The sequence below is a fragment of the Pongo pygmaeus genome, chromosome 7 (assembly GCF_028885625.2).
Source record: "Pongo pygmaeus isolate AG05252 chromosome 7, NHGRI_mPonPyg2-v2.0_pri, whole genome shotgun sequence".
Classification (NCBI taxonomy): domain Eukaryota; kingdom Metazoa; phylum Chordata; class Mammalia; order Primates; family Hominidae; genus Pongo; species Pongo pygmaeus.
The window spans coordinates 2,474,365-2,607,488 of NC_072380.2; the positions used below are offsets into that span (position 1 = coordinate 2,474,365).

Here is a 133,124-nt window from a genome sequence, read left to right on the forward strand (position 1 = left end):
ACTAAAGATCAGCCCTGCATTTTACTAAACACAATTTTTATTTATCCAATCGCTGCAAAACAATAACAACGATATTGACCCATGCATTCAGCATAACAAAGCCCAGCGTGAGAACTACCTGGGGGCTCCTTTGCCTGGGCTCAGAACGTGGTACCCCAATATACAGCATGTTGGAGATTAAGAAAATGCAGGAGCAAGGTCACTCTGACCTTCTTTTGCCTTTTTCCCCAAAAGCAGGCCATAAAGGAATTTTCTGACCAACGTTGCCTGAAATACTCTCATTCCAGATAGGTCCTGACCTATACCCAGAAGCCAGGGGCACTCTGAACACACAGGCCCTGCTAAAGTTACCCTAGTTTGTCCAAACCTGCTCCCTCCCGGTTGTCCATTCTTCATTGAACCAAAGCATAAACATGCACAATTTTCCCTGGGTCTTTGGGTTTCATTTCCAAAGGCTCCCATGTCATATAAAATTTTGATTAAATAAATGTGTTGGGCTTTTCTCCCATTGATCTGTCTTTTGTTGTGGGATGTCAGTATGAACCTTGCGGTGGGAAAGGGAAAGATAAGATTTTTTCTCCCTTACACATATTAGCATCCAAATCTGCTGCATTACAGGGTTTGCTTTTGAGGTCAAATTCAAACATTACCTCCTTCTTGAAACTGTCATTGATTCACATACTTCCCTGGTCAGAAGAAATTCCTCACTCCTCTATCCTCTAAACGCCTGTAAGGATATCTTTCCTCTCTTCTTCAAACTCAGTAGCACACAATTTGTGCATCTGGTTTCTTATTTACCAGATTTAAAAAATGGAACAGTAGTTCCTAAATAAATATTATTGGATTAAATGTGCTATTTGTAGTGGTACCATGCACTAATGTATTAGATTGATGCATATGTAATTGTGTATTTTGCCATTGTAATTGCAAAAACCGCAATAATTTTTGCACCAACCTACTACTAAAGCATATGTTGTGAAGTGTGTGTGTAGTGTGTTGAGAAGAATCTAGCAAATTCCTTTAATGATCTGCTTTTATAGAAATTGGTTTTACACTCCCGTTCCTACTGACTCCTGCTTCTAATTAAATCATAAAATAGAGACAGATTTAGTTTTTGGAAATTTTTCTTTCAAATATGTAATACTTCAAAATGAGAAGAAAAGATAACTCACAGTCATGTAGGAATGGCAGAACCTCTCAGCCTGCAGACTGCTGCTTCCCGCGCACCTTGGGCTTTGCCTAATTCATATTGTGTAAGTGTGCAGTGATGAATATGCATTGTTTCTTGGTGAGCACAGGAAGGTCCCACAGAGGAACATTGATTCTTGTTCTCTAGTTTGTGGTGGGCTCTTAAGAGAAAGCATTTAACACATTCCATACCTTGGATTATGTCCTTTTCCAAAAATAGCTTTAAAAAATACCTTTTGCTGAAAGCATCATGCATTCTCTTTTTATATACATATAAAAAGTAAAAATCTGAGCCTTGGTATTCTGCAATATTTTATGTAGAACTTTGTACTGTTATTTTCAACGTTCAAATAATGGGAGGAAATTTACACCTGGACTCCACAGTCTCCCGTGACTTGTGGAGAAAGGATTTGCAGCAAATCAGTCTACTACCAGAAGATAGATACGTGTACTTTTTCCTCAATTCGAGAAGCAACATCAATCTACTGTCAGCAGCAATGGAAAAACAGTGCAGAGAAAGATTATGGAAGAAAAAGCCAGAGGAGAACAGGAGCTGGAATCTTCTCCCGGGGGTGGCAGCTCTGACGTGGGATTCATTAATGCAGTGAGAGAAAGACAGTTTGGTTTTTAGGCTGGCATCCCCTGGTGAAGACAATTTTCTATGGGATTTAGCATTGTCATCAGACTTCTTAAGCCCTGCAGGGGAATTAATAACTTATTAGGGGATTCTTCTGCAGTTTTTGCCTCCAGTGTTGTTTTTTTTTTAGGTGAGTTTCAGGCTCCTTCCATTCTAATGAAGGCATTAAGAATTCTCTTGGGAGCATTATAAGTTAGAACTGAAACTTATGCAAATACTTTTCCCTGTAGCAGTTTGGGCGTACTACAGTCTCTAGCTTCCAGTCTTCGCTCGCTGAAATGAATGTTTCAATAGCTTCATGCCAGTCTGGTCGCCACAAAACCCTAAATTGTGTGTAATATTTTATGCTAGTGATCAGTTGCATGCAACACAAATAAGACTGTTAGGCTCATAAAGTTGTTCAGCTGACATATTTCAAAGGAACCTCTTCTAAAATAAAACCTTTCTTAAGGTTAAAAATGCATTTTTCATAGTACAGAAAAATAAACAATAACTCTCTCTGAATGTTATTATTGCTGACTTTAAAAAATCATACATTTTTGTCTTTGATTTTTATCATGCTCTTATTTGAATATGACAATATTTTCTTGATTACTCTTGGCACCCTTGTCAAGCATCATTTGACCATATATGTAAGGGTCTATTTCTGAGCTCTTTCTTCTCTTCCATTGTCCTATATGTCTATCTTTTTGTCAGTAACCACAGTGTTTGATTACTATAGCTCTGTAGTAAATTTTGAAAGAAGGAAGTGTCAGTCCTTCAACTATGTTCTTCTTTTTCAAAATTATTTTGAGCTGAGCACAGTGGCTCACGCTGGGGGAGGCCAAGGTGGGGAGATCACTTGAGCCCAGGAGTTCTAGACCAGCCAGGGGAATAAAGCAAGACTCCATCTTTGCAAAAAAAAAAAAAAAATGTTGGCTATTCAGGATCCCTTAAGATGTCACACAAATTTTAGGATAATTCATTTCTATTTCTGCAGAAAAATGCTGTTGGGATTTGTACAGGGATTGCACTAAATTTGATCATTCTGGGTAGTATTGGCATCTTAACAATAGTCTTTAAATTCATGAAAATGAGATTTTTTTTTCCATTAATTGTGTGTCTTCTTTATTTTCTTTCAGCAATATTTTGTAGTTGTGGCTGTGATATTTTTAGAAGTTGATTGACACTGATGAGATGCATGTGTTTTAAACTAAGAAGAAACCAGCTCAGTTGTGCTGTCACTAACATTTTAAGCCTTGGCTTTTTTAATTTGAGGAGTTGACAATATGTTTTTCAAAGGATTATAAAAAAGATAAAATGAGATAGTTTAGACTAAGCACTTATCATACACAACTTGACACACAAATAAGTAAATTGTTGTTGTATAATAATTGTTGATATATTTGTTGTTGCCACCAGTAATTAGAATTTTAGTTATTTTGGTTACCAGAGCAAGACTGAGCAAGATTAAGGGCAACTTTTTGTTTATTATTTAGGTAGAGGAGATAGTAGCATAAATGTATCAAACAACTTGAAATACAGTTTTATAAAAATAATCAAAATATCGGTTTTTTAAAATTCTGACTGAAAGTAAAGAGATTAAGACACTAACATATATCACTGTGAATTCAAACAAGAATACGCACTTTCTTTAGGCCTATTTATCATAATTACTCAGGAAAATTCAAGAGAATAAACAGTGAATATAGCACTAAAGCAGAAGTTTCATTTAAATATAATATTTTAGACAAAGTCCAAATGAGAAATAATACATGTTTCCTTTTTACTTCCAGCAAGTCAGGTAACCTCTTAGAGATCTATACTCTCCTTGATAATATTTTATAGATCATAGATTCAAATTTTTGTTATTTATTTATAGTCTACTACCATTCCATTATGTTTCCGTCTTGGAATTCTTAGAACAAATCTTTTAAGAGAACATGATTTCCTTAAGAAATGGTGAGAAGTAGTATGTAATATACTGTATGTCTTTGCTGACTGCATTGCAAATGAGTAACATAGAGTTACACTGAAGAGATTTTTGAAGAGACAATCCATTCAATTTTAATTGAAATAAATATCTCAGTGTTAATAAAAACAATATGCAGTTTGTTTGCTACATATTTTTAATAATACCCACTTCAGTAGTCTTGGCCAGATTGCAGATGTATACATACATTTCATGTGTGTATTTTTAACATTGGTAAACTATTAAATGTATAAAGAAATGCCAGTCTGATTTCCTATTATCAATATAAAAAAGTAAAGTTTATATATAATGGTCAAAATAGCCATTTGTTTCTTCTAAGGGAAAATGTGAAAATTAATTCTTAATATAAATTTTCCCAATGATTTATATACAGATAAATAAAATTTATTTAAGATTTAAAATTAGCACTGCCCTCCTTGCCCCAGGTTTTCCATGCACCTGTTATAAAAGAGTTTGGAAAGGGAAAATTGGATAAGTGTTTTACCCTTGAAAATTGACAGAATTAATTTAAGGGAAAAGGAAAATCAGGCATCCTGTTTTGGATTGAACTGTGTCCCTCAAAAAGATATGCTGAAGTCCTAATTTCTGGTACCTGTGTATGTGACTTTATTTGGAAATAGGGTCTTTGCAGATGTAATCACGTTAAGATGAGGTCATTCTGGAGTAGGCTGGGCCTTAACTCCAATCACTGGTGTCCTTATGAGAAGAGATACAGAGACAGCCACAGAGTGCACCTGGTGATGATGGCAGAGCCTGGAGTGATGTATCTACAAACAAATGAACGCCAGAAAATGCAGGCAAGAACCAGACAGTTGGAGAGAGGCTGGGACAGCTTCTCTCTCAAAGCCCTCACACAGGAACCACACCTGTTGATATGGTTTGGATCTGTGTCCCCACCCGAATCTCATGCCAAATTGTAATCCCCAGTGCTGGAGGAGGGGCCTGGCGGGAGGTGACTGGATCATGGGGGTGGATTTCTCCCTTGCTGTTCTCATGATAGTGAGTTATCATGAGATCTGGTTGTTTAAAACTGTGTAGCACCTCCCCACTTGCTCTCTACCTCCTGCTGCGGCCCTGGAAAATATGCCTGCTCCCTCTTCACCTTCCACCATGATTGTAAGTTTCCTGAGGCCTCCCCAGCCATGCCTCCTATACAGCCTGTGAAACCGTGAGCCAATTTAAACTTCTTTTCTATATAAGTTACTCAGTCTCATGTAGTTCTTTATAGCAATGTGAGAGCAGGCTAATGCACCTGCCCACACTTTGAATAGGGGCTTCTAGCCTCCAGGACTGTGAGAGAATAAACATTTGTTGTTTTCAACTCACCTAGTTTTTGTTATTTTATTATAGCAGCTCTGGGAAAGCAATACACATAGAATCAGAGTGGAGGAAATCTTAGATTTACTAACCAAAGAGAAAAAGAGCAGGTTAGGCTCCAGAGACCCCAGACTCAGAGGCCCCTGTGGATCTAGCAGCCTTGCTGGCACCTGATAAGCTAAAATTTATCATGGTTTTCTTAACACAGTGAGAAAAAAGGCCAATGGCATCATCAAATCCCGCTTCCTAGCTTAGCAACATCGGTGAAATCACATCACCTTTGACAACTCCAGGGAAACACATTGTTTTATTACATGGATTGAGGAATGCTGAGACAATCATTGAAACAGGCCTTGCATCAAGTCACATAATTCATCACTGCAGCCTGTGGGAGGAGCAGAGATCTTCCTTGCAAAATTGTATGGTACTGATAAGTGTCAAGTACTGTCATTAAAAATAATGGTGGCAAAAAATGGGTCAATTTCGGAACAATAACTTAACATAAGGTCATGAATGATTTCAGTGATCATCTATAATTGTACACAACTTTTCTAATCCCTTGAATATATATTATCAACTTTGATTCTCATGGTGGACCTGCAGAAGAGAAAAACTATACTAATCCCTATTTTACAATGAATTTGAATCACAGGTTAGGAAACTAACACAGGTATATGAAGTTATTGTAATGGCAATTAAAACTACTAACATCTATTTCTGATTCAGTTATGCAGGAACATGATGAATTATCAAAATGTAGCATTTTCCCCAAATCTGCTTCTTTAAAAATTTACCAACTAAGCTTATTCTTTTCACATTAAATTCACATATACATATAAAAATATTTGTTTGTATATATGAACATAATTACATATATATGCATGAATATATAAGTACATACACATGTATATGTACTTTCGAAGGTACCATGTAAAGTGTGTTCAATTTGATTATCTCATATGTTTATCTTGGTTCTTTGCATCAAAATAAAATCTAATTGCTTTTGCCATTATATTGTTCTCTATTCCTCTGGGGACTACACAACTTTTTCATAAAGATTCTATTTCTGTTCCTGAGATATAGTAATGTGTTCATGTATTCAGCATTCTATTTGATGATTCTATTTGTTTCATGATCCCTGAACAGCATTTGTATTTGTATTTCTATTTTACTGGCATTGGAGGTTAGCACTGTCCCTTTACACTTGGGTTGGCATGGAGCTCACAGAAAAAGACCCTCCCAGCACAGAGGGACCTCTGGTGGCCCCACAGCCCCTCATCTGTGTCCCTGTGGCCGGCAGCCAGCCCTTACCCATTCCAGCTGCCTCCATCCTCATTGACCCAAACCCACTGCTCATGGTCAGCACAGCTAAGGGCTCATTGTAGAACTTTAGGCAACATTCAGACTGTTGCAGATGCTTTTCAATAGTACATTTCCAGAAAGTTTATTTTTAATTTGCTCATTTCCATATTCAATTATCAAAATTGTGCTTGTGACCAAATCTGGAGGATGCTAGAGCCTTGATCTTACATTTGGTAAGCTGTTATAAAGATGTCTTGGAAATTTGATTAGGGTGTCCAAAGTTTTCCTAAAAAGCAGAAAACATTTTCTGGTATTTCTCATAGTTAGACAGATAGATAGATAGATAGATAGATAGATAGATAGATAGATAGACAGATAATAGATTCTTTTCTAAAAGTAAAAATATAACTGTATTAGTCAGAGTTCTCTATAGATTCTTTTCTAAAAGTAAAAATATAACTGTATTAGTCAGGGTTCTCTAGAGGGACAGAACTAATAGGAGATACCTATCTATTTATCTATCTAGATAGGTTATCTCCTATTAGTTCATACACACACACATACACACTCACACACAGGAGTTTATTATGTGTTAACTTACGTGATCAGAAGGTCGCACAATAGACCATCTGCAAGCTGAGGAGCAAGGAGAGCCAGTCCGAGTCCCAAAACTAAAGAACTTGGGATCTAATGTTTGAGGGCAGGAGGCATCCAACATGGGAGAAAGATGTAGGCTAGTCTCACCTTTTCATGTTTTTCTGCCTGCTTTATATTCACTGGCAGCTGCTTAGATTTTGCCTACCAGATTAAGGGTAGATTTGTCTTCCCCAGCCCACTGACTCAAATGTTCATCTCCTTTGGCAACACCCCCACAGACACACCCAGGATCTATACTTTGTATCCTTCAATCCAATAAAGTTGACATTCAGTATTAGCCATCACAATAACCATACAAATAAACTATGTGATTTAAATAGTTTGTATATTGTTGTGTAATTGCTTTATGTCTTCATTTATTAAGAAAATTATCACTAGGAGATCCAAGGATTCTACATAGGATGGCAAAGGCTTAAGACGTGTTCCTTTATCCAATGCAGTAGTAAGATGTAGGAACGTGCGTGCATTTCCTATGCATTGTGTGAAAGTTAGGTACTTAAAATGTTTATATCTGCATTCACTTTCTCTGAAATATCTCCTAACATGCTGGTAACGTAGTAGATGAGAGATAGAAGCAGAGAGAGAGAGAAGGCAGAAAGAAAATTCTGAAAGTAGTTCCAAGAATCTGTTTCTATTGTGGTTTTGTAGGCAGACTGGCTACCTTAGCTTGCTTTGTTTTGCTTTTAGAATTGGAAAGGACATTTTTGAATGCTCTACTCCTGGGTCACTAAGTAGAACAAGCCATGCCTTTGTGAAGCTGTTCCATTTCACACATAACCCTGTGAACATCAGAGATGTGCTGTTCAGGGATCATGAAACAAGAGCTAGCAAAATAGAATCTTACTATGACACCTTTCTATTAGATTAACAGATCTTGAGAAGTAATTTGGGTAAAGCTTATTTATGGTAAAATATATTTTTATTTGAAATTATAAAAACAGGCCTTGCACAGTGGCTCATGCCTGTAGTCTCAATGCTTTGGGAGGCTGAGGCAGGAGGATCACTTGGGACTAGGAGTTTGAGACCATTCCAGGCAACATAGTAGGATTCCATGTCTACAAAAATAAATTTTCAATTAGTTGGGTATGACGGCTTGTGCCTGTAGTCCCAGCTACTCAGGAGGCTGAGGTGGGAGGATTGCTTGAGCCCAGGAGGTTGAGGCTGCAGGGAGCTATTCTATCTTACCACACAAAAAAGAAAGAAATTGTAAAAACATTCACATAAAATAAATGCTAAATAGTAACACTTTTTATTGACCTATGGTCTCAAACTGTTATTCACACTTCCATCTTGAGTCCTGAAGAGTGGTGAATATACCTTAGGGTAAGCCAAACCCCTCTTCATCTCCAGAGTTGGGCATGATGGATTTCAGGCATGATGGATTGCTAGCTCCTCAGCAAGCATGTGCTTGACCTGAGGGCATGATGCCCTGCGGAGCTTGCTGGAAGCTTCTGAGGAAGTTCCTATGAGCTCTCCCGGGAGAAATTCTGGAAACAACTTTCTTTCTCTAGATGAAGAGAAAGAAGAAAGCTGTAGTGGTATTGGTACTGTGAGCCATGCTACAAACTCAAGGGAGGGAAGAATTCAGATGAGGTTTAGCATGAGGGTGGCAGAGCAGAGGCATGCAGTGGTCCTGGGTCGCTGGTGGCTTTGCTGAGCCTCTGAATCAACCAGCCTGGGGCCGGAATCCTCCCGGCTGCCAGGTCTGGGAGCACCTGCCTTTCTTTATCATTGAGGCAGCTGGAGCCAAGTTTCCTGCTTGGGACAAAACACATTCTACCTGACTCATTCAATGAGGAGTGTAAAACACAGTTATTTTAAGAATTAGAACATCTAATATACACTTTTATTGCATTCTGGGAAACATTTTTATAGCCTATCACAATGGAGTAAAGCAAGGAAAAGACCTTTAAAGTGCTGTTTTTCAGAGATAGAAATTGTTCCCCTCTGTTTTATCTGTCATTATATATTGATAATGACAAAATGTCAAAAGCTCAATCAAGCCTCAAGAATTTCTCTTTTAATTCACCAGAGCAATAAAGCATGTATGGCTCTTACATTAAAGACAGCTAGTTTGAACCATGGAAATTTAGATATGGCTAGATTTGATGCTTGACATGGTACAGATTTTATAAAAAGAATGAAAGATTGAACGTCTAAGCCATAAACACATAACAAGGTTTTTTCAAAAAAGAAAGAAATAAAAATGCTTTAAATTTACTTCCTCAGCCACCAAAAAAAGTCCTTCAAGCTATGTGGAAAATAAGTATGGAGAGGAAGCAAGACTGCTAACAGTAACAGTGTATTTTTCTTTGAAAGGTTAATGCCAAGGTCCCAAGGAGATCGTTCCATTTTAGAATCAACATAAAACTTCACTCATCTTTTGGCGTTATTTTATTATCTTCTGTGAAATAACTCGATTGAGAGCCCTTCATCCGTGTGTTTATTAACGCTGACCCCGAGTCCTCTCTTCTTCCCAGCCTGGACTCCAGGGTTGTGCTTTGCAATCCTTCCCCACCCATCTTTGCAGTCAAATCGTCTTTGCAATTCTTCACCACTTCCTCCCCATGAGACTGAGGTCTCTCTTTTTTTTTTTTAACAAATTTTGCCATTTAAATAATTTTTAGGTGTAAAGTTCAGTGGCATTAAGCAAACTCTCATTGCTCTGCAGGCATCGCTGATATCCATGGACAGAGCTTGTTCATCTTCCCCAGCTGAAACCCCACATTCCGCCCCTGCCCCAGCCTCTGGTAATCACCCTTCTACTTTCTGTCTATATGGATTTGAGGACGCTAGAAACCTTATATGGGTAGAATTACACAGTAAGTGTTTTTATAATATCCTCAAGCTTCACCCATGTTGTAGCATGTGTCAGAGTTCCCTTCCTGTTTTTTTTTTTTTTTTAAATTGGGCACCAGTTTTACTTAGCTTTATATAAGGACACACGACAGGAAACAGCGTATAAACATTACAGCATCAAACACATTTTCATCAGGGATCTTCCAAACACCTAGGCATGGCTTCCCAGCCCACAGAGGACACACTCAGCTATGAGTGATGAGAGTAAGTGGGAGCGTGTGGACCGCCCCAGCAGAGGAAGCTCAGCATAGCAACTGTACCTTATAACAGCCCATGAGCACAGCTTCCAAGGCCCTCCAAGGACACCACTGGGTCTAAGAGCTAACCCACAGGAGCTTATGCTTTCTGAAAGTCTTTTTAAATATCATGGACAGAAAAATGCTCAGGACCTGCATGCCTGCTTACACCTCTCAGTCCAGAGGCAGTTCACTTCCAGGAGAAGCTCCATCCTCTTTGTTTCATAGCTGCAGACACTGGTCCTTTTCCTGATGGTTGGAGAAGCGCCTCTCATGCACACTCTGTTGTCTCCCTGACTCTTCCATGAATTCCCACGTGATGACTGCTCTCAGCATTTGCCGAAGTCCCTAAGGGGATCCCTAACAGGTAGGCTGCTCTTGATGTGACTTTTACAGAACTAAGTATTTTAGTCTCAAAATTTCATTTTGACTCTAGTATTATTGATGAGTTTATTGTCTAACTTCAGATTGTTGAATATTTTACAGATTACTGTATTTCTGATTCAATTCTGCTATGTTCAAAGAACATCATTAGTTTGACTTAAATCCTTTAAATCTGTTGAAATTTATTGTGTGGCCCGTGATATGATCAATCTTTGTGAATTTTCCAGGGATACTTGAAAAGGATGTATTGGTTGGAGCATTCTATGGCATAAGACACATTCTCTTTCACAACATAAAGTGGAAATGGGAAAATGACGTGTCAGAAAATTAGCAACTCTGTAGAAGAAGATGATCTATTTGAGAGATCAAATTATGAATATATTCTTTCAAAAACAAAAATAGAGGACCAGATGAAAGTGAGTACAATTTTTGCAAGAAGCATGATTAGGGGAAGCCATGGGGCAGCCAGGGGGTTTGAGGCTAACTTCCCAAACATATAAGTAGTCAGTGGTTGTGCATAAAACTGTTTTAACAGCAAAAGTAACACTTGAAATTCTGATTCTCATATTTTAATAAACTATGAAATGGAAAATAACAGCTTCTTCCTGTATTTCTCCTCCTTCCGTAAACATTTAGAAGTGGAAATCCTCACAGAAATCTATTCCATGGAAGGCCAGTGTGAAGCAGGGAACGCTGCTATGGAAAAATGAACAAAAATCAACTTGTGGATGTTCGCGTTGTTGACAGCATAGAAGCTCAACAGTGTTTTGAGGTAGATCTGAGCTTATACTGGTCTGTGAATTTGATTTGGTTGTTGTCATGAATGGTGTTTACTCTGAAGGAGTCAGAGTAAGTTGTGTTTTTGTTAATAATGTGGAACGCTAATGTCTTTAATGCCAATGAGTGTCGCCATCTAAGGTCCTTCTGTCAACACCACATATTAATGAAAACATGGTGCCCATGGAAATGAGGGTGAGAGACTGTGCAGGGCAGATCTTATTCACAAAGGGTGGTGCACAGCATCTGAGTACAAGCCAAGACCCATCAATGAGAGAAGACAGAGGTGCGATTAGAAGGAAGGAAATAACCAGGCCCATCAGAGAGGTTTTGAAAATTGCCCCATAACTGCCTTGAATAGAAATAAAAGATATATGAATTTACTTTTCTACTAATGTCTATTATTTTATAATATTCTACTTTTCCTGATTGGAGCATATGAAACTATCCAAATTCAAGCATTATAAAATTTAAAGATGGGTTATGTAAAAGTCAAAATCTTCCAAATTGCTGTAGCACCCTAGAAAGAATTATTATCTAACATTTTAAATATATATTTAATTTTTTTCTTGTATACTTAGAGGTATATACTATATTTTTTGATAAAAAGTGGATCATATCTCATACACTGTGGGGCAAAATGTTATTTTCTTTTAGCTATTTTACTTGCACATGATTTCATGTTAGGAAATATAGCTGTCCATAATTCTTTTTAAGCAGAATATGGTAGTTTTTTTGTAAGAATATGCTTATAATTTATTACATCTTATTAAATTTTTCTGATGAATATTTGAATTATTTCTAACATGTCACTAATTTAAACAGTGCTGCATTTTGATATACATTATTTAGACACTTAAGAAAATATTTCTAGAGGATAAATTCCTGGAAATAGAAATGTCAGGTTATACAGCAGATACTTTTAAGGTTTTATGAGACATTACCAAAATGCCTTCTAAAATGTAGTATCAATTCATTCTTCCATTAAGATTGTAGAAGAGTGCCTGTTTCTCAACAGCTTTCCAGCAAGGATACCATCATTTCTATAGTTAAAAATAATTAACAGTCCTGAAGTGATACATTTATTATTAAGTTATCAGTTCTGTAAATTTTAGTAAGCTTGGGCATGCATTAAGAAACTAATTAGACTCCATTCTTTTTCAGTGAATTGCCTATTCATATCATTGCCAATATATTATAATACTGTACTCTTGCCGGAGATCCACATGTGATTTTGTTAACAGGATTTCATAGGCAGTAAAATGAACCTTCTATGTGTTCACAAGGTATATAACACAGAACTGGCCAATATGAAATCTGCAATAATTATACTCAATAATTGTTGTTTAATAATAATTAAATATAAACATTTTTCTAATGGCCCTCTAACTTTCCTTATAATTGCTATATTGTTTTGTAAAAGTACTAACTATAGAATTTTGCCACTATTTATTTCCAGAAGAAGTTTATTTCCTTTATAAAAACTATTCTATATTCTAGTCTTTGCTTTAACCAACACAATTGTCTGAAGTTTGCAGAGTGCTATACAGATATATACTTAGTAATATGAAAATTATCCCTAAAAGGGTCAAAGTTAAGTATTATTGACGTAGTTTGCATATTTGTGCCCCAAAATCTCATGCTGAATTGTAGACCTCAGTGTTGGAGGTGGGGCCTGCTGGGAGGTAACTGGCTCATGGAGGTGGAGTTCTCATGAATGGTTTAGTGCCATTTCCTTGGTGCTGTCCTCGGGAGAGTGAGTAAGTGCTCTTGAGATCTGGCCATTTAAAAGAGTGTGGCACCTCCCTCTCTCTCACTTGTTCCTGCTCTGGCCATATGACTGTCTGTTCCCCATTCGCCTTCTGCCATGACTGGAAGCTTCCTGAGGCCTCCCCAGAAGCCTACCAGATGCTTATAGCATGCTTCGCATACAGCCTGTGGAACCGTGAACCAATTAAACTTTTTTTCTTTACAAATTACCCAGTCTCAGGTATTTCTTTATAGCAATGCAAGCACAGCCTAATACAATTTCCTAGCAAAATTCTCCCCCCTGTGACAAGATAATTATGTTCTAAAGGATAAAGTCTAGGTTTGTTCCAGGCCCTGGTCATCCATCTGGGTCATCCCTATGTTATAGGACAAATCTGCCCTTTATGTCTTTAAATGTCTTTCTAATATGTTTTTTATTATTCTCAAAATGTGTGTCTGACACACACAAATCTTTAATGAATTGATCATCTTGCATTATGTACAAAAGTGTAATCACTGAACTGAATAGCTGTCATCAAAGAGTTTCCATGTTCCACCACACATGCTATCCATTTAAAGACCCCTCTGTCCCAAGGGCTATGCCTAGAAACACATATAAGGATTGGCTATTCCCTAGAGTCACTGCAGAACAAAAACCCTATCAGCACTGGAGCCCAGTCTGATTGGGAATTGATTTCAGTTATATCATAACTAGATTCCTGAAAGCACAAAAATGTTCAGAAGGTCAAAAATTTTCTCAATATGTTAGTTATAATTTTTTAAATTTTATATTTGCTTTCTAGGGTCTGAAAGGAATGTTAAATTTTTCTAGGAATTAGTACATCTATTGCTTATAAACTAAATAGCTGTATTTCTTCAATTTCTTGGGCTTGAGTTTTGTCTAGAAATTACAGCGAGAAAACTGCGAGTCCTCATGTGCAGTGGTTGGCCCTTTCAAGGAGTCTGCAGTTTGCAATGATGATCATCCTGCTGCAGAGACCAACAACAGCAAAATTAACACACAGAGAGAAGAGCAGAGTAAAGTGGAGTCTTCAAAGCATTTGTATTTGTAGGATGTAACTGAGGAAGAGTTAACTCCATAAGATAAGACAGCAGTTATCAAATCCTCGAAGGACTGGTCTGTTAGATAGGGATTCTATTTACTCTGAATCTCTCAATCAGCTGGAACCAGAACAAGAGAGTGAGAGTGACTGAGAGATGATTTGAGTTTCATATTAGGAAGAATTGGACAGCAGTGATCTCGCAGATGATATCGTTGGCTTCAAAAGGTTCTCAGTCCCATGTCTCTGCAGGTATTCAAGCTGAATGGCCATTGGGAAGAGATACTATTGGGAAGGATTGAGTGTCAGATAAGATGGACTCACTGAATGCCTTAAGAACATGCCAGTCATTTTAAGGGGAGAAAGTGCAGTAAAAATGGAGGATCCTGTGGAAAGGGCTATGTCGTACATTCTTCAACATACACTCGAAAGCAAAAACACATACTGATGTCTACCTCAGTGCTGAAGGACAAAAACACAGAGTGAAATCAAAGCACACCTATCACAAACCACACATTATTCTCAGAGGCAGGGGCTGCTCCCTACCTCCTATCCCAGGTACTGTGTGCATGGCATTGAAGAAGAGGGGGTTCAAGTGTCAGGAACATGAAAATAAGAAACTGGAAAATACTGGACAAATTGAAACAAAAAGTGTTTTCATTGATTTTTTTAATATTGTGGGGGACGCTATATTCCTGAGCAATTTATACTGCATTCAGCTAGGCTTTTTCAGTTTAGAAACAGCGTCACAGGAGGTGATAAACAGCAAAGCATAAAACACCATGAGAAGAGCTATAATTCAGCACCTAAGAGGTTGGTGAACCAACAGGAAGACAACTGTCATCCTGTGAAATCTTCTGTTACAGGCAGTGAGCACAGAGTGGGACGATTAGCAATGGCAATAGCAGCAACAGCGGCCACAGCTGGACTGCAGGTCCTGGCAATGCATAGACCTAGGACAGTGTTGTCTGGGACACCAAGGCCTGCTCAGGAGGCTGAGTGGCAGCATCGATCAGCAGAGAGGGACAGTGCAGAGGAAGAGAATGCAGATAAAGGAGTATGAGTTTAGCAAACCGATGCAGGCACAGAAAACCAATGACCACATCTTGTCACTAATAAGTGGGAGCTAAATGAAGGACACATGGACACAGGAAGGGGAAAAACAGACACAGGGGCCTACTGGAGATTGGAGGGTGGGAGGAGGGAGAGGTCAGAAAAAAGTAGCTAATGGGAACCAGGCTTAATACCTGGGTGATGAAATAATCTTTATGACAAACCCCCATGACATGGGTTTACCTATATAACAAATCTGCGCATGTAACCCTGAACTTAAGATAAAACTTAAAAAACAGAGAAAGCTTCTGCTAGATACCTAGACTATAAAGGTGGAAATGGAAACTAGGCATGTGTCTGCAGAATGTGCACAACTATTCACCCACGGGGCCGGTGCATGACGGGTCAAGGATTCATTTAGCCATGCTGTGTGCACGTGTGTGTGGATGCATGTAACATAGATAAAAGTATTTCTTTTTCTTTTCTTTCTTACATTTTTTTTTTGAGACAGAGTCTCACTCTGTCGCCCAGGCTGCAGGCTGAAGTGCAGTGGCGTGATCTCAGCTTACTGCAACCTCCACCTTCTGTGTTCAAGTGATTCTCCTGCCTCAGCCCCCTGAGTAGCTGGGACTACAGATGTGCACCACCAGGTTTTGCCATGTTGGCCAGGTTGGTCTTGAACTCCTGACCTCAGGTGATCCTCCCACCTCAGCCTCCTAAAGTATGGGATTACAGGCGTAAGCCACCACATCTGGCTGGATAAAAGTATTTCTTAAAGAATCTGGTTCTTTCAAATATACAAGTTACTTCAAAGGTCAGGCTCTCAATTTTTTCTTCTGCATATCCTTGCCTTTCTCAGCCCAAAACTGCAGCACCTCCCTCACCACCTTCCATTCTGCCTCTACTTCCTCCATTTGTCTGTGAGCATCAGACCTCACATTAGTCTTACCCATTGGACACTATGACTGCCTAACTCCCCCGAATGGGAATTCCTCCACTCGTCTTCAATGCCATTCCAACGTCCCACCCTTGACAGCCACCTCCTCTCTCTTCGCAGACTCAGACATCTCACATCCAAGCACTCTGCTCCCTTGTAGCAATCTCCTCCTTTCTTACTTACACTCCACATCCCATCAGTGAAATTCCTGCACTCGTTTGAGTCTTCTCTCATCTCTCTGCAAACCTCTCAAGATCTCACTGTCTCCCAGCCTCAAGTTTCCCTTTATTCCGCTGAGATTCCACTGTCCATCATGAAAGTTTTTCTCTTGAAGAGAACCTTCCTTGCCTCCTCTCTCCGTATTTCTCTGTGGTAGTAGCCTGGCAAGGCCCTCGCTGCTGAAATGCAATGCTACCTTCTGCAGCCCCGCCCTCGACACCGTATCTTCAGAGACTGCTCCGTTTTTGTCCTCCTTCACATTAAAACTTACTTTAAAAGTTACTTTTAGGCGAATCACTGTGACTCACAACCTGTAATCCCAGCACTTTGGGAGGCTGAGGTGGGAGGCCTTGCTTGAGGCCACAAATTTGAGATCAGCCTGGGCAACAGAATGAGACCGCCTCTCTATATAAAAATAAAAAATAAAAACAACTTATTTTTAAGGTCTGCTTTTCTTATGCCATCCACTCAAAGCTGGCCTCACTTCTCACTGTTCTGGTTCCAAAGAGAATAAATCTGCCAGGGTCTGCAGACACCTCTTCTATGTCTTCAAATCAGTCACGTCTGCCTTTGCAGCGGACATCAGGGACGCATATTCCACAGGAGTCACCACTCTGCTTGGCAAGTGTTTTCCTTTCACTGACTTTCTTTTTATCTTTCTCCATTGCCTGTCAAAGGTACTGCCTGATCACGCAATAGTTAAATGCTGTGGCTCTCCCAGGGACCTGTTTGGGGTCCTTTTCCCCTCTGACACACACATTATCTGCAGTTGATCTATCCAGTTTAATAATTTTAAATGCCACATATATGTAATGACTCTCTGAAGTCCAGGTTGACCTCTCCTTATCCTTATCTAATGAGAATCTCAACCTTTGCAGCTCAAAACAAAGTCTTCATTTTCATCCATCCTGAATCCTACACCATTTCATTCTCCCCCAGATCTGTAAATGTCACCATTAGGAATTCAATTGCCTAAGCCCAAAATAAGAGTTATCTTTGATTCGTCTTTCCATTTCCTCATATTCAATTAATTGATTCTCACCCATTCCATCTACAAAACATTTCCAGATATGTCTAATTTTTTGAACTCCACACTGCTCCAAATCCTCATAATCTATCTTAAATTAATATAGCAGTGTTCGAAATTATCTTTTCTTCTTTATGTCTCTCTTGAAAATCTTCTATTCAAGCAGAGTCAGAATAATTGTCCTTTTTTTTTTTTTTTTTTTTTTTTTGAGACAGGATCTTGCTCTGTCACCGAGGTTGGAGTGCAGTGGCATGATCTTAGTTCACTGCAACCTCTGCCTCTTGGATTCAGACAATTCTTGTGCCTCAGCCACCAAACAAGTTGGGACAAGCCACCATGCCTCGCTAGATTTTGTATTTTTGATAGAGATGGGGTTCCACCACGTTGGCCAGGCTTGTGTCGAACTCCTGAGCTCAGGTCATACACTCGCCTCTACCTCCTTTAATGCTGGGATTACAGGCATGAGCCACCACACCCAACCCCAAAAATCATTTTTAAATGGTGTCAAACCTTGTTTAAAATATGCTAAAGGCTCAAAATTCTTGGCCTGGATTAGGAAAACCAGAGCAATAAAAATAAATTTAAAAATCTGACCTCATCTTAAAACATCCTCCCTTTTCACTCACTGCACTCTCAGACAAGCAAGCTTGTTGCTACAGTGTGTATATAATACGCATGCACATAACACCACATGTGTTCACATCAGCTCCTCCCTCAGCCGGAGACACTGGCTTTCCTTGTGTAGATCATTCCTTCCATCACTCGGGTACTTCTGAGAGAGATTTTCAGACCATCCAACCTGAAGAAACCATTCGATCATATTTTTACTATTGGTTTATTAGCTTAGCGCATTACTTTTAACGGCAAAAACCTCAATAACTTTTGCACCAAGCTAATACATCATCTCTCCCATCTATTTTAGTTTCTGATATAAAAGGAGGTCCTCTCTCAGGTCATAATTGAAAAACTTTTTTCAAATGTGTCTCCTATAAACTTCTAACAGCAGTAAACAACTCAGAAGGAAAACTGTTATAGATTGAAGATCATTTAAACTACTTTGGAAAGAAAGACTCCCATATTTTTTCCTTCCTTCGCTTTTTTCTTGGGTACTCATTGTCAAGGATGAAATGTTCCATTTAGCTTTTAAGTGAAAGCCTTTAGGCATTCATTCAATTATTTTTAAACAAACTTGACTCCTTATGTATTATGTACCAAGCACTGTTTATGTCAACAAAACAGACAAGGATCCTGGCGTCAGGGAGCTTCCACTTTAGTCTGAGAAGCAGACAAGAAGCAAGCCAAGAGAATGTTGAATTTTTATACTAAAAAAAAATGCTCTGTGGGACCTCTCATTCTCTAATATACACAACCTTGTGATTGCCAAGTTTCCCACAGAATATGTTTCATCCAGTTGGGTAAGATAAGAAAATCATTATTGTCAGGATGAAACTAAGAGGATCCACATATTATTGTATTATCATCGTCTGAATCAGCAGCAAAATTAAATATCCAAGTCCCCAAACTATGCCTGTCATTGCCAGTGCACTAAATAAGAAAGATAAGAACCCAGTTTATGTTCAATATCTTCTATGTCTAGAATGCTGTTTAGATAATGTTTTAACTAGGCAATATATTACTTTTATGAGGCAACTAAATTCTCACAGCCATAGAATAAGCTACTTTTAGTCTAATAATCCACAATTGAATGTGGTCATGGTTTTTTGCAGAAGTTAAAAGGTTTAAACACACCAAGGAATTTTAATTAAAGCACACCAAGGGTCAAGTGCCACCTACAAGCGCAATAGGACCTGTGTGAGAGGGATGTGGGTGGGTGCATTGGGTTCATCTCCTTCATCACTTGACAGGTGCCCATAACTTTGTGCTTCGTAGGCAGAATTGCATAACATGTTTACATCAACTTTGTAAAACAGGTGGTAGTACCCAATGTAACAGATGAAGAAAAGAAGAGAGACTGCATGAATTCCTCGGGTCTATATTGGGTGGCCCCATAATACAATCTGGCTGTTGTCCTTAAAGAAGATGGTGAAGTGGCATCATCTCACAACAAGAAGATTAAGGACACAGACACACACTAGGAGTGAGTTTAGGAGCGGAGGTTTAATCTGCAAAAGAAAGAGAAAGGAGAGAAGCTCTCTCTCTCTTGTGAAAGATTGGTTGCACCAGGTGTGATGTTTACATAGCACGTGGGGAAGGCTGGTCACCCCACCCTAATCTTATTATGCAAATGGGGTCTTTGCCTGGCTGGCACCATATTCTCTTCCTACTGTACACATGGTTTGGCAAAGAGACGGGAAGATGGAGACACCATTTTGAACATGCCTAGTCCCAGGTAGCCTATCCTTATTGGCACAACTGCTGGCATTTGCCCATACAAGCTCCCAGCTTGCTTGTCTATGTCTGTAGCTTGATTTTACAAGCTGCTCTTTGTTAGAAAAGAAAATGATTTGGGGGCTGATTTTCATTAAAAGGAAAACCTTACCTAGGACTCCTGTATCCTCACTATCTGCCTAATTGATTTCTTCTTAACTCCTATATCAATGACAATATGTAGTCAGAGACACTCATGAAGGCAGAGATTGGAATGGTGAAGCTGCAAGCTGAGGAATTTCAGAGATTGCCACCAAACCATCAGAAGCCAAGAACAGGCCAGGAAGGATTAGCCCCTACAGCCTTCTGAGGCAGGGGGCCTTGCTAACACCTTGATGTTGGACTTAGAGCCCCCGAAGTGTGAGGCAATAGATTCCTGTTGTTTTGGATACCCAACTTGTGGTACTTTGCTATGGAAGCCACAGGAAATTAATACACTAGGCTTAGATCAAGAAGTCTTAGACCAAGAAGTCCCCATGGCCCCAGGGATTCGAGGTTATGCATTTGGATGGGTTCTAAAGATCACATTCATATATTTAAGGACGGATTGGATGTCAGGTATGTGATAAAGACAAAATCAAGGTTTCTGGACTAGGAAACTGGGAGTAAAGTTGCCATTTACTGATTTGGTGAAGACTTTGAAGGGGCAGATTTAGAGGGAAACCAGGAACCTTATTTTAGATGTGTTAACTTTCAGGTGATTATTAGACACCCACATAGATATGAATTCAGGGAGAGCTACATGAGTCTAAAGTACAAATGGAATTAGAGACATGCAAATGTGATTGCACAGCAAGTGACACTAACTAGAGAAGAGGGAAGCCACGGGAATGCAGCCCCAGGGCATTCCAGCATTAAAAGTTTGGAAGATGAGAAGGCCCCAGCACAGCACAGGAGGAAGGGGAAAACAAGGAAGACAGTCAAGAGAGAATGGAGCCCAGAAATCAAGTAACGATGGAGTTTTCAGGAGAAAGTGATCAACAACTTCAAATTATATTAAAAAAACAGCACTCAGAGTCTGAATGTTGATCTTTAGATTTGGAATGTTAGAAGCAGTGGTAACAACAGTAAGTGCCATTTTACTGGCCTGGAGAGAAGAGCCTGATTTCAGTGGATGGAAGGGAGATTGGTGAGGTCAATTCCAAAGAAGTGTGAACAACTCCTTAGGAATATTTTCTGCATAGAGTAACAGAAGAATGGGAAGTAGCTGTGACACCACATGTCTCAGAAAAATGAACAGTGAAGTCAAGGCATGAGAGTGGAATGCCTGCACCATAGGAGGACAACACAGGCTTCCGCAAAGACAGATCAATGGAATTTTTCTCCCTAAATACAGATTTCAATGGGACATGCGCAGTGAGAAATTCTAGTACCAACCATTTTTTGCAAGGTAAAGGTACCACTGAATGTGCTATGGGTCTACACACATGGTATATGTGCAAAAAATGGTAATTTTCATGAGGACGTTTTCTTTACAATACTCTAAATTAGCTAAGTTGTGTTTTCTTTTTTTCTCCATTTTCCTTCCTCCCTCCCTCTTTCTTCCTTCTGTCTTTTCTTTTTTCCTTAAATCTTGAGCATATCCATCTCCAATTTAGTATAGAAGTATGCAAATATGATGTGAATATGAATTATCAACCTTAGTATATTCTGTTTCAAAGACATTAATGTATTCTAAGTGTCAGGGTTTGTGGAACACAGAGAATATTGTGCAGAATTATGAGGTCTATAAAATATTTCAACTTGATCTTCTCAGGTAAAGGTTAGAAAACATAAATTGTCATTAATTTGATTCTCTCTTCTGACATTCTTAATTGCCTTTTGGAAAGTTGAACTAAATATCATTGATGTAATGAAAGTTTTTTATTTAAAATAATTTAAAAATTGGAGTTCAAAAGTAAACCTCTATTAAAGGAAGACAAATAATGTCATTAGTACTCAATGAGAAAAGAAGCTAAAAAATAATTATAGAAAAGGAGCACAAATTTTCATGAGTTTGCATTCTGCCTTTGATAGCTGTTCTCCACTGACTGCTTGCGATTCAGTCTAAGATGCATGTCCTACTTTTGCATTCCATCTACCTCCAGTTTCTTTCTTGTTTACCGACAGAGGCATGAACATATTTTTTCTTTCCAGATCATTGAGGCTTCAGTGATTCTGATAAAGTATGCTGTCTTTATATGCAAAATTTAGAAATAATTTTAAAAACTTGAACAGAAGGCTAAAAAATAGGGAAAAAATAGAGGTTAACTTGATGAGAAAGCATGTAATGAAATAATTCTTGTGAAATATAACTTCTATACAGAAGAATGCATACAAATAAAGCATAATGAATATTATAAACACTGTTGTAGACAAGAAAATAATGTGAATACCTCACATTTTCTGGTGTATTGTCTTTCTGATCTCATATTTCTTTGCCCCTAAAAGTGACCATAACCCTGAATACTACAAACACTTCCTTGTTATAAAGACACTTTTGCCGCCTACATATTCATCTCTAAAATACAGAGCTTAATTTTGTCTGTTGTAAACCTTCATATAAATGAGTTCATGCTGACCTCATACCAGTCAAATCGAGCATCTGAGGAAGACCACTGTTGGCGTTCAGCGAGGAGAGCGGCGCGCGCCAGAGAGCGCTGAGGCGCCAGAGAGCGCTGAGGCGCCAGAGAGCGCTGAGGCGCCAGAGAGCGCTGAGGCGCCAGAGAGCGCTGAGGCGCCAGAGAGCGCTGAGGCGCCAGAGAGCGCTGAGGCGCCAGAGAGCGCTGAGGCGCCAGAGAGCGCTGAGGCGCCAGAGAGCGCTGAGGCGCCAGAGAGCGCTGAGGCGCCAGAGAGCGCTGAGGCGCCAGAGAGCGGAGACTCAAGACAACGGCCGAGAGCGGGAAGCAGAACAACGGGACGGGATTGACTCGGAGGAAGAAGGACTACCCATTGTGGGGAAAGGTAAGTGAGAGGTCTCTTGCAGTCCACGCTCCCACCAGAGACATCTACAAGCTGGCTGCAGGAGAGCCCCTTGGCCCTCACAGTCTCCGAGCCCAGGACAGGGAGATGCCAGCCTCGCTCCAGAGAGAACCGGCTCTGTTCCCCTCCACCCCCAGCGCAGTGCCATCTGGGAGTGGGGTCCGCACCACTGCATCTGGCCCCGGGGCCCCACAGCCCCTGCCTCTCCACATCCCGGGCTGGACAGCATCCTCCTGAGTCCACTCAACCCTGAACCTATGAAACTGCTAGAAGTAAACAGGGGAAACACGTTAGGACATTGTTTCTGGACAAATATTTTATGGGTGAGACTTCAAAAACACAGGCAACACAAACAGTAATAGAAATAGGGACTATATTAGGCTAAGTAGCTTATGCACTGCAAAGGGAACAATCAACGGAGTAAAGAGAAAACCTGCAGAATGGGAGAACATATCTGCAAACTGTTCACTGCCGTGGGACTAATATCCAGAATATATAAGGGACCCAACAACTCTACAGCAAAACAGTAATTCCGTTAAAAATGGGCAAATAATTGGTATAAATATCTCTCAAGAGAAGATATAGAAATGGCCAACAAACATATGAAAAAATGCTAAATATCACTAATCATCAGGTAAATTAAAATTAAAACCACAATGAGATATAACCTCACTTGGAATGGCTATTATCAAACACACATACACACACACACACACACACACACACACAGAGAGAGAGAGAGAGAGATAACAAAGGCTTGTGGAGATGTGGAGAAAAGGGAACTCATACAATGTTGGTGGGAATGTAAATTAGTACAGCCATTATGAAAACAGTATGGAGGTTGCTCAAAAAACTAAAATTAGATCTACCGTGTGATCCAGCAATACCACTGCTGGGTAATTATCCAAAGAAAGATATATCAGCATATCAAAAATAATATCTTCCTCCCCATGTTTATTACAACAGTATTCACAATAACCAAGATATAGAATCAACCTCAACACCCACCAATATGTGAATGGAGAAAGAAAATGTAGTATATATTCACAATGGAACACTATTCACCCATAAAACAGAATGAAATTCTGTCATTTATGGCAACATGGAAGCCTGGAGGATGCTGGGTTAAGTGGAATAAGCCAGACACAGAAAGATAAATACTACTTTTTCACTCATATGTTGGAGATTTTTAAAAAAAGGTGGATATAGAGAGTAAAATTTTGGTCATTAGAAGCTAGAAGGGGTAGGGTTGAGGGGAGGTTAGAGAGCAGTTTGTTAATGGATACAAAATTACAGCTAGACAGAAGCAAGAAGTGCTAGTGTGCTATAGTCCTGTAGGATAACCATAGTTAAAAGTAACTAATTGTGAGTTTTCAATTAGCTAGAAGAGATGATTTTGAGTATTCCCAGTCCAAGGAAATGATAAATATTTGGTGCGATGTATATACTAATCATCCTGGTTTGATTTTTACACATTGTATGCATTTATGACAACCTTACTCTGAATCCCATGCATTATGTGCAATTATTACATCTCAACTAAAAAATAAAAGAGAAAAAATAAAGGAGACACCATAGGTGCAGCGGAAAAATGAAAAGGAAATATGAAAGAAATCACCACTTTATATCAGTTTATAAAACAATTGATTAAAAGAAGCATTGTCTTTGCAAAATACAGATTTTATATGAAATGATAGTAGAGAAATGAAGAGTCAAACAGTACTGAAGTATCACCCCATAATACCTAGGCCTCAAATTATATTTACAAAGGAACATAAATAGTGTGAAACCAGCAGAGTCAGAAGTGATATTCACACACAGCGGACTCTGCAGAGAAAGAGGCACTTGGGACAGGAATGATCCCAGCTGTGAGAGAACAAATACAAAATTCCCCAGAGAGAGAGCTGTGATAAAGTGAAAAATGCAGTGTAGAGCTCTGGAAAGTGATAGATGCATCACCAGATACTGAGGAATCTAATGGACCATTAAGTCAAAAGAAGAAGAGAAGAAAAACAGTGATCTTTGAATCTCATTCTTTGAGGGTATAGTGGAGTATGGGTTATTTTCTTATCAAAATAAATGCCTCAAATTGTGTTTATTACGTGACAACACTGTACTTGTGCTAAAATAATATAATGTATACCAACATTACCAGATTAGGCAGTCAACCCACCCTTCCCAACTCACAGGAGAGGAGCACCCAGAGAAAAAATAGAACATATATAACGTTACATGTCAGCAGTGCGGAATTCCTTCAGGAATATTTGAAACAGTAAATTGAGGCTTCTGTATGGTAATTTTCTGAGTGATTCTTTTGCTAACCAAGCAAGAAAAGCAGTTTTCCCACATTGAATTAATTATACCATATTTGTGACAGCTGAAGAAATATATTCAAATAGTCTCCTTTTTAAGACTATTATTAGTCCTTTAGTGTAAATAGTTATTTTGATGGGTTTGATGACTTGAGAGCATTGGAAGTACTATGATGAGTCAAATAAGACACCTGATTTAAAGCGACCTTTCCTGGCCGTTTATGATTCAATGAATGTTACCAATATTGCCCAGTGTATTCCAGGAGTCTGTGCCAATGTTGAAGTAACTGAATAGCTGCACATACCACTACAGTTGAAAACATGTGTAAAGAGGTTGAGAAATTCAGGATAATGTGAAGTGGACTCTGCTAAGATGTGTCCCAAATGATGGTGTTGAAAATATACATAGAGCAGAAAAATTCTTAGACAAATATATAAAGTTTGTGAAAATGCAAAGTATTCAACATTTATGACTTATTAATTGTATTGACTTATCAGCAGGTATTTGCCAGAAAATATTTGAATTTATCATGCATTACTAAACCAGTGCAGTCAGCCCTGTCTATAAATATTTGTTAGAAAGAAAAGCTAAATATTCCAACTTGTGCTACTGCACACAGGAATTGGATGGCTAGGTAAAAGCCATTTCAGAAAAAGAGTATTCAAAGACATTAAATATATTTACAGGAAAAATATAAAACTACAGAAAAGTACAGCTGTTAGAGTAGGCAGACAGCCAGACATAAGCAGGAGATGGGGATCCCTGAGAAAAAGAGGTCTGGAAAATCTCTCACCCTAGGGACCCCCCGAAACCTGCATGCTGGGTATATATATGCAGAGAGTGGGGGAAATACCTAGGCAGGAAGGAATGCCCCTTAAGATGCCCAGCAATAGCTCACTCTGCAGTTAACCTGTTGGAATGCAGCTAGGTGTCAGGTGATAAGGGGAAGAGGGCAAGGAAGAAATTCCTAGGCGATAACACAGGCACCGCTTGTATCCAACACTGGGCCTGTGCACGTGCACCAACTAATAGTAAGGGAGGGTCCCACAAACCTGGGGAGGAAACCCGGTAGGGAGAAGGGGGGCACTTAAGGCAGGAGTGGAAACGCTAGTCAAAGAAAAAAGGAGGGGACTTAAGGCAGAGGCGAGAACTTCAAGAGAGTATTTTTCATCATAAAAACCCAACACAGAACTCCAGCTGCTGCGGGCTCACTCCCCTCAGCAGCCAGCTCTGCCTCTTCTTTTCAGCATGCGCTGTCTCTCTAAATAAATTCTCTGCTCTCTATTTTCCTTTAATTTTTTTTTAAATTTTTTTGATAAACCAGTCATTTGGCAGAATTCTTTCTCCAAGAATAAGAACTGATGATTCCTGCACTTCCCTGTAACATGACAAGGGGAGAAAAACAGTATGATCATCTTAAATGGCATTCCAGTTTAGAAATTACACAACTGAGCCAAGTGTAGTGGCATCCCAGCTACTCAGGAGGCTGAGGCAGGAGGATTTCTGGAGGCCAAGGGTTTGAGGCTGTAGTGGGTTATGAGTGAACCACTGCAGTCTAGCTTGGGCAACAGAGCAAGATGCCCTTTCTAAAAACTAAGTGAATAAATAAACAAGCAAAAGGGAGGGAGGGAGGGAGGGAAGGAGGGATCATAACAAAAAAATGTTAGAAAGAAAAAGAGGAAATAGAGTATTTGATATTTATTTTAGGAATAATTTAGAGAAAAGAAAAGAAGTTAATAAATAGGTTAATAGAAAACTAAGGAAGAAAAAAACTAAGGATATCATAAACATATAAAAGTGTACATAAAGACAAAAAAAAATAGTCTTAAATTTGGGGGGTATATATTGCTGCGTAAGAAACCATCCCAAATCGTGGCTTAAAACAACATGCATTTTATCTGGTCAAAGCTGTTAAAGGCTTAGCCGTGTTTTAAGGGGAAGAAACATGAACTTTAACTACTTGTGAGGGGAGAGATCCTTGTACCAGGAGAATTGCGTGGAGATCATATCTGGAAACCTCCTACCACCCAAGACAGAACCATAAATCCAAATGAGCAAGCCAAGAAAATAAACCACATAGGATGCAGACAAACAACAGAAACAGCAGCAATGTAGCAAATCCATATAAGTGTGTAGCCTGTGTCCAGTGTGTAGCATAATGGGGACAGTAAATACACATGAATATGTAACCTGTCTCCAATCATGAAGAAACAATTAGAGAATCTGAAAAATCCAGTTGTGACACAGACCGAAAGATGACCTGGTCTTTAAAAGAATAAAAATAAGCCTATGTTGTGAAAGACAGAAGAGGGGAGAAAAGAGATACTGGTTCAGACAGCACTGACTGAGGAGACCTGTCAACCAAATGCTCTGGGGGAGACACTGATAATGCACAGTGATTCTTACAGTCATTTGGGAAATTTGAATTAGGATTTTATTTTAAATATAAATATTTTATCAATGAATTATTGGCTATGATTACAAAATGTTGATGTATAGGATATCAAGTGATCTTAAGTGAACAGGGAATGAGACAAGGAAGAACAATATTGTATCTACAAAATTTACTACTTCAGAAATAAATCCTAAGTGAAACATAGAATCTTTCTATTTGACTATTTCCTCAAACTATTTTTCCCTGGACAGCAGGCAGGCATCTGCAAATAAGAAATTGAAAGGGAAGCTTCATTAAACACCCAATGAGATTCACCAGGACTCCTGAAGCTCTGTTTTGTGTCATTGTTAACAGATCCGTGGTTATCTCAGAAGCCCTGCTCTGACCTGATGAGAGTCCAGGTTGTGGGGAGGGGGTAAAGCAATTGACTCCCTGTAGTAACACTGAGACAGGAGACTTCTCTTGACCCCTTCATGGGGCTTGTGATGGGGTGGCTCCTTTGTTTGGCCACCATGCTGAAACCCTTTGCAGGAGGGGAAGCACGCAGGTGAGCGGGTGCAGGAACCAGGGTGAGTGCCTTTGCACACCAGCAGGAATGAAACCTGTATCAGCTTGTGGCAGCATCTAAGAGTTGGCCGTGACCTATGGAGCCCCAGAGGGTGTGTTACAAACAATGCTCTTTTAACTTTGTCATCTGTGGATGGCTTAAGTGTTAAACAGCTCAGTGAAGAGTCAGTGTGACAACCTTTTTGGGTTCCCACACCCAGTGCATCCCAAATTCTTGTCTGGCATCCAGGAATAATCAGGTCACACAAACAGACTGAGGGTGGTATATGTGGAGGGTTTTACTGAGTGACGGAAGTGGCTCTCAGCAGGATGGGGAGCTGGAAAGGGGATGGAGTGGGAAGATAATCTTCCCCTGACGTTTGGCCGTCCCCTGCCAAACTCCTCTCTTACCATCCCCAGCCAAATTCCTCTCTGACCATCCCCAGCCAAACTCCTCTGTGACTGTCCCCAGCTGAACTCCTCTCTGACCTTCCCCAGCTGAAATTCTCTCTGATCGTCTCTGGCTGAACTCCACTCTGACCATAGTCTCTGACATCCAGCTGCCTCTTCTCTCAACATTCAGATGCATCTTCTCTTCTCTCCTTTTCTGTTGCTCCCCTCTGCTCTTCTCCCAGTGAAATTTGGAGTTTTTATGGGTACAGGGTTGGGAGTGAGGTAGGCCAGGGTGGTTTTGGAAAAGGCAACACTTTGGTAGGAAAACAGGAGTGCATGTTCTCATTTAGAGCCGTGGGTCTGGGCTTGAGGGTGGTGCCCTTGTCAGGGACCTGCCTGTCTTCTACTGAGTATTTCACTTCCTGTCCATATCGCTGAGAAACCAAGCAATGCAAATATGTGGCACCTTCTAGCGTGCAGAGAAACCCTCTGGATGGCAACTGATAGGACCAGGGGCCAGAACTAGCAAAGGGCAGAGCTGATGAAAAGCAAGACAGTCTAAGAATTAATCCTGCCTGTCTTAACATAAAAGATTTTTAGTTTGTTTTTAATTTTAATTGAATATATAATGAACGAATTCAGTCTACTCTGCAAAGTCAGGGGAAAAAAGCATATTCACCAAATTTTAGAATATTATTCCATCTGTCCCCATTGACTACTCATACTTTCTCTTTTCTTTTCCCCCTTCTAACTTATTAGAGTTATTATAAGGACAAAACTAACAGCAAAATATTTATAAATCATAAGAAATCATTTATTTTGAAGTAATTTTCTTGTTCTACTTCTATATTCTTCCCTGTTTCATTTTCTGTTTATCCCTCTCTCATTCGTGTTTTAAGCACAGATAAAATAAAAGATACTGCCCCAAGAGATTAATTAACATACAGAGAAATCATTAACATGCAAATTAACCTACTAAATGCCAGGTTTTCTCATGAAAGAAGCCCAGAGCAGACAGTTGCTCACCAGCAACCAGCAACCTGTGGCCTCAGGGAAACGTGGCAATGACTGTATTCCCCAAAAGAATGCTGGCATGTGATTTATATCTGGCAAGCAGGATACAGAGAGTTTCTCGCTGGAAGATGCTGTTCCCACTTTTATTGCTGGAATTTTGCTAAAACAAAGAAATTTGTATTAAGATGACTGCAGCTGTGTTAGAAACAAGTGTAATATATGTTGAAATGTATTTATTTTTCCAACTCATACCAACAGAAACTCAATTATTCTTCAGTCTGGAAGATCTGCTAAATTTTCTTAACTTACCGTGTCATGACATCTGTGATGAAGGCATGGGCTGTGTTGACTGTGCCACAGAAGAACTCTGATGTCAAGAGCTGCATTTTATTTAATTCATTATTATTATTATTGATAAATGTAAAAGGAAAATAAAATCTCAGGACTCCAAATTCACTATGCCAGAAGGTAAAAGTTAAGTTGGAAGCTGAGTCATGAAAAAACCCAAAAAACTGCCTTTCCTTTAAAGAGTTTGATTCTTTTTTAAAAAAGACTTTAAGGACTTTAATTCTTTTTCTTTAGCTGTGGTAACAACACTTAACATGAGCTCTATCCTCTTCAATGTTTAAGTGCTATCCATTGTTGTTGATTATTCGTATAATACCATACAGAAAATCTTAAGAGCTTATTTATCTTACTTGGATAAAACTTTATGCCTCTTAATTGGCAACTCCCCATCTTCCTCTCCCCTGCAATTTTCTGCCCCCTAGTCGCTGCAAACCACTCATTGATTCTATGAATTTGAGTATTGTAGTTCTCTCATATAAATGGAATCATGCAGTATTTATCTTTCTGAGACAGCTTTAGTTCACTTAGAATAATATCCTCAATATTTAAGCATGTTGTTACAGATCATAAATTTCCTTCTGTTTTTCAGGCTGAATAGTATTTTATTGTATATATGAGATGGGAGCATTATCTGACCACCCTTGCAGGGCATGCGACAAGGTTGTGGCTCATCTGTTCGGCCAGAGATGCTTAAACCTCCTATGGGAGGGGGAGCATGAGGACAGGCAGGTGCAGGAGCTTTGATAAGCGCTTTTGAGCTCCATCCCCACGGTAGCATCTAGGGGTGGGTGCCTGCAACTCCCAAAGCCCCACTGTGTGTGCTACAGTGCTCTTTTGAGCTCTGTCCCCATGGTAGCATCTAGGAGTGGGTGGCTGTGACTCCCAAAGCCTCAAAGTGCACGCTACAGTGCTCTTTTCAGCTCCGTCCCCATGGTAGCATCTAGGGGTGGGCGCCTGCAACTCCTGAAGCCCCAGTGGGCATGCTACAATGTTCTTTTGAGCTCTGCTGTCTGCAGACAGCTTAAGTGTTTCAGCTCAGTGCCCTCTTGATACCCATGTTCTTTTCTGGCATCCAGGAAGAATCAGGTCACACACGGACTTGAAGGCTGGTGAATGTGGGGATTTTGTTGGGCGATGGAGATGGCTCGCAACAGGGTGAGTGAGGAGCTGGAAAGAGGATGGAGTAGGAAGATGATCTTGCCCTGGAATTTGGTTGTCCCATGGCCAATATTCTCTTTGACCATTTTCAGCAGATCTCCTCTCGACATTCATACACTCCTTCTCTGCCACTCTTCTGCTCCTCTCCGTTCTGTTTGTCTGCTTATATGCTTGTGGAGTGTGGGGTTTGTGGTTTATATGGGTACAGGATAGGGGGATGTGGCTGGCGAAAAGGCAACATTTGGGTGTGAAAACACGAATGCCTATTCCCATGTAAGTCCATGCATATCTAGGCTTGGGGGTAGTGCCTTTGCTGGGGAACTGCCCTCTTCTACCCAAGATTTCCCTGTCTCCTGTCCGTATCGTTTATACCATATTTTCTTTATTCATTCATCTTTCCATAGACATTTAAGTAGTTTCTCCATCTTGGTTACTGTAAATAGTGCTGGAAAACTAATAACCCTATAGAAAAAATGGATTTAGGACTTGAATAGACATTTCTCCAAAGACATACAATTGGCAAACAGGTATATTTTTTAAATGTTCAGTGTCACTGCTAATCAGGAAAATGCAAAGAAAAACCATAATGAGATACCACCCATACCTGTCAGGATGGCTATCAACAACAACAACAAAAACAACAACAACACACATGCACATATGAGAGAGAGCAGGTTTTGGTAAAGATGAGAAGACATTGGAGGGACACTTGCACACCTTTGGTGGGAATGCAAAGCAAAGAAACCGCTATGGGAAACAGTTGGAACAGTACTCCCAACAATAGAAACAGAAGTGCCATATGATTCAGTTATTCCACTTCTGGGTATTTATCCAAAATTATTGAAATTCAGGATCTTGATACTAAAAAGACTTTAAGGCGGTGATTATAAATATGTTCAAGGCTTTAAAAGGAAATATAAACATGCTGAAGAGAGAAATAGAAGATACAATACTGTAACAGAATTTCTAGAGGTGAAACAATGACATATCTGAGTTATTTCACTTACTAGGATTCATAGCAGTTTATAAAATGCAAAAGAAAAAAATCAGTGAAATTTTAGAACATTAGAACCTATCCACACAGAAACAGAACTTAGACCCCAAATATGCAAGAAATAATTGTATTACAATAATTTAGAATATCCCCCAAAATCTGTAATAGATTTCAGAACGGAAAGAAACAATAATTTAGAATATCCCTCAAAATCTGTCACCGATTTTAGAAAAGAAAGCAACAGAAAAAAGATTTTAGAAACAGAAAGTGGGAATATGCTCAATATCATTAAGAATGTGAAAGGAAAATAAATCTTGGGACCCCCGAACTCACTGAACCAAAGGGAAAAGTCAAACTAGAAACTGCATCATGAAAATCTGCTTCCCATTTTATTCCTAAATAAGACAGCTACAAAAATAAAAAAGCTACATACCTCCCCCACAATTTTCCCACTAAGAAATCCCTTGTGGGCCCCAAGATTCTTACCCTAAAACAGTCCTGTTGAATTTCACACTGGCAAGAAAAATTGACACCTTATCTTCAGAGGTATGACACAAAGGATGAGACTCAAAGTCATATTTCTGCTCACTTGAGACAATGCATATTTGATTGCTTCCCCTGACCTACGTTTATTTCATTTTATGTAAAAATGCAGATTCAGTGAGCTAGATGAATACATAATTGACTATTGCTCTACCACCTCTCACAAGTGAATGGCTGATCAAAGACTCAAAGGAATGAAACTATTTGCCCCTTACCTACCCACACCTTTTAAAATGTCTTCCTCTTTCCCCAGTATCTCTCCTTTCTTCTTTAAATGTTGAAGCCTTCAAAATCATCTTTAGAGAAATGTACCTTTCTCTAAAAATGGGATGTGTCTCCCACACTCACATACTCATCCTTGGCAAAATGAACTTCTACATTGACTGAGGCCTGTCTCAGATACTTTGAATTAGTATCTGTCTCAGATACCAGGTAAATGCAAATTAAAACTACATCAAGATGCTACTACGTACATATTACAATGGCTGAAATTTAAAAGATTGAAAATCCCCATTGGTGGTGACCATGTGGATCAGTGAGAGGACTCATCCATTGCTGGTGGGAATGGAACATGGTTAAGGGTCTTAGAGAAAATTTTAATTAATTTCTATAAAAAATTAAATATATACCATGTGACACAGCCATTCCATTCTTGGGGAACAGATGGAATTTTTAAATATTATGCATATTGTCTGAAGTTCACTTAGGCTTTCTAAAACACTAGAGTTAACATCTTTAATATTGTATTTTGTGAAAGCAATCCCTAAATGAGAGTCCACTTCTGGTCAGAGTGTTGTGAGAGTTCAGTTGATTCCCCTTTGAAGAAAACAAGTATAATCTTGGACAAAATTGTCAAAACAACTATTCTTATTCTCTGAACATTTACCATATCCAGAGAATGAGACACCAGTGAAACAATGTCCACAAATTAGAAAGCATTAATCTTTTTTAAAAAAACAAAAAAAACCAGAAAAACCAAAACAGTTATAATTTTGGGCAAGGACGTCAGTGAGCAGATGGCTTTCTTGACCACCGTGGTCAAAGCTTTCTCTGATTGGGGTTGGATGGAACCACAAGCAACTTTGAAGAACTGCTAGAGATTGCTCAGCTCACTTAGTCAGGACAAATGTCATTCATAAACTCATAGATTTGTTGGCTAAAACTAGCAGATTTGGTACTGAACAGATGGGGGAAATCACACAGCTTTCTTAGCCCGAGTTTGCAGACTAGGTTCTGGGTAAGTGGCGGCGCAGCCACAGACTTAATGGGAAGATTCTAGAAGTAAGAGAACCATGGAAGGGCTGACATATGCTGCCCGCCCCTCTCTGCTGACATATGCTGCCCGCCCCTCTCTGCCTGTCTGCCACACTACACTATGCAAGTGTGAGGAGACCCAAGGCATTCTGATAAATGAAAGCCAAGACAGACTTAAAAACTGTATGCAAATTCAAATGTGTTTCTCAACCCGTGAACAACTTAGCTGGAAGGTTGGAAGCCTTACAAAATAAAATAGCTGATTGCAACCCCTGTCCAAATCACTGGAACTGATCATCAAAATCTGCAGAGATAGAAACAACCCCAAGGACCTAAGGAAAAAAGGAAAACAAAAAAGGGAGCATAACACATCAACACCTGAGCTTCGTAGAAGAGATGAGGTTTTCCAGGGAAGTTTCCTAAAAATAGTCCAACAGCCCTCAGGAAAAAAAAAAAAATCTATATTTTCTACTTTCTTTTCTTTTTATCTTGAATGTCAGTTTTCAACCAAAAATTACAAAATACACAAAGACAGGGAAGTGTGAGCCACATTGGAAAAAAAAATTTAAAAAAGATAGTATGAACTGACTGGGTAGGACCAGCTGTTGAATGTAGCATAAAAAGAACAGCAGTTGTACATACATTCAGCACATTGTCCTTTCATAAAAGCCAGCGCTCCTCTACAAGGAGACAGTCTGTCTGTTTTCCAAAGGTGTGTGCCATACAAATTTTCTTGAAGACGGTGCAGAACAAAAGGCTGTCTGTGCTTGTACTGTGCAGACCTGCATGACACCCATGGGTCATTGTTTTCTGACAGACCTAGCAGTCAAATCTTAAACACTACAATTGTGCCTTTACTTACATTTTCATTGGATTGCCGTCTGTTCCATATTTGTAGAATCTCATGACAAGTATGGTAAACTTTTAGTTCCTTTCCATTAATATGTATCCCTCAAAAAGTAGGAAGCTCAGTACAGGCCTTATCCTAGACCTGCCACTTTAGAATCTCTTCAGGGAAGCCCTGGAGGTTGCATTTAATTAGCAAGTTGAGATTTGGGTGGGGACACAGCCAAACCATATCAAATATTGATGAGCAATTAATACATGTGGATTAAAAGTCTTTCTTCTCTAATGGATACTAAAGTTAAATGTTATTTATATGTTCTTTCTGGACTTTTCTATGAAAATGATAATGCATTTGTATATGACAAAATATACTTGCTTTTTAGTTTGAGTTTCTGTTTTCACACTAGTGATTAGATTAAGTAAATATACATTAATGAGCAAATAAGTTTGATGTATAAAGATACTCTAAAATAAAATTAAAAGTATTGTCTTTGTCAATTATAAATAAATATAAAACACAAAAGAAAAAATGTAGTTGTATTGCCTAATAACCCAATAATTAGTTTTGGGTATAGAAGTCAACAGAAGTACAGTATGATAACAACAGGTATTTTGAAGGGGAGGACAGTTTATGAGGGTAAAGGGGACTGCACATTCTTTGTTACGTCTACAAACAGAAATGAAATCAAATTCTTCTTCCTTTGAACCTGGTCTTGGTCTCACTGTGGGTTGCTTGACCAATTGAAGTGGCACTCTGGGTCCTTCAAGCCTAATCTGTTAAGAAGCCTTGCAGCTTCTGCCTGGCCTCTTGGAATCCTCCGTGGTGGGCTGTTCCTGCCTCCCGGCTATTCTTACCAAGGCACCAGACTTAAAGCCATGTAGACCCTTCAGCCCAGCCAACGTGTCATTGGAGTAGGGCTGGGAGACTCCTCTCGCCCCCAGTGCAAAGTGGAACACCTGGTGCCCAGGAAGATGTCATGAAGCAATGAGTTTAACCACTGCACTCAGCCAGTGCTGGGCTGAGTAAGGGTCCCCCAAAGACACCGATATCCAACTCCCTGGACCTGAGACTGTATTAATGATATAGGAGTTCAAAAGAAATTATTTAGGCAGGTAGTGAGGGTAAGGAAATCCTCGGTAAGATTTTCCTGTTAATGAAAGGCAGCCTCCAAATCATTTCTTTTCTAACAAAAGCAGCCTGTAAAATCAAGTTGCAGACATAAATAAGCAAACTGGAAGATTGCAGGGGTGAATGCCGGCAGCTATGCCAGTGGGCAAGGGACTACCTGGGGGCTGGGCATGTTGAACATGGCAGCTCCATCTTCTATGTCATGGAAGCAAGGGGCAATCAATACACACTGTGACGGAAGCAGTTGCAACTCTTTGGAAATCTAAAACACATAAAATGATAAAGCCCGTAAAACATCCATTAATTGTGTTTTTACTGTTTGTTGATACACTGGACTGAATTGTTTCTCTTTAAAATACATATACTGAAACTTTAATCCCCAGTCTGACTGGTTTTGGAGATCGGGCTTTAGGAGGATAATGAAGGTCAAGGGGGATGATAAGAGTGGAGTCCGAATCCTACAGGCTTGGTGGCCTTATAAGGAGAGAGAGAGACATTTTTCTCCCTCTTCTAGTGCACACACTGAGAAAAGGCCACGTGAGGCCACGGCAAGAAGGCAGTCACCTGGGAGCCGCGGAAGGCGGTCTCACCAGGAACCAAGTCAGATGGAAACTTGGTCTTGGACCATAAGCATCTGTTGTTGAAGCCTCCCCCTCTGTGGTACTTAGTTACAGCAACTCGAGTAGGCAAATGCATGAAAATGGATGCAGTTTTACTGACTGAAGCAGTTAATATTTGTCAGCAGCTTCCAGAGAGGTAGGATAACCTGGTAATTATGAGGGAGGCTCTGGACTGCCTGAGTTTGAGTCCAGGAATTCCTATTTACTGTAAGTGACTATGGGCAAGAAACTGAATGTCTGTATTTCAATTTCTTCATCTGTAAAATGGGATTCATAACAGTGTGGGGATTTGTGATGACCACAAAGATAACACATGGAAGCCTTAGGGCACTAGCTGGCATGCACTAACAGATTCCTATTATCACATTTCAGTTCACTGAAGCAATAAAATGTTTGTATTTTTAAGTAAAAATAGGATGGCATGGTGGTAAAAACAAAGGACTAAGATACAGAAAACTTAAATTCAAATTGTTTTGAACTTGAGTAAATTACAATCTCTCTGTAAATTTTGTCCTTTTCCACTCTTATAAATTAGGGCATTGAAATTTAAATATCACAAGATCATCGAGAGGATACAATGAAATGATATCTGTGACTGCATTTAGAACTAAGAAGCACTACAGAAGTATAATTAATAGGTGTAATTTAATGAATGTGATTGTTTGTATTATTGTTACATCTCAGGAAACAGAAAATACCATGCTCTTACATGTTTTCACATTTACTGTGTCATTTGGGAAACTTGACCCTTAAAAGCTCCCATCCCTGGGACTTTTATATGAAGTTTTCTTCTCCTTTCTGCCAAGCTTGCTTGGGTGGCGGTCACCCTGCCATTATCTCCCTGAAGCAGAAGGGGTTGAGGAGGAGCCACAGGGCTGTCCCTGGCAGTCTCACCAAAGCCCTGAGCTGTGCAGATAAACCAATGCCTGCAGGTCGAGGGTTGGAGAGAAAGCTTCCCTGCTGTCTACTCTGAAGGTTCTCTGCAAAGAGCTAAGGGTAGACAGTTCAAAAAGAGGCAAGCAATAACAAACTTATTAACGTGTACAGGGCACAGGAATTCCACAAATATGAGACTCAAAGAAGGTCTTGAATGCAGCTTCGATGTGCCACATGTGGGAAATCTTGGAGGCCTGTGTTGCGGACTGGTCTGCAGTGTCTCAGAGGGCAGCGTTCACACTCCTGACAGAAACACAAAACACCTTGATTTTCTGCCCCATGTGCTGAAATTGCATGAAAAATTAATGAGCGATAATCATTAAGTGTTGTATTTCACAGATTATCAAGCACTCGTATACTCCTCCTAAATCCCCTAGTTCTTCCTTTCTGCCTCATTACATGTACTTTTATTTTATCCTGAACAAAACCCAAAACTTTACAGAATTGTTATTTCTCAAACAGAGACACTGAGAAGGATTAAGTGCAAAGCCTGGGGATCCCATGGTCAGGGTGAGATACAGCTGGAATATGAAACCCAATGTATTGACCCTTTCCTCCTTTATACTTTATCCTTATTTGCTGGTCTTTATCCATACTTTCAGTTTGAATGTGGTTAAACTGGAATCTACACTGAAGAATCTGGTGGACGGTGAGACGGCTCAGAATACACCAGCATTTGGATATTCTGCAAGTAAAATGAGGTATGTTTTATGTCATCATTGAAGTTTTTCTACTAGGGGTGATTTATTTTGCTCTCATTCTGATGATAATTACTTTAGAAAAAGAAAAAGAGAAACAACTGTGAAGTCCTCAGTCTCTTCAGTACTTAAACTAAGCTCTGAGGCCCTCCCAGGACTGAGAGGATGGAGTGAGGGAGGCACTTAGCTTAGCTCAGGCACAAAATTTAGAGGGGAAAAAACTCAGTCATCAAGACAAATAATATTTAATGCAATTTTTTTTTTTTTTTTTTTTTTTTGAGATGGAGTCTCGCTCTGTTGCCTGGGCTGAAGTGCGGGTGGCGCAGTCTCAGCTCACTGCAACCTCTGCCTCCCAGGTTCAAGTGATTCTCCCACCTCAGCCAACCAAGTAGCTGGGGTTACAAGCACCTGCCACCACGCCTGGGTAATTTTTGTTTTTTGAGTAGAGTGAAGGTTTCACCGTGTTGGCCAGGCTGGTTTCGAGCTCCTTACCTCAGTTGATCCGCCTGCCTTGGCTTCCCAAAGTGCTGGGATTACAGGTGTGAGCCACCATGCCTGGCCTGCCCATCAATTTTGTCATTGACTCAGGAGTCTAGTAGTTCTTCATAATTCTGGAGATAGCTATGACCTCACTCTGTCATTATTTTATTTTATTTTATTTTATTTTTTATTTTGTTTTATTTTTTGAGACAGAGTCTTGCTGTCTCACCCAGGTTGGAGTGCAGTGGCATGATCTTGGCTCACTGCAACCTCCACCTCCTGGATTCAAGTGATTCTGCTGCCTCAGCCTCCTGAGTAGCTGGAATTACAGGCACCTGCCACCATGCCTGGCTAATTTTTGTGTTTTTGGTAGAGATCGGGTTTGGCAATGTTGGCCAGGATGGTCTGGAACTCCTGACTTCAGGTGATCCAGTCTCCTTGGCCTCCCAAATTGGTGGGATTACAGGCATGAGCCACCATGTCTGGCCCTAATGCAGTATTTTAAAGTCTTAAAATTAATGCAAAAAATACATGATAAAATTCTAAGACTTTAAAGTCAGGATCAGTTTTCTACCAGAATAATGAACATAGACACATAAACTACAACCCATGAACCCACACAGTTTTGCCCCTTGCTTCCAGAAATTCAAGTAAGTACTTAGTACAACCAATTCAGCACACTCCTAAAGGACATGAAAACACATTTAAGAACCGCTAGTGTAGAGCATTTGTGCCTTTAATTTGTTGGCTTTGAACTTTTTTGTAACATAAAATGAATTATACCTTAATTGTTTTAACTGAATGATTTTCTAATTAGATTTCACAAGGCAAAAAAAATAAAAATGTTAGTTAGGTTTTAGCCTCCTGGGACATTTCATGCCTAGTAAACAGCAGGTAGCTTGTCTTCCCTGAGGGTAATAGGCTCTGAAAGAAAAAAAAATCCATACTCTCTTTTCAAGATCGATGTCCATGGAGATTTATGGATGGTAAAATGTGGGATGGGACAGCAGCCTCAGCAGCATCTCCGCCAGTCATATTTGGGTGCCTGTCTGTGATAATAGGAGTTAAGAAGAAATCACTTAGACAGATAGTGAGGGTACAGAAGTCCCCTCTAAGGCCTTCTCTTTAAAGAAAAGCAGCCCTAAATCACCGTCTTAACAAAGAGCAGCCTGTAAGGCCAAGCTGCAGACATAGACAAGCCAGCTGGGAGCTTGCACCGGTGAATGCTGGCAGGAAGCGGGGACTAGACATGTTCAAGATGCCCTTCTCTTTGTCAACCACTTGTACAGTAAGAAGCAAACCAGATGGCTTCCATCAACTGGAAAGCCTATTTGCATAATAGATTAGGGTGGGGCCACCAACCTCCCCAAGGCTATCTGGACATCGTACCTGAAGGAACCAATCTGTGAGCCCTACGTAAATCAGACACCGCCTCCTCAAACTGGACTGTAAAATTTGGACCGTCCACCACCCCTTGTTCCTTTCTGCTCAGGGGCTTCTCTCTCTCTAGAGAGAGCTGTTTCTCATCCTCTTCTCTTCTGCCTATGAAACCTCTGCTCCTAAATTCCTTGTGTGTCTGTGTCCTAAATTTTCCTGGTGCGTGACGGGGAACCCCAGGCTATATACCCCAGTCAAAATAGCCACTTCATCTGCACATGTGTGTGTTTATGTGTGTGTTTGTGTGTGGTGGGGAGAGAGGGAATAGGAAGGTGGAGAAGGAGGAGGACAAAAGGGAGGAGGAGGAGGAAGAGGGGGAGAAGGAAAAAGGGGAGTAGGAGGAGGAGGAAAAAGGGGAGGAAGAGAAGAAGGAGAAGAAGGGATAGAGATAGGCAGATAAATAGATAGAAAGACAGATAGTTAGATAGAAAGGTGCATAGGCCAGGTGCGGAGGTTCATGCCTGCAGTCCCAGCACTTCGGGAGGCCAAGCTTGAGGCTGGGTTTTCTATACCAGCCTGGGCAACAAAGTGAGACCCCATATCTATAAATAAGTAAATAGAAAGGTAGATTGACAGATAAAAACTTTCAGGATATGTTATAGAGTATTTAATAGTAGTAGAATATTTCTTTTTCCTAAATCAGGAACATGTTTCCTACCTTTTCGGTAACATTCAGTATGGAAGGAAAATTAAAGACAATATGAAACTAAGAGGGTGCAATGCTTGTCAGAGTAGAATAGGGGAATTCTAGTTGAAGGAAACCGGTATCCTTGACTATAACAGAAATCTTGGAGGGCTGTTCCTCTGAAATATGCAAAGCATAATCTTAGGCCTACCTGTGTGTATTTCTTTGTTTTAGGAACCTCTGAGTTGAGAAGTATGGAGAAAACCTTAGATGGTTAAACTGGAATTTTTTTTTTTAACGGAGTTTTGCTCCTCTTGCCCAGGCTGGAGTGCAATGGCACAATCTTGGCTCACCACAACCTCCGCCTCCCGGGTTCTATTGATTCTCCTGCCTCAGCCTCCCGAGTAGCTGGGATTACAGGCATGGGCCACCATGCTTGGCTAATTTTGTATTTTTAGTATAGACAGGATTTCTCCATGTTGGTCAGGCTGGTCTCTAACTTCCGACCTCAGGTGATCTGCGGGCCTTGGCCTCCCAAAGTGCTGGAATTACAGGCATGAACCACTGCTCCCGGCCCTGGAATATTTTTAAACTGTTGTTGTTTAAGAGAAGGAAACGTTGAAAGATAGGAGACATTTGATTTCGACTAAAGAATGTTCTTGCTGAGAGAGACTAAGTAATACTGAAGTGCCACACACCATTTTCATTCCCATTAGTATTTAAATGATTTGATTACAAATGATAAGACTCCTAATTAGACTTTCAGAATAATAACTAAGCAAAACTGTTTTCCATTATTAAAAAGAAACAAGAATAGGAAATTAATGAACACAAAGTTTCTAAACAGTGTGGTCTTCTAAGGTAAAACCCAGCTTCCCTGGGAAAGAAGGCAGAGGAGGTGACCAGCAGCCCACATTGGAGGGTGCCAGTGACAGCATTGCAGGAAGGAGGGGGTCCCTACAGGACAGGTCAAAAGCACGGGCGAGTTAAACACCGGGACAGAGCTTCTTCTTCAGAGCACTTCCTCCTAATAACGTATTTTCCATTTTAGTCTGTATTATACACATTTGAAGAGTTTTAATGGAGAGGATCTTCCCCATGTATCATTCATATAAAATGGCTTCATACTATAAGGGTCATTTCAAAATTATTTCATGTGAAATTGCTACACATGCCCTACACTTAATCAGGTTGGGTTTTTTCCCCCTACCTCTCACTGATCTCATTGATTTCATCTGCCACTTTTTTTTTTTTTTTTTTTTTTTTTTTGAGATGCAGTTTCACTCTTGGCTATAGTGCAATGGTGCGATCTTGGCTCACTGCAACCTCCACCTCCCAGGTTCAAGCAATTCTCCTGCCTCAACCTCCCAAGTAGCTGGGATTACAGGCGCCCGCCACTATGCCTGGTTAATTTTTGTGTTTTTAGTAGAGATGGGGTTTCACCTTGCTGGCCAGGCTGGTCTCAAACTCCTGACCTCAGGTGATCCGCCCACCTCGGCCTCCCAAAGTGCTGGGATTACAGGTGTGAGCCATCATGCCCGGCCTCATTTGCTACTTTAAAAGTTGCCTGTTACCCCTAGGAAAAGTGGATATCCCAAGGACAAGAGCCATTTTCTCTTTTTATTCCTAATATCTAGTATCCTTTATAAACATTTTTAAATAAGAGAACAAATAGATGAATTAATGCCATGATTTTGAAAGTATTTCTCCTTTGCCATAATATTTCACTCAAATAAAATAGGAAGCACGTCCTTAAGATTTAACACAGAGATTTTTTTTTCCAAATCTACATTAAATGCACAGATGAGGACACAATTCACAAATGTAATTAATTCGGGTAAGCTGCTGGTTACCCTAGAATTCAAATGACAGACTTCCGAGGAAAAACACTTATAGGGTAAAAAGAGAATAGCTCTATTAATTTCCAGTAAGTAATACACTTGCCTAGACTGGATGAGGTGACTCAAACCTCTAATCTCAACTCTTCAGGGGCTGAGGCAGGAGGATCACCTGAGCCCAGGATTTCAAGGCTGAAGTGAGCTGTGTTTGCACCACTGTACTCCAGCCTAGGCAACAGAGGGAGACCCTGTGTATTAGTCCATTCTCAGGCTGCTATGAAGAAATACCAGAGACTGAGTAATTTATAAAGAAAAGAGGTTTAATTGACTCAGATTTCTGCATGGCTGGGGAGGCCTCAGGAAACTTAAAATCGTGGCAGAAGCCACCTCTTCACAGGGCAGGAGAAGAAGAGGGAAATCTCTGCCTTTATTTTCAACAGAGACAATTAAGACTCTTTGTAGCAATAAGATACCAAATTCCAACCTGAATGTAGTATAGCATCACAAAACAGGTAGCAGTTCCTGAAAGAAAGAAAAATATTTTGCCCCAAAATATGTCTTTAACAAATTTTGAAATGGCCCTGCAATGCTGTCTCTGGTGGGGGAAATTTACGTTCTGTAGAAAATCACCTTCCCTTTCCAAGTCTTTTTCTGATCCTGAAGAGGTGATCTGAGAGTCTAGTACCTTTTAAAGGTCTGAATAGAAAACATTTGACATCTATTGCCTCTATGGGTGGCCACCTATGAGACTTCATCTACATAATAAGAACTGTGGTCTCCACAACACCTTACGTTAAACCAGACACTCCTTTCTATTGATTCCAGATTCTTAGATACTAACTTAACTCATTCTACCAATTGCCAATCATAAAATCTTTGAATCCACCTCTGACCTGTAAGCCCCCACTTCAAGTTGTCTTGCCTACTCAGACCAAACCAGTGTATACCTTACATGTATTGATTGATGTTTTACGTCCCCCTAAAGTGTATAAAACCAAGCTGTAACCTGACCACCCTGGGCACGTGTTCTCAGGACCTCTTAAGACTGTGCCTCAGGTCATGGTCACTCACATTTGGCTCAGAATAAACCTCTATAAAATTTTTTAAGAGTTTGATTCTTTTTATCAACAACACTAAGAAAAAAACTATGTAATAAAGTACTTCAGCCTTGGTAAACCCTATTTCTAATGAGTCTTTTCTGTCTTCAAAGACCCCTTTTTCAGAGATGTGGGCTGGTAAAGATCACTCATAGAGAAAGAAGAAACCTCCTACATTTTTAAATTCAAATACCCCTTCAGCTAGCCTAAGACAGGCAGGTGGGGACTGGGCAGACCCCACATTAATTGTCCCCTAGGGAAGCAAGAAAAAGGACAACTATGAAAAGATCTGCAGAGGAACAGAGCGAAAGTGGAATGTCACTGCTGTTTTCACCATTTTAATTTACCAAAAACTGACTGCGTCCGAGGGAAGGAGCCACTAGCTAGGAATCACACGAGGACAGAATTAACATTTCTATTAACTTAAAATTACATTTAAAAATTGGATAAATTGATGTACACAGGCCACCATGTAGTCTACCCTTGTATTTGTACATCTACACTTTCCCCTAGATCAGCTCCAGCTCTGGCTGTGTGTTTAGGCATTGCTGTCTGTCTACCTTCCTTCCTCTGGTGGACCCAGAAAAGAATTAAGCTACTGCTGCTAGTCTGTAACTTCAAAATGACACAAAAATCATCTTAACCATCTTCACAGGGTTTTATACCACAGAACAATGCAGGACATGCCTGGATAAATGTCTTATTTACACCTGACAGTGACTGGCTGGGTGGGTCACAGTGACAAGGATCAGGAAGGCACGCCATTCTCCTCACTGCTGAATTTGCTTCTCACAAAAGAGGGTGGAGGAGAACAGTCAGTCAGCAGCAGAAATGTTGAATACGTTTTATTTATTTGAATCCTAATGCCTTAATTAATTGCATCTCAGAGTACTAAGGAAAGGCAAAGCAAAATCTACTGTTCTAGAAAAGAAGAATTAGACAAGTTCAGTGACATTTGATTATTTGGAAAAGATTCTTTATGGAAATTATTTCTTAACAAACTAAGCTTTCATGCTGAAGTCACGACTAAGATTTGCAAACATTTATACAAAGAAGCTCATTTGTTACAGAAAGTACACACACACACACACACACACACATGCATATATACAATATGCGATTATTAGCCAGAAATTGTTGTTGTTGTTGTTTGAGACAGAGTCTCCTTCTGTCGCCCAGGCTGGAGTGCAGTGGTGCCATCTCAGCTCATGGCAGCCTCTGCCTCCCAAGTGATTCTCCTGCCTCAGCCTCCTGAGTAGCTGGGACTACAGGCATGCACCACTATGCCCGGCTAATTTTTGCATTTTTAGTAGAGATGGGGTTTTGCCATGTTGACCAGGCTGGTCTCGAACTCCTGATCTCAGGTGATCCACCCACTTCCACCTCCTAAAGTGCTGGGATTACAGGTGTGAGCCACAGCTCCCAGCCTAACCAGAAGTTTTATAACCAAGAGATTCAGACTTCACGCTACATAGTACCATGTGATTCTTGACTTATTTTCTAGCTCTTTGATGCATTCATTTTCAGGCTAATGTAGGGAAGGAGTGTGACTGTTAGTTCATCTTCGGGTATTGTGTGATGAAGTAGTGGGTGAGCATCAGCAATGAGACGCCCATGGAGCTTGCAAACACTTCCCTTAGCCAGTGTCAGCATTAGGGATCTTATTAGTTCTCCTTCCAGAAGGACTTTCCATCCGAGAAGTCAATCCACTTTTACTTCCTCACTCTTTCCTCACCCTCTGGTAACGTGCCAACGTCCTCTGAAGTCGCCTGAGGGTAAGGAGCTCCAGGGAGAAAAGAAGAAAGAGTATGATCACTTTAAATATAACTAAATGATAATATTCAGGTATTTTCCTCTATAAACTCAACACAATACAGCTATCAAATCCACTGTAGCTATAAGAATACAGGTATTTTCTGGATTTGAGGTAGATATCCTGAAGAGGTTTTTTCTTCTGTGTCCCTAGACCTGCATTCTTTCTAAAACTGTCCTGAGATGAAGGCCTCCCTCCTGTGGTCCTGAGGATGGTGTTGCTAGGTAGCGACAAGGTCCTCTTGCACTGTTTCCAGAGCCAGTCACTCCAGCCTGACTCAGTGCACACCTGGGCACTAGGCAGGTGTCTGGAAGTGACTCATTCTCTAAAGAACATTTGCCTCTAGAATTTTTTTAGAAATTCAGTTTAAATCAGGACATATAAAATCAGCCTTAATAACCGTGAAGGTATAAATATAGTTTTGTGAAATACAGAGATTGACAGCTTGGATAATCAGGAAAGAGCGAGAATTAAATATAGAGAAGAGGAAGGTAACTAATGTTAGCTGAACAAGTCATTTCAACTGTAATTTTAAGATAATAGCTTTTGAAATATGGTCCTTGTGGAAAAGTCGAAGAAAGAGTTTATGTGACTCTAAGGCAGAAGCTCAATGTTTAAGAGAACAGAAATATGATTTTAATTAATGTGATGACTAAAAACACAAAATGCTTTGGTGGGTCTTTTCTTATTTGATTACAAGTCTCTGTTGAAGCTGTCATATGTAACTTTCAGTAATTTCATGTAATAATTTTATGCCACAAATTAAAAATCTCCCATATCAATGAAGAACATGTTGATTAAATGGTTTATATGAAAAGCAAGCAGGAAAACAACTTGAAAATATTAAAAGCATTTAGCCTTGTGATGATTGCCAAAATGACTAATTAACAATACTGATATTTTTCCTTCTGTCCATTTCACAAATATAAAGATTAGAAAGCATAATAATTAAATTAAAAGGCACCAATCAGAAATTGATTTTTTTAACTTGTGAAAATGTCTAGGCAAAGACTATGTACATCAGTCTTTTTATTCCTATTTTCAGAATGAAGATTCACTACTATTATGAGTTGAATTGTCTCCCCCTTAAAAAGATAAGGTGAAATCCTAACCCCAGGAACCTCAGACTGTCACTTTATGTGGAAATAGCATCCTGACAGAGAAAGTCAAATTAAAATGATGAGGGAGGAACCCAATCCTGTATAACTGGCATCCCCTATAAAAAGGGACATTTGCACACAGACAAACGCAGGAGGAAGATGATGTGAAGACACAGACAGAAAGTCAGGTGAGGCTGGATTGATGTGGCCACAAGCCAGGAGTCCCTGGTCGACCAAGAGCTGGAAGAGGCAGGAACGACCCTTTATCTCCAAGTCTCAGAGGGAGCATGGCTCTGCTGAAACCTTGATTTTGAACTTCCAGCCTCGGAACTGTGAGACTATATATTTCTATTTTAAGCCTCCCAGTTTACGGAAATTTTTATGGCAGCCCTGAAAAACTAATACAATCGTCCTTCTGATAATATAAAAATGCATCCTCAGGATAAAAATAATCTCATTATAAAAATACACATAAGTATAAAAATACATATAAGTATAAAAAATAAAGAAGAGATTAAAAATCTTCAAAAATCCATCCGGCCTTTAAATAAAAGCCTCTTTTGGTGATCATTCTTTTATTTCATCTGTTTATGAATATATGCCATCATGCAGTATACAGTTTTAACTTGTGCATTTCAAAATGATATTGATTATGAAGTTGAATTAGAAGTATTTGTATTCCTCTTATATAGTAAAACATAGCACTTGTGATATATAGAAGCTGACTTGTTAAGTTATATTTTGAAGTTCCAATGTGTGCATGCGTGTTTTCTCAAACATCCTGTAGCATGACTAGATTCCAGGGACATCAAAAGAGATTACCTTTGCTGTTTACCAGTCAATTTCTGAAAATGTTCTTCTATTAGAATACCAGGCATTTATTATAAAATTAGCTCTGTGAGAAAAAAAAAACCTACTTGAAGGTAAAATACTTTAAACCTGCCGAAGTTTGATTAATGTAATAGGATTATTGAAATAATAATCCTGTATTAAGCAAATTTTTCATAAGAAAGAAGGAAGGGCTTGTCATCTGAAAATAGCTTCAGAGATCATGATGAAGGGCGGGTGGAGAGAACTGTGCATTAGAGATGAAATTTTCCCACTCAGAACTTTGTACATCCTGACAGGCATTATTTGAAATACTTTCATTAGTTTACAGTTTATTTTCCATTTTCTGTGGGCAATACATTGTCATATTTAATAATCTCCATCTTGATTACATGTGTAATTATCATTTGTCATTGAGTGAGACAATATTTATTCAGCGTGAGGATTTTCCTTACTCGCTACTTCTTTTTTAACTTTTTAACAAAGCTTTAATTTTTTAATATGTACATATATATAATTATATTTTTAAAACACAGCAGCACGATTTCCGCCCTGAATGCACGTAAATTTGAAATACTGACCAGAAGCAGCTTCCTTTATTGTGCGCTTCCTGGTAACTTCAACTTGGTCGTGATCTCAGGGAAGGAACTGTGTGTACCAGATATTTCTGTGCACACCTGTACATGTTTATCTGCTGTAATATAGTTCATACATGCTCCTGAAACGTTAGTTTCATTGCATTTTTTATGCATTAAAATCAATGAATCAATGAAATCTTGGGTTGGATAAAGAGGAGGGAAAGGACAATATCTGGCAGGTATGAAATGCGATTAAACCTCACAAAGGCATGAAGTAAGCAAGCAGGAGAATTCTTTCACAGCTTCCGCTTAAGGATTAATGTTTAAGAAATTTGTCTTTCTAATGGAGGTGGATTATTCATCGCTGTTTCTCTCAGGTTGATGTTTATCTTCAAATTTGTTCTAGAAGTAGAAGTGGTTTTGTATTTAGAGACAGGCGCTGAAACCTTCCTGCCATCTTCAGTCGATGGATACTTGCTGAGCAGCTGTTCTGAGACATTGTTCTGGGGGCTGGGGATAAATAGCAGAAGACAGCCAGAGCCTCTCTGCCCTGGCGTCTGATAGCAAAGGGAAGTAAGTGTTTGTGACAATTTCGGGTGTTAAAAATTCTACTAGTAGAAAACAGACCCGAAAAGGGACTGGTTAGAGAAAGGATCAACCAACAAGCTCAGGGCAGAGTAGGTAGAGACCTGTCCCCTTCTGTTAGCCAAATCCAGACCCTTTTTCACTAGATCACAATATTTTCTGGTTAAAAGGAGGGATGGGAAGAGACATTATTTTTACTCTTGGCTTCAAATCTTCCTCTTAATGTTTGTTATATATAAACCTTATTTCTTATTTGTTTTTCTATTTTTGTTCTAATATTAACATACTTTTTGACAACGATTTTTCTGTTGCGACTGGGGACATGTATGTGCGTTTGTGTTCATGCGTGTGTGTTTAGATTTTTGTCTTTTTATGTGTGAGTTTATGTTTTGCATCAGTTTTAGAAAGTTTTCAATTGTTAACATCTCAAATATTTCCTTTTCCTTATTTTTTTTCTTATTTTATTCTGGGACTTAAATTACGTGCATGTTGGACCATTTATAATTACTTTGCCTCAGTTCTCAGGTGATTTGTTCTATTATATTTTTCACTATTTTTTTCCTTAGATATTTTAATCAAATTGACTTCTAAATCATTAACCATTTCTTAGGCGATGTTCAGTCTGCAGTCAAGTGCTTCTTGTATTTTTTTTAATTTCTGATATTATTTTTTATATTTCTGGCATTTCCATTTTTGCATAGCATTCATGATGCTGCTGAAATGTTCCATTGCCACACACATTCACCTCCCCTGCCAAAACCATTAGCATTTTGCTCATATTTTCTTAGGGTTCCACTCTGCTAAATATATCAATATATTGTTTAGGGGACTGTTCCTATTAATTGTTTCATTTTATGACTGTGGGTCTATTATCTTGAGTTTGTTTGTATGAATACGTGCGTTTTGCAATTTTTTTATTGTCAAACCTTCATTAATAGAAAACAATAAACATACGAAAATATGTACCTACCAATCCCCCCTCTTATTCCCAGAAAGCAAAAGTACTTCTCAGAAATTTCTCGCAAAATACACACATATGCAATCCACACACAGTTTGAGACATAGAATAACCCTCCCACCCCTGATTTTGTCCCTTAACCTAGTCACCACCCCTCCTCCCAGCCGTCCCCTCCCAGGTAGCCCCATCCTGACATTTATGATGATCCCTTTACTGCTTTTCTTTACATTTTTAACACCTAAATCTGACTCTCTAGAATAGCATCTTGCTTGCTTTTTATTTTAACTTTATGTAAATAGAATTATACAGTTTATATTATTTTATGCTGGTTTCCTTGCATAATATTATATTTGCAAGGTTCATCCATATCGTGGTATATATTTGTACCAAATCTGGACAAACACGTTACCATATCTTTTATGATTATAGATGCATTTGTCCTAAACACAATTTTAGAAAATTAAATCTAACAGTAAATAACAAGAACAATGTGTCCTATCTAAGTGGGGTTTATCCTAAGCATGTGAGTCTATTCTTGAAAAGCTATGTGAAAATTACTTCCCAGTTTTTGAATGTGTAACAGTATAGGCTCTTTTCAGGTCAGCCCTTAGGGTGCTGGTTGAGGCGATCAGATTTGAGCCGGGTGTGGAGCTGGTTAGTTATAACTTGATTCAGGTCATCACAGGATTCCAGTTGAGTTGGAGGTCAGCACTCTCCTTCCACTGAGGTCCAGGGTCCCAGCACACGTGGGAATCCTGAGGCCACCTGTCCTCCCAAGCCAGGCCACCTGCTTTGGATCCACGCAGGATCTGTCCTTGCTGGAGGGTCTGCGGCCTGCTCTGGGGGCAGCTGAAAACCCTTTGATCTCAGTTCCTGGCTTCTACTTTCTGAGTCCAGGGCCGTTTCCTTCGCCGGGAGTGCTGGGCTCTCAGGCCTCCTAAGGGGCATCCCGCAGGGCCTTGGTAGCTGCTTTAGATGGTTTCTCTCCTGTGGACCTCCTCACCTCCTCTAGTCTTCAGTAATTGAAAGCCTGGAGTGCATTCGATTTTTAAAATCTCAAGTTTCCTCCCCTGACCCCACAGTTTTTAGGAGAAAACCCAGGTCAACAGATGCTGCCTTACCCTCCCTCTGAAGGCTGGGGGGCCCCTCAGATCAACTCATCTCCACCTTCTGCCCTGGTACGTGCCCACCGTCAGTCAGCTCTTCCCTGGAACTCGCAAGAGCCCTTGTAGATCTCAGGGAGCCGTCGCTTCCAGCTGTTTTTATCCACCCTCTCCCTCAATCCCCTTTGACACATGACACTTGGGCACTCAGTGAGACCCATGGACAGGTGGACAGGGGAGAAGGCTGTTTCCATTGCTGGAGCTCGACCAACTTCAGCTCTGACGTGCAACTCCCCCAGGCCACTGAACACCCAGGAGAAGTTCATCTGACTCCTCCTTACCGAATCTGTGTCAGATCCATCTCACTTCTGCAGTTGACCAGACTTGTGGAAGGTCCCTTCTGATTTTCTGTTCAGTTTATTTACACTTTTGTGTCTTGAGTTTTCTGAGGGTTAATGGTTTCTATGGTTTTTGTAGTTTTTCTGACTCATTTTATGGTGAGAGTGATGGTCTCCTCTATCTTCAACATCTGAATCAGAAGCAGAATTCCCCCAACTTCCTTATTACACAGTTGAGAAAACTGGCGGTTACAGAGTTAAGCGATCATGCAGCAAGATTACATATGGACCAATTAGAATCAAACCAAAAGGAGTGTATTTTTGTCTCCAAAGTTGTATTTGACTGAATTGACTAAAGTCATAAAATAGACAGTAAATTAAAGACATGTAGAAGATATTACCTTTAGGATAATTGGTAGAATATGTCATCATGAAATTTAGCATTGTGAACTAGGGAAATCCGATGTTGTCCTTCATGATTGGGTTGTTTTTGTAGGTGGTTACTAATAGCTGAGAATTGCAGGAGGGAAGTGAGAGCTGTAGGCATTTTCTCCCACGCATCTCTTGAGTAGATGGTGTGTTACTGTGAAAACAGGTGTCAGATAACACGAAGGAATTTTTGTTAGCAGGCTAGCAGCCAAAGCGATCCCAAACAGTCTGCTCTGTGAACTCAGTGAAGTTCCACGCCATTTTCCTTCCTGGTGTTCCATTCCACAGTGGCCGAAATCTCATCCGAATCAGCTGTGACAATACTCCAGCAGTAACATTAGGCTACTGAATCATTAAACACACATCTAAACACAGGGAGGTTAAGAATTCTAAATCGAGAGGCTGACTCTAAAACAGCAATCAGCTACATGTGGCTGCTGAGCACTTCAACATGCCTGGTGCACAGTGAGATGGATGCTAAGTGTAAACTACAAAATCCAAAGGTTTCAAAGGCAGCATGAAAAAGTGAAATATTGTATTAATAATGTTTATATTGATTACATGTGGAAAGGATATTTTGAATGAATCAAATTAAATATATTATTAAATTTAATTTCACCTGCATCCTTTTGTTTTTATTATCACTACTGGAAAAAGTAAAATTACGTAAGTGCTTCACATAATATTTTCATCATGAAGCATTTGTCTAAACTAATTCATATCTGTTTCATTAGAAATTATTATATGCAGGCCGGGTGTGGTGGCTCATGCCTGTAATCCCAGCACTTTGGGAGGCCGAGGTGGGCAGATCACCTGAGGTCGGGAGTTCGACCCTAGTCTGGCCAACATGGTGAAACCCCATCTCTACTAAAAATACAAAAATTAGCTGGGCATGGTGGTGGGTGCCTGTAATCCCAGCTACTTGGGAGGCTGAGGCAGGAGAATTGCTTGAACCTGTGAGGCGGAGGTTGCAGTGAGCTGAGATCATGCCACTGCACTCCAGCCTGGGCAAAAAGAGCAAGAATCTGTCTCAAAAAAAAAAAAAAAAAAAAAAAAAAAAAGATTATATGCAAATTAATCTTAGATTGGAAAGAGACACAATGGGTGTCCTGTTCCCAATAATTTGGCTACATTGTTAGAGAAGATGGACGCTGACCCTGCAGAGTTGGCTTTACCATCACACAAGTTGAATTTTTTTTTCAATCTCCTTTTGAACAATGTCTTTATGCACTCCAAGAAGTGATTCTTTTCTATGCTGATGATGTCGGGGACTCTCTGATAGGACAGTTATTGACTGTAGCTCTGTAAGCCCCAAACCGCCTCTGAGATGAGTCCAGGACCTTTCAGTCCCCAAGATGCATGTCCTCCTGCCTCGCTAACGCTCAGATTCTGCAACTAGACAATGGAGAGATTCTTAACCCCACAACCAGCTTCCTCTCTCCAGAGCCCTTCTCTCAGGGTGACCACTCAGTGCAATTCATTTAATATTACCAGTTGTGGCTATTTTCATTCCCATCTCCAGTGTTTTAAATTGACCCATCTAGTTCACGGACCACATCACAGCTGACACCAAGAAACAGAGCTGCCCAGCGCCCCTAGAGCGATTCCTTGGAGGCTTGGCTAACAAGGCTCAAGCCTGGGGTCCACCCCATGGCTTTTCAGATGTCCTGGTTCACCCACCACAGCATCCACTTCTCTTTGGTGTGTTCACCTGTCAGACTGCCTTTTAATTTTTTCAATTTTAATTTTAATTTTAATTTTTTGGGGGGATGGAACCTTCCTCTGCTGCCCAGGCTAGAATGTGGTGGCATGATCTCAGCTCACTGTGACCTCTGCCTCTGGGGTTCAAATGATTCTCCTGTCTCAGCTTCCCAGGTAGCTGAGACTAAGCCACCTGCCACCATATCCAGCTAATTTTTGTATTTTTAGTAGAGATGGGGTTTCACCATGTTGGCGAGGCTGGTCTCGAACTCCTGACCTCAAGTGATTCACCGCCTCTGCCTCCCAAAGTGCTGGGATTACAGACATGAGCCACCAAGCCCAGCCAAGACTGCCTTTTAGATTTAATCTGCTTATGCTCTGACTTTCCATAAATTCTTGAATCATGTTATAGCCAAGATTTTCAAATTGATACATAATATTTGCACATATTTATGGGTACATGTGATATTTTGACAGGTGCACAGAACAAGTAATGATCAAATTAGGGTAGTTAGCATATCCATCACCTCAAACGTTTATCATTTCTTTGTGTTGGGAATGTTTCAAATCTTATAGTTGTTGTGAAATATACAATAGAGTAACCCTACTGGGCTATGGAATATCAAAATGTATCGCTTCTATCAAGTCTATGTTTCTATCCATTAACTGACGTCGTCATTCCTCCTCCCCAATCTACACATCCTTTCCAGCCTCAGGTCTCTATCATTCTACTTTCTAGCTCCGTGAGATCAACGTTTTTAGCTCCCACATATGAGTGAGAACATATGATATTTTTCTGTGCCTGGTTTATTTCACTTAACCTAATGACCTCCAGTTCCATATATGTTGCTGCAAAAGACATTACTTCATTGTTTGCTATGGCTGAATGGTATTTAATTGGTATATGTACCACATTTTCTTCATCCATCCATCCACCGATGGATGCTTAGGATGATTTCACATCTTAGCTATTGTGAATAGTGCTGCAATTAACAAGGGAGGGCAGGTGTCCCTTTGATATCATGATTTCTTTTCCTTTGGGTAAATACCCAGTAGTGGGATTGCTGGATCATACTGTAGTTCTATCTTTAGTTTTTCAGAAACCTCCATCCTATTTTCCATAGTAGCTATACTAACTTACATTCCCATCCACAGAGGATAGTAAGGATTTCTGAGTCATGCAATGACTTTCCCGTGAGATCCCTTCTTCTCCAGCCACAGCCATTAAACAAAACAGAATAAATAATAGAATATGCATGGAAGTGGTATAGCCAAATATTCCGAGTTGCAATAGAAAACACATTAGTTTTAGAAGCTTTGCCTGCACCATTGCTTAGTCTTAGTGATTACCCATGGCTGAGAGCAATCTTTTGCCCAGCCTTTCTATCACAAGCATGCTCTCGCTGGACTTGCAGCCTGCACGCTTCATACGTGGCTGTGGGAAAGGCTAATCCATTTCAGTCATGGATAGGCTTTAAACTAATTAGTAGCCAGATTCACAAGGTATTATGCAGAACTTCATAGTCAACCAACTTTCTTCAAAGATGTCTCTGCTAGACCCCTACAGGTTTGTGTTGCTGGTTGGCCTTTTGCAATCCGTTCCCTCTGGAGTCAATTAAGCTATTTTACCCTAAAAGTTTTCCTTCTTTCCAGGAGAGTTCAGTAGGTTACTAACACACTTGGTACTTTTAAGTAGCAGTTTTATGACCTGCTTCTGCACTCTGTGTCTCTGCAGAACAGCTGTATTCAGTATGCAACAGGAGGCATAGCTTTGATTCCTTTTTTTCCCTTAAATGTGCAGTATTCCTCATAACTATTAATAGGGGATAGAAGATTAAATATTAATCATTGGTAGTCCTGATAGTTTAAATATCAGAGAGATGCATAGTTAATTTTCAACACCTTGGAGTGACAAATCGTTTTTCCTGACCACAGAATTTGAAGCAAGTGACTAAGTTCGAGTTGCATATGTTTAAGGATTAAACAAGTGATGAGAATAGATTATGACTTTAGCCAAGTCTAAGCTTATGTAATTTCTTCCTTTAGTAATTTATCTTTATTACCTGTCTTATGTTCATATCACAACTACAAAACTACTCAGCCAAAGAGATATTTCAGTGAAGAGAGTTACAAAATTATTTTAACTTCTAAAGTAACTTTCAAATATGTTTAGATCAGTGATGTTTTGTTTTGCTTTGTTTTTTGGGGGGTCAGATTTTTATATTCTATGAATTTTTTTTCTTTTTTTGCATAACCTATGACCCTGTTTTTCTTTTCTTTAATTAAAAAGATCATAGTAGTTAGCCTAGCTATTCAGCTTAGTAAAAATTGCATGGTGCTCAAATTTAAATAAATAAAAAGCAAATGAGCATTTGTTCTGAAAAATATTAAAGAATATGAGAAACAACACCCTGTAAGAATTTTCTCAAGAACATAAAAAAGCTTGCATTGGCCGGGTGTGATGGCTCACACCTTTAATCTCAGCACTCTGGGAGGCTGAGGCAGGCGTATCACAAGTTCAGGAGTTCAAGACCAGCCTGACCAATGTGGCAAAACCCCATCTATATTAAAAATACAAAAATTAGCCGGGCATGGTGGTGTGTGCCTGTAGTCTCAGCTACTTGGGAGGCTGAGGCAGGAGAATGGCTTGAACCCAGGAGGCAGAGGTTGCAGTGAGCCAAGATGGCACCACTGCACTTCAGCCTGGGCAGCAGAGGGAGACTCCACCTCAAAAAAAAAAAAAAAAAAAAAATCTTGCATCATAGAATAATGAAAAAACGAAAAGATCACCATTAGAATCTTCTAATGTAATTATCTATGGGGAAAGAAGCAGAGAAGGAGAATGAAAAATCCATTCATTCAACAACAACAAAAAAACACGGTCTAGACTTTGCTCTCAGTGCTGGTAATGTAGCTACTGAAAAACAACATTTTCCTTCATTGAAATTACATTCGAGTGAGTGACAATGCATGAAGGCACCTGCCTGTTTTCTGCAGCGGGTACAGGGAGCTTTATCTATCTTCCTGTCCATCCGTCCTTGCAGCTCTCTGGGGGCAGGTTGGTCCATTGGTTTCAATGGTGAAGAAACTGTCTAAGGTGATGTGCCTTGTCCAGCATCACACTCAAGCTCTATACCTTAGACAATGCCGCATACCAGGCTACGCTATGGGCCTTCCTCTGACATTTGGGTCCCCTTTCCCCGAGATCAGCCCCACCCACAATGGCTGCAGCCCCCAGCATCCACCTCCAGAGCAGTGTCTTCTGTGTGACACTCAGGGATGGAGCAGGGGGAGTGTTCGCAGGGAGAGGACTTCCGGAACCTGGCCGATGACCTTCATCGGGTGTTAGCAATTGTGCCGTCTGGTAAGTTCTGCATTCACTTTCCCAAGGATGGCCCTTCACTGTCCTGGAGCTGTAGAACTTGATCTGTTCACACCCTTGAATACAGAAATGAATAGGGTTTTCCAGGAAAACTTCTGGACAGCGTAGAAGTCCTTACAGGATTCTGGAAGATGTGCTCTTTCCAAACAAAAACATCACCCAAGAAAGAGAGAGATATTGTTTCCAGGAATATTGGGTTGGATCTCATGGTGCTGTCTGGGCCACAGGCCTGAAAGTAACAATTGGCTGTTGGGACAGGAATCGGGGAACCCAGGAGGAAGGCTGCCTCTCAGAAGACGATTTGGAAGAATGGAAATATGATAGATAAAATTGTGGAATACCCAGAATACAATGTAGATACATAGAGAAAAATATGCAAATAAAATAGCATAGTTAATGCAAAAAACCCACAACTCTGCAGAAAAGAAAATGCAATTTTAGCATACTAGACTCCACACAAAGATTGTAATTTGACTTCGAGGGTGATATAATTGTAGTGGGAGGGGGGTGAAGAAGGAAACAGGCCCAAGGAAGAGTTGATCTGCCACTCTCGTTAAAAAGCAGTTCTGTATGCCCCAAATGGACAAATCTCTAAAGGACAGTGTGAGGGTTTGTTTAATAAATCTGAAGGTTACCACGGGAAGACTCAGGTGACAGAGTTCACAGCCATGTGTCTAGTGTCTAGTGAGCTGGAGTGTGAGAAGTAACAGAAAAACAACTGTTTTATTTCTCAAAATGATAAATAAATTTCACCACTAGTTAAGTTCTTAATATTAGATATGTACTAGTCTGATAAAAATTAAAACACAGGGTGGGTGCGGTAGCTCACACCTGTAATCCCAGCACTTTGGGAGGCCAAGGCGGGCAGATCACCTGAGCTCAGGAGTTCGAGACCAGCCTGGCCAACATGGTGAAACCCCATCTCTACTAAAAATACAAAAATTAGCTGGGTGTAGTGGCTGGCTCCTGTAGTCCCAGCTACTCAGGAGGCTGACGCAGGAGAATTGCTTGAACCTGGGAGGTGGAGGTTGCAGTGAGTCGAGATCATGCCATTGCACTCCAGCCTGGGTGACAGAGTGAGACTCTCCCAAAAAAACAAAATAATTAAAACACAAAGAATTCATTTTATTTAAATGAACTTGCTCTTTTAAATTCATATAAAAATTTGTGAAAAATTCAGAAATAGAACCTGTTTCTCCAGATTCCCAAAAATCTCAGGATGACATAATTTTTTTTTTTTTTTTGCCCAGTTAAATACATATTTTTAGTGAGAGCTTGTGATCAAGCCACTGCACTGGGCAACGAGGACTCCAAGTAGAAGATGATGTCATCCACGATGGCATCTCCAGGGGAATCAATTTGGATGACTCCAGTCAAGGCAGGTGGGTCAATGGCAGTGACCACTGAAGATGCTATGGCTTGAGAGGAAAGGAGAGAGGCCGCCACTGCCTGAGGTGAGCTGGGGCGATTCTGGATTAGGAGGAGGACTAAGGCACCTGGCAGGGGAACTGGATCAGAGCAGGGTGTCAGATCTGCAACTTTTTTTTTTTTTTTTTTTGAGACGGAGTTTCCCTCTTGTTGTTGGCCAGGTTGGAGTGCAGTGGCGTGATCTCGGCTCACTGCAACCTCTGCCTCCCGGTTTCAAGCGATCCTCCTGCCTCAGCCTCCCGAGTAGCTGGGATTACAGGTGCCTGCCACCATGCCCGGCTAATTTTTGTATTTTTAATAGAGACGAGGTTTCACCATGTTGGCCAGGCTGGTCTCCAGCTCCTGACTTCATGACCCTCCTGCCTCAGCCTCCCAAAGTGCTGCAATTACAAGTATAAGCCACCACGCCCAGCCCAGATCCACATTGTACAAGGCTTTCTGCCTGTGCGAACTGCAAACGCATAAGGATGAGTGGCAGCTAAGTTCAAAAGCAATGGAGAAAAGGGGGCAGCTTAGAAAGGCACCAAGCCTTTTCCTACCATTCACACCTAAATCAACTATAGAAGAAACAGATGTCTATACTGGAACCAATACACATGTATAACTGCTGTTACTGGTCATTTATTTTATTATTTCCATCTGGACTTTTCAGTTAAAGATGCACCTGGTATGTTTCATTTCTTGAGGTAAAATTCATAGGGTAAAACTGGTTTTTAATATAAAGTAGTGGTTAAGACTATGAGCTTCAGACTCCAGGCTAATATAATATTTGAGCAAGGTTTATAACCATTCTTGAATCTGATGGTCTTAACCATCAAAAGAACTATTAATTGTATTTACTTAATGATGTTGCAATATGGTTTAATTGAGATAACATATTAGAGTAATCCAAAGGAGCCTAGCAAATAGGAAATTCTCACAGAATTCATCTCGGTCCTTCTCAGATTGTGGGTTTATTGAATCCTTCCCTCTTCCTCTGTCTCCCACTGGCTAAAAGGAATAGAAAAATGGATTAGCTCACTTTTAACAGACAGATCCAGGATTTAAGATAAACATTTTAATATAAAATATATCCTTCTTTATACTCTTTTGCAATGAGTAATCCTGTAAGACTGAATACAACATGGAAAGATAAGCCAGAATACGTTAAATTATTCTTGGCTTTATATAATGTTCAAAAACACTTAGCATCCAAAATGTGCAAAGTATCCTTTAAAATTTATGTTAAGAAATTACTTTTGCTAGACATTTCTTTCTATCAGACATTATTTCAGAAATATTAGTATAAGTAGGGTAGAAATAGTCTGACAAAAATCTTTCATGACATTTACAATCATAAATATCCTTGCTTACAAATGCATGAATACATTGCATTCTATGCTTGTTTTATACTTTATAATTTCATCCTTTTAAAAAACTTATTTTTTCTTTTATGTAATATTTGTAATAACTAAAATTTATATTTTCCATTGAATGAGGAGTCAATATATAAATGAAACGCATTCAATTACCTTAGTCACTTTAGCAAGACTCTGCCTTTAGAAATCTTGCACACCCTGATGGATGTCACAGCAAATTCAGGAGAGGATGCTGATGCTGGGAGCTCCCAGTAGGACAGCCCTTCCTGGGTCCTTACCAGCCCACTGAGCATGTCTTTGAACGCATCTTTTGCGACAGCTCACAGCTGGGAGATATTTTGCAGGTATGGTAAAAACAATCTGCAAGCAAGGGAGGAATTCAAGACAGTGATTTTGACATTTTCTTGGTCTTCCTAATCTTTTTGTATTTATTTATTATTCATTTATTTATTTTTTTTATTTTAAGTTCCGAGATACATGTGCAGAATATGCAGGCTTATTATATAGGTACACGTGTGCCGTGGTGGTTTGCTGCACCTACCAACCCATCATCTGGGTTTTAAGCCCCATGTGCATTAGGTATTTGTCCTAATGCTCTCCCTCCCCTTGTCCCCCACCCCCAACAGGCCCTAGTGTGTGTTGTTCCCCTCCCTGTGTCCATGTGTTCTCATTGTTCAACTCCCACTAATAAGTGAGAGCAATTGGTGTTTAGTTTTCTATTCCATGTTAGTTTGCTGAGAATGATGGCTTCCAGCTTCATTCATGTCCCTGCAAAGGACATAATCTCATTCTTTTTTATGGCTGCATAGTATTCCATGGTGTATATGTGCCACACTTTCTTTATCCAGTTGATTATTGATGGGCATTTGGGTTGGTTCCAAGTCTTTGCTATTGTAAATAGTGCTGCAATAAGCATACCTGTGCATGTGTCTTTATAGGAGAATGATTTATAATCCTTTGGATCTATACCCACTAATGGGATTGCTAGGTCAAATGGTATTTCTGGTTCTAGATCCTTGAGGAATCACCACACTGTCTTCCACAGTGGTTGAACTGATTTACACTCCCACCAACAGCGTAAGCGTTCCTATTTCTCCACAGCCTCGCCAGTGTCTATTGTTTCCTGACTTTTTAATCATAGCCATTCTGACTGGAGTGAGATGGTAACTCATTGTGGTTTTGATTTGCATTTCTCTGATGATCGGTGATGATGAGCTTTTTTTTCATATGTTTGTTGTCCACATAAATATATACAAAAATTACCTCAAGTTGGATTGAAAACTTAAATGTAAAACCAAAATCCATAAAAACTCTAGAAGAAAACCTAGGCAATACCATTCAGGATATAGGCATGGGCAAAGACTTTTAAGACTAAAACACCAAAAGCAATTGCAACAAAAGCCAAAATTAACAAGTGGGATCTAATTAAACTGAAGAGCTTCTACACAGCAAAAGAAACTAGTGAACAGGCAACCTACAGAATGGGAGAAAATTTTCACAATCTACCCATCTACAGGAACTTAAACAAATTTACAAGAAAAAAAACAAACAACCCCATCAAAAAGTGGGCAAAGGATATGAACAGATACTTCTCAAAAGTCTTCCTAATTGTTTTCTTACCTTTTTTTTTAGACAGAGTCTCCCTCTGTCACCCAGCCTGGAGCTCACTGCAACCTCCGTCTCCTGGGTTCAAGCAATTTTCCTGGCTCAGCCTCCCGAGTAGCTGGGATTACAGGTGCCTGCCACCATGCCCAGATAATTTTTGTATTTTTAGTAGAGATGGGGTTTTGCCATGGTGAACAGACTGGTCTCGAACTCCTGACCTTGGGTGATCAGCCAGTCTCGGTCTCCCATAGTACTGGGATTACAGGCATGAGCCATCTCACCTGGCCTCTTCCTAATTTTTAATACTAAATATCTCATGGGGATTGAGAATAAAGCAAATATTTCCAAAGTGGCAATGCCCCTGTTGTAGAGCATAAAGGTCTTGGTGGAAATTTTGAGTCACACAGAGCTGGGTTTTCATGGAGTTTTACTCACTTTACAGACTATAGACCCTTTGACAGGGTATTCTCTCCCTGCCTCTAGTACTACCTCATCATATTGTTTCTCGGATGTTTTTAATATAACACAGCCAATAACAGGCGCTCCATGTAATGACTCTGTGCGCGTGGTCTGTGAGCCCGGAGCTCAGTGTGTGTCATCCTTGGGCGCTCCACACCCCTCCCCAAACCCACGTAGATTCAATGTGCTCAACCAGAAGGACATAATCAGAGAGAATAGCCTGGCATTTCTTGGATTTGGTACCTATCTTTTCAGTTCAATAGAATGGAGTTCAAAAAATAAAAACAAAAAAGAAGAAAGAAACCTTTCTGAGCTCCTACTATATGACTGAATATACAGAAATGAAGAAATAAATAGACTCAGTTTTTCAATAACTTGCAGACTAAAGAGAAAACAGAAGCCCTAGCCACCTGGGGGCGGGGGAGGGGCGCTTGACATTGGAAAATACTAGGCCAGGTCTGCACAACGCAGCAGAAGAGTCAGACCTCAGGGCAGGGCAGCTTCCTGACCTGAGATAAGACTAAGGCTAGAACATTCGGAGATAGAACAGCCTGAGCAAAGTGAATCGTGTGAACGGTTCCGTGATCCTGAAGAACAAAGTGGGTGCGGCAGGACAGGAGGCTGGCCAGGCAGACGCCAGGTGAGGAGGAATCTCGTCTGTTGCCCTGAGGCCTGGTGGACAAGGTGGAACCACTGAAAGGCACCTCCCGTCAGGCACACACATTAAGGACTCGTGACTGAAGGATGTTGGTTGGCATAAAGCTAAAAAAGCCCTTATCACAAAATGTGTATATGCAATGCCTGGTACCCATAATTAATGTTGTGGAAACTGTTCTCAGTCAGTATCTCTAAGTCTTAGAGAAAGCAATGGATTATTCCTGTCTGTATTTTACATTATCACAATTTTTGTATAGACAAAGCCAGTATCTTTAGCTTGTCTCCCTTATTTATAGCTTGTCTCCCTCATCTGCGCATATGTACAAAGCATCATCACCACCTGTTGGAGTGACCTGAAGTGCAACAAAACTCCATACAGAAAAACCAGATCTATAACAGTGAGGCCAACAAGTTCCATTCTTATTGGAGGCAAGCACCCAATTCAAGTAGCACCCAAATGTACAAAAATGCCTAATGTCCATGTCATCCAAGTAATGTGTGTGTTCTGAGGCCACGTTCCCTTTAGTCACAAACAATGTTAACACATGCAAATCTCCGTCTTGTGTTTACAGATTCACAGTATGTAAATTACAACAAGAAAATCATATCAGGACATTTTATGGATATTGTTCTCAAGTATTTTAGTGTGACTTGGCATAAGGGAATGAGAAGGCACCACAGAGGGAATTTGAGTTGATTGCATCTGGTGAGATAAACCCCAAGAAATCCTTGCTTGAAGATATCAGGCTGATGGGAGTAGAGAGAATGTGAGCCTGGGAATCAATCAGTGGGAGTATTTAATGAGGTAAAATGCTTTGAAGTGGTTTAAAGTAATTCTTAAAGTGATTTTTAAATTGCACAACTAAAACTTGCCGAAAAATACAGCTGTTTTGTAATAAGTTGAACTCAGGAACAGCATTTATCACTTTTGTTTTTTGTCTATGCCTTGAAAGCCTGTCTTTGCAGAATTCCAAGTCCTCGAATAAAAGAAAGAACCACTGCTATTATTCAGGCAGATAAAACTCAATGATAAACATAGCTTGTTTAAGCTAGAAATCTGGGAAAAATTAAAAATGGAATACCACTTGCACCATCAGGGACAAATCTGCTTGAAGAATGAAACGCTTCATGGAATCCCCACTAGGGCCATCCAACCATTTCCCAGTGAGAGCATATTGCGTTGAACACAGGCTGATGTGCGAAGTATAAAAGACGTTGCTATTCCCATCTTCACTGTAAACATACAGCCAAATATCACAGTGAATTAATTAAATCAATTAATTAATTAACTAAACCTGAGCAACTTCCGATTTAGATTTTGTCTTTCCATTCCTCCTACCATTCCAATATCAAATCTTGCTGAACAAGCTCTATCTAAGCTGTTTTAGGTGGTTTTTACTCTTCATTTTTTTCCTTCATACTCTTATCTTTCTGTATGAACTATTTTGTGGTGAATGCAGCTATGTTTAATTTTGCCTGGCCTCAGTTTTTTTTTGTGCTGTTGTTTTTAAACACAGGAATAGGAAATTACATCTATAGGGAGAGAAAATTATTCCAAGTCTCATGATTGTTTCACTTGGGAACAGAAAATTATGTTGTTTTCAGACTTCATGCCCTAAACACTTCAAATTGGTCTTACCTTTCTAATCTAAATTATGAGCCCTGTGTCCTTCTCAATCATATGCTGTATTCCATACACAATAATACAAACCACAGTCCTCCGTTTGTACGTGTATTTGCCCATCAGATTTCTCTAGAAGATAATCACAGTAAGGGTGGTGCTCAAACACATCTTGTAAACATTGACTCTCAAATACCTGACTCAGAGCCTGAGACATGTCTTGTGCTAATAAACATGTGACTAATTAGATAAATTTACTTTATGGCATAAGAAGGGCACATGTAGATAGTGGCATGTGATTTATAAGATATGTAGGAAATTATCTGTGCTTGCTGTTTATAAGATAGCATGCAAAACACCTGCTCATTGAACAGGTGTTTATGCAACACTCACTCATTGAACTGTGAGACTTCTCCCAGTGGCAGATTGTCCATTTCCAGAGAGGGTGTCCTGTCTGAAGGGCAGAGCTCTGGAAGCTGAGGCTGTGCTCAATATTTCTGCTCACTCTCTGTTCCTGCTCTTCTTTCTGTGTTCTCTCTCTGTCAGAGGATTTTGATGTATGTAAAAAATCACATTTCGCCAAATTCCTGGTTGGCTAGATTATGGATACAGCTGAATTTTTCATATGAGACATTCTTCTGAGGGATTAAGAAGTCAAAACAGAAGTAGAGACATAGAGATATGTGTGGATTCTCAGGGTGCAAGAGAAGGCATACAGGTATGGAATATTTAACTGATCTTGTCACATTTTCTGAAATAAATACATTAGCTTCCATAGCTGAAAGGTGATCCAATTTAGTGTCTAGTAGTTGCATAAATTTGGGTCTAACTGGTGACCTGTATCAAATATGTATGCAGTACTCAAGCATCCCTGGTATAAGGCAGAGAGAAGGATTGAAAGGCTTGCATGGAAATACTGGGATAAATGACCATGAATGGCTCCCTCCTGCCTTCTCTGCTTACATCTCCAGGAGAGTCCAGGGGACCACTCAGGTCATTAATGTGCATGAATGACGGGAACTCCAACATCCTTAAGGAGTTCAGTAGTAACTGATTCTGAAGGCCAGTGATAATGGAGGGGAAATGACACCACCAAAATGAGGTCCTGGATGTCAATAAGCATGACGGTGCACCAGAGGATGGGGCGGGCGTGATGGTTCCAGAGGGTGGCAGGGGTGGGGGGGGCCTGATGGCACCAGAGGGTGGGGGGAGCTGATGGTGCCAGAGGACAGGACAGGAGATGGCATGATGGCACCAGAGGGTGGTGGTGGGGGGAGGCGTGATGGTCCCAGAGGACCGGGAGCAGGGCATGATGGTATCAGAAGGTGGGGGCAGCCATGATAGCTCCCCAGAGGGCTGACACACAGAGCTGGAGCTCACCAACAAGAGAGAAGGTGGACCTGGTTACTGTAGTGAATAGTAAGTTTGGGATAACAATTGGGATGGTTTGACCTGCAGGGAGCTGCCGCTAATTGATTATGGTATCTATAGGAGTGTAAAAGGGAGGCTGAAAACGAAAGCCTTGCTTGATTTTTTTTTTTTAACTCGGCCTCTTATGTTCTATTTACCCTGCTAGATATAGGTTTTATTCTTCTCTAATGTGATCTGGGTCAAAATTAAAATAACAACAAGAACAAACCTCCTTGCCATTGGCTTCACTTGGGTTTGTTCAATGAGGAGACCTGGTTTGGCGGAAGAAACTAAAGGGAAGCAACATAGTGAGGCCAGGGTATTTATTTCCCGTAACACACAGCCAGTCCCTCTCAGGATGGCCACGTCCCTGGATTAAAGGTAACTGTTCTTCTCATTGCAGCCAGACAATAGGAACATCTACTTGCGTTTTCTTCAACCCAAACTCTCCCCCTTATCAGGTCAGGAGTAGGTGAGATTTGAGAGAATGGCCTTCCTGTTGCTAGTCTCAGAATTATTTCTTGAACATCTCCCACAGCCTAACCCACAGCTTTGTAAATAGTCCCTTTCCTGCCAAAGTTCTGGAGAAGGCACAGCCCAGGGCTACAATGTCAAGGAATCATCTTAACTGGCAGGGAGAAGCACCCAGCAGTAAGTGCGAGGGGCTGGGGAGTGAGAGAGCTACAGAGAGGCAGCAGGTCCCTCTTCCAGCTCTGCTGTCTTGGTGCTCAGGAATTATCCTGAGGGGATATAAGTAGAACCACACCTCGGTCTCCAAGAGAGGAAAGGATGGGAAATGTATCTGATTAAATCTCACTAGTATCCCATTCTCCCAATTTGCACCATGGGTCCGCAGCTAATTCCACACACCTGCTCTCTGGCCCAGCATTTGAACCGAAAGCAGCTATCCTGTGTGGTGCTGTATCCACGTGTGGAGGCCGAGGGGCCACCTCCTTTAGGTGTCGTCCCAACTGAAGTAGGGAGATGATCAGAAGAGTATGAGAAAAAACACAAGATTGGTGTACAAGTCGTTTTGAAAATTAACTCTTCTTGAGTAACCTAATTTCAAATGAACCCTTCATTTCCTGACGCTATTCTAAGTGATACAGTAAGAAAAAAAAACAATATGCAGGTTGACGATCACGAGTGACTTGACATGGGTCCACATGGAGAGTCTAGTCCCTCCATAGTGACAAAGCTGAAGCTGAAAGGCTGTCACACCTTCAGTCTCCCACAATTAAGCACAAGTGATGGCGGGGCTTGGGAATGACAGAAGTCTCCCAGGTCACCTTGGAATCCGCTGCCATCCCTTTTACCACCAGACTCACCAGGCTTCCAGCACTGAGTGGAGACCAGGGCAGAGAGGGTCCTGCTGCCACTCGAGCTATGGGGCAGCTGCTGTTTCTGCTGAAGACTTAGGACTCAGGAGGTCACATGTTTCTGAAGGGGCTATGGGAGCACAGAGGGCTTCCTGGTCAGCGGCAGGGACGGCAATGCTGCAGATCAGGAGGAACCTGGGAGCGTCTGGGGAAATCGTTAGTCGCAGAGACTCATGGGCTGGGAGGGAGAGGGTGCATCCACCTGAGTGGGTGTTTCCACAAGGCTCGTTCTCTGGATCCCTGGGTGTGGCACACTTTGAGTTCTGGAGCAAGAAAACAATGGCTAGCCCTCGTATTAACAGATTTCTTCAGTAATTCTCAGGATCAATGATTAAAACAAAACAATAGCAACCACAAAACAAAAAGAAAAATAAACAAAAACCGCACACATCACATACAGGGATATTATGATAAAAGCTAACACCTCTAAAGCTAAACAATAACTTATACGATCTCAATGAGTAAAAAAAGTTACACAAAAGAGAAAAACTGAATCAGACTAGCAGTAGTTAGGGGTGCCAGATAAACTACAGAACACAAGTTGTTTTTAAATTTCCAAAGAATAATATATATTATATATTTTTATTAGGTTGGTGCAAAGTAATTGCAGTTTTTGTCATTAAAAGGAACGGCAAAAACCTCAATCACTTTTGCACCAACCAATATACAAAAATATGTATTATGTATCTATAATGGGCATGCATTATATATCTCAGATGCTGAGATATAGATAAGTATATCTATCTCAGATATTGTACAGGATATACTTAAAGGATATTACTTTTTTGTTTGTTCCTTAAAAATTAGTTTGAAAGTTAAATGATAGAATTTGCACAAATCCAATATCCGTCAAAGTGAAATTTAAGATTAAAACATGAATTCGTGAAATAAGTTGAAGACAAACATTAAATAAAATTTCATATGGTATGAAATGGCATAATGAAGGGGGCAGAGCAAACATTAACCATTCTAGACCAAAGAAAATAGCAGTTCAATTTACAAAGCAAAGATGGTTCTAAATTTCGGAGAACTTTATAATTTATAATCTTGGTAGATGATAATCATATATCTATTTTAGAATATAGCAGATATAATAAAGTAAAAATTAGTAAGAATATAGAGAAACAAAAACATACAATAAACACATGTGGTTTAACAAATGTCTGCAAAATGATATAGCCTATACATAACTAAAATCAATATTTATGTCCACGGAAAAGTTCCAACATTTTTTCAAGTACTGACGAAGTAATTTTGAAATGCTGGAGATTACATTTTTAAAAAATCTAATAAAAATACAAATATAACAATAAAAAACAATAAACCTTTAGCGTCTGTGAAGTTTAATAAAGTCTCTCCAAGATATCCTTACATCAAAAGATGCAATTGTAAATTGCATAGAATTCAATGAAAAACAAAGTACCACTGACTAAAATAATGCTTAGATATCAATGGTTGTGCAGTTTAATAAAAAGGAAATTTTTCCTGTCATTGTATCATATTTGAACAACATCACCAGAATAAACCAAATGGAAACACAAACTATAAAATAATAAGAAAAACATTTAAATTAATAAAGCAAGAAACAAAAAGTCTAAATAATAAGTAACTAGAAACCCTGGTTCTTTGTAAAAATGAAACAAAAAAGGTATTGAGTACAGTAATGCAAAAACAGAAAATATAATTAGAAATGATGAAAACATAATATAACCACAGATAGAGAAGAGATGAAGTATTATAGGCTAATAATGCATGCAACTGTAGTATTACATCTTCTAATTCAGAAGCCTGGACAAATAGGTTGATTTTGTACACAGAATATATATTACCAATGTTGACTCAAAATTCAATAGAGCATTTGAATAAATCACTGAAAGTACCACGGACATTTTTGGAAAGGTGATTAAGGAGATATCGTTAAAGAGAGATTCGTTTTGTTACTGAAGTACAACTTAGGAGTGGATTGTTTTAGATGCTAGGATGTTGGACAGCTCCCTGGTTCATTTTATGGCGGCAAAACCTAACCATGGGAACAAGATAAAGTCAAAAACAAATCAAAACAAACTAAACCCAAAGAGACAAAGAAGTACCCAGAAATGATTTCCCTTGTCCACCTGATTCGAGAGCTCCTCCACCACTGGTGTCCTCGGACGAATATTCAACATGAGCCACAATGCCCACCGCAAGGCATCTGTTCATGTTTCTCTTTGCGGTGAGTTCTACACCTTTTTTTTTTTCAATTCCCTGACCATCCACCCAAACGACTGCAGTCTTCCATCCAAGGGAGGCTTGTCTCCCTCAGGAGAAGATGGAGAGCAGCTTCACTGGCAAGGGAGACATGGGAGGGAATTCGGAACACACATGTCTAAAAATCATCTGAATTTTCTCCACAGCTCCATTCTAAAGCTTGGTAGCCCACTATGTCTCAGTGTCGTAATTAGTACATGGCATCCTCGAGACCCTGGGGGTTCAATGTACATCACAATTTTGCAAAACACAATTAGATTTAGAGTCTTGTTTTTATCCATATAAAAACTCTATAGTTGAAAGAAATAAGAAATCCCTTTGGCTCCTCCATAGAAACTCCTGTCTGACTGTGCTTTGACTGAGAGTTCAAGTTTCTCATTTTCCGTGTCTAGTTGTCCAGTGCAGTTGGACACAAGTGTTCCCTCCACAGAGCTGAGTTAGAAACACTCAGCACCCCTGGGGTCCCTTCACGGGCCACTCCGACCGAGCAACCGCAAGGAAAGCTACATGGTTATGAGGCCACTGAGCCAGGCATTACACACTGTCATGCTGTCATGGAGGGGCAAACAAGGGCCCCAGGCCCAACCCTGAGACCATTACTGCCACAAATCGCTGCACCTGAAAGCATCCCGTCAGGAGAAGCGAGCCACTCTCAGTTCCACACAGAGGACATGGAAATAGGGCCCGGGTGATGTGCTGGGGGGACTAGGAAAGTGGAAAGGAAAAAGGGAGATGATGAGAAGCAAAACGGAGACACGGAAAGGCAAGAGATTGTGTATTCATAGAGATATAGGGAAGGGGACAAGATATTTCAAAGCCTGAAGGAGCAGACTTGGAAATAAACAAGATTGGGATTCAGGCACAGCTACCTACACACTTGCTTTGACAGAGGTCTTGCTCCGGCAAAGGCTGAGACCAGCGTTCAACCTGACTCCACTTACCATGAGCAAGAAAAACAGAGCTGCACAGAGCCAGGGCACGCAGGCACCGGGAGTCCGTGTGTACAGAGAGGAGGGAGAAGGCCCCTGGGCTGCCCAGGGAGTCCTAGTTTCTGAATGAAAATGAAGCCACTTTGTCTCTCCCACCCTCTCTCCCTTTCTCTGACTCTGTCTCTGTTTCTCTCCTTCTCTAACTCTCCATCTTCCGTTTCTCTTGCTTTCTGCTGTTCTCTCTCTCTCCTCCCCCCACTGTCTGTCTCTGCCTCCCTCTCCTTCTCTCCTGCCTTTCCCCCTTTATCTATTTCTGTTTTGTCTCTCCTCTCTCTCTCTCTCTGTCTTTTCTCTGTCTTGCTCACGGTTTTTCTCTCTATATTCCTATCTCTCTAGATGTAGCTCTGGCTCTATACCTCTCTGTGAACTAGTAACAAGATGCAGCATCTAAAGTTATTTTCTCAAGTATATATTAGTCTCTGTAAAAAACATTTTTTCTCCCACAGTATTGTACATGTCAATGTGATTTTATTAAAACCTATTCCACCCTTTGATTTATAAAGCCTTTTCCCCCAAACTCTATTATTTATAATTCACATGATGGTGTAAATCATTTTGTAGGTCAAATAAGTTTGGAACCTGACTTCATAATCTTTACGGCCATGATAATATATAATAAGCTCAGTGGGAACTATTTTAAACTCAAATGGTATTTCTGTCAGCTAATTCCTGAGATTTTTAATCTGACTTATAAATTGTCAAGTCTCAACAAGTATCAGCCACAAAAATAGGTATAAAGGACATGAAGAAAATGATTTCAGTAGTAATACCAGTTAATTTGTCAATTATCACATCATGATAGAAAATAATGTATTTCATTAAATTTTCTTAGGTGTTGATTATTTCTTGTGGATCAGAAATGATATTTTGCTTGAAAATAAATCACATTGGGAATTGTATAAAATTGGCAGAAAGTTAACCATTTTTGCTGTTCTGTACATATTTTAAACAAGAAATTTTCTTTCTACAAAATCAAAAGATGGACTTTTGGGGCTAGAACTTTCAAGTATGATGTCTTGTGTTAACACGGAGAAATCTTATTTTAAGAACTGATTATATAAGGCAGTGCCAAAGCATGCAAACTATTTATCAGCCTGACTAACAGTTATGATTTTAAGCTACTGAGAGGGTGTCATTGTGCTTGCAAATACTATTTTAGCTAAGCAGCTGGTTTCTGGTGGAATTGTATCAGCGATTTACTCCAAATAAATTTAAATGCATCAATTTCAAATGCAAACAGGACAATGTTACATCAGATGACCTAAATGGAAAGGACTAAAATGATGACACAGAGGGATGGTCCAAGGTTGACCAGACGCCGAAGACCCTGAGACGGACAGTGGGACAGAGGGGTGTCCTCTTGGGCGCAGGTAGCAAGTCTCAGCCTTTGCCGGAGCAAGACCTCTTGCTACGCGGTAGCAGAGACCTACCCCCAGGTTCACGACGTACGAGGGGCAATGCCTGGACAACACATGGGCATCGATGTAGAATCAGAATCAGAATAAATGATTACAGCTTCAGAGTAAGAGGGAGTAGCCCTTTTAAATGGCAGATGAAGACGATGAGAAGCCATTTGTTCACCTGTCTGTCACACACATTGAAAGTTACGCGGACTTCATAACACAGAATGGAAATGTGGGGGTGTTTGTGCCACGCCCTTGCCACCCCGAGGTGAACAAGCCCACAGCTAGGAACACAACGAGAATTGTAATATCACCACGGGGTGTAGAGCTGAGTCCACCATGGCCCTGGCTGTGGGCTGCAGCTCCGAAATCCTCAAAGAAGGTGGCCTGGGTCACTCTGCTGTCACTGAAGGGGATTACTTGCAAGAAAACAAGAATTATAATGTTCTCCTCATTGTCTGTGAAGTGAGTAGGAAATACAGAGGAGGAAAGCAAGAAGAATCTCTCCTACTAAGACTTAAAAAAAATAGGACAGCCTGTCAAATGGGCAGGGCCATGAGTGGAAAAAGAAACAACTATTGACACTGGGGGCCCTGATTTCTCCCACGTACCTGGTGCACTGCTGAAACCTGCCCTGGAGCCATCCCTCACAGCTTCCAGAGGTTGTGGGGCCATAGCGGGTGAGCCTGACACAGATTCCCCATGACACAAGATACAAACAGTGTGAGGAACACCAGAAAATAATTATCCTCCCAAATAAAGCAATTATGAGTGAGAAACCAAAATAAACATCTTCAAATACTCAAAAAGATTTAAAAAAAAACAGTAAAGCAAAATCAAAATTGTTTAAAATTATTAGAAAAATGACTATTGGAATGAGAAATACAATCATTGAAGTTAATAGCTCAATGGATGGTTTGAAGTAGGAACCAAAAAAGCCCAATAAAGCACCAGTGATTCATTAAATAGAGCAGAAAAAAATACAGTCAAGAAAAAATATGGAAAATATTGAAAAGATCTAAAGGCATAGAAATAATAGAACAAGAAAATCCAATATATATGTCATGAAAATTAATGGAAGATTTGGGAAAAATGTAATATTCCAAGGTATACTTCATGGCAATTATTCAGATATGAAGAAAGGAAATACATCCTCATATTAAAATTTTACAAAGTATTTTTAAAAGGTGTTTTACAAAAACATGTACCCCTGAAGATATTACAGTAACATTACCGAGTATTACTACTATTTAAAAAAAAAACTTCATAGCCACACAAAAACCAACCAGCCAACCAAACAATCTAAAACAGAAGAAAAGTTGGAGGACGGCAGACTTCTCGTCAGAGCATGGCGTAACAATCCTCCTCCTTTCCCCTGTGTTTTTGTTGTTGTTGTTGTTGTTGTTGTTGTTGTTGTTTTGAGATGGAGTTTCACTCTGTCCCCCAGGCTGGAGTGCAGGGGCGCGATCTCTGCTCACTGCAAGCTCCGCCTCCCGGGTTCACGCCATTCTCCTGCCTCAGCCTCCCGAGTAGCTGGGACTACAGGCGCCTGCCACCACGCCCGGCTAATTTTTTGTATTTTTAGTAGAGACCGTGTTGGCCAGGGTGGTCTCAATCTCCTGACATCGTGATCCACCTGCCTCGGCCTCCCAAAGTGCTGGGATTACAGGCGTGAGCCACCGCGCCTGGCCTCGCCAGTGTTTTTAAAGTTGGCCTGGAGATTGGTGATGACCATTGGAGATTGCATTACTTTTCCAACTGTGGCTTTCCACTAAAATCACAAAGGAAAATGTAGAAAGGAAAACGTGTGGCTGCGGGAACCAACAACAAAGATGATTTACATGCAGGAAGCTCTTAGAAAGAAAGCATCACACGAATTCATGATGTCTAAGCTCTCAGCTAGCCCTTAGAGTGTAACTGCCTCTCTATCCTCCGCCCCACATTCAGGAGTCCTCCCCAGGGGTCTCAAAGCTCCACCTCTTCTCCATCACCAGGAGGTGCCCTGTGCGTGCATCCTGCCCTCAGCAGACAGGAGATCTCTCTCGACTTCTCCAACTCTTCTTGCGCCATCCACACAATCTTGCCTTCAACTATTATTTTATTTTATTTTTTAGGAGGTAGGTTCTTGCTCTGTTGCGCAGGCCAGAGTGCAGTGGTGTGAACAGGGCTCACTGCAGCCTCGATCTCCTGAAGTTCAAGCCATCCTCCCACCTCAGCCTCCATAGTAGCTGGGACTACAGGTGCGTGCCACCACACCTGGCTCATTTTTATATTTTTTGTAGACACGAGGTTTGCTGTGGTGCCCAGGCTGGTCTTAAACTCCTGGGCTCAAGCGATCTGCCCACCTCAGCCTCCCAAACTGCTGGGATTACAGGCGTAAGCCACCATACCCGGCCTTGCCTTGATTTAAAGCAATGGAGGTGTAGAAGCCTTTACGTAGCCCACAGCAGGCCACAAGTGTTTGCTATCACTGTCATTCGTCCTTAGGGCACAAGATTTTGCTCGACAACTGTATGCTTCCTTTAAACTTTATTCTGCTGATGCATACTATTAGTCATCTTTCTCCCTCCCTCAAAAATTAAACTTTTTTGAATTAAAAAAAAATAAAAGAAGCAAAGAAACATTTTTTACTCACATTCATTTTCAAGAACTCATTCTACATTTTCCAGACACACCAAGAAAGCACTTAAAAATGTGATGCACTTAATTTTCAAACTCATGTGTTTGATGTATGAAGCTTTACCGTAACAATGGAATTTCGTTTTTCTAATCCTCTTTATTTTAATCCAGACATGAAGATTTTAGAAGACATTCTGCCCATGTTGAGGCTTACGCAGAAACCACCTAGCAAGCAGGACCCTAGCCAGATGTTCTTGTTTGACTGGTTTCTGACTAAACACTGATTTGCTTCTTCAGTATCTTCTGTCTGAATAAAGGAATATTTAGAGTCTGACTCAATGTGTTACTCATAAATCCTAAAATCTCCAACTTAAAAAAATATATTTAGGATGGATCTTAATTTAGCCCACTTTTTAAAACCTCATAAACCTCATTTATTTTTCTTATTTTGCATTTTTAAATAGGGAATAAGTGTACGATTCTAATTAAAAAGGTAAATTCTGCCATATACAAATAATTCTTAGAAGCTGAAATTCTCCAAATGCACTTTTCTTCTTGTAATAAAAATATAATGAATAATGAATTCCTCAACATGACTTTGCCACATACATCAGTCTTTGAATGTGAGAAAGCAGAATATGTGTGAGATGACGGGTGTGTAATTTGGGTTCAAATGTGGTGTTGATTAATCTGTTTTATGTTGATTGTTCTCATTTCAATTCTGGATTTTTCTCATTTCAATTCTGGCTATTCTGATGTCTTTTCTGACCACCGTGTATTCAAAATGCTCATGCACAGCTACTGTGGACATCTAAACCTTGAGGCACTTTAGACAAGAAAGTATCAAATAGGCTTTGGTGAAGAAAGAACAAAGATTATTAAATTATTACTCTGGAATAGGTTGTTTTAAATTATGAACTTTGCAATTGGCTCATGTATGTTAGAAGCACACGTACGAATACATAAGGCCCCTTCATATATATATATATACACATATATATATACGCACACACACACACGTGTGTATATATGTATATATACACATATATAATACATATATAACTATTTTATCATTTTTGTATATATAATTAAAAGCTATAAAGGAATGGTTATAGCTGTTTGTATCTGTTGCATATTCATCATAATAGGCCAATAAATTAATAATGTTAATTCAACATTTTGGACTTACACTGTAATGAGAAATAAAATTTAGTTTGTATGAAAATCAGAGTGACATTTTCAAAGAGAAAGTCATTTGAGGTTTTTATAACTTGGAATCATTGAATTAAATAGTTCAAATATTTCTGATCCTGAGTGAAAAATACTTATTTTTACATATTTTTAGTTATTAACATATATTATGATTTTTTGTTAATCAATTATTACATAAAATATTTGATGTTTCCCTTACGACAAGACACAGTGAAAATTACTAAAGAATAAGGATGCTTCGATTAGAAGCTGTCGATGGAATAGCATTTCCAGCTTTACATTTTTAACTGAGTAGCTTAATCTGAAAGATTTTTTATTTTTTGTTGTTGTTTGTTTGTTTGTTTTGTTTGTTTGAAACAGAGTCTCGCTCTGTTGCCCAGGCTGGCATGCGGTGGCACTATCTCAGCTCACTGCAAGCTCTGCCTCCCAGGTTCACGCCATTCTCTTGCCTCATCCTCCTTAGTAGCTGGGACTACAGGTCACCTGGCTAATTTTTTGTATTTTTACTGGAGACGGGGTTTCACCGTGTTAGCCAGGATGGTCTCGATCTCCTGACCTCCTGATCCACCCGCCTTGGCCTCCCAAAGTGCTGGGATTACAGGCGTGAGCCACCACGACCCGCCTGGTTTTTTGTTGTTGTTTTGTTACTTTTGGTCTAGGGAAAAAAGAGATATGCCTATTTGTTTATGATTTATAAGATTCCTGATATCTAAGGAATTCAGTTAAAAATACATATGGCTAGCAATTTTGAGTTCTGCGAGGTGATGGTTTTCTTAGCCTATTTCAGATAGATTTTTCCAGTTGGGGATGCACTCCCAGGTCCCAGGAAGACACCGACGAGGAGCCAATTGTTGGGGGCTTGTCGCTGACCCGCTCAGGTAAGGTCCTTCAAGGACCATGATCCCAATTCCTCTGCAGAGAAGAAACTGGGGGAGAGTTGAATCACAAAGACACAAGGATTGTGTCATTGGAAAATGTACACTCAAGGCAGTTTAAGAAATGATTGTATTTGCTGATTTTTCAAAGAATGCTAAAACATATATATATATATGCACATGTACACATACACATACGTACACACCACAACAGAGAGAAATGCATTTGATCCCCCTCAGAACTGGTGCACTAGCTAGGAAGGAAACCAGCAGCTGGACTCACCTAGTGGAAGTAGCTTTGAGCAGAACCTGTGAAGAGCGGTAAGAAGCAGGGAAAACGGCACACCCAAATCAGCTTTCATATGCTAAGGCTTCCTCGTAAACTAAATGTGGCATTTGCACAAAACGTTGTCATCCTTGTCAGCAGTTGGGTACTAACAAAATGTAAAAATTTTGTTTATACTTCATTCCATCTCTTCATTCATCCAACTGTCCATCATCAACCCTTTTTTTTTTTTGAGACGGAGTCTTGCTGTGTCACAGAGGCTGGAGTGCAGTGGTGTGATGTCAGCTCACTGCAAGCTCCGCCTCCCGGGTTCAAGTGATTCCCCTTCTTCAGCCTCCCAAGTAGCTGGGATTATAGGCGTCCACCACCACGCCTGGCTAATTTTTGTATTTTTAGTAGAGATGGGGTTTCACCACGTTGGCCAGGCTGGTCTAAAACTCCTGACCTCAGGTGATCTGCCTGCCTCGGCCTTTCAGAGTGCTAGGATCACAGGCGTGAGCCAGGGCGCCCGGCCAATCTGCCCATTTTTTGTAAGAATATTGTAGAGATTTTGCCCCTGGTGGTCCAGAGACCTGGACCGCCCATCTTGTCTCCTTAGTACGGAAATAGTGTCATCTAGTGGCCTTTATAACTGCAGCCCAGCTCCCCTACCTACTTCCTGGAGCCATGGCTGGTCAACTGTTCTATGGGATGCAGTGGTTCAGGCACCCATCACCCCATCATGTGGCAGCTGCTGTCCACTGAAAATACACTTAAAAAATGAGTGACCACCTTCCCTATGTAGAGTGGTTTTCTGCCAGGACAGTTGTTTGAAATTGGCAGTTACACAAATGGGTCCATTTTATACAATACTTGAATAGCTGGAATAGAGACTGCAACTCTTAAATAGTTGTAGGAAGATTATATTTTAGACCATTTCATCATAATTTCATTTTTTTGGGGGGGGCCTGAGAAGATGTCATAACCGGCTTCTCTAACCTGCTTCGTGTTCACCGCTTTTGCCACTGAGAGGAGATCGGGTACCAAGCACTGTGGTGTGCAGGCCCTTTGTGTGCAGATGTCATTTCTGAAAGCAATTTGAGCTCTTCTAAATTCTCTCCACACACTAGCCCATGTTCCGGAAGGGCTCCGATCTTTCTTGTGTAGGCAGGATGGCCAACCCTCATTCTGATTCCTGACTGCAGGATTCGTGCAGGGATCGCGGGATGCCCGTGTGAGTGGGTTATTAGGGCCTTTCAGAAACTCGACTGTGCTCAAGCTTCCGTAAAGACCACTGGAGCCTCTGCCTTCCCTGCGGCGATTTCTAACTGCCCAGGCATCCAACAAGCAAACAGGGCCAGCAGCAAATTATCCCGTGGACATCTCATCCTACTGAAACATGACAAGACTGTTTTGAAACTTTCTGCCTAAAATATATTTATGATACCTTCAGAGTGAAAATCCTGCAATTTGACTTGCATAGCATTGACATGACTCCAAAATAAAATAACTTCCTTTCCTAGTAATTGAGTTAGCACTACAGTGTAAAAGTCGATGGAACAAATATTGCTGAGAAATGCAACTTTCCATTGATTTGTTCAGGAATAGACTCAACAAGTATGTACATACTACCCAGAGAAAAGCCGTGCTTTGCTTTCAGAATCAAAACATTTTAGGGGAATAGTGTAGAATTAATCTTCAGTTTTTGCATTGGGCACCAGAGTATGCAGAAAACAAAAGTAAACATAAATTATAACTTTACATAAAAAGAGTTTGGGAAGGAAATAGATGACAGATGCGTAACTATAATAATGATTATAACAGGATTTCTTTAATTTTCAGTCAGCATTATACCTCATTTGTCACTTATTAACACCTAATTTTCTTTATTGAACTAATTGTTACTTTATGTACTCCCAAAACTATGCAACAAATATTGATCTAACACCTCCCAGGCATTAGGCAATATCGTGTATTAATAAACTGTGTTTTCACTTACCTCATTTCTGATTCTACCAAGGACAAAACACCTTCTTTATTTAATCTTTTCTGCTTAAAATGCAAAATAACCTTGAATGAGTTTTTCAAAGCTCCAAAATGAGGAAAATGCATTCGATTTTATAAGGTCAATAATTTAAAATTTTTGATCAAAACTTCTTTTAATGCCACTTTGAATTATGGTTCCAAGTGTTTTGCTGGGTAAGCAGCATATTACACAACCAGATTTTTCTACCATTTGATCCAATGAATTCATTACACTGTGTTTTGAGTAGGGTGGTCTTGGTTGCATTTGCTGCACTGAAGAAGAGCTAAACTTTTCCTCTAAAAGGAAATGATAGCAAGGGAGACAAATTTGCACATTTTGAAGACTAACCAAAATAACTGTTGATTCCATTATTTTATGAATGAAAACTGATTTGTAATCTAAGGCATGTGGTTTGCATGCTGGTTCTGCCAGGCACTGGTTGTGTTATTTCAAGTCATTCTCACTATGGCTTGGTTTCTGTATGCACAACATGAAAATAACTATTTTTACTTACAGGGTATAGGCCATGATTATCTTAAATACATTGAAGTGAAATTTGTATGTCAAGAATGATCTTAAAGTATTTTGATTCAGTCCTACTGAAAACAATGAGGATTAACGACTCTAAAGAAAATGGTCTCAACGTTTAACTTGCCCATAGTAATGGGCAAAAATAGATCATGGGCAATTTAATCATATAGTCTTCCCGGGCCCATCGGGAATCCCTAGAGGTTAGAAGTTATAGCGACAACAGTCAAACCCCTTGAAACTGTGTTTGGCACCCACTTTTTCCAGCTCTCAGCACTTGAAGTACCTGCAAGCTCCCCCCTTTCCTATCTTTTGAATGCTATACGGTATTGCATTCTTTTCAAATTGAGAATTGTATTATTTGTGTTTTGCAACTTCAAGACATAATGACAAAACATATTTCAATACTGAATATTAAAATTAGTAGATCAAGTTTAAATACGGCCTGGGATTAGAGAACTTACTCATTTTGAAATGAGTACCTAAATCTCAAAACTATTGATGGCTTAAATCTAATACATAAATCTCAAAACTATTGATGGCTTAAATCTAATAGCTTTCTTCAGAAATCAGTAAAATTGCCATTCTTCTTTCACTCAATCCTAATGATTCCAATAAATGTTGTACTCTCTTTTTAATTAATTTTTGAAAACATCACGACTTAATGACTGGCAGATTTCTTAAAATCAGGGACAATTTGGGAAGCCCATAAAGAGTGAAATGGGTTCCCTGTGTTCATGTTACGCATCCTTGGAAGGAAAGACTAATTACTTCAAATCAGACCCTGGAGGAGAAGAAAGGAGGTGAAAAGAGATTACTAGCTAATTTTAATATTGATCTTAATAGGATCTGAATGATGACAGAACGACAACAGTGATCATAACAATAATACAGCAGAACAGGATTAAGTGTAACGTATAAAGGCATTTGTGTAAGAGTAATTGGTAGAATAATAATACAAACTTCCATAATAACCAAAACATACTAAAAAAGGAGAAAAGAAACTCCTTAATGAAAAGAAGGTGAACACAGAGGATGTGAATATGTATAATACGATGACACTCAGAAATGATGTCAAACATATTGATTATATCGGTGAGTGCAGTCATGTGGGTATATATCTACACACACAACTAAACAGCAGAAGCTTACGCAGTCAGAGTTTCTAGGAGATGCCAGGAGAAGCAGACATCCACATTCTCTAACAACATGGAAATTTCATCATCAAAATAGAGCCAGTGGACAAAATTTAATGAAGATGTATAAAATTTAAAGATCATTCATAAAATAAAGTTTAAAGAATATCATATGCCAACCTCTGAGACCCCCCCAAATAAGCTAAATCTCCTTCAAGTGTTCATGGAACTTTAAAAAATAATCATATATTAAACCAGAAAAATTGTCTCAAAGAAGAAATAATAAAAACAGCATTCACATTTCTGGACCCCAGTGAGGTATGCACGAAGCTTCGAAGCTGCCACTCTGTCCTAACAACAAGGAGAAAGCTGAACACACTGAAAATCCACAATGCTTCTCAGGTGCCTAAGAGAAGCGAAGTCACAGGGCAAACTGCTGCATCCAAAATGGGAGAGAGACAGGCAGGTGGGTACAGAGAACCACAGCTTCTCAGAGCAGAAACCTGCAGGGAGCCAGTGCAGGGGGAAGAACCCCAAACTGTCATTGAGGAACTGCTGCAGGCTCAGAGTGGCTGAGTCTGAGAGAGAAAAACTGCAGGGAGACCCAGTCAACGGGGGCATGTTTTTGTGTTTTCCTTCTAAGAGCCTGGCAGTCTCTCACAGCGAAGGTCAGAGAAGAACCTCCTTGTGCATCTCGAGGGCAGAGGGGAGAAGCAATTCTGAAATGCCCCAGAGCAGAAATTCTTAGCAAGCTGTGCTCTCAGGAGAAACCAGTTAACCAGAGCCTGATGTGCTGGAGTTTTATGGATGCCCGGTGGGCCCGGGAGAAAGGAAACAGTTCCATGGGCCGCAGTGATCCTGCCTCACCTCTGGGGAGAAGCGTGAGCAGCACTGGGAAAGCTTCCACTCCCAGGACACAGGCTTATCAAAGCCTGGGGCCTGATCACAGGAGTGGGGAATGCTTTCCCTCTCCCACATCTTACCACTAATCTACTAAAGGCCAGTTTACCCAGTGCATACGTCCAGCTCTCAGTGAAAAATCACAAGGCATACAAACGGCAACAATCACAACAACAACAAAACACAATTTGAAGAGACAGAGCAGGTGTTAACAGCAGACCCTGATATGGATGTCAGAATTGTCAGACTATGAATTTAGACAAGCTGTGATTAATATGCTGAGAGTTCTAATGGTAGAAATAGAAAACGTGCAAGAACAGATAGGTAATATAATCAAAGATATGGAAATTCTAAGACAGGACCAAAAATAAAAGCTAGAGATAAAAATACAATAACAGAAATGAAGAATGATTAATAATAATAATGATAATAAATCCAATAGGTGAGGAGAAAAGAGATTAAAAGTTTAAAGAAAATTGTCGAAGAGTTGATAATGATAAACTTGGTGTTGAAAAAAAAAAGTACTTCCAGACCAGGCGCGGTGGCTCATGCCTGTAATCCCAGCACTTTGGGAGGCTGAGGAGGGTGGATCACCTGAGGCCAGGAGTTCAAGACCAGCCTGACCAACATGGTGAAACCCCATCTCTACCAAAAATACAAAAATTAGCTGGGTGTGGTGTGGGTGCCAGTAATCCCAGCTACTCATGAGGCTGAGGCATCAGAATCATTTGCATCCGGAAGGTGGAGTTTGCAGTGAGCTGAGGTCATGCCATTGCACTCCAGCCTGGGCAACAAAAGGAAAACTCTGTCTCAAAAAAAAAAAAAAAAGTACTTCCATGTATTATTCTGTCAACATTTGAAATAAGTTTTGAAATTTTCTGTAATTGGAAGTTCAACTAACTAAAAGGTCCATCCTAGATAATACGTTAGAATAGCCAGGAGAAAAATGGAGGGCGGGGGAAAAAGCATGATGATCTCTCAGGAGGCTACGGTTTGATCCAAATCAAAGCTATTAGGGGTTGGGGCCAGACGGAAGCAGAGGAAGTGGTGAGGTGAAGAGAGGTCTGGCCACAGGCTAAAGGTAACATCATCAGGACTTCCCGCTGTATTAGACTTCAGGTGTGAAAGCAAGAGGAGATTGAGCTCAGCAACGGGAAGAATGAAATTACCATCCTCCAAGATCTGGAAGGTTATGGGTTGGATATCTTTGTGAGGGGAGGATCCGAGTTCACTTTTGGTCCTACTGAGTTCATGTACATTTTACAAGGATGATCCTCTGCCTCTTGATTCAGTACAATAGATAACAGCATGAACTCTGCAGAAATTTAGGGAGAAGCAACAGACTTGCTTACGTTTCTACTTTTAATTGAATGCCTTTTCTTTCTTCTTGTACCAGAAACAGAGAAAGACCTCACTCAGCTTCCAAAAGAAAAGAATACATGAACAAATCTCCCCTAAAAACAATTTTTAGAAGTTATCTTATACTGAACAGATTTCTCACTGTGAGACATTGCTTTAAACATATAGCCAAGAATTTCTGCATGTTTGTAATTTGACTCCTAACTCTATAAATCTTAACCTACACCTGGCCACTGAATTATTAAGAAGCACTAACCCAAATTTTAAAAAACCAAGGTGTTAATGCAACATTTTTAAAAGAACATAATTAATTTAAATGTTTCTATATATGTAATTTTCAGTCCTAAAAACAGCATTTACAGTATGATCTATTTTTTACAAAGATAGAAATAAAATATAAAGATTCACACCAGACAAGCAGTGTGTGTCTTATTCCAGAATAAAATTGTAAATGAAAAGAGGAAATGGCAGTGTTTACATTTTCATACAATTCCTTTATAAAAATTAGGTATTGCATTTAAAACAAAATTTTTGAAAATAATCTATTCTATTTTCAAAAAGGTCTTAGAAATAAAGACTTCACAGCATCTGATAGCATTCTTAAGATTGGTTTACCGCTCAGTATAGTTACTTATAGGTGGTTTATAATGTGTCAACTTGTCTAGCCTGAGCTATAGTTCCACAAATTCCCTTATGGTGTGTTTCATGTTAGTGTGGGTTTTTTTTTTTCTTTTGCATACAGGATACTTTTTTTTTTTTTTTTGCATCAGATTTGAAGAGCAAAGTGAAGTGTAGTTCTTTCGATTTTTTTTGCTGATAATGTATGGGCAGGTGTGGGTGCGGCTCAGTGTGTAGTCACTCACCTGCTGGCAGACTTCCCAGTGGGGTCAAACCTGCTCCACCTTCCCCTGGGTCCTCCCTCAAATTCACACTCTTGGGCCAGGACCAAAAGCACTTTCCCCTTACTTAGCTGTGCTGCAAGACAGAACAGACCAGAACCCCAGGGCTGATGGTCCATGAGAGACGGCAGAGGATCATGAGGAGCATTGATGCTTCCAGCCACCACTCACGCACGTGGGGTCGGTATGTGTTTTCTCTGGGACAAAGGATGTCAGCCTCTGTTGCAAGACACTCAAGAACAGAGACGTTGGGAACTGACAGCTTCCCCTGTGTCCTGTGGGCTTCAGCCTGAGCGTGAGGCTCCAGTTCACCCTCACGCTCACCTGTGGGTGCCGACTCCAGCACCTGGTGTGGACACAGCAGGTTTCCAGATCCAGAGACTCTTCTGCCAGTCCCTCAGCTGCACAAGGTTGGGTCCCTGTAAGAAACACTGCCTCAGGGTCCTGCTTCTCTGATTAAATCCTGGCAAACACGCTCACATGTTATCCTTCATTGCTATCTTACTGTTTCACATATTGTCTCTTTTTTTTATCAAATGAGTACAAAATTCTTAATGACCAACAACAGATAAATTTTTAATTTTCTGGAATTACCCAAGATTTACAAGTATGACATGATTTAAAATCATTTTGCATATTTTGGATGCTAGAAAGGTGTTTGTGACCATTCTGATTTGTGTATTTCTCCAGTAAATCTCTAAAGCACTGCTGTATGGATATTTCAGATCTGCAAATATATGTAGATTTAATCTGTTTACACTTTAATTTGAAGTCATTGTATAAATACTCTCTTGGAGACAGAGAGAGAATTAAAAAGACTTATAGTTTCTCTCTCCTCTACATTCCCTTCCTCTCGTTCTCCTCCTCCTCATCTCCTCCTCAAACTCCTTCTCCTCCTTCTACTTCTTTCCCTTTCCTCAAAGAGAAGGATCACTCTCTAGAAAATGGAGAAGAACTTGGCAGAGTTTCTATAAAACAAGGTCAATAATAATTAGGGAAGATCACATGAAAACAGAATTATCACAGTTTCCTATCTACATAAAACCGCATTTCTCAAGCCAGCGTGATTTTGCCCTCCCAGGGACAATCTGACGGCTGCAGGCATTTCTTGTCCTCAGGACAGGGGTGGGGCGTGCGACTGACATCTCATGGGCGGAGGTCAGGGATGCTGCTAAACGTCTACAATGCACAGGGCCGCTCCCCAAAACAAAAGATTCTCCCTCCGGCAGTATCATTAGTACTGAGGTTAAGGGTGGGGATCGTTGATTTGTTATTCAGTAAATGTTGATTATAACAAACAAAATTCAAAACACTAGACCTGATTAACAATAGTAAAATTATTCTAACTAAACCAAATAACATAGATTGAAGACTGAATTGAAAACTGTACAATACAGTATTATGTACTAAATTGACTACATTGTGCAACTTACCTTAAAAAAAAAAGCCTTATTCTTCCTAATTAAGACTTTGTAACTTTTGACCATCTTCTCTGCTTCTTAGAGTTTGATTGTTTTATACTCCACGTGTACGTGAGGTCATGCGGTATTTGTTTTTCTGTGTCTAGTTTATTTCACTTAACATAATGTCCTACAATTATATTCATATTGTCATGAATGACAAAATGTCTTTTTTTAAAGGCTGAACACTATTTTATTGTATATGTTTCCGTATTTTCTTTATCCATTTTGGAGCCTTCTAGGTGACTTATTTTTGAGAATACAAAGTTCCTTTCCCATGCTAAATATTTTTATACTAGTTCAGCTTGTATTCCCCTTAAGAAAATCTACAGAATGTTAAGCAGGGAAGGAAACTTTTAGGTCACTAAAAGGACCTAAATGGTCCTTTAGGAGACGGAGAGACTATCTTTTCATGCCCTGGCCACTGGACCATCCTGAAACTCCATTTCAGTGGAAGGTATCTGAGTTTTTATGCAATTATATTTCACCCTCTGCTATACAAATGTCTTACCAAGGGGTCTAGGATGTTCATTGTTCTCTGGCTTACCATGAATGTCAATAATGTCCTAGGAAGATGTCATTTAAACCAACTTTAGGCCTTAGAAAATAAAGACCACTAAGGCTGATAAAGAATAGGTAAGTTATTCAAAGGGACAGCTCAATGGTGACAGACAAGTCACCCAGACCTCTTGACCCAAATCCTCCAGCAATAGCCACTTCGGAGACCTGCCGCCCAGAGCAACCTTGTGCCATCCTCATGAATGGAAGCAGGTTTCACCTCCAGCCTTCTCTCCTCCACGGCCAGATGGGTGACCACGGTACTGCCCAGCCCTCCACCCACTAGGGGCCTCCCTCCACTCTGTCCTTCAGGGCCACCCAAAGAGGGAGCTTACTGTCCTGACTGTTCATCTTCAGGGGTTCAGAGCCCTCTATAAAGAGCAAGCAAACAGAAAACAGATGCTTTTTCTTCAGTCAACTTCCCAGGAAGCCAAGGTTATGTTATGGGATACGAGAGAAGTCCAATTAACTGAAATAAGAACAACAGACACCTGGACTACTTTCTTAGGTGACTTTCTGCACCTTAGGGACGGCTCAAGCCTGGTCTCAGCTACACCACTCCATCACTCCATACATACGCACATTTATGTGTATGTGCGTGTGTCCCTTTGGGTCCATGGTGGATGAGTTCCAGAACCTCTGCAGGTGTCAAAATCCACCAGTGCTAAGGTCCCACAGCTCTGGGGGATCACAATAAAGGAATCCTAAAAGTGAGCCCTCCCTATCCACAGGGTTCAGCATCCCAGAAATACTGTGTTTTCTATTTGCAGTAGGTTGAATATGCCAATGTGGAACCCACTGATAGGAAGGGCCAACTGTATACAGATAGTTCCCAATTTAGGATGGTTCCACTGAGGACTTTTCAACTTTCTGATGGTGTGAAAGCAATACTTCAAGTACCCATATGATAGTTCTATTTTCCACTTTCAAAAACGTATTTGACAAATTACATGAGCTATTCAGCACTGTACTACAAAATAGGCTTCGTACAAGATGATTTTGCCTAGCTGTAGGCTGATGTAAGTGTTCTGAGCACTTTAAAATGGGCTAAGCTACATTATGATGTTGGTAGCTTAGTTATATTAAATCCATTTTTGACTTAGATACTTTCAAGTTAAGATTGGTCTGCCTGGATGTAACTCCATTGTAAACCTAGGACCATCTGTACATGCGCGTGATAGTGCTGGAATGGCGTGTGTGTATAGATGCACACATCACATAATATACACGTATTTCCAACATTAGGCTTTTTTTCAGGGTGCACATTAGTTTTCTATTGCTATAGCAAACTTTTCACAAACTCAGTGGCTTAAACAACACAACACAAATTTATTACCTTACAATTCTGGAATGTGGAAGTTTTCAATCAGTCTCACTGGGCTCAAGTTAAGGTATCTAAAGACATGGTTTCTTCTGGAGGCTCCAGAAGAGAAACTGCTTTTTTGGTTCTCCAACTTCCAGAGGCCACCCACATCCCTTGGCTCCTGGCCGCTTCCTCCACCCTGAAAGCCTGTAGTGCAGTGGTGGAGGCCAAAAGAATGAGGATCATGATAAACTCAGTATACCACTAGAGGCTATATGAGTAAACAGCAAACTGTTCTCATCAATGCAGAATGTTGGCTAACTGACAAACTGCGCCTGCCACCCAGAAGGACTGCTGAGGGCAGTCATGACCCAGGTGCAAGTGTTTCTTATGATTAGGCATAATTGAAGCCTGTTAGTAATAATGAGAACCTGTGATCTATTAAGCAGCTGACCAATTGTTACCCGCTCCTCCCTGCTCTTTCTACCCAATAAATAAGAAGGGCTGTGGAAGCTTGGGGGCTGCCTTTGCTCACTAGAAGCAGGGAGCCCTCTTCTTCTCCCCATGTTGCCTTTCCTTAAAACAGTTTCTTTTAAGCTTTCATTTCTACATTAGTTTATTTTGTCTTAAGTTTACATTTCTACGTTCATCCCTTCGTTCAGTCTTGTAATGACGGTCTCAAGTAGTAACAGCAGTAACTGCTGTAATGAGGGTCTCAAGTAGTAGCAGTGGCAGTCTGCCACAGTGCAGTGTCTTCAAGTGGCCCTCTGACCTTTGAATTCTGCTTCCGTCTTCTTATTTACTCCTCTGTCACTCGTGACTCTGTTTTTGAGGGTCCCTTGTGATTACATTGGACCAATATTGATAATGCAGGATAACTCTCTCCTCTCAAAATCTTTAATTTAATCAAATCCACAAAATCTTTTTGTGCGTGAAAGTTAACATAATCATATATATTTGATTTTAGATTTTATTATATGGATTTTATTACATAGCTTATGACACAGTGATATGAAAATGGACTGGAATTCAATATATGGTGTTTTCGATTCCACAGAAAAAGATAGTTGTATCCTCCAAACGATATGTTACCATTTTTCCTCCTGCAATTATCGTGACAATTTAATTTAAAAATATTGAATTATATTTGCATTGCCTTATATACACGAGTAAATATCTTTACAAAATCTGAAATTTCTAAAATTTTAGTCTATGACTTACCAGCCTAGAATAACCTAAACTATGATGATTAGAGATTATTTACGTGTATTTAAAAAATATTTTTAAAATCCAAATTTCTTCAGAAAACAACATTTCTTTAGAGTATTTTTCAGTACCAGGAATAAAAGCTGTAGAAAGGAAAACTCTCAATTGAGTGATGAGTCTTAGATTGTCTGACTCTAAACATTTACCGTCAAGTCCTGCACTGTTGCTTCTATTGTCTTGGAATGCAGAAGTGGAGGAACTTCCTCTTCAATCATCTCCTCACGTGTCCAGCTCTTCGAGGCTCACGGCTGTGGCTTGCTCACAGTGCTCATGACCTTGCATACATATTGTGTTGGATCAATGCTATACACTGGGCAGCTGCTGAGTTCTTTGAAGTTCCATCATGTTAGTCCAGTTAAAATGATGGTATGCTGGAAAAAAAATCATGGAGATTTTACCCTACTGTGATTTCAGATGGACAACAAGCAATGACAAATAATGGCTATTTAAGACATAATAGATAAGACATAGAGAAATAATAGGTTGAGAAGTAGATATAGATAAAGATTGTCCCATGTTGCTTGAATAACAAACCCAAAGTCACTGTCAAAAATTTCCCTCAAGTGCTCTATCATTTGCAAGAGGAGACACGACTGAGGCTCTTGAAACCACCTGCCTGCTTATGTATCGACATCTTTATGTATTTTGCACATTTTATAAAAATAATTTCACATAATTGTTTTGCACATTTTATTGAAACATCACCAAATTGTTACATGCTATACATACATGTCTTGGTGAAACCAGTGTTTTATGAACCAAAGCCTAATGGATATCTTGGTAGTTATTTCTGTTCTTACAGAGCCTTTTCATATTTTGATAGCTGTATTAGTCAGGGTTCTCTAGAGGGACAGAACTAATAGGATATATATATATACACACATATATGTATATATATATGTAGATATGTAGATATGTATGTATATATGTATATATATGTATATATATATAGAGAGAGAGAACAGAACTAATAGGATATATATATATGTATATATATAGAGAGAGAGAGACAGAGACAGAGAGAGTTTATTAAGTATTAACTCACACGATCACAAGGTCCCACAATAGGCCATCTGCAAGCTGAGGAGCAAGGAAGCCAGTCCGAGTCCCAAAGCTGAAGAACTTGGAGTCTGATGTTCGAGGGCAGGAAGCATCCAGCATGGGAGAAAGATGTAGGTGGGAAGCTAGGCCAGTCTCTCCTTTTCGCATTTTTCTGCCTGCTTTATATTTGCTGTCAGCTATTAGATTGTGCCTACCAGATTAAGAGTGGATCTGTCTTCCCCAGCCCACTGACTCAAATGTTCATCTCTTTTAGCAACATCTTTACAGGCACTCTCAGGATCAATATTTTGTATCCTTCAATCCAATCAAGTTGACACTCAGTATTAACCATCACAATAGCCATATGTCATATTCTGCCATATGCACTTGTCATAATTTATATATATGTATATCACTTACCATCCCAGGGGACATTTTCCTTCTTCTCAAAAATTTCTGCAATAAAAAGACTGCTGTAATGAGCAGCCCGTGTTCATCTTCTTGTACATATGGCTGAGGGTTTTTTCCCCCTAGGGTATATACTTAGAATCAAATTAATTGGTGCAAGTATGCACATTTTAATTTAACTAGACACCGACAAATTTCATTCCAGCATGGCAATCTCGGTTTCCACTCTAACCTGTTAGCCTGGGATGCCTTGTTTCTCTGCATTTTCCAACTTTTATTTTTGTAGATTAGAATTTTGCCTGCGTGGGGGGAGAAAATTGTTTTATCTGGCAATGATGTACTTCACGAACTTCTGACATCTAATTTTTCTGGTGATCGGTCTACAGCATATTGAAATATAGGTGGTTTTAGTTCATATATATTTTATCTCTTGCAATTTTAATACATTTTCTTTAAATACATACTGAAGTTTTATTGTGTTTGTTTGTTGTGTGTGTGTTGCTATTTTACTCCTACTCAGCTCTCAATGTCCTTTTTAAAAATGTGACCATTTTCATCACTCCTTACTTATGGAAAATATTGAGACATTGTGCTGAATCCCACAACCCCTTCCTTTCCCCTGTGATTCTTTTTAGGAGGTTTTCAGAGGTTTGTTGAACCTCCCCCATTCTCCAGGGTCTTAATTCTTTTCCGCTTTCCTTCTCCAATGAATACACAGGGTTCATCATCGGATATGATCTCAGCAGATATAAAATGTCTATAAATGAGAGTCATCTACTGTCGTGAAATTATTTTTATAAAATGTAAAGCTTAGATGTGTAGATGCCTGCTTCTGCTTAGTGCACTAAATAAATCATTGGTAGAGCCAAGCCACTTACCTGTGCTCTAGCCCACTGATTTCTACCAGGAAAATGCGAGGCTTCTCTTTCTAGAAATAGGTTTTTCATAGATATTATCTTTTCATGGGAATGTAGGGCAGGAGGGAAGTTTCTTTAAATTGGCATGGTGTGGGTAGAGGAAAGAGATATATTTTCAAAACAGACTTTGAAGAATCTTTCCTTTTCCAGCTAATGGTTTGTGTGCAAATTAAAATGCATCAAAGAAATGACTGCATTACAATTACTCATTTTTCAACTTTGTATTTGTAAAGGGATTCTCTCTCCTACCCTAGGCTATTTTATCATCAATTCTTGAACTCTAGGATGATAACTCATCCTTTTTACTCATCTTCACCCACCGTTCAAAATGTACGTATCCACTTGTGACTTTAGTTGCCAACAGGCACTTCCAAATTCTCACTTTACCTCCCATCTTCAGTCCCTTATGTAAGAATGTTGGGAGAACAGATTTAAACTTCGTCTCTTCCAAGGTGCCTTCCTTATCCTACATTAACCACCCTCCCATCTGTGTTATCTATACCTGGACCCTGAATTTCTTCAGAATAGCTTGTATGGGGATTGTGAATCTTCATCTAGTTGCTGGTTTAACTTGTTTTTTTGCTGCTGCTCCGCTTGGTTGTAAACTCCACAGAGAGCAGGACTCTGTCTGATTGATTGATTAATTGATTGATTGATTGATTGATTGATTTTGAGACAGAGTCTTGCTCTGTCACCCAGGCTGGAGTGCACTGGCATAATCTGGACTCACTGCAACCTCCACCTCCAGATTCATGCAATTCTCCTGCCTCAGCCTCCCAAGTATCTGGGCTTACAGGCACGCACCACCATGCCCAGCTAATTTTTGTATTTTTAGTAGAGATGGGGTTTCACCATGTTGACCAGGATGATCTCTGTTTCTTGACCTCGAGATTCGCCTGCCTCAGCCTCCCAAAGTGCTGGGATTACAGGTGTGATCCCCCGTGCCCAGCCAGCTCTGTCTGATCTTTAAGCAAGATCTATGTAGGATTTGTTGTGTTATTAAACATAATAACATTATAGTTTCCGAACAAATAAAAAATGAACAAACATAAGTTCCTTTAGGCTCAGGATGTAGAAATAAATGAAGAACATTGAACCACATGCTTAGAGAACCACCTATGTAAGGAGGCTGACTGATGTGCTTCAACATGAGGTCAGTCTTCTCCTGTACTACAGGTTTAGCGCAGAGCCAACCAGGAGTAGCAACAGCAAGATAATTACATTTTCACCAATTGATCAAAGCTGGCAGGAGGAAGAAAATGATAAAGGTCAGAGCAGAGATAAATAAAACAGAGAATGAGAAAATTAACAAAACCAAGAGTTGGTTCTTCAAAAAGATCAACAAATCGACGTATTATTAATGAGATTGACTAAGAAAAAATGAAAGAAGACTCAACCAAAAATTACAACATAAAAAATGAAAGAGGAGATATTAGTACAAATTTTACAGAAATAAATAAAAAGGTTTATAAGAGAGCACTAGGAATAATTGTACACCAAAAAAAAAAGGTAAACTAGATGAAATGGATTAAATTTCTAGAAATACACAACCTACGAAGGCTGACTCATGGAGAACAGAAAAATTCGAAGAGACCTAAAATGAAGGAGATTGACTCGTATTAAAAAACCATCCAACCAAGAGAAGCTCAGGACAAGACTGCTTTGCTGGTAAATTATACCGAACACTTTGTAGAAATGAAATTGAAATATGAGTAGAAATGCTATAATCAAATTCTTCTCTTGTTTAAAAAGGAAGTTTTCTCCTCCTCCACTTTTTTCTTTTCCCACAGATTGCAGTTCAAAGGTGGAGACGATACAATTAGTTCACTCAGGTGAAGAGTGCTCCTTCTTCAAGGTGAGCAGGAAGGCAGAAAGAACCTGGCCTCTGGACACTCCCCAGGAAGCAGAGCTGTCACTGGCCCTGAGTAGCCCGCGGCCTCCCTGTTATTGCATAAGAGAGAAATAAACCTCCATCTTGCCTGAGCCACTTTCTTGGTTATAGCAACTTAGACTATCTCTGAAAAATACTGATGCTTGTTGGTAACGAGGTGGTATGGCTCTGGTGTGTATCTGAGCATCGTGTGTAGCTGCACAAACATGCTTTTTAGAAAGGAAAAGCAAGCATCATTTTAGAACCCAAAGACAAGGCAATGTTCTGTTCTGCAAGCTTTTTGTTTGTTTTTCTTTGTTGTTTACTCTAAATTAGGATAAATTTATACTGTAGAAAGCTAACAGCAAGTTATAAACGGTATTACATACGTTTCCTCCATTCTTTCCTATAGAACCTACATGTTTCAGACATCTTAATTCAAGTAGCTCATAAGGCCCTTACACCTAATATATAGAAAAGTAAAATATTTATTTCTCCAAAATCATTTTCTCTTCCAGAATTACTTCTTGCAGCAAACACCACCATAAGGTCATCTGTGATCACTGCGTCTCCTTCATCACACGAATGTATCACCACGTCTTGTTTTCTACATCCAAAATATTTTTAGATCGCATCCATTTGTCGCCAGCATTGATGCCTGAGCCAGCGCCGTTTCTCAATCAGATCCCTGTGTCGATTCTAAGTTGCTTTTCTGCTCCCACAGCTGCCCCATTGTCTCCTCCCCAATCTGTTCTCAAATCTGCAGCCAGGGCAATGCTTTAAAAATGCAAAAATGCAAGTTGATCATAATTCTCTTGCTCACCCCTCATCCAAGGCTTCATATTCACTTCTGAGAATAATTATTAAAATCCTAACATCTGAGTTACAAGGTCCTTCACGATCTCAACCAATTTTCTTTTCAGTCTCATCCCTTGTTCCTTCTCTCTTTGCACAACTTGTGTCAAACTTCCTAAAACTCCCTCCAATGCACCTCTCCTTCCTTTGTCTTCAAAGCCTCACCATGTTCCTCTTCTTGGTACAGGTCCCCTGTGTCTCCCTGACTTGGCTAGGCATTGCATGACCCCCAAAGCTAGGGTGGATATGTTGCCAGGAACTTTCACAAAATCTGGTCACTTTTGTCATGTATCACAGTTGTAATTATATTGTAATGTCTGTGTACCCCCAACACAGGGCGACTCTTATAAGAGCAGTGGCCACATTTATTTTTTCTCATGTCTTGATATTGGAAATAAAATTGGTGAATAAGTGGGTAACTGAAAGTCTTTTAAATAATGAATTGATTGAAATCTTTTATTGCAGTGTAAAACCAGAGAATACACAAAATTCGTTTAAGTCCAGGCAGAAGCAAGTTATGGAACACAGTCCAAATAGAAGGTATTCATTTAATTGACACATAATAACTACATATTTGTGGGTAACAGTGTGATATTTCAATACCTATATACCTTGTGTAAATGATCAAATCAGGGTAATTGGCATATCCATCACCTCAAACAATTATTATTGCTTCATGTTGTGAACATTCACAATCCTCTCTTCTAGCTATTTGAAAATACACACTAAACTGTTGCTAACTATAGTTACCCTATGAGGACTAATAAGTAAATGGTGTTGTAAATATGTCTCCAACATACTGATTTCCTTTCCTTTGGCTGCATACTCAGTTGTGGGATGGCTGGATCATGTGAAGGTTCTATTTTTAATTTTTTGAGAACCTGCACACTGTTCTCCCTAGGGGCTGTACAAAATTCCATTCCCACAAACAAGGTTATGAGTTCCCTTCTCTCCAAATCCTCACCAGCATCTGTTATTATTATTTTTCTTTCTTATAATCATCATAGAAGGCATTCTAAATGAGCTTTTTTGGGGAATAGATCAAACTCCTTGCTCCTTAAGTATTTGGATACGTCAATGAGTTGCCAGAAATGAAAGAAAATGCCCAAAGCCTTGTCATTAAAGATGAAGGAAAATCTACATATGTGAAGCTGAAAAGTCTATGATTTAGAGACTGAATTTTGAAATATTATGAGTGTCATAACACTATTTAATTATTATTGACTAGTAAAATATGGGCCAACCAATACTCAGTTTAGGTTAAGGGCCAGAAGGAACTAGGAGAAAATTTGAATCAGAGAAACAGAGTATGCTAACAAGGAGAGTGATAATGAGGTACTGTGGACAAATGGCCAGTTTTTTCCAAGTGGTGTTCAAATCTTTTCCCCACTTTTTATGTAACAAACTAGAAAATCTCTTTAAGTGGAGGTTTTCTCATCTGCTAAATTACAGTGATAATGCATACAGCTAAGGCTGTTTGGAAAATCCAATGAACTTATCTCTACACTCTCTGGCAGCTCGCGGATTCTCAGTGATGGTTCCCTCCCCTTCCCTTCCTAACTGCGTGTTTCATTCATAGTCATGCAGAGGGACTATCGATTTACCTTGAACACACCTTTTTATTATAAATCTACATTCTTGCTTTTTAATATGCATGCTTAATATTTGTATAGTTAATTATATGTTTACCAGTTCAGTTCTTTTCAATTAATTCTTGCTTATCTTTGTAATGTACATTAATAATAAGAAAAATATCTTTGGTTATGTAAACAGATGGCTTAAACCATCATTTCTGATCACCCTTTATGGAATGACCTTTCTTCGGGGATTGCTTTTGCAATGGTACATAATCTCTTGAAGTCTGTGTTTGTCTTTGTTTCTGAGGCATAAAATAAAATGAGATTCTTCAGTGGCAATAAACTATGAAGTCATCCAACATAAAACAATTTATCTTGGCTAAAAGAATGTGGCACAGAAAGTAGATGTTTTTCCGAAGCATCATGCTGTACAATAAGTATCTTTCATATAGTATTTACATTAAGTAAGTTGTATTTTGCAAAACATAAAATGTTCTACATTACAGATCATTATTCCTGAAAAGAACATTTGTGTCATAGAAACTCAGTGTCAAGTCAAGTGTACTTGAGATGACTCATGAATAGCAGCAGTTCTTCCCCTTAGAAATATTCGTGACAAGTAATCTTCATAAACTATTTCTGATCTAAAACAAACAAATTAAAACAAACTTAAGAAATATATTATCCAGTTGGACTCATAGTGAGATAAATTGGATTTTTTAACATAAGAAAGTGATTCTTTAAGAGGAGTAGAAGATGGGAATATTTTAGAGTAGTTTGATATTTCAGTGTTCAGAGAAATATACTACTAAGGCCGGGCACAGTGGCTCACACCTGTAATCCCAGCACTTTGAGAGGCTGAGGCAGGTGGGTTGCTTGAGCTCAGGAGTTCAAGACCAGGCTGGGCAACATAGCCAAACCTCATTGCCACAAAAAATGACAAACATTAGCGGAGCATGGTGGCACATGCCTGTGGTCCTAGCTCTTTGGGAGGCTGAGGTGGGGGATGGCTTGAGCCCAGGGGTCAGAGGATGCAGTGATTGAAAATTGTGCCACTGCACTCCAGCCTGTGTGACAGAGCCAGACCTTGTCTCAAAACCAAACCAAAACAACAACAACTACAAAAAACAGTTAAGAAAATTATACAAGAAGCATTAAAAAGAAAGATATTTTGATGTCTGCTGTTATATAACAGGGTATTTGTTTCTTTACTCAACATAAGCAAGATTCTACCTTCATTTTAAAGGCAGGTAGGTCAGATAAATAAAGAGAGTATATTTTATAACCTACTTCTAAATACAGTCTTGGCTTATTGGCTTGTCTCAGACAAGCTGCAATAAACAACTTGTAGCTTAATTATTCTGGTAGAGATTCTAAACATAGAACACAAGTGTGAAAACTCCAAACTCCTCGCTGGGGGAATTTCCAGTTTTCTACATGGACTCAATGTTAGTTTCTGTGTCAGCTCTTCTTCGATGAAATTCAATTCATATAGGTTTGGTCTGTCTCTCTGTATTGATTTCTTTATTTGAAAAACAGCACCTAACTGAAGCCCTGGACAAATAAGAAAAAGGAAAGAATTACAGACTCCTTGTCTACCTGCAATGGTGTCATGAACCAGTCAGTGGCCCTGGACTTTTCAAAGACAAAAGAAACCTCAAAGTCCTTTCTGACAATGAAACATAGTTACAAAAGCCAAGAGATTTATGGTAGGGTCTGGTGTGCTTCTGGAAAAATACACACGCCTACTCCAAGAATATGCAGTGTACGAATCTATGCATCCAATAAATACTGAACATGTAATACGCATTTGACATTATGCTAATTGTTTGAAATAAGACATTATCTTGCCATCTAGCCTCTTACAATACAATGTGGGGAGCAACTAGGAAAGTGATTCTCATTTTAGATATTAATTATTAATCAATAGTAAGACCTATTCCTAGAGATAATAATTGCCAAGAAAAGAGTGAAGAGCCTGAGGTCTTGATGAGTGCAGGGCAACTGTAAACAAGATTCATTTTGATATAAGCAAATAGTTTTTTATTAAGCTGAAGAAAAATCTTGGTGAAAGTAATATCACAGTGTGTTCGATAGAGAAGATGGGGCAGAGGCTGTTGCCCACAGAGAAAAGTGCTCAACAATCCACCCTTCTCTGAATGCCTTCCCTTCTTCATTCCATCCTCAACTTCCCTATAGATGCCTCTAGAATCATCTCTTAAATAAACTGCTGGTTTTCAGTTCTTTCTTTGGATACACCACCTCAGATACATTTTTCTGGTGGCTCTCTATATAAAAAGGGTTAAGTCCATTCGTCCTGAGTAACCTGGGACCTGCCATGTTGAATGCTCTCTGTCAAGGTCGTTCTTAGAACCGAGGTCATCATTAGAATTGTGTGGTGGGAGCAGCGGAGTTCTGGGAGGACCTCATTTTCTCCTCCTTGTGTCCTCATCCAGTGTCCCTGTCCTACCTGTTGACTGGTGCTCCCTCGTCCTTTGCCCTTGCCTTCACCTACCTGGCATGAGCTTTGCCTGAACAATTTGGCAATGCGCTGGTCATTGTTGCCGTGAGATAGCTGCAGTTTGAACCTGTGCCTCATCTCTTCCCATGCTCCTGAATCTCCTTTTCCCCTTATCTTGTGGCCACGCAATTCTGCTCTTGGTAAACATTTGAAGGGAAAAGTATGTTGTGAGGTCTCATTGGCTTGGGATGAGCTTCACATTGTCTGAGACCTTTACCACGGCTGGAGAGGACAGAGGATTCATGTTGAAAGCCATGCCTGCTGAGTGACTGTAGATGGGGCAGGCTGACAACACGAGTCATCCAGCAGGTGTGACCACGTCCCTGGAATGGTTGCTGCGTAGCAGTCTCAGTGCACTTCATGGAACTTGCATTCAAACTTTAAGCGATTTTTGTGACGGGGCTAAGATGCTGTTCCTGACAGACAGCAGCATCAGTCAACACTTCTTCATGCCATGAGACAAGTGTTCTCATCACTTATATCTGGCATTTCAGCCCAAAGACATTTACTGGAGTTTTTGAATAGAGAGATTTAGGTGAAGTGTTTCTATTTGTTTCCTGTTTCTACCAACCCAGAACATAAACCATAATACTTGACTAAAGACATTGAGTATTTTACTGATATTAGTTCATTTTTTTAGCCTGTATGTGACAGTATTGCTTCTTTAAGTACGGTATAGACCGACTTAGAAAGAAGACTGATTCTTGCAATAATCAAAGCCTTCAGAAAGTTTTAAAGCTGTGTTATCAGCAAAAGGCCAATTAACTAATTTTGAATTTCTAGACAGTAAAAGTGAAGTGTCTCTGAATGGTGCCCATTGAATTCAACATAAAATGTGATCAGTATTAATTAACAGTACAAAGTAAGACCACAAATATTTAAATTATGCTTTCAGCAGATATCTGGTAGTTTTCACTCAGATAATTTGACAAAAATATGGATTTTCTTGTTGTTGACACGACAGGAGGAAATCTGATTTAAAAAAAAAACTTTGGCAATGAAACTAAATCTAACACATTAGAAATTCTCCAATTTGACAAATTGCATTTTAATGAGAGGCATCATATGAGAAAAACATGTTGATAATTATTTCTGATCAGATGCTACCCTGTTGCTAGCATCTGTGAATCCTCATTGCTATAATCATTCAGTTATCCAGAGAGACTTCAGATTGTCTGTTACATATTTTGAAGTGTATTCCAGAGTTTTGTTGTTATTGTTGTGGGGCAGGTTTGTTTTTCAATGAAATAAAGTAAATGTACCATTTGCTCCAAATTTAATATGTATTTCCAGTGTAATTATTACCTAAAGTTTTATTTACAACAAACCCATTTAAAATCAGAAATGCATAGGATAAAATACTTTTTCCTCCTAAACACTGACAAAATAATTATAGTCCATTCAAATGGAAAATATTCACCAAGATATTTTTTTCTATTCCTATCAGTATCTGAATATTGACAAAAGTTGTCTGTTTTGAAGTGGTCAGTGTTTTTACACATCAGAAGCTGGGCTCAGAATGTGCTTTTATGGAGGTATAATTGGTATACAAAAACCTGCATATATTTAATGTATGCCATTTGATGGGTCTGGACAGATGCCAACACCTGTGAAACCATCAACACAATCCAGATGATAGACACATTGAATACCTCCGAAAGCTTCTTCCAGCGTTTTTATTTTAGACCTGTGGTGGCATAACTTCAAAGACCTTTACAGGTAGCAACACAGTGACAAGAGGACCAGATCCAAGCTGTCACTCAGACTTTAATCCTTGCAGGTGCCTCTCTCTGCTGTCCTCCTCCCTGAGGTGGACTCTAGACTCACCTGTGCCATCCTCAGCCCCAAAGTCAAGGGCTGCTACTTAAAGAATCTGTCACTCTGCAGGGGCAAAATTTCCAATCCTCCCAGGTCGCATTTTGTTAAGTTTGATCATTCATGTATCAACTGAAGAAAAAAATCAGCCTTTTAAATAATTAAAATTAGTTTTGGCCGGGTGCAGTGGCTCACACCTGTAATCCCAGCACTTGGGGAGGCTGAGGCAGGCAGATCACAAGGTCAAGAGATCGAGACCATCCTGGCCAACATGGTGAAACCCCGTGTCTACTAAAAATTAAAAAATTAGCTGGGCATGGTAGTGCATGCCTATAGTCCCAGCTACTCAGAAGGCTGAACCCGGGAGGTGGAGGTTGCAGTGAGCTGAGATTGTGCCAGTGCACTCCAGCCTGGCAACAGAGTGAGACTCCATCTAATAAATAAATAAATAAATAAAATAATTAGTCCTATTTGGAGTCTTACTGATGATTGCAATCCGGGCAAGTCTTTTAGAGAGTTTCTGTTGGATTGCTCCAAAGCAGAGTTTCAGCCCACAGCTTCTCTGCTGGCGGTGGGGGTTCTGCAGATGCTCAAAGTTTCCTTTAGAGCAAAGCTCATCAGTGTTTGGGTGCAAGAGTTCATATGGTTATAGATTGCAGAGGCATAATCTCTAATCCTGGTGGATGTTGTCTTACGTACAGAAAAAGGCATGGTCTAGGATCATTGGACTTATCTTCACTTTTTTTTTTTTAGAGATGGAGTTTTGCTCTTGTTGCCCAGCCTGGAGTGCAATAGCACAATCTTTGCTCACTGCAACCTCCATCTCCCGGATTCAAGCAATTCTCCTGCCTCAGCCTCCCAACTAGTTGGGATTACAGGCATGTGCCACAACGCCCCACTAATTTATTGTAGTTAGTAGAGACAGGGTTTCCCCATGTTGGTCAGGCTGATCACGAACTCCTGACCCCAGATGATCCACCTGCCTCGGCCTCCCAAAGTTCTGGGATTACAGGCTTGAGCCACCAGAACCAGTCTGGACTTACCTTTTCTAAAAATGCATTGATTTAGGCAAAAGAGCCACGGGGATCAAGGATCTTCCCTTATTGCCCTTGGGGCATTCTTCCGGAGGGCTGTGCTCAGTCACTGAGTCAGGGGTTTATGAAGTTATGCAGAAGAGCAAAATGTGCCTGGGTGGCTTCATGGCAGATGCCAACCCTGTGGCTGGCCAGAGGCAGGTGTTTGCTTTTTCTCACACATCAAAGCCGCCATCTCCAATAAACTTTTCTCATTTCTTTTGGACGTTGTTCCATTTTCACTTTGCTAAATTAGAAACTATGGATTGTTTTTTGCCAGACTATTTATTGTATATTTATAATATGAACCATTCCATAAACAAATACATATTTAACGTGTGTGTGAATAGTGGGTGTGAGATACAATAATGCTATTAAAATAAACATCCATGAAACCAGAAACCAGATCACAAAATGCAACATTACCGATGCCCTTACATCCCCAGTGAGCACCATTGATCCTTATGTCTGTGCTGTTTTTTCTTTATTCTTTTAAAATATATATGGGCCATGACTCTCCAAGTTGTCTGTAAATAGTTAGAGGTCGTAAAGTTCTTCCTTATCCCCGTGTGCCTGATGAGTAACGATCACTCAAAAAATACTTGCTCGTTTGTTTGTATGACTAACCCACTTATCAGGTTTATACAGTTTCTGCTACGATCATTCGGTTTATTCTTACCCAGAATTTCAGTTCATATTGGTGAGTTTCTTCCCCATTTTATGTTCATAATTTCTTCCCAAGGGTACCACTGGACATCTTTGCTTTAGAAACATAAACATAGCAACTTTCACTTCTCGTATTGAAAACTCTACAACAGCTTCCAATCTCTCTCGTGATACAAGCGAGATTGTTGGCTGTGTCCCCAAAGTTCTCCCCCAAGCCCTCCCTTCCTGAGTAGATCTCAGCCTCACTCTGAGACACAGAGTCTCAGACACATCATCAACTGAAAATCTTGTGAACCAGAGAGATTTGTTTCTCACAGTTCCGGAGGCTGAAAGTCCAAGATCCACGCAGATTTGGTGTCTGGTGAGGCCCCGTTCCTGCTTCCTAGATGGCACCTCTCACTGCATCCTCACATCCATCCGGAGGGGTGAGGGAGCTCTCTGAGGGCCCTTCGGAAGGACCCTAGTCCCATTTGTGAGGACTCCACCTTCACGACCTCATCACCTCCCAAAGCCCAGCCTTCTAATGCCAACACTTCCGTGTTAGGATTTCAACAGGTATCCGAGGGCTCGAACGTGCGGACCTTTGCGCCCTGCTATGGTGGCACTCCCTGCTCCCGGCCCCTTACTACTGCTCCCAGGCTCAGAGAGCACATCCCTCCCGGCCTGGCCCTCCTGGCCCTTCTGCCCGAGATTCTCTGCTGCGGGGTCTCACCCCGCTTTCCAGGCAGGTCCAGAGCTCCCTGCATAATACCGAAACCCGCCACTCTAGCCGCTGCTCTCCTACTCTCTTCTTTATTTTTACACATACTACTTATAATCATGCAACTTTCTAAAGTCTACAAAATGTACCAATGTATTTGTTATCATCTGTCTCTCCCGCAAAATGAATTTTCCTGTTTTACTTATTCCTCTGTTTCCAGATCTAGAATAGCACCTGGCACGTATTAGCACAAAACAAATATTTTTTAATTAATTGGATAAAACACAATGCTTAACGAGGCTGTGAAAAGCTGGAGCAAATCATTAAATTGAGTATGACACCAGCACCAGTTCATACAAGCTACTTTATATAGTAAATTAAAATAAAATTAACATAATTAATGAAATCTTAAAACTGAGATCTAATAATTATATTAACTGGGTCCATAAAGTTGTCACAAATGCTCTTTTTTTTTTTGCCATGAACACAGTCTACAAGGATGGTTTTCTTTTGTATGTAAGAAAATTAATAAACATTAGGCACCTGTGCCTATTTTCAGACGTTTTGTCAAGAGAGGGTCATTCTTAATATGGAAATAATTTTGATGTTAAGAGTGAATCACGTATATGAAAGAAACAAGGAATTCTCTCTCTTTTTGTTTTGTTTTGAGACGGAATCTTGCCCTGTCACCCGGGCTGGAGTGCAATGTCATGATCCTGGCTCACTGCAAGCTCCGCCTCCCAGGTTCACGCCATTCTCCTGCCTCAGCCTCTTGTGTAGCCGGGATTACAGGCGCCGCCACCACGCCCAGCTAGTTTTTTGTATTTTTAGTAGAGACGGGGTTTCACCGTGTTAGCCAGGATGGTCTCGATCTCCTGACCTCGTGATCCACCCGCCTCGGCCTCCCAAAGTGCTGGGATTACAGGCGTGAGCCACCGCACCCGGCCGGAATTCTCAAATAGCAAGCCTCAGCCTAACTGTTTAATGATCTCTCCGACATTATTTAATAAATCAAGAACAGGTGCTGAGTGTCACGTTCAACACTCTACGAGATTGAAGCGTAAAAGAGACGGTTTCCTATCGGGAGTGTTCGGTGAAGGGGGAGATAAAGAAAAGACAGCCTTGTGCACTGCCCACTCAGAGCAGCGTGATCGTGTACAATAATGATTCAGCGAGCAGGCCAGGCGCGGCAGCTCACACCCCTAACTGCAGCACTTTGGGAGGCAGAGGCAGGGGGATTGGTTGAGGGAAGGAGCTCAAGACCAGCCTGAGAAATATAATGAGACCTCTTCTCTACAAAAAAAATTAGCAAAACATATTTAGCAAACAAATGACCATGGGCTGAAGCCAATGGGGACGTGTTCTCTATGGAGCTGGGATATGAACTGTGCCCCAAGGAGGAGGAGGCCAGCTCCTAAAAGAGCAAGACCCCAGCACTGGCATAGAGACCAACAGCCCCTTTTTCAGGAGAGAAAAGGCGGTCTGCAGAGGGTGAGGGGCCTGGAGCAGAGGCTTCTCTGTGATGCTGTGGGAAAGTTGTCTATTTCCAAAGGAAGGGAAGGGTGATTCAGGGACATGCTTTGTAGGATTCAACTAATTATGTAACTAAACAATGTCTCATTATTTTTCAGATAAATAATGTCTCTATATTATTCCAGTTCAAACAGTGAGGTCACAACATGATTTACATGACTATTTCTCAACCATTAAATTTAGATAGAGAGATAGATACATATGTAAATAGAGCTAGAGAGATGATAGGTGATAGATTATATAGAGTTAGATCAGTAGATACATAGAGTTAGAGTAGCTGGACAGATAAAATATAAAAATTATCATGATTTAACAGTAAGAATGTAGTTGAAAGTGTGGCATTGCTACAGGTTCTTTTTCTAAATTTTGTTACAATTGAGGAAAGAGAGATATGGTGGGCAAAGGCCAATTTAAAAAAAGAGGATTAAAAATAATTTTAGAAAAAGATCAACATGCAATTGCACAGAAGGAAAAAGACCGGAATTTGAGTCAGTTTTAAAGAAAATTATATTGCCAAACCTAGCAAACCTGGTGCAAATCCCCTCACTTTTCGTAGCCAAGGGTGCAGGGAGAAGCCACCTGCTAAGACTCTTGCAGCCCGTTACAAAGGCTTCCTCCCCGACACCCAGTTGTTAGGTGGCTTTAAAAGAAAACAGGCACAGAAATAACCTCCAAGGAAGCAGAGTCATGTTCCATGAAGCACACTGGAGAGGGTCAAAAAATTAGCCGGGCGTGGTGGTGGGCACCTGTAGTCCCAGCTACTTGGGAGGCTGAGGCAGGAGAATGGCGTGAACCTGGGAGGAGGAGCTTGCAGTGAGCCAAGATCGCGCCACTGCATCATTCCAGCCTGGGCGACGGAGAGAGGCTCCATCTCAAAAAAAAAAAAAAGAAGAAGAAAGAAAAGTCAGAGAACCTTCTCCCGTGACCATCGCCAGGGCGGAGAATCTTCACCAAGCCTGCTCAGCAATATCTGATTAACGTTGTGGAGCAGAGACTATTGCGTGCTTCCAATCCCCATCCCCTTTCTGAAACACAGTTAACGGTGTCCAGTTTTCACGACCCATCAATGTGCGCTGGGCACTTGATAGACAGGCATCTTGCCCAGCAATGTGTGTTTGTAGCAGACCACACGCATCCAAGCATGACCCAGAGGACGCAGCCACCCCCAGGGGTCTTAGATCTTGGGTTGATGATGTCAGAGGATGGAGTTTGGTGTAGTCGCCTCAGAGAGGGAATGAATGTGCTCCATGTGTGAAAATGAAGCTACACACAGTTTATAAGGAGTGCTTCACAGATGGCTACTTATTCCCTAGGTTTTTCTCCACTTGAACCCTCATGATGGAATTCCAGATGGCTGCACGATCACTCAGGAGGGGGTACATCCCAGGCTTCCTTGCAGTTCACCGTGACCACGCGCCTACGTCATGGCCAAGAGGCAGTGAGCGGGGCTCCCTCCAGAGGTTGTCTTTCCACGTGGGGTGTGGGCTCTTCTGGGCATTTTGGTTTCCTCCCTTTCCCACATGCAGGAATTCAGATGGCAGCCGCGCAGCCGTGACCCTGAAGACAGGAACAACAAGCAGGGGCTGACAGAGCACCACGGTGGAGGGAGGCTGTGTTACATCAAACTGGACTTCACAGAGTTCACCACCGGGAAAATGCAAATGACTTGCTGGAAGCACACTGGATACTAACCCTAATACTTCCTTTCTCTTGCTCTTCTCTTAGCAGACCTAATCTCTAAACACAGTTAGTTTTAGTAAACCATTGCAGTTAGCATAATGCTTGCTTCCCTGGCAGCTCTGGCAATTCCTACTCTGTTGACATCACAGTAGGTTTGATGGAACCGCTAATGCCCGTGTGGACCTCCTCTGGAGACGGGCAATTGCAATATTCTAAAATGCATTGAAATAGGATTGAAACTGGAGTATTTAATAGAAATTTCTCATATTCCCATTTCCCTTCACTAGCATAAAAATGACCTCCAAATAAATGATTTTATTTATTTTATCTCAGAGCTCTCCTTGCATTGCACCTTCATTTCATAGAAAATTGATCTGGTCCTTGAAAAGGTCAGCCAATCCTTGGGAGAAATTTTGTGATTTATTATTGATTTATACAAGAGTGGACCGAGGTGATACTTGGCACACAACAATGCATCACTGGTGATGGTGCCGACTCCACCTTACGAGCTTGGATTTTCATTTTCTTCTCCATTCTCCTTACGCTTAGGAGTACTCCTGTGTTACTTGTGTTATGCATTGCCCCACATATTCCTTTACAGTGGAAAGCTGTAGTTTTTGTTTTGCTTTAATAATACTCAACATAATAAAATATTTATATAATGGATTTAAGGCTATTCTCCCTGTAAAGAAATTGCAGCCCATAAATATTTGAACTATTTTTTTTAGTGTTCACATTTCCTGTTAACAAAATAAAACTAATTTTTTACATGCATCATCATTAATTAGTGCAGTTTAATTAGTGTTTAGCTAAAAAGTAAACAGGGACCTAAATTAAGTTTGTTAGACAGTTGCTAGAATTTACTGGGCTCCAGTAAATTTCACCTGGGTTTCAGGCAGGAAGAAAGTAAGGATGTGTTTGGAAAAACTATTTTTTAATAAAGACTTATCTGGCTCTTTTATAATACTATGTTTAATAAAGATTTGTCTGACTCTTTTATAATACTGTGCAAATCATAATATCAGTAAGGAGTAAAATCCCTAAAAGCTGGTTGTTTAATGGTGAAATTTGGCCAACGATTAAGCTTAATCATTTTTAAAATAACTAAATTCCATGAATAATATTTCCATGATTCTATGTTGGGATGCTCCCAAATTACCTTAAAGGTTGTTGACATTAAAAACTCACCCTGTAGATACATGGGCTAAACACTGAGAGTTACTGTATTTTATTATTGTTGTTGTTATTGTTATTATTATTATTATTATTCTTTTGAGACAGAGTCTCACTCCGTCACCCAGGCTGGAGTGCAGTGGCATGATCTTGGCTCACTGCAACCTCAGCCTCCCAGGTTCAAGCAATTCTCCTGCCTCAGCCTCCTGAGTAGCTGGGAAGACAGGCACACATGCACCAGCTAATTTTTGTATTTTTAATACAGAAGAGGTTTCACCATGTTGGCCAGGCTGGTCTTGAACTCCTGGCCTCAAGTGAACCACCAGCCTCAGCCTCCCAAAGTGCTAGGATTACAGGCATGAGCCACCGTGCCAGGTTATGTTACAATTAATATTATCATTATTATTTTTCTTTAGTTATTGTTTGGTCTCAATGGCTTCCCAATCACCCACGTAATTTGCTCTGTACTAAGAGATACCTTTAATCACAGTTAGTACTACATAGCATTTAGTAATTCATTATTTCCTTTTAAAAATTATTTATTATTTTTAGAGAAGGGGTCTCACTATGTTGCCCAGGTTGGAGTGCAGTGGCTCTTCACAAGCAGGATCATAGATCACCATAGCCTTGAACTCCTGGACTGAAGAGGTCCTCCCTTCTCAGCCTCCAGAGCAGCTGGGACTACAAGTGTGCACCCCAGAGCCCGGCTGTAATTTATTCTTTCTGTACTCACACCTGGGACTGCTGACAACATAATCATTGCCTATTCTAGCTGATTTTCTGCTTTAAGCAGAGATGGAAAAGTGTTCGAGGTCAGTTTCAAATACCTTTAGGCTGTAAATTCCTGGGTTATCAAATTCTATGTCATTGAAGGCATAGGAGCAAGATCAGATTGGCTTTGTTGCATGAAGTCTACAAATAAATACTTGGGATTACCTAGGAGAAAAGGGACAGCTACAGAAGAATGGGGGCAGTGATAATGGGCACCGTCTGTGGGGTTTTCCCCAAGGGTAAATGCAGAGCCCTGGGAGAAAAGGAGGCTGGCTGTACAGTAGCTGGCACCACTAAGAGTCGGGTTGTGGTGTGGATTACCCTGCTCAGGGTTTGACAGATTACAGATATTCTTCCAAATAAAAGAGGCTTTCTAAAAAAAAGTGGATCCTGCAAACACTCATTTGTACTCTCAATCAAAACAATTCACTTGGGAATTGGCCAGGCACGGTGGCTCATGCCTGTAATCCCAGCACTTTGGGAGGCTGAGGGGGGCAGATCACCTGAGGTCGGGAGTTCGAGACCAGCCTGACCAACATGGTGAAACCCTGTCTCTACTAAAAACATGCAAAAAATTAGCCAGGCGTGGTTGTGGGTGCCTGTAATCCCAGCTACTTGGGAGGCAGAGGCAGGAGAATTGCTTGAACCCTGGAAGCGGAGGTTGTGGTGAGCCGAGACCATGCCATTGGACTCCAGCCTGGGCAACAAGAGTAAAACTCTGTCTCAAAAAAAAAAAAAGAAAAAAATTGGGAATTATGCTCCTTACCAAAAGTCTCACTCAGTTCTCTTCCTGTTATTTTCACAGAATGGTTTTGCCTAATGATAGCAAGTAATACACTCTAATCCTCCCAAGAAAAGATGCAGAGGCTGAGGAGTGAGGAACGGGAAAAATTGCCCAAGACTAGATTGAGGGGAATTATATCCCTAAATCTTCTGTGTTTCTCTTACCATTGACGCTGCTGCCTTTTACTTGGAAAGTGTTCATACTAGGGACATTTTTTGAAAACCCAAGATCAAGACTCATCTGAGCCAGGTTGTCTCTCTTCAGTCCCAAGTTCCTAAATCCCTTAATTGTGTTTCCATTTTCTCCACTCTGGAATAAGATTTTAATAGTGCACTTTTCTCTATAAGATAGCTGATTTTATCAAGGAAAAGACTTTTAGGAAAAAAAAACAAAATAAAATTACAGCTGACTAGTGTATAAGTTTGCTAGGGCTCTTGTGGAAGTCCCTAAACTGAGTGTCTTAAATCACAGAAGTATATTCTCTCACAGTTCTGGAGACTGAAAGATCAAGGTGTCAACAGAGTTGGTTGTGAGGAAGAAGCAGGTTTTTCTCCGAACTACTGGGGTTTTTTGGTGATCTTTGGCGTCTCTGGGCTTGTAAATGGCCAACCTCTGCCTTCACCTTCAGGTGCCATTCTCTCTGCATATATATCTGTCTCCAAACTTCCTTTTTCAAAATGACAACAGTTGTCAGGGGCCCACCCTGCTCCAACATGACCTCATCTTAACTAATTATATTAGAAACAACTCTATTTCCAAGTGAGGTCATATTCTGGAGTACTAGAGATTGGGATTTCAGCATCTGAATTGTGTGGTGGGGACACAGTTCAACTCATAACCACCACATACATTAAAATCATTAAATTACTCTGTCTCCTTGTTTTTAGTATGTCATTAAATAGTACGAGAAATATTTTACTTACATAAAATGAATACTTCTTTTTTTCTAAGAAAATAATTTATCTTCTTTGAGTGAAAAGAAATTCCCCTTATTTCTCAAAAGCAACTTCCTGTGGATGATCAAGAACTCTTTCCTTCCTTTGTTTGTATTTAGAAATGTGTTTTTAATTTAATGTATTTCCTAAGGATTTGAAAAATGTAATGTTTTTTTTTTTACAGCAAGATGAAAAATATACCCCTGACAGCGTCCACCAGATTTCACCTTGAGGCTATGTGGGCTTCAACAATTTTACAACTCAGAGATTGTTTCTGTACTACATTCAGGGTAAAACCCAGAAGACAATTCACATGTAACAAAAGCACATCCACTGAATATCTTGGGCTCCCGAAACTATTGCATTATTAAGAGTGACTTTTAATAACTTGTACATGTTCACTTTCCAGCTCCATTCTGAAAATAAAGGCACTAAATGTGTGTATTAAGTTAGAGAAATAGAAATAATTCAATGGCTTACCTCACATAGCCACAATCCACCGCAGGCATCTAGAAGCAGCATGTCAATTTCTTTGTATCCATGTGAAAGGAAGCAAGTGTAATTCCCATTCTCTCCATGATCTCTTTTCCAAACCATCTAAAATGGACATCTCTCTCCTCTACAAATCAAATGTTTCATGCTTTTATCTGTATTCAACTATTCACATCTTTATTTTCTATCTAGATCTTGATTCTATGTTAAAAATAGTGTTTTATATGTTTTTGGCCAAGTATTATTTTAAAATTTATAAAAAGCTTTTAATGATATGAATGAATACATAGTGCTAAAAGAGGAAATAAAAAATATGTTGCTGTTAGGGTTATATAGTTAAATATCCCACTTAAGGAAACTGATTAGAGGAAGCCTGGGATGGTGGTTCTCAAGCATCCGACATGAAATCATTAACAGTGGCTGCCTCTGGACTGTGGTATACAAATATTTTATTTGATTCTTTAAATCTTTAATATTTTGTAAATTTTATGCCACATAATATTTTATACATAGATTAGTTTATAAACACTTGAAATACTGCTTTGAAAGATAAAATAGAAAAACAAGGGAAAGAAGAGAGGATGGGCTAGCCAGCTCAGCAAGCATCCTCTTCATTTATGCCGAGTGCCTCCTCCGTGCTCAATAAGAGATGCACAGGTGAGGCCCTGAAAACCAGGACTCTGCTTGCAAGAGGCAGACAAGCCAAGTACAGATCCCATTTCCCACAGACAGTTCCGGCGTCTTCCACATCTCACGTGACTCTGCAAGGTGACTTTGGTCCTCCTCCAGTCAAGGGGTGGGGGCTGCATCTCCTTCCCTGAATCTGGGAGGGAGGCTTGTGAATCTCCTGAAATGAGTAAAATGCGGACTGCATGACTGTTGACATTATTTTTGAGAAGGTGACACACCTGCTACCTGTTCTCAGGAGTCATAGCACCCAGGTCCTGAGAGCACTGCAGTGTGAGAGAGCAGGGCTGAGTGTAAAGGCTGAAAGGTGGTCCTTCCATCCCTCCAGCCCAAGTGCCAGACATAGGCATGCACCAGCCTATGAATGAGGCCAGCTCCAGGCTTGGGGTCTTCCCACTGCAAACCCTAGACATTGTGGGCAGAAACAAGCCACTCTGCTGGGACCTTTTGAAATTCCTGACCCCCAGGATCCCTGGCATAACCAAAAGGTTGCTGCTTCATGCCACTAATTTTGGGGAGGACACAGAAATAGTACCGAGAACACATAACTCAAGCTGAATTAGGAAAAGCAAATCCATTCGCTACAGTAGCTTGCCAATGACAGATTTTAACTCTGATGCGCTGTGTCCCTAACCAAGCTCTTGGATTTCCCTCCCCATTTGGTCTTCTGCAGGGTTAACTGTTTTACTGAGTCTTTTCCATGCAGACCAGATCCTGGCTATCAGCTGCAACAAGTCATCCTCCTTTGTGCCCATCACAATACCTGATTCATTACCAATGACTTTCCATTGTATCTTCTAAATTTGTAATGCATTCTTTTCTCTCCATTTTCACAACCTAATCAGCAAACTACTAAGCACGTCTGTCTCTGCAGGATGACAGCATAACCCTGGGACTAAGTTTCCAAGTCACTCTTGCTCTGCTCTATGTTGGCCAATTCTCTTTACAAAATGAAAATCTTATGTTACTTTTCCTTTCTTTTATCCTTCATTCACTCTAACTGATCACAAAATTAATACTAAAATGTTTAAGATGTCCTTCGATGCCCGAAGTCTACTCCATCCCTCCCTGGTCTCATGAGGATCTGCTACTCTTTGCCCTCATTACACAACCTTTCCTGGTTTCCTGAAAGAGTTCTGCTGCTTCCCATCCCAGAATGATGTGCCTGCTGTTTCCTGGAGAATGTCTTGGATTGCTCTCCCACCCCTTTCCCATAATATACAATATACTTTTGTCCTAGTTAGATAGAACTCATCTTTCAAGTCTCAGGTTCTCTCACTTGCTTTGATACGACTTCCCTGAAGCCATTTCATTGAGTTTAAATGAGAACAAAGTAATATTTTATTCATGGAAGGAAACATTCAATGAAACATGACAAATATACCTTCCTTGACAAAAGAAGACTTTTCTTATGAAAAAGCAAACGTGCATTGACATGTACGATGAACGCATAAAGAAATGTAGTCATTTTGAAGTCAATGAGATAATAAGCAGCAATGATTTTAACTGACTTGCATGAGAAAGTGTGCCTGGCATGAATACTTAATATCCCATGAGGACTAGGTCCCTTTTCCTTGCATCAAATAAGTGCTGCTCTTAGAAGTCACCGAGAAGAGACTTCTAAAGTTGGAGAAGGAACATGTGCTAATTTCCCACATGCTTTAAATGACGAGGCTGTGCCTCGTGGAGGCTGTCCTGCTGCTCTCTGCGCTTTCACACCGGCTACCTTGCTCTTCTTCACAAACAGCCAACGTGTTTCAGATATGAGGAACGGAAGACAAACAGCTCCAGCAATGCATAAAAAGCTCCTTGGAGCTAATTCATGGCAGATCGAGGGAGGGCCCCGTGCATTTATCTGACATCTTCCATCCTATCATACCTGACACTTAACTTCAGATTCCATGAGCATTCCTGTGCAAAATGACCTTCTATGTGCGGTACCCTGGGCTGACATTTTTATATACATTTTGCCATTGAATTATCACCAAAATCTGAGAGATAGGTGGCATAAATTGATGTGCCAAGGGAGGTCCACAGTAATTTAGTAAATATTTACCAAATTCCTCCTACATCTTAGAGGAAGTACAGGAGATACAATGGTAAACGTGATTGCTCCACTGAGTTTCAAATTTTGAAGCAAAAGCAATTAAACTATCTATTAAAATAAGTGCATGAAGTGCTTTAATACATGGATCTTGAGTATAAATTGTTGAATATCGCTTAGTAGGGTTCTCATATAAATTTCTATATCAAAGAAAATGCAGAAGTAGTAATAGCCTTATCTAATAATTTTTTTTTCTTTCTGAGGTGGAGTTTCACTCTGTTGCCCAGGCTGGAGTGCCGTGGTGCAATTTCAGCTCACTGCAACCACCATCTCCCAGGTTCAAGCGATTCTTGTGCCTCAGCCTCCCAAGTAGCTGGGATTACAGTCATGCACCACCATGCCCAGCTAATTTTTGTATTTTTAGTAGAGATAGGGTTTCACCATGTTGGCCAGGATGGTCTGGAACTCCTGACCTCAAGTGATTCACCCACCTTGGCCTCTCAAAGTGCTGGGATTACAGATGTTAGCCACCATGCCTGGCCCTAATAATGTAATTTTAATTTTGGTTCTGTCTAGGTTTTTTTTTTCTGGTCCTGAGTTCTTGTTCTGAGTGGGTCATTTGTCTCTTGTTCTGCAAAGGCCTGTACTAAAATAGGCACATCCTTGAACTGGGGTTCTTATGACTACATGCAGAATTGTTTCTGATCAGTCATGAGAAGCAGGCACATTCCTCATCGTACTACGTAAAAGGCTTTGCTTACTTGAATAAACAAACACACACCAAAAAAAAAAAAAAAAAACTTGACTGCTTGGTTTATGTGTCACTCCAAAGGAGAAAGGAAAGAAAAGAAAGACGAGCATCATGTCTTTGTTTTGCTGTGTTTTTCACATCTGTTTGAGCCCAGGGTGTCTTTTTTAGCCAGGTAATATTTCTGCTCAGCTGAGATGAGGGAAGCAGCAATAACCCTGTGGAACGAAGCATACACCTCGCATGCAGCCACAGCCTCCTGAATGGATATGGTCACCTTACCCCATAGTAGCAGAACCATTGAGTTCTGTGATATTATGTAATTCATATGGTTACCTTACCCGATAGTAGCAGAACCATTGAGTTCTATGATATTATGTAATTCATATGATCACCTTACCCCATAGTAGCAGAACCATTGAGTTCTGTGATATTATGTAATTCATATGGTTACCTTACCCGACAGTAGCAGAACCATTGAGTTCTATGATATTATGTAATTTGCCTTGAAGAAGTTGATTATATTTTCACAGGATGAAAGAGCATCTTTATTACATCCCTAGCACTGTACGGATTTTTTAACCCAGTTTACCCAATATCTATTACCCTTGATTGCTTCCCATTTTGGTTGTCCACAGAAATGTAAAGATGTGAGCCTGGGATTTTTGAGAACCCAAACACATTTAATCTCTTTGCTTATAGGAAGAGAACAGAAGTTTATGTTGGACATGATTTTAACCTTATCTGCAGTCCTCTTAGGACATTACCAGTCCCCTCTTAATTAGCCTGAGCAGTCTGTAATTAGTCATTCCTCTGATTTAGCAAACAAGGATGGAAAAAGAGTTCAATAGATGTACTATTTTGTTTCATTAAACCTTTTAACTTATCAACCTGTTTATTAATGTTTATCTTCATTTTTCTGTAGAAGGCTTTTTGCTAAGTGCTGGGGGAGATCAAAGGGAAACAAAACAACTTCTCCCTCCTCAATTACAGTACAATTTTCTCAGTAGCAATGATATTTACTTTACATTTCTCATTTCTGATACATACACTTTTTTCTTATAATTTAGTTTTAAAAAGTGAATGAATGAACAGAACAAGACTCTAAATAAATAAATAAATAAACACAGAGAAAATGAATCAAAAGTGAAATGACACCTGAAAATGAATGTTGAGTCCTTACTAACATGGATATCAACATTGCTTAGCTATGTACGGGTAAAGAGCAATGTTGTACAATTGTCACAAGCCGTCAGTCTTTTCTGTGTGATAGTACTCAGATGAAGAGATGAATGTGGATCATGTGATGAAGACTGGATGAGCCCATATCCTTCTCAGAGACGTTGGGTGTATGTTTGCAGGCATGCCTACCACTATTTTAAAAATGCAATTGAGGGACACAATAAGATTAATAAGATTACGTAAGCTAACTGTTTGTTATCAAGATGCATCTATATGTCATAACGAAAACTGAACTTTAAGAAGAAAGACCTGCTTTTGGATGAAAGATATTAGAGTGAATGTAGGGAAGGCTCATTTGACATGTTTTGTACCCAAGACACCTCTAGCTGTCAGCACATCTGGCAGTTTTCTGGCTCTTTAAAACTCAATAGATTTTTCTTTCTTGTACAAAAAAAAAAAAAGTTTATGGAAATAGTCCCCATCACAATCACAAGAGGCTTTGTTTTCTGCACATAATATATTTATATGCACGGGCTCTGTTGCATGACAACAATATTGTGTGCGTCTCTCCTCCTTAAACCTTCCACCTTGCAAACTGTAACAGAGAAAGAAGACAGGTCTGGAAGTGGGGACAAACCAGCTGTGGGAGAGATGGATCTTCTTACTCAGTGGAGTAGTTATGTGTGGATGACCAAGTCCTTATGCTCATTTCATCCCCCATGAATGTATTTTTTTAAATCCCATATTACTGCTTGGATACTGTGTTTGAAATAATTTTGAAAATCTTGGGTGCTGATCACTATTTATTACTATTTTGACCACCACCATCTACTGCTTTAAAATAAATTGTGTTTCTAACTTTGGTCCAGGGTTCAAAAGAAAACATAAATAAATAAATATAAATCTGTTTCTGAAACAAGTGTCAGATTTTTCAGGATTTTCTAAAACATGAATTTTAACATAATTATATTAGTATATATTATACACATAGTTTGACATAAAATTAGATCACTGCTATATCCACTTAATGAATTAACAATGATAGAGGAATGCTTTTTCTTACTCATTCCTCTCTCTTACATGCATATATCCTCTTTTTTTGCTTAGACACTCTCAACATAATTATTACTCACTGATAATAACAGCCCTTGGTACCCAAAAGATTAAAATCACATCCGTCTCCATTTCAACTGTAAGCCTAATTCAGTCTCTCCAGCCATTTGGAACCCAAGAGTCGGTTTTAAGTGTGGTCTTCAAAGCACCGTGGAAACCTGGAGCCCTGTTGAGAACAAGGAAGGGAAAGTTTTTGATGCCAACTTGACCATCCCTCTGTCCCTGGCCAATTGCCATGAATATTCTTTAGAACACGGTTAGAAAAGGGACCGGTCGGGGGTGGAGGAGGTGAAAGAAACTCTTGATTGAATTTAGTAGGCATTCATCCAAGGAGACAAAGGAAAAAAGTGACAGGGAATCCTCAGCCTGTGAAAGCAATGAGGAAAGAATTGTCACAACCAAAGGCCTCTCAGGCACCCATTTGTTGTTAAATATATGTAGTTGAAACATATGCTTAACGCATAAGTTGAGAATTTTCCTGAAATTATCTATCATGCAGCTTCTATGGTGAAAACATTCTCAAGGAAACTCCCAGGAATTTCAGGATACCAATATTCCCACACTTGGAGCAGGCGCCTTTAAATCTTTATTTTAATGTACGCATTGTAGTAGTGGCTACGATGTTACACATAGCCCTAAAACTGGAAATCAAACACAAGTTCTAAGTTGCAGAATGTAATGGATAATCTTATGTGTCAACTTGACTGGGATATGGGGTGTCAAGCTGTAGCGGTGGCTACGATGTTATGTAAAACTAGAAATCAAACACCAGTTCTAAGTTGCAGAATGTAATCAGTAATCTTATGTGTTAACTTGACTGGGGTATGGGGTGCCCAGACATTTGGCCACACATTTAGCGTGGCTATAAGGGTGTTTCTGGATGAGATGAACATGTGGATCCTGAGACAGAGCCAGCGGAGGGCCCTCCCCATCCTGGCTCGGCCTCATGCCACCAACTAGAGACTTGAATAGAACAAAAGGACCGCCCTCCCAGGAGCTAGTGGGAACTCCTCTTGCCTGAGGGCCTTAAGCTGGGATGCAGGTTATGTTCTACCTGCTGATTCAAACTGACGCATTGGCTTTTTCTGGGTTTCAAGAATGCTGGCATTGGGACAGGAATTTACACCCTCAGACGTCCTGGTTCTCAGCCCTTCGGACTCAGATGAAAACTACAGCATCAGTTTTCCTGGGTCTCCAGCCTGTGGACTGCAGATCTTGAGATCTGTCTGCCTTCATAATCCTGTGAGCCAATTCCTTATAATTAATCTCTCTATCTCTCTATCTGTATCTCTATCTCATCTATTTATAAATCCATATATCTCCTAATGTACATATATACATATATGTACCTTTATTTTACACACACACATATATAATATAATAAATAAATATGTGTATATGTGTGTGTATATATATATATGCATATGTTCTGTTTCTCTGGAGAACCCTGAATAATATACAGAGAGTCTGCACAATTCGCTGTACAATGAGAGTTCACCACCCTACTTCTAGAATTATTTTTTAAGTTCTGGTTTCTCTAAAATTATGGTTATTAAAAAAATCATCATTTTTAAATTTGTGACTGAGGAAACAATTAAAAAATTACACAATGCCAATACATATGTTTAATTTAAACTCTCTTCAATGCATTTCAGTAAAGTCGTATGTTCTATCATCAAAGACATATCTGAATGATTGAACAGGGTAGAGGTTCTATTTGAACTTTGGATACTTTGGAAAGAGAACAATAATGCAGAAGTTTAACTTTTTTAAAGTCATTAAAATTATCTGGTCATGTCAGTGGCTTTTTTTTCCCTCTCTTTTTTCCCTTTCTTTACTTCTTTTCTTTTCTTTTTTTCTTCTTTTTTTTTTTTGGATAAGGTCTCATTCTGTCACCTAGGCTGGAATGCAGTGGTGCAGTCATGGCTCACTGCAGCCTCAACCTCCTGGGCTCAAGCAATCCTCCTGACTCAGCCTCTTTAGTAGCTTAGACTACAGGTGCAGGTGTGCACCACCATGTCCGTTTATTTATTTATTTTTTATTTTTAGAGATGGGCTAGGTTCAAGCGATCCTCCTGACTCAGCCTCTTCGGTAGCTTGGACTACAGGTGTGCACCACCATGCCCATTTATTTATTTATTATTTATTTTTAGAGATAGGGCCTTGATTTGTTGCTCAGGCTGGTCTCAACCCCCTGGGCCCATGCTGTCTTTCCACCTCAGCCTCCCAAACTTCTGGGATTACATGTGTGAGCCACTGCACCTGGCCTTGCTTTTTATTTATTAATGCTGTCATTTGTAGTTAAATGTAGTAATCACTAATCACATCTGTCTTATATTTTCCATAAAAATTTTTTAAAAATTAAATCTGGATGTTTTCCTCTTATCAAAACATATTAATTAGCCATAAAGTTGTTCAATTATGTTACATAATTTATCTCAGTAAATGTATGCAAAACTTATGCAATTATATGAGAATACCTTTTACATTTCAGATGTCCACTCAAATAAAATTCTGTAAGCAAGATTTTGAAAAGCATATTACCTTTTGTTTTCAGTTTCTCTTTATTCTTTTTGTAAATTTTCTTGACTAGAGAAAGGATATTTTTGCTATTTTCAACATCACGAGAGTTATAAACAATTAAGTAATTTTTGAATCTGCTATTCAATAAAAAGCCAAAAATATATGGTAATATATTTGAATTCTTCAATTTAAAGTCTAGGTTTTTTAACTATGTGATCTTTTTTCTCCAGAACAAGGAACCCTTACCTGATACTCTAACAACATATTCTAACAAGTTAAATCCTACTTTAGAACAACCATACATGCCAAGAAAAACATTTATACATTGGTTTTCTATGAGAGTAGCTTTATGAATGAGTAATAACTAAATTACGAAAAAAATTAAGGACTTGAAATCTGAAAGTAACAGGTTAAAACAAACCAATTTCAGTTCAAAAGTCCAAGGATTTATGTTTCGGTTTGCAACAGACACAGTTCAGAACATTTCTCAACCTCATGCCAACAGAACAGACAACTAAGACAACTCAATGTATCATGCATGAAAGCAATGCCATTAAACAATATCATGTATCTCAAGTAGGTATTATAGTCACTAATCTTTAAAGTGTACTGATTTTATTTTCCCCTCATGACCTGTAGTAGACAATTGAAAATTAAAAATTGAAATCAGTGAACACATTCAAGTGATTCTGCTTGCTATCAAAATTTGCCCACACCAAGCGAGTAGGCTGACTATAGAGATTTTTTTCATTCTTTTTGTCCTTTACAAACAAAGCCTTACAATTATGTAGGACCAAATGTAAATCAAGATTATAAGTACAAGAATGACTTTTACATACATTAACCGACATTTTAATCGTGAAGAGCAAGAGATGACTCTTAAAGTTTCTACTTTGTCTCTTATTAGTCTATGCAGCCTTAGGGATATAATTATCTGTCACGGGCATCAACTTCTTCATCCGCAGCATGGGAGTCATAATATCTTTTGCCATAACTCACAAGTTCCTATGAATAACAAATTAGATCAAATTTGAAAATGTTTTCTTAAAATGTACATTCTCTGTAAATAATATTTATTATTATTTTTACTATTTCTTTTTTCTTTCTTTTTTTTTAAGAGATAGGGTCTCTCTCTGTCACCCAGGCTGGAGTGCAGTGGCACGATCACAGCTCACTGCAGCCTCTACCTCCTGGGTTCAAGTGATCCTCTTGCCTCAGCTTCCCGAGTAGCTGGGACTATGGGCGCTAATGACTACACCCAGCTTATTTTTGTATTTTTTGTAGAGATAGGGTTTCACCATGTTGCCCAGGCTTGTCTCAAACTCCTGGGCTCAAACCACCTTCCTGCCTCGGTTTTCCAAAGTGCTGGGATTACAGGCATGAGTCGCCACATCTGACCAATAATTTATGATTATTATAGATTATTTTTTAGAATTGAAAATTGAGAGGTTTCATTGATATTAATGGGATTACAGGCATGAGCCACCGTACCTGACCAATAATTTATTATTATCATAGATTATTTTTTAGAATTGAAAATTGAAAGGTTTCATTGATATTAATGGGATTACAGGCATGAGCCACTGTACCCGACCAATAATTTATTATTATCATAGATTATGTTTTAGAATTGAAAATTGAGAGGTTTCATTGATATTAATAAAATGTAGAAAAACATATTTATAGAAAATATCAAAATGAAGTCACCATAAATCCAGGAAGTAGTCCTTTGTAAATAAACAAGTGCTGCAGGAGACAAAAGTTGAGACGTGAAAAGACAACATAAATCTCAACTGGAAGAAAGGTAAAATCTTTGATTGGAAACAAAAAAATATAAAGGCCAAAGACTGCTTTGTTGAAGCTCAATATTTGAAAAGAATGAAAAGCTGTGAAAAACACTCTGAATTACACATGGTTACTTTACAGAAATGACATTCTTGTTTACTCATTAGCATCATTCATAAAACAAGAGGCAATGGCTTCCTCTTTTCCTCTTTGCTGACAAGGTAGTCCAATTATAAACTGGGCTACTATTGGCAGCAATAAATTGAGAAAAATATACAACATGACTTCTTTTTAGATTTACAATAGCCACAATAAGTTCATAAATTTGGGAGATAATCATATAGACTCCCAGGTCCCTGGTGTTTTAATTTTGTCCCATTTTAATCTTGTCCCCTCTCAACTTTCAAAACTCAATGATATAATTTATGAATTTGTTGAAGTGGTAAGAAAAAAGTTGATTAAGTTTTACATTCCATCTTCAACTATGTGAAAAAATAAGGCCCAGCATCCTTTGAGATCTTGAATGTTTAATGAAAACTAAGTTTGTTTTTACAAGACAGGAAACATTTCACTTTGAAAAGGAGAATTCATGATTTAGACAGATTGAAATGAGGGAATCATGTCATGAATATTTATTGTAGCATTAATGTTTGCAAAAGCTATTCATAAAGCAGAAAACGGTTATCATTCAAAATTCAAGTGATGGGTTAGGGTATAAAATATACAGTAAAATATACAACTTCAAATTCATAGAATTCTTCTCAGTCACAGAAGCTGAATGTGTGTATATAACTTAATTTGCCAAGCTTATTCCTTAGAAGTATGTAAAGTGTACCTACAGCCAACTAAACCCACACAAAGCCTTCTTTCCTTTTAACAAAAACTCAAGTTAAGTACAATATATTGTATCATTTATTAATTAGAGGTCTTTTACCATTATAACATTATCACAGTATTTATAACTTTTTTCAAAATGTTTTATAAAAACAAGCAAACAAAAATAAATCCCACACATGTATTTTAAGTTTAATCTGTTCCTACATCAGCTGGTCTCACATTGAGTAAAAAGATTTTAATTTGAGTAGAAGGGAGCGAACAATTTAATTACATATATTCTCCCTGCTGGAGTAGGTGAGAAAACATATGTCAGAATGATTTGATTCTACAGAGAAAGTTCCAATAATTCTTTATGCATTTTAAGTTTTACCTAACTGGACAAGAGTCATAGGATCTGTTGGGTAAAAATCTATTAGTTTTTTAGTACTGTAGTTTAATTTCTAGTACCTGTAGTTTAATTTCCTTTAGTTTAGACTGGGACATCCTATTCAGTCTATTCTTGCATGTAAATTTCAATTGAGGAGGAAAATAAAAGCAGATAATGATTAACGAAGATGGCTTGGTATTGAGTTTTAGCACCATAGTAAGTAATCCTGAAAAAAATATTCTCACGTTAACTCTCAAGTTGATTCAAGTTAATTCTCAAGTTGATTGATCATGTAAGGTGGAGTACACAACAAACACTAAAACAACAAATTGCCTGCACATGTGTGTGTGTGTTCTCATAAAAATAGATTGTTAGATTAATCTATTTCCTGGCATTTTTCATTCTTTCCATAATCTTTAATAAAATATAACATTCCTACAAAACGTATACACACCATGTTCCTTAGCTTGATTGAAGTACCAGAAAGTGTAAACATTCACATAACCACCACAAAGAACAAGGCATTTTCCATCAAACCTCCCCGGCTCCCACGCCTCTATTTCTCTCCATACATGCCCTTCTTCGTTTCTCAGGATGATCACTCTCCCAAGATCATAGACTGGTTTTCTAAGATCATAGATTGTTTTTGCCTGCTTTTGTATTTCACAGGATTTCATCACAGAGTAAGCAGGCACTCTTTTTCCTCAGGATTCTTTCACTGGGTGTTGGGTTCATGAGGTCGCCCTGTACTATGAGGAGCAGCGCTTCATCCTGTTCATTGCTGAATAGCCTGCCATCATCATGAATGGCTCAGAATTTGCATATCCATTCCGCCATTGAAGAACAGTTTGGTGGTTTTCAGGTTTTGTCTATTATGAGTAATGCTGCTACGAACCTTTTATTACATATCTTTTGGTGGGTGGGTGTGCACATTTCTGTTGCATATACTTAGGAGCCCTCCTGTTGAATAACAGGACACAGTTAACAATAAGCTTTAGTGAAAATCGACAAAGTTAATGTCCAACGTATTCCAATCTCTTCATTTTCCCAAGAACAGCATATGAGAGTTCCAGTTACCTCACATTCTCAGCAATGCTTCAAAATTCCAGCTGTCAAATTTCAGCTGTTCTGCGAAATTGTGTGTGTGTGTGTGTGTGAAAGAGAGACCCTCTTTGTGTGTGTATGTGATGTGATATCTACTGTGTTAATTTAAAAGTCCTTGATAGCTATTTAGGGATTACAGGTGTGCACTACCACACCCATCTAATATTTGTATTTTTAATATCTTTTCATGACAATTGGTCATTTGTAGATTCTATACATTTGTAAAGTGCCTGTTTGCCTGTTCAACAATTTTGCTCATCTTATTTATTTATTTATTTATTTATTTTTGAGAAAGAGTCTTGTTTTGTTTCCCAGGCTGGAGTGCAGTGGCACAATCTCAGCTCACTGCAACCTCTGCCTCCCAGGTTCAAGCGATTCTCCCACCTTAGCCTCCTAAGTAGCTGGGATTACAGGCACCTGCCACCACGCCCAGCTAATTTTTGTTTTCTGAGTAGAGATGGAGTTTCACCAGGTTGGCCAGGCTGGTCTCGAACTCCTGACCTCAGGCGATCTGTCCGCCTCGGCCTCCTAAAGTGCTGGGATTACAGGCATGAGCCACCGCACCTGGCCTGTGTCTTTTTTTTTTTTTCCAACTTTCCTTAGCATGTATTTTGATCAATGAAATTAATTAATATTAGTTAAATCCAATTTATTAATAATTTCCTTTGTGGCTAATGCTTTTCAATCCTGTTGTAAAGTATCTCCCTATTTCAAGTCATAAAGATATTTCACTGTGAAAAAATCTAGAGCTTTATTGCTTTACCTTCATAGGTAGATCTACACACAATTTTAATGTTACTATTTGTACACACATACCACATACACATGCATAACACATGCCCATCTACATGCCAAACACACATACATACCACACACACATTAAAACACATACACACACACCACACATACATGCACACCACACAAACATACACACCAAATGCACACATGTACACCAAACACACCACACACACCGCACACCACACGCACACCAATCACACATACCACATACATTACACATAAGTAAAAAACCACATAAATACCACACACACCACATATGTACCACCCGCACATACACATCATAAACACATCCACACACACTCATACATATTCTACCTGGATAGTAAGATCTATGTGAATAGTGTAGTTTTATTTAAAGGAACAGAATACTATGAATAATTTAGAAACAAAATTCTATTCAACACTGGATTTAATCATGTTTACCTTTTTTTGAGATTTGCAATTAAGCATTATGTCAGTTGACTGCATGAGCTGTTATGTTGAACATTATCTGAGCTCAGAGCTCTTTTATGAGCTTGCTATGTAACATCAAATTTGTAAATGTTTAATCAAAAATGCTAAAAATGTAAATTCACAGATATAGAAAGTATCATTATACATCGATGGAAGTGTAGAAGCAGATGCATTGTACTGTCTAATATGTAAGGCAGCTGTGAACTCCAGCTGAGCAGTAATTGATGCCCCTCCATCTTCTACAACCAGTGACATGGCAATGAGTGAAACTTAATAATTGGGGTGATAATAAAATCCTAAGAGCAGTATTCATTTTGATCGACCTCTAGATTTTTAATTTTCAAGAGCTTTCAAAAAGTACTGTGTCAGCTTTCTTGGTAAATCCATGATGTCCATGGGGAGGGGCCTTCTGGTTCTGGAACTCACACTCCTGAGCAATTCCTTCCATTCTCACTGATTTAAAATAAACCACAGAATGAGTAGACATTTTCTTTGAATTATTTTCCGCAGTTTCAGAAGAGAATAAGGAGCCTAATCCATCACCTCTTTGATGAGTGGGTGGTGGTTGCACCAGGTGAGGGGGGATCAAGAGGCAGGTGTCTCAGCCTCAACCCCCGCCCCACACTGCCCTAGGAAGATGATTTCCTGCGTGCCACCTCAGAGCACCTGGCCATGTTCCTTCCTTCATTGCTGTTTTTCCTTCACAACAACAGCAACAACTGGGTTGTTCTTCCCAGTGTAAGCAAATACATGCAGTTCACCCTTGTAGGTGGACTCCAGTATTGTATGGTACACTCCAAGAGTACAAGCGTAAAGACGCTACATCTGAAAAAATCACCTTAATGGTGACTGGCAGAGAGTTGTCTGACCAAATCATTTGACCATAGTCAGGCAAAATGTTACATTCTTAATTATAGCGCTTGTCTCAATATGTGATAACTACACATATTGATAAATACACCATCTGATTTGACAATTTTTACACAAAAGACTGATAAACCTGTGAGTATTTAAATTGATTAGAAGAGAAGCAGCGTATTCTTTGGTTTGTCTCCTTTCATTGGCACCCTGCATTCTTAGTCAGATTGAAAAGGAAAAAATCATATTACATCCAAACAGAATAAGTCTACTTAAAAATATATAGATAATATATTCTTAAAAATATTATACTTATTTCAATATGTATATTTTAATATGTCATATATTATATAAAATATATTTTAAAATTTGAATTTAATATGATATAGATTTTAACATATGTATCATATATTTTATGATGTTTAAAATATATATCATATTTTTAATAGATCATATTTCATATGTTTAAAAAATTTGATATATATTTTGGGTTTTTAGAAACCAACTTTTTCACTTATTTTAGCCAGTCACAATGATATATAAACAATTTCATATGTTTATGAAATGTGATATATTTTTTAAATGATACATATTTCAGTCTTTATAAACCAATTATTTTCACTCATATTAGCCAGTCATAATGATATATATATCATAAATATATACACGTATATTTATGTGAGACTAAATACATGAGACATGTCTTTTCAGACAGTGGTCAATAGACAACTCTCACTGTGATCCCCAGGAAAGCTCTGCATTCACTCTGGCATTCTGCCAGAGAGCACAGCACAGACGGTGAAACAGAGACAGAGATGAAGATGTATTAAATAAATCTGAGCAAAGTAAATATACCAAGTTTAGGAGACAGTTTGAAGGTCAAGAACTCTAAGGCAGCTGGAGATCGCAAGGCAGAGTTCTGGGGCAAAAGTAATTGTGCAGATAAAAAAGCTCCAGAAATCTGCAAAGGGGTCTCACTGGATGTTTATTGCATATAAAGACAGACACTTGTATAGTGAAACTCTGGCGGCAAAGACCAGTTGGGTAGGTGTGACATGAATGGTTTCCAGAAATCACCCATGCCTGAAATTATTTGAGTTTCCACCAGCCTGAATGGAGCGCTGTGTTGATCCTTTGTGTAGCCAAAGAGGCTCTAGAAGGGCTACACTTCTTTAGCAGAACGAAGCTAACAACCTCTAAAATGTTAACATGTCCAGAAAGAAACATAACTCCCCATCAGGTCAAAGTCCAACAGTCTTCACTAGAGGACGTGAAAATTCAGACACTCAAAAGCATAACATCAGCAATTAGTTTAAGGAAAACAAACATAAAAGAAATGGAAAATATTTTAAAATCCAATTTACAGAGATAAAAATGATAGTACCTGAAATTGAAAGCCATGGAGTAAGATTAACAGCAGATTAGAAACTACACAGGGAAAGGTCTGGTAGTTAGTACAATTCAAAGAATCAGTCCATTTCATCTAAATTATCAATTATGTGGTCATGAGTTGTATGTAATATTTTTAAATGATCTGTTTTGTGTCAATATGATTAGTAGTGATGATCCTACCTCCAGGTGGCAGACTCCCCAGAGAAATGCAGCTAATTTATTTATTCTTTTTATAATTTTTTAGCCTGGTTAGTTTTTATCAATTTCATCAATATTTGAAACAACCAACGTTTTGTTTGTTGATTTTCTCTAGTATTTTTCTGTATTTATTTTCATTGATTTTGGTATTATTTTTTCTTATTTCTTTTCTTCTGCTTGATTTAATATTAAATTTATTTTTACCCAATTCTTTAAAGTGAAAGCTTAGATTATTAATATTAGATTTTTCTTCTTTTTTCATCTATCCAATGCTATAAATTGCCCTCTAAAAACACTGCTTTTGCTGCATCCCACAAATGTCGAGGTTTTATTTTTTGTTTTCATTTAGTTCAAAATATCTTTAAATTTATTTGGAGATTTCTTTTTTTACCCATGTGCTATTTAGAAGTAAGTTTCTAAATCCCCAAATATTTGGGAATTTTTTAGCTACTTTCCTGTTACCGATTTCTAATTTAACTCCATTGTCCTCTGAGAACATTACTCTGTATAATTGCCATTATTCTTAATTTGTTAATGTGTGTTTTGTGGGTCAGAATGTGGTCTTTCCTGGTGAATGTTCCATGGGAGCTTGAAATCAATGTGTATCCTGCTGTTGTAGAAGGAGTATTTTATAAATGTCAAGCTATCAGGTCAATTGTTCATGCTGTTTACGTCAACTGTGTCCTTATTGATTTTCTGTCTGCTTGATCTACCAGTGCCTTAAAGAGGCATGTTAAATTCTCCAACTCTTAGTATTGTATTATCTAGTCCTCATTTCAGTTCTCTTAGATTCTGCCTTCCATTAATAAAAAAATTATCAGTATTACTTCAAATATTTATTTGGCCCTATTTTCTCTTTTCCTTCTTCTAGTGTTCCAATTACGTATATGTTACACCTTCTGAAATTGTCCCAGAGTTCTGGAATATTCTGTTCTGATTCCCCACACCTTCCCCATTCTTTCTTCACCCATCATTTCAGTTTTAGAACTCGCCCTTTACCCATCTTCAAACTCACTAATTCTTTCTTCAGATGTGTGAAGTCTACTGATAAGCACGTCCAAGGCACTTTTTATTTCTGTTTTATATGTTCTAGTATTTTCTGTCTTTCTTAGAAGTTTCTTATCTCTGCTGTGAACCCCAAATATCTGAGACAGTCTCAGTCAATTTAGAAAGTTTATTTTTGTCAAAGTTAAGGACACGCATCCGTGACACAGCCTCAGGAGGTCCTGACGACATGTGCCCCAGGTGGTCAGGGAACAGCTTGCTTTTGTACATTTCAAGGAGAAATGAGACATCAGTCAATGTATGTAAGCTATACTTTGGTTCCATCCAGAAAGGCAGGACAACCGGAGGTAGGGAGGGGGCTTCCAGGTCATAGGTAGATAAGAGACAAACGGTTGCATTCTTTTGAGTTTCTGGTTAACCTTTCCAAAGGAAGCAATCAGATATGCATTTATCTCAGTGAGCAGAGGGATGACTCGGAACTGTCTGTCCTTTGTCCACAAGGGATTTCCTTGTGGACAAATTGTGAGGGAGGTATGTAGCTTTTGTTAAAAAAAAAACAAACTTTAGTAGCTATCGTTTTTAGGAGTAGAATGGGAGGCAGGTTTGCCCTGAACAGTTCCCAGCTTGACTTTCCTTTTGGCTTTGTGATTTTGGAACCCTAAGATTTATTTTCCTTTTACACTGCTTACGTTACCCATCTGTATTTGCACGTTGTTTACTTATTTCATTAGAACGTTTACATATTTACCAGTTATTTTTAATTCCCTTCTGATAATTCCAACATCTGTGTCGTACCTGACTTTGTTTCTGAGGTTTTGTTTCTTCAGACTGTTTCTATTTTTTCTTGTCCTTTGCTTTGGCTCAATTTTTACGGGAAGAACTCGTGGATCAGGTAATAGGAACTGAGGTGAATCAGCTTCTAGTATCAAGAGGTATGTTAATCTGAGTAGTTGCCAGGCTTTGCTCTGTGTTTGCTGAAGCTGCAAGCTCCTCTAGTGGCCTTGTTTGTGTCTCTGCTCTTGAGCTGGCCCTCTCTGAGTGTCTGACCTGCAGCTCTTTTCACTGAAACGCTCTATATATTTTGATTGCAAGGGAGCTCTGTTTATGTGATGGTGAGGAGGGGAGCAGGGGTCATGCTATGATACCCCAGTTTAATCTATTTATCTCAGAGGGCCTGTGATGACCTAAGCCTGAGTGTCCTCCTGTGTGGCTTTCTTCCACTTCCCCTGCCCCTTGTGTGAGACAGAAAGGCTGGGGACATGGTCCGGAGAAGATGCCATTCCACGTGGCTCTGGACAAGGCTCTGGGCCAGTCTTCTCCTGGAAAGTAGGCCTTCCTAATGGGGGGGGGCCCTGAGCTCATTTCTCTCTCTGGCCCTTGCCAGAGGCAGCAGAGAATTGTTCTCAGATCTTCACCATGAAAATGTACTGTGGTGTCTCTCTGGTAAAGCCCAGAAACATGTGCAAGCCCCATAACGGCCACTTTCAAGAGTTTGTCACTCATCCACATCTATAATCAGTCTTCCTGGTTCATCAGAGTTGCCATTCAAGTGACCCAACCAGTTGACAGTCACACGGAAGCAGATCTGGGCTGTGACTCTGGATTCTCCTGTCCCTCCAGATTCTATGGTGGCTGTGCGCTTTGTGCCCTAAGTTCCCTGATGGATGAAAGAAAAGACATCCATCTTTCAATGTGTCCAGCTGTTTCTTGTTGCCAGGAAATAAGCACCAGCCTCCAAGCATTTTACATATTTCAGCTGAGCCTGGAAGTCCTTCACTGATCAAAGTGTCCACAAAATTAGGATCTCCTAATTTGATCAAAAAATGTTTTCTGCAAAATATTTTCTAGAAATTTGTTTTGTATTAATGTTCTCACACTGCTAATAAAGACATACCTGAGACTGGGTAATTATAAAGCAAAGAGTTTTAATGGACTCACAGTTCCACATGGTTGGGGAGGCCTCACAATCATGGCAGAAGGAAAATGAGGAGCAGGCAAAGAGTGTGTGCAGTGGAACTCCCACTTATAAAATCATCAGATCTCATGAGACTTACTATCACGTGAACAATATGGGGGGAACCACCCCCATGATTCAATTATCTCCACCTGGTCCCACCCTTGACATGTGGGGATTATTACAATTATTATAATTCAAGGTGAGATTTGGGTGGGGACACAGCCAAACCATATCACTATATAGTATAAAATCAATAGTGCATCTGTTTGTTTTTTTAAGTCCTATTCAGTTATTTTTTCTCTAATTTCAGGATCTTCTTGTCTTGTTATTTTGCAATTTAACTATGATATATCATCTCAATGTGAATATCCAAAAACAATAAAATAATGCTAAGAATTAGCAAAATAATGGCTACTTTTTTTTTCATTTTTAAATGGACATTTTGATGGTTTCTGAATTAAACTTTCCAAGAGTTAGGAATCATGATATTTTAATGGTTGTCACTCCATGTTATCTCCAGGTATCTGGGTCTCATGCTTTTCACTGCAGTAGGTGAGTTTGCCTGAGGGAGTTGTCCCTGCCCTGTGGTAGGCAATCTTGTTACAGTCACTATTCCAGATGCCCTTCCTCCCCTGAAAAGTGGTTGGCACCTAATTTAAGTTCAGCCAATCAGTCCTTCTTTTCCTGACATTTAACTTGAAAATAAAGTGCCATCATGGACTAAAACTGGTTGTCAGTAACTTACCCACTATCCTAATGGACAAACACACTCAGTAGGTCTTCTCATCTTGATTCCTTGAGTACTTTTGCTCTTCACCTGGCCAGGGCTTTTATCTTTGGCTGTTTTGTTGTTGTTATTGTTTGTTTATCATAGCTCCTTCCAATAAGTATTGTTATCTGCTGGTTATCCACTAACTGATTCCGGTGTTTAATATTTGTGATATAAAGCCTCATATATACTGCTGCTTAATACCATGGTATTGGTACATGACTGTTGACTGATGTTTGCATTGCAAGATTCTCGTCACAGTGTTCGTGCATTTTCCACCTTCAACACAGATGGAATAGCTACAAGTGTCAGGCACTCTTCAGTTATCTTACACAGAGAATAAAAATTACCCCTCTCAAATTCTGGAGGAGTTATGAAGCGTTTCACACTGATTTTGCTCCCAAATTATCCAAATGAAATGGGAAAACTACTAACTACACAAATATTCACCTAACTCAATTTGTTCACTTTGGCTGAGTCTGTTACCCAATACTTCAGAGAGGCCACTTTATTTCCTTATTTGTAAGTTCCTGAAAATATTTGGTCCATTTTTTCCCGACTGCTCCATGTGTGTGTGTTCCCAACATACAACCTAGCCCCAAAAACTGACACATACATGCTATCAGGGGTGAAGGAAAGCCTCTTCGTAAACATCCAAACACCACCACCAACTCCGCCTCAGGAAATTCCCCCGGGGTTCTCTTGCCACCATTTTGAATTTTATAATGCCAATCATTAGTTTACTTTGCTTGCTAATGTAACAGGCTTTGCATCCTGGATCACCCTCTTTCTTTTTATAATTTGGATAAAGATTCACAGATATAGCTGCTTTGTGAGGGATATAGGGCATTGAGTTGGGTAACTGCCCAGAAACACACCATGGTAATAACTGCTGAACGCTTTCCACTCCTGCATTGGAACCTGGGCCATTAAGATCCTGGATGCAAGCTCTCACCTCCCCTCCTCTACCCACTTTACCTGAATTGGACATCAGGTAAATACCTTATCTCTTAAAAGACAAATTATAGTGTCTGACCTTTCACCTTTTATGGAAGAATAGCAATAATCACCCTGACTTTAAAAACAATTTGATAAATGAAAAGATTGGATCATAATTTAAAACATTATTGTCATGCTGTTAATGGAAAAGAACAAAAATTTAAAGTTTTGACAGCAACAACAACAAAAATGCAAACAAGGAAGGCATTCTCTAGAACCTGTCAATCAATTACTTAGTTGATAGATCATTGAGCCCATGTTATAAACCAGCTATGGTGATAGGCTCACAGTAGAGATGAAGAAAATAAGCAGCTTGCCCTTGAGAAACTCAGTCTCCTTGTGTAGGAGAAAGGGACTCTCCAAAGACAGAAAAATCACATAGTTGATAATATTCAAACTGAGAAAGGAAAAACCACCCTGAAACTTTACATCACCGATTTAATCTTTTAAAAATACCCATGAAAAAATCTTAATTTTGAAGAGTACTTTCAGAAGTCATAGTTTTAATAAACACAGATGTTTATTATAGTTTTAATTTACAGTTTATTATAGTTTTAATAAACTAGCTCTTATCATTATGAGACTAGACACTAAAAACGCAGCATTGAAAGGAAGCATCTTCGGTGTGTGTGTGTGTGTGCATATACACAAATACATACACTATACACTATCCTGTAATTATATTACTTCATACTTAATTACATTAGGTCATTCCATCATAGCAAGATTTTATTTGTGAGTAAAATAGAGTTGGGCTTTTTCTTTAAATTGAGTAGAACTTTTTGTTTGTCTAAGTCTCCAAGAATCTAAATTTAAGTTGCTGTGGGTATTGAAGTCAGGACACCATAGCTTTCAGTAAATCGTAATATTAAAAAAATTGATTGCACAAGAGATTGATTTTGTGGGCAACAGCCATTTTTCTCTAAGACAAGTTATTTTGAGTGCCAATACATTTTACCGTACACAAATATATGGTAGTTTTAAACTCTGAACCAAAATGGATTTTTATCAACCCTTTCAATATGATTCTGTCACAAATAAATTTTTTTGAACAACAGCAAAGTACAAAGCCCTTTAAATAGATATGTTGAAAGCAAAAATAATCTATTTTAATTGCAAGTATGTAAAAGTCTACCGTATTTATTTTAACCAGTAACTGTAGTGCTAAAGGCTTTTTATAACTTTTTAAATTAATAAAAAGATAAAACGTAATTCCTTAGAAATATATGAGTTAAAAACACATTTTGAAAAAGCTCTAAAATAAATGACCTATTTATCTAGCAGATTACTTTTACCAATTTGTTCGTTTATGTTTTCTCAGAGGTTCACTTTTCTGCAGAAATATTAATTCTGTTAATACGCATTCCCAACCCCTCATTTCAGTATTATTCTAAATCAATAGAATTCGGTAGCTACGCCATGCATGTGACCATAAGTAAAGAGAATGCATATATTTGTAAAACCCTGATTTCAGGAAGAACTAGCGTATTTATAGGAGAATGTACTATAAAATTTGGAGGAAAGAGAGTTGTGGTTAGGATCATGGTCTCCAGAGCCTACCGTGGATTCAAAGTATAATTCTGAATATCTGTGTGATCTGGACCAAGTTAAGTCAGCCTTTCATGCCTCAGTTTCTTAATTTGTAAAATAGGAAAAATAGTAGTATTACTAATTGATAGTTTTTGAAATTTTAGTAAACTATAAAATAACACATGTAAAATGTGGTCATTATTAGTGGTTTTGACTCCAGATGCATCCTCCCTATTTTATTTTATTGGAAGTAGCTTTCACATATCAACATTAATATAGAGTGCCATGTGATCATAATACGTTTTGATTTTAAAAAACAATTACATTATCCTTTTTTGGAATCAAAGGTGATTTAGGACATTGAAAATATATGTGAAAATGTGTGTGGAATGCCATCTTTACCTATGATAAGGGTGCTGGCATTCAATATTAAATATATATTTATGTTTAAAAGTTTACTTTAGGCCAGGCGCAGTGGATCGCGCCTGTAATCCGAGCACTTTGGGAGGCCAGGCAGGCGGATCATCTGAGGTCAGGAGTTTGAGACCAGCCTGGCTAATGGCAAAACCCTGTCTCTACTAAAAACACAAAAATTAGCCAGGTGTGGTGGCAGGCTCCTGTAATCCCAGCTACTTGACAGGCTGAGGCAGGAGAATCGCTTGAATCCGTGAGGTGGAGGTTGCAGTCAGCCGAGGTCATGCCATTGCATTCCAGCCTGGGCGACAGAGCAAGACTCCATCTCAATTAAAAAAAAATATATATATATATATACACACACACACACACACACACACACGTATACATATATATACACATATATGTATACACACACACGTATACATATATATACACATGTATACATATATAAAAGTTTAAACTTTATAGAATTGTGAACTCTGTTCTCCATCCCACTATCTCTTTTTATGGTCCACAGAATTCTCTCAGTCTACCCTGATGCTCTAAATTTATAAAGTTCTTCATACCAATGTGTAGTCAATCTTTGTGAAAAATATCAGTAGAAGGACTGGATAATATTTTAAAAGATCAAAATTCATGGAACAGTGTGAGTATCCCCTCAAGCACTGCCAACTTTAAAGTTTTCAAACAATGTTGGCAAAGTGTTTTTATAAACAACACAAGCAAGGGGTGTCAGCAGCGGTCAAAGCAAGGGATTTCCAGTCCACTTCTGTCCCCAACACGCAGCAGGAGAAGGCATGGAATTCTTGCACATTGCATTCCATGTTACAACTTGTTTAGATGTTCTTATTGTGAAACACAGTCTCTGTAGAGTTCTTTATTACCTTTTAATTTCTGCAGGACACTCAACGTATTGTTGATTTTTCAGTATCTTTGCCTTCTCAGGCAACAGCCTATATTTGTCTCTTGTTTACCCTCTATACCATGAACAAGAATTGAAAACCAAATAATATCACTTCCGTCTGTCCTTTTCTCCCAGTTACATCATTCATCACCTACATTAAAATAAATTTCTCCCATTGTCCTTTAAATAATTTCAACTGCTTCCTATAGTACATTATAATCTCCTTGGAACTGAATTATCTCTTTTGGAATATTATGAGTGTCTGCTTTAAAACTTGGATACTTTAGTGTATACTTTTGCAAGTTTTTTTTAAATACAAATATTAAGTAAGCTTTATTCTGGCCTCAGTTTTTGGCTAAACTCATGCTATTCTGGTAGCTATGTTCTCATTAAAAAGGTTTTTCTAACATTCTCTACTTTAGAATTCACAACGTAGAGTCCAGTGCTCTCACGACCTCGTCTTCTCCATCCCTCTCGTTTTTCTGCTGTTCTCTCTCCTCCTCCTTCTCCTTTCCCCTTTTGTAGGATGTCTCGCATGTTCTGTTGGTCCAAGGATGTGGTTAGACATATCATTCCTAGACTCTTCTCATTTATGTAGCCGGCACCTTCACACAATAGCTAAACTTTCTCAAGCCATCATGAGTCAGGACCAAGAAGTTGAATAAAACAATAAAAAGATGCATGCCTTGTAATGTGAGAGGCATCCAGCATCCTTTATCAATGAGAAACTAACTTTGCATTTAAGAGATCATATTTTACTTAATTTTTAAACAAATATTTAAAATCTTTTACCCTCAGACTTTCTTCAGTAACAGGGATTTTGAAGCTAAGACATTCTAAAACCATCATTCTCATGGAGCACCTTCAGAGCCAAATACAGTAAATGACACAAATTTGGGAACTTCATCTTCAATGTAGGCTCTTGGGTTGCAATAACAGTATCAAAGTCTTGGGTCCAAGCTTTCTCATTCATTACAGCTCAGGTGCTGCTTATCACTTCAGAGAAGTCTGTTATGTTTCCCTTCTCTGTCAGGGAAACTTTGTGGAGCAGAGGGAGAATACAGATGATATGATGCCTGGATAAACTTGGGACCAAGTGAAGTCAAGACTTGGACATCACTTTGTTCATGATGCCTGGAAAGGCTTTGTAAGAAGAATCTTCCTAAGTGCTGGTGCTTCTAGAAGGTTTCAGACAGCCTCCTGGAGTTGCACGTTTGTACTGAGGAGGAACTGAACTTGTGCTTCAGCAAGGAGATTAGAAAAGTGTCTACATCACAGCTGGACAGCTTGAGGAGGCCTGGTAACTTAGGCCGGCAGAAAGTAGAAAGAGTTGCATGTTCCTAAGGACCAGAGGGTAGCTGGGAAACTCGGACACCTCCATAGCCACCAGCAGGGATTGATGACAAAGATCAGAACCACTCAGGGAAGGGCGCATTTCAGAGTTTCCCAGCGGAGGATAACGTCGAGGATAAAGTCAC

General features: G+C 39.5%; 1 long non-coding RNA gene across 1 annotated transcript; it reads left to right on the forward strand.

The window, feature by feature from the left end:
• The first annotated feature begins 22,510 nt into the window (after window positions 1–22,510).
• Window positions 22,511–103,514, forward strand: LOC134739982 (uncharacterized). The gene is made up of 3 exons (XR_010127144.1): window positions 22,511–22,706; window positions 37,816–37,914; window positions 103,455–103,514. It is a non-coding gene; the product is annotated as an uncharacterized LOC134739982 (long non-coding RNA).
• The last annotated feature ends 29,610 nt before the right edge of the window (window positions 103,515–133,124 follow it).